This window comes from Pipistrellus hanaki (assembly GCF_964339955.1).
Source record: "Pipistrellus hanaki genome assembly, chromosome: 7".
NCBI lineage: Eukaryota > Metazoa > Chordata > Mammalia > Chiroptera > Vespertilionidae > Pipistrellus > Pipistrellus hanaki.
The window spans coordinates 42,596,987-42,741,165 of NC_140509.1; the positions used below are offsets into that span (position 1 = coordinate 42,596,987).

Below are 144,179 nucleotides of genomic sequence, written 5' to 3' on the forward strand. Positions count from 1 at the left end.
ATTTGAAGATTGGGATAAAATTATACACCCATTAGAGTCATGGCGAAATGGAACGAGATGATCTACAACCCAGTGCTTCCTGTGTGCGCAATAGGCGTTAACTAACATGTATAACAGAAGCAGTTGTGGTGCAGGGTGCTCCTTTCTAAGGTATGTGGGCTAGGACACTCCCTCCCAAACAGGCCCTTCTTTGCAAAGAGAATGCGACACACCGTATTTTGGGAGAACTTTGCTCCCAGGAAATCACCAACAATGAGCCTCTCACTTCCGTTTGACAGCACTTACTTTGCAGCAGAAAGTGAGCGGGACCCGGCCCAGACCTGACCCAGGCTGAGGATCTGCTTCCCCAGCACCGAGCAGGCGGCGCGGACTGTGTCCTAGGTCCCTGGCAGCTCTGCTCACTCAGGGAGTCCAGTTAAGCTTTTCCCTCGTAATTCAGTGTAAGGCCCCTAGGAAAACGATTCAGCTGCTGGTGAGGCCGGAGCTCACAGAGAAAACTCCAGATAACCACACAAAACTGATCCCACGACACTGGAGTTGTGGGATGACTCACCATGGCCAGGTTAGGGAACCCCTCACTTGTCACTTCACGAGAGAGCAGATGAGAAAGCTGTGCCTGCACTGCCACCTAGTGGTTTCAAAAGGCAAGACTCAGTCTGGGAAGGATTCTGGACCGAGTCAGCTGTGTGCACCCCTATCCACAGAATCATTTTGAGCACACACCTCACTATGAATATAAAGTATATATATGCATTGCCATATCAATATGCCATGCACATTATATATCCACCATCTTCTCATGGGAATTTTATAAGATGGACATTTTATTAACAGCTTTGCAAACTAATTTACTATTTTAATTTAATGTCATTATCCCCTCCAAGCACTGAAAAGTTCCCGAGAGCCAAGGCAGGGACTGAAGCCCCAGCTCAGGAGTCCAAAGGCCCATTGGAGCTACTAGCTCACGGGAAATCTCTGGAACTGGCGCAGACCTTCCATTTCCTCTTAGAAAAGGGGAAGTTAACACCCAGAGTTTACCTGGATGTGAGGCTGGACTGTGGAGTCGCTTTGTCAGCTGGCGTCCTGCTCTCTCTAACGTGCTGCCGCCCCTCTTCTCCTGGACCTGCCTCTCTGAGCCCTGATGCCCCCACCTCGCTCCAGTAAAACCCACCAGCACTCCTCCTCTTCTTCCCCAGGAAGTACAGGACCCTCTCTCTTGGCAGGGCTGAAAATAGAAAACACACAAACCCTCAAAATGGGGAATCCCCAGGGCAGGACATGCTCACAGGGAGAGTTAGTGATAAAAAGAGGCAAGGTACACGCCTGCATATTAACATAACCAATGGACACAGACACTGGGGCCGTGGGGCCTTGCCCAGGGTGGGAATGGCTGAAGGGGCGGGGGTCAATTGGGGGAAAAGGAGACTTATGTAAAACTTTAGACAATAAAAATTTTTTAAATAAATAAATAATTATGTTTTATGGCAGAGAAAAAATGATTTTGCTTGAGACTAAAGCCAATGACAAATGTTTTTGCCTGTCCCAGAAAAGAGGAAGTAAGATCTTAATGCCTGGCTTATAGTACTTAAGTATCCATATGTGTTTGCAGTAATAATGTTATATGTGTATTACCCATCCATCCATTCATTCATACAGCTATGTACCAAGTACTATGCCAGGCACTGGAAACATAAAGACATATTAAGCTGGTTCCAAGGATCCATGTTTAGTGAAGCAAATAAATATATAAACACATAATTAAAAAAAAACAACAAAAAACAGGCAAGAGACAGCCCCCCATTTAGGATTAAAAATTCATGCAGAAGACAACAAACAGCCACTCTAAGGTAGGTTGACAGACAGGACATGCTGAGTTTATGGCAGCAATGGGCCCCCAAGCAGAGACCAAAGGTTCTGCTAGTCTCCCCCGCCTCCACCCCGGCCCTCTGCGTTCCTGCATGACCTGGGTGGGTGCATCTTCAGAACGACTTCCTGCCCACACAGCCGGTCTCTGATCAGAAATTCTCTCAGGATCCAATTCAGCAAACCTGTTTGCATTCTCCTAACTCGGCCCCTGTGTGCAACTGTGTCCCCAACTGACATGTAGGACAGAGGTTTCCAAACTTGCCTCATCCATCTTGTTTTGCGACAGCCCTGCTTTCGGTGCTGTCTGTGTTTGTTGAACGGAATGGGTTGTCAGTAGTGCAGAGTTCACAAGTTCATTTAGTCTATCTGTCCCTGGGCAGCTCTAATAGGATGTTACTCCCCAGCAGAGCTAAGACCTATTTCCATGTAATGTGCTCCTCACAGATGGACAGAAAGGTGGAGGAGCATACTAGATCCTCTCTGATAGGTAGCAGGAGGACACAGCAAGAATTCTGGGAGCCTCTGCAAGCAAAAGGTTCTGGAGACTGGTCCCTACTCACTTTTTGGTCTTTTAGCAAATCCCCACACACCAGCAATAGCCTGTAGGAACTGGCCACTGGGCCTCCTTGACCCAACGAGCACTGGCAACAGAGGACTCTTCTTGCACCTTCTTCCACCTTAAAAGCAAAAATTTGTCCTACAGTTAGTCTCCATGGGTTTGTAGTTTTCTGTGTGGCTGAGTGTGAGCATCATCACTAGGTTCCACCCCTCCCCCACCATTTCCACCAATCCATTTTATGAGCTAGAGGTTCCTACCTTCAGATTTTATTTAATATGGAGCTCCAGTGATGAGAGAGGCTCAAGAGATCACATGCTTTATCCAATACAGCAGCCACCGGCCAGACATGACCACCTTCACTTTAAACTAAATAAAACTGCATAAGACATTGGAAAACTTGGTTCCTCAGTTTCACTAGTCATGTTTCAAGGGCTAATGCCCACACGAGGCTGGTAGTATTCCATACTAAAAGTGCAGAAATAGAACATTGCCACAGGAATTTCTATCAGGCATGCTGGCAGACAAAAGCACTGATGTTGAGTGAAGGAAGACATTCAATACTTCACCCAAAGTCCGTAGTAGAACTTCTGTGAATGAAGCCCAGTTTTCCATGTTTGAAAGCTCTTACTCTCTCCACAACACTGGAGGAGGAGCCCCTTAATGCCAGAGAGAGCTTCTCAGTGGTAAGTTACCACATATCGTCACAACAGGACCATCCAGCCCTCCCTAGAAGCCGCGTCAGGCAGCGTGGAGAGCTCCACAGTATGAGTTCCAGGAGCTGAGGGTCCACCATGACTGAGAGTTCAGGGTTGGGCAAGCCCAGAGGCAGGGTGGGTGGTTGGACCAGGGACACATTGGGCCAAAGGAAACAAGAGGAGCTGGGGTAGCACCAGTTGCTCTGTGTCAAGCAAAGGGACAGTGAGGAAAGACTGGGGAGATTCTGAAGTATGGTCTCTGTGCCAGTTTTTCACTTGGTCTTGGCCTGGCCTCTAAGTGTATGCTGCACGTCCTGGGATATGAGACACCATTTTGTAGCTGTTAAACTTTGCCTTAGTTTGTATCATATGAGATTTAGTAATGAATTTTCAACCTATTATGAAAAATAGACCAGGCATAAGTTACGAGTTTTGTTCCATTTTATTTTGAGTAACTACAGAGCAGAGCCCAGGACGAAGAATAGGAACTCGGTAGACCTGGGTCTAATCTCCAGAACTCCTCGGATCTGGGCACCTCACTTAACCTCAGTACCCTTATCTGTGAAACGGGACAACAGTAAGGATTCCTTATTAGGATTGTTGAGGAAATCGATTGAGATAATATTCAAGACAATTATGTTCAGAGCAGAGCTCCATACAGGTGTTAATTAGTTATTATCTCTATTACTGTTCCCTCATTTGGTACCTCTTTTGTAGTAATTATAGTACTGGATTCTGGGTGACTACTGTTACCTTAGGTTTACCAGATGTATGTGTCTTATTGCGTTTAAACAATCGAAGGATCTATCTAACATCCTTATTTGAAGATGATATAGTCACAGCCTATGTGGTTTTGTGAACCAGCAAAGAATCATTTAATGGTTCAATTAGCTCCTTGCGGAGATACATGGTGCTTGAGACGTGCCAAATAAGCAGCATGCAACCTCTGTGGGGAGAAGAGAAGTCAGCCGACTTCCTGTGAAGACACAGCTTCCTGCAGAGCCAGATGTAGTTCGCATTTTCCTCTTGCTTTTTCCCCCAATAGCAGTGCTCAGGGGGGATAAACTTTACTTAACCTAATTAATTTTAATCACAGCTTTCAAATCTCATACTGTGAAAAGAATTACAAATTGGAATACATTAATAGAAGCCATAGTTTATGCTGTAAGCTAATCATGAAATGTGCATTTACATTTTCTGCATGAGTTTGCAATTACCATTAAAATAAAATTCTGTGCATCTTTTTAAATTACCAAAGTGTGAAGAGCAGATTGAGTCAGGTCAATTTTTGTGCTAAATTACTAGAAGAATGTCTACATTTCCAAGAATTAGATGGCCTCTTCCACTGAGTTGTAGCGAGAAATGATTTCCAGTTATCTGCTCCACGCTATTTCTGTTTTTAAACAATAACCTTTTAAACTAATTGCGCAAATGTTTCACCTACTTCAACAAGCACTCCTTTGATTTTAGTACAGAGGAGAAATTGTACTTATATATCTCTATATATACATACACACATACATACATATATCTGTACACATGTAGGTGTATTTAGATCTACACATGTAATTTTGCCTTTAGGTTTCATATAGACTTTTATTTGATGGATGGATAGGTGCAACTAAACCCTGCCTGGTCTCTTAAAGGACCTCAGGCAGTTTAGAAGAAACACAGAGGGTTAAATAACAATTTAATAAAGAATTAGTTCCAAAATTAGAATAGAATGTTAAGACACTTGAAGAGTACTATCATGGCTTCTGTGTGTCAGACGTGGCAGCTTTTACCTCCTTCCGCATACTTCATCTCTCTTGGTGCTGCGGTGGGCAGCACAAGCGTGATCACCTCCATTGTACAGGTAAGGAGACAGTGTCAGTGAGTAGCAGGGAGGGTCTCTGACTGCAGGTCAAGGCTCTTTCAATAGGAAGGCACCTGGTGCCTAGACACACAGTTTGGATGACAGATCGGTGAGGAGGAGCCAGTGGGCATGAACAGTGACCACATGTAACAGCAACTTAAAATCTGAATCTTAGTGATGCAGAATGTTGTGGGGGTGAATGCTCCTCCACAAAACATTATGAAGCTTCAACTGGTTTGTCTTGGTCACCTGGGTGGACTCATTTATACTTTGGTTTCCTGGAAATATTTCGTACCTAATTATGCCTGAGTCCATTGCTAGTATATTGCTGGCTGGTTCTCCCCACAACAACAATAGCAACAGCCACCAACAACTGCTTGTTTACTATGTTTAAGATACTATGTCATAAAAGTCCTTCCTATTTAGCACTCCAACTTTTTTCCTCAGGTAAACATTCCATTTCTGCCAAACTTTCTATCGAAGGTGGCCTTCAGATACCCACCACCGAGGCTGCCCATCTCTGCATGTGCCAGGACTGTGTGGGCCCTATCGGACCCCTGGCCGGCCTAGGGGAGGTGGACCTCCTTCAGGATCAGGAGAGCCAGGCTATTGTGTCCTCGGTGGTCCAGGTCCAGTTCCAGTGACCAGGTCTCCGTGAGATGCTGGCTTCCCTCCACCTGCTTCCTCCTGGCCTAGCGCTTTCTTCATTCATGGCTGACATCGCTTGCTTTTGGATCCAGATGTCAGAATGCCCTATCTAAGGCCCAGGCACAGAGTTGGGACCTCAGCCATTGTTATAAGGGACAGCAGACAGTGTGTGGCCCCTGAAAAGACCCGGGCTTTCGGACCATGCAGGTCTGGGTGTGAACTGTGGCTCCACAGTGTGCCTGCAGGGGGTCAGGCATTTACTGAACTGCTCTGCACTTCAGCTTCCTTCTCTTTCAGCAGGAATTTACAGTCTGATCTGCAAGGGCTTTGGGTGACATCTATGTAAAGCATGAGCACGGTCCCTGGTACAGTCAGTGATCAGTGCTTGGACTCCATGGCTCTGCCCGGGCCCTTGCCTGACCTCCTGCTTCCTTTTCTTGTGCCCCTTAGAATCGTACTTAACTCCTGTCACAGATCTATGGGCCTATTTTCTGAGCAACTGTCAGCCCCATTTACCCTGTCTACCTCCTTCCTCTCTACTCCACCCTTCGATTCTAGGTCTATGGAGCCAGCAGCCAGTCCTCCCGGACCTGAACTCCTGCTGGATGGGGCTCCAAGCTTGGTTCTCCAGTGGTCTCTGCACTATGGCTACTGAGGGCAGTGAACCCCTACGGTCTGTCCAGGTTGGCAGGCAATCAAACAGGCAACAGTGCACAGATCTCACTGCCAAAGCGTGCTCCATGGACCAGCAGCACTGACATCACCGGGGAGCATTTAGAAATGCAGAATCCTCAGCCACTGAATCAGAATCTGCATCATAACAAGATCTCCAGAGAAGCCCCAAAGGACAAGGGTTACCCAAATCATCTCTACAGGAGATCTTGGGTGGTTCTTCCCAAGCGTCCCCGTCGGTGTCTACAGACCTCCAATAGATGTGTTGGAAACATGCATTAAAGTCAAATTTATCTGCATAGGAGTCAGTGTTTTCTTCTTTTCAGGTTGTCTAAGCAAACCTTTGGGTCCCAAAATCTACAGATAATACTGGTGCTGCCAGCTTGCTGTCCCCATGCCATTAAGTAAAGTCTCCCAAACCATACCTGCTCCTGCCCTTTCCTAATGTGAAAACACAATCACACACAGAAGCATACACACAAACATTCATGCAAACATACACATGGACACACACACACACACACACACACACACAAACACACACACATACACACCATGCCATTGCCCAGCCCCAGCCCTGAACTTGTGATGTCACTTCTTTCTGAGACATCCTTCATCCTGTTTTGCTACATTTATTTATTTATTGTTTTTAAGTGTCAGCTCAGAACCACCACTCGGCTCCCACCGTGCCCTATAGGAAATGGCCGTGTGATGTGTGATGCCATGTCTATTGTCACAGCATTGCTGTACAGGGTTCTGTTCACGGCTCACTCAAGCCCTGGAAACACAGCACTCAGTGAGGGTATTTATTCATCTTTGTATTTGTTCATCTTTGTATCTCACCCCCAGCACAAAGCCACGCACTTTGTAGACATGCCACGAAAGGCTCACTGCGTAAGCGAAGGAAACAAAGGCTTCGCTTGTTCCAATGGCTCTGCGTTGTGTCCCGTTTAGTCCTTTGAAGTTTAATCAGAATGGAATGAAATTACTGCAGACTCAAAGTGTTTGGGGAAAATTCTGTAAAACCTTGCAACCTAAGTGGAAAAAAGCAGATCAAAGAGAAATTAGATGGCAATTTGTTTTTTAAAAAAAATCTGCAGCAGTGGTATTTTAATTAGAGAATATTCTTCTCATTGAAATGAGGAACTCCCAGGGAAACACTTGGTGTGTTAGAGTTTCCCTCCGTACGCTTTTCATTAGCTATTACAGGGCCTGCTGAGCAGCCTCTGTGAGGGAGAGCTCTGCGGACGCAGCACAATGAGACGCTCAGCTCCCACACAGAACTCACACTTGCAACAATTAAGCTTTCACCCCTGCGGGGAGGGGGCGGAGTCCGGAAGGCCAGCCTTATTGACTGGGTTCGATAGCTGAGGTAAGAGCGCTAAGCATAAATGACTCGCTGGATTTCACGTAGCTGGAAGGTCACATGCAGAACCCAGTTTCGGGTCCTCCTCTCATGTCAAATAGTGTTCTTTCCTGCCTCAGGATGTAATCCCTTTTGACAAACAGTAAACCTCAAACTCAAGACTCTTCACAAGGAGGCAGTTTGGACTGGATCAGGGTGTCTCACATCAGTTGAAACTAAGTTTAAGGGTGACTGAGGTTAGAATTGTCAGCTTTTTGCTTTGTTAATTAGGAATACTAAGAAAAGCGATGGTCAAAATTAGGTCACAAGAGAAAATAAAGGCTGACATTGAAAAACAGAGGGATGCACTCCGGCTAAAGCACAGTTTTTAAATGGAATACATTTAGCCTGATAAAAAAAAACAACTCACCACACTGTCATTATTCTGCTCGTGTCGCAGTGGCCAATGAGAACCAACAGTGGTTGGTAGCTGTGTTCGGGAGATCTTGCTGGTCTCACAGCTAGTTCCATGCATTTTGTTGGAACTCCAAAGCCAAGCAGAGTCAAGGTACACCGGCTAGCATCCCACACCCAGGCCAGCCACCTGCTTGCTCCGTACACGGCTGTGGCATCAGGCACAACCTGCTCCTGATGCTGCTCGTCCAGAGTCTCTGTTCATCAGAGAAAGAAGAGGGAGAGCATGGACCCTTGATGTGATTTCCCCTAGTGAGTTTCAGGCAGGATTAGGCTACACAAAAGATTTGAGTGAGGACTTTATATCGTGGTATAGCCTACTCTTATTTTTGCTTTGTCCACACAAGAAAAATAAACGGGGTACCAGTGTTGAGATGTGAATCTGGGGGCTTATATGCTAAGGGGAAATAAAAAGCAAACAGAGAACTCTGTATACACTATGTGGAAATTATGGAGTAAAAAAATCTACTGTGATTGTCTGAAGGAGGGAGGTTGTGGATAGATTTTTTTGTTGTTGTTGTTTGCTTTCCAAGTGTTGTTACTATGTTTATATTACTTTTGGGATTTAAAGTAATTTTGTAATTATAAAGAAGTGAGAAAAATTGAAGAATGACATTTTTACTAACTTTAAAGAATGTCAACGAAATATTGTGAGAGCAAATTGCAAAATACTGAGTGTGTTATAGCTGTTTTCTAAAGATGCTCCTCTAACAAAAGACCTTAACCCCTCCTCCCAGTGAGCTCTTCCCCTGAACCCGGACAGACCTGCGTAAGGGCCTCCACCAGATGAGTAGAGTACAGGACACAGTGTGACTTGTGGGCTAGATTGTAAAACTGCCGTAGTTTTCTGCTCTGCTCTCCTAGAGTTCCTTTGTTAATTCGACTTCGTGCTACAGGAAGTTCAAAGGAGCAGCCCACATGGTGAGCCCACGCGAGGAGGTCCTGGTCCACGCCCAAGTGAGGACCCAGCATCAGCTTCCAGGTACGTTCGTTCGGCGAAGGAGCCTCCCGGCATCCCAGCTCCAGCCTCGGAGTCTTCCCGAGGAGCCTCCGACACCACGGAGCAGAGGCAGCTGTCCCTTCTGTGCCTACGTCAAACTCCCGATCCAAAGAACCCCTAATTCCAAGCATAATTAAATGGTTGTTTCAGACCATTAAGGTTTGTTACATGAAGAATGTGTGTGTACCATATTCTCTTTTAAAAAACAATCAAGAGCAAAACAAAATTCCTATACATCTATATGTAAAAAACATCTATATATACAAACAACCCTAAACCTGTTCGTCTATTAATTTTATATATATGTATATATGTAATTAACTAAACATTTACATATACACACACACACACACACATACACACACACACATATGTAATTGATTAAACATTTTCAAGTACACAATTCTATGGCATTCAAGTACATTCACATTATTGTACAATCACCACCACCATCTACCTCCAGAACTTTTCACATCTTCCCAAACTGAAATCTGTACTCATTTAACACTAACTTTCCACTCCCACCTCCCCTCAAGTCCCCCCAAACCATGCTTCCACTTTCTGTCCCTGTGAATTTGACTACTCTAGGTACTTCATATAAGTAGATTCATATAAGATTCGTCCTCTTATGACTGGCTTAGATCACTCAATATAAGGTCTTACAGGTTTAACCAGATTGCAGCATGTTAGAATTTCCTTATTTTTAAAAGCTGAATAATATTTCATCGCATGTACACACATTTTGTTTACCCATTCACCATCGATAGACACTGGGGTTGCTTCCACCTTTTAGCTATTGTGAATAATGTTGCCATAAACCTGGGTGTACAATTATCTGTTCAAGTCTGTTTCCAATTCTTTTGGATATATACCCAGAAATAAAATTGCTGGGTCAAATGGTAATTGTTTTTAATTCTTTGAAGACATACCGTAATGTTTTGTGTAATGGCTGTACCACAACACATTCCTACTAGCAGTGTGTAATGGGTCCAATTTCTGCACATCTTCAACAATGCTTAATTAGTTATTGAATAACAGCCATCCTAATGGGTGTGAAGTGGTATCTCATTGTGGTTTTGATTTCCCTAATGATTAGTGAAGTTGAGCATCTTTTCATGTGCCTGCTGGTCATTTTTACATCTCTTTGGAGAGATAGGTATTAAAGACCTTTGCCCTTTTTAAAAATTGGTTTACTTGGGTTTATTTTGTTAATTTTTCAATTACATATTAAAAGAATATAGACAGAGACAGAGGAAAATAGCCCACAGAATGGCATCTCACAGGTGGTGTGTTGGGAATAGAAGACGATGGTGGCATCTTTGCCTTCAATGTCATGTGCTGGAGGGTTCCACTTGTTACCAGCATGTGCCACTGACTGAACAAAGAAAACAATTTACAGACATGATCATTAAAATGTGATTTTGCTTAAGCAACTCAAAATATCTGACTTGAGGTTTCTTTTAATAGGACAGCCCCCAAAATAAAATAGTCTTGAGCTGACCCTCCAAAAAAATTTCATTGGTAAAATTTTAATTATGAGAAGAAAACTTCCCTTCATTGTTCTAGCTGCAGATCCTTGGCCTTTCTTTTTCCATCTCTCCCCTCCTCCCTCTGGAAAGTGCTCAAGCTAGGAGAGGAGCCTGTCTCTCTTTAAGGAGACTATTTGTTTCCATGGCAACTTGCCTTCTACATCTTCAGAGTTGTAACCTGGGAAATTCTATTAAAAGCTTATCCAGGCAGTTGCTTTGGAAATGGTGTCAGATATTAGCCATTTGCTTCTTTCATCTTTGCTGCCCAGTGATCCTTTGAATTTGGTGATTCTGCTTCTATCAAATGGAGGAAGTAAAGTAAAACAATACGAAGCTGATTAAGATTGGTCGGGCTGGGTCCTCTGGGCACTCTTGCCAGGGACTGTCACGAGCCCCTGGTGACCCAGCCCTAACTCTGCACTGAGCCCCGGCAGCAGAACCGGCACCTAAGCAGAACTTCATGGAGATGTGAGGTCAACTGGAGAAGAAACAGAAAATACCTCTGTTATCAAAAATGACTGGAATTACTAATGGAACTTAAGCCTTACCTATGAAATTCTGACACGGACACGTGGTGTGATTATACATACTCTGCTGTGAAAGCAACTGGAGTTCAAATAAAGCAAGTAACTAAATTGCCTGAGGTTGGTGATCTATGCTTGTAAAGCTTCGTTTATTGATTCTTAGAATAGAAGGTTTTTTTATTTATATACACAAAATCTATATACTTTTTATCTCTCTGGACCCTCAAACAAATGACATTTAAATCAGTTCATAAACATAGAAGATGTTTCAAAAGCAATTTTTCTATTTAGGGAATTCAGCAACTTCATCAAATTATATTGACAAAATATTTTATTGGCTTTCCTTTTTTAAAAAAAGGCTAATTGTTGATCAATATTTTACTTCTAACTTTTGAACAAATTTCTTAGGTAAAATATTAATATTCAAATATATTTAGATTGGGATGATGAAAGGTTCTGAAGATGAATGTGATAAGGTTACATAACAATGTGACTGTAATTAATGTTACTGTATGGAACACTTAAAAACAGTAGGTTATGTGTATTTTACCACAATAAAAATATTTAGAATATTTTAATCGGAAAATTTAACATTTCTGCAATGGCTAAAGAAAGCACATGTAAAAGAAATAAGGAGGGAAAAAGAAAGCAAAACACAAGTGTATGAGTCTCAGGCTCCTAGCTTTCCTTCCCCAACTTTTTTCAGGTATAATCAAATAAAAACTTTATATATTTAAGTTGTATAACTTGTTTTAATATATGTTTAGGTTGTGAAAGGATCACCACAAATAAGCTAATGTACCCTTTTCTTTCTTGCTTGCTTTTTCTTTGTTATAATCTAACTCCTTAGAAATTTCAAGTACACAAAACAATATTATTATTAACATGTTTTACATTACATCTCCAGAACTTATTCATCTTAAAACTGAAAGTTTATGCCCTTTAATACTTCCCCATTTTCCCTCCCTCTCCCCCTCCCCACTAAGGCCCTGGCAACCACCACTCTACTCTCTGCTTCTATGAGACTATTTTAGATTCCACATATAAGTGAATTTTGAGGAGGAGGAGGAGAAAACATAGCAAAGGAACTTATTTTAGATTGGGATCAAGGAAGGATTCCTGGGGGTGAGGAAGTACTATTTAAGCTGGCACCAAAAGGCTGAGTTTGCTGGGAAGTGGTTGAGAATGTGCCATTGGCAAGAGGGTATAGATGAAATGAAGGGGAAGGCAGTAGCACATGTGGTAAGGGTTTGTAGGAGGAGGAGGAGGGCCTAAATGGACAGTTGTACATCCATCTCACAATCCAGGATTGCTGGCTCCCAACTGCTCGCCTGCCTGCCTTCCTGATTGCCCCTAACCACTTCTGCCTGCCAGCCTGATCACCCCCTAACCACTCCCATGCAAGCCTGATTGATGTCTAACTGCTCCCCTGCCAGACTGTTTGCCCCCAACTTCCCTCTTCTGCCGGCATGGTAACCCCTAACTGCCCTCCCCTGCAGGTTTTATTGCCCCCAACTGCCCTTCCTTACAGGCCTGGTCCTCCCCCCCTCTCCCCCCCAACTGTCCTCCCCTGTTGGCCATCTGGTGGTGGCCATCTTGTGTCCACATGGGGGCAGCCATCTTGTGTGTTGGAGTGATGGTCAATCTGCATATTTCTCTTTTATTAGATAGGATAGAGGCCTGGTGCATGGGTGGGGGCCATGAAGGGTTTGCCCTGAAGGGTGTCCTGGATCAGGATGGGAGTTCCCTTGGGGCATAAGCAGCCTGAGGGAGGGGCCTGTGGTGGTTTGTAGGTCAGCCACACCCTCTGGTGACCCAAGTATCTGGAATTTCTTTACCTTCTACAATTGAAACTTTGTAGCCTAGAGCAGAGCCAAGCCTCCTGCTTGCTCCATGGCCATGGCGCAGCCATTTCTGTTGGAATTTGTTTACCTTCCATAACTGAAACTTTGTAGTCTTAAGTGGAGGCTTAGGCTGGCCAGGGCAGGTGGAAAGCTTGGCTTCCTCGGTTGCCGGGGAAATGCCTCCCTCCTGCTCTCTGTAGCTGTAGCCATCTTAGTTGGGTTTATTTGCATACTCGCTCTGATTGGTTGGTGGGCGTGGTTGGTGGGCGTGGCTTGTGAGTGTAGCAGAGTGGTGGTTAATTTGCATATTACTCTTTTATTAGGTAGGATAAGGGGTAAATAGAAAAAAATGGATTGAGAGCTGGGGGTGGGGCAACAGATGTTCATTTGGTAGAAGATAAATTTGATTTAAAAACTATCTGCATGAATTGCCTTAAAAAATTAAAGTCTGTCTTCAAAATGCATTTTAAAAGTCAGGCAAAGACAAGTGTCACATGATCTCACTCATATGTGGAATCTAATGAGTAAAATAAACTGTTGAAACAAAATAGACCCAGAGACATAGAAGCATGAGACAGACTAAGGAATCTCAGGGGGAAGGCGAAGGTGGGTGGAAGAGATCAACCAGGAACTTGTATGCACATATGCATAACCCATGGACACAGACAATAGGGTGGTGAAAGCCTAGGGGGCTAGGAGGGGGGGCTAAAAAAGGGTCAAGGGGACATGCGTAATACTTTAACAATGAAGTTTTTTTTTTTTTTTTTTTTTAAAGTTAGGCAAATTGCTGAAATACTTGCTGAGATGTGTTCTGTTTCTTTGCTCTGAGGCACCCGCCATTCTGGACCTGTGGCCAGGCCACTGTGGATGTGCTATACAAGCATGACCCTTAAAGAGCTGACCCAGCAGGCAGAAGTGAAGGAGGTGTCAGCACTTCAAGGCTTGTTTTGCCCTCGTGTTAAACAGAGCCAAGGTCTGAGGAGTTTTAATTAAGCTCAAATTGGGAATGAAGAGATGAAAACCCATTCCTTATTACAAGTCTTGCCATATATTATTGCTTACATAGCAATGACCAGCCCTACTCACTATACCACTGGGGAAATTATCACATGTAAATAAGAAATTTGGGGTTATAAAAGGTTCTTGAACGCTGAAAGTGATTAGTGCTCAGTTTAATCTGCAGGGATTAATATTTATGCCAAGTTAATAACTGAAAGAATTCTCCGTAAACGACTCATTTATGTGTACATTTATGATATTACACAAATAATCGCTACAATTTATTGTGAGTGGAGTATTAAGTTCAATTTCCACCTATGTGTGGAGGCAGCTTTTCTCTCAGTGTCCCTCAGATTTACTACAAGTCTTGCAATGGGGGATTTGTTGGATCTGGGAATGCTACCCTGCCATATTATCTGAGACAGTTTATTATGCTGGGCTTGCAAATGCATCTCTTGTGCATAGCAGCAGTAATTTGGTCCAAATCCAGGACTCTCTATAGTACTAGACATCTTCCATGGAGTTTGATTTTGACATTTATTTACATAACATTTAATGACTCCAAAATCACGGTAACATTTTTCTAAAAATGCCCTGAGAATCGAACCAGCAACTTTTCAGTGCACGGGATGATGCCCAACCAAGCCACACTGGCCAGGGCAATCAAGGTGATATTTTAAAAAGGACTATGAAGAATTTATGTTAACACTGCTGTTCCTGAAAATGAGAGGACTTACAATCACTTCTGAAAGGAGGACTAAACAAATACACATTCTATTTCCCCACAACATTTTGGTTCATCTTATTTTATCATCAACACCTTTAGTACAGGTGACAGAAGAAGTGATTAGCCTTAGTGGAGGATGGGAGAGGCAACATTAACAATATTAAGACTATAGGCATTTAGAATTGGACCTAGGCCTTCCTTGTGTTTACTTGATGAGGAAACTGAGGCCGGGCCTCTGGACTCTACCAAGGTTCCCTACTGTAAGGTGGCACCCAGCCAGGCCCAGAACAGGTCTGCCCACCATGTCTTTTTCCTCCAGGAAGTGCTATTCCCTCATAGTCAGTGACAAGCCTCTCAGTTTCAGGCTCCAAAGCAGAGCTCCTTTAATGACTGTAGTGCTTTCCCTGCCTCCAGGAGCAATGTGATGAATGCTGATGTAAGAAAAGGCAGAAATGTACTTGTTACCATTACATCTAGAGTTGGCATGCCTATACTCCAATTACAAATAATAAAAACTGGAGATTGTCATGTCAGTGAATAGCCTGCCCTTGACTCCATCATTACAGTTTACTTTTCCCTTTTCTTTGTATGTATTTTTTTAAAAATCGCTAAAAAAATATAGCTATCCACCAAGAAAAAAATTAAAGGAGCATATTCATGTGTTCTTGAAATCGATTTGTAGAAACAGTCCTATGAAACAAAACGTATGCACCCCTATGCTCATTGCAGGGTTACTTATAATAGCCAAGATTTTTAGGCAGCCGAAGTGCCCATTAGCATATGAGTGTTTACAAAAGCTATGATAATTTACACAATGGAATACTACTTGGCCATGATAAAGAAGAAAATCTTACCCTTTGCCACAGCATAAGTAGACCTAGTGAACATTATGCTAAGTGAAATAAGCAAGTCAGAGAAAGACAACTACCATATGATTTCACTTATATGTGGAATCAAATGAACAAAATAAACTAAAGACAAAAAAGCAAAATAGAAACACTCATAGATACAGTAAACAGACTGACAGCTGTCAGAGGGGAGACGGGTTGGGGAGCTAGAGAAAAAAGTGAAGGAACTAAGCAGGAAAAAAAAAACTACCCCGAAACAAAAAAACAACAACTTGTAGATACAGATAGCAGTATAGTGATTACCAGCAAGAAGGGGTGGGAGAAGTAAAAGAGGGTAAAGGGGGCATAAATAGTAATGGAACCTGCGGCAGTGTACACACAATACAGTGTACAGATGATGTATTATAGAATTGTACACCTGAAACCTATATACTTCTATTAACCAATGTCACCCCAATAAATTCAACAAAACAAAAAGAGGTGACATTTTAATGGATAATAAAATACTCCAATTAGAATAGCACAATTGTGCCCCACATACCACTGCATCTTTTAATGCATGACCACACAAGAGAATCTGGAACAAAGGTAAAGGACATCTTTTAAGTAACTAATACTTAATACTTCTAAATCCCATTTGGCTATTTTTGAGTATAAAATAGGATACCTCCCCACCCCCCACCCCCAATAACCAAAGCCCTATGTCTGCGTAGGGGCAAATTTTACGTTTCATTTTAATGAACCTGCCTCTTGCTCATCCACTGAACAGTAAGCTGAAACACAGCCTACTTTTGCATTGCAGACCAACCACCACCGCATTAGTCACAGTGACAGGTTGTTATTTAAGGGAAATGGCAGATTGTTCAGATCCTAAATGAAGTTCTAAGGAATAATTATAGCAACGCTTAAACATTTCAAGCAGCAAAACCGGCCCAGGTACTAGCTTGCTTAGGCAAGGAAGAAAAATAAACATAGATTTCCTGTATTTTTTAATTTACAGTCCTACCCAAAGAGTACATGATTTCTGTTAGTTTTAAGATAGTCACTGAAGCTAGAGGCATGTAGTTTTAAGTATGATTGTTTGTATGGCTAATACTGGGGAAAGTAGACTCATCTGATCCCTCTTCTCAGTGTGAGAATAAGCTACAACACATCTGAAGTTAAGGTATCTCTCTGCAGTATTTTCTCTGGTCTTTTGCCATGTCCTATAAGTGGCTGGCAAGTGTCACCAATTGGCAGGACCAGAACAGAAGCACAGCAGGAAACTTTCACTTTATCTGCTTAAAGAAACTGAGTAAGCAGAGGTAACGGACATTTCATGGCTAGTGAAGGTGTGTGAGTGTGGAGAGAGAACCACTTCCTGAGAGCTCCTTGGGTTTCTGGTTTCAGTGTCTGATCACTTTTAGGCACAAAGGTGCTCTGATAACTCAAGTTTTCTGTCCACGTGTATATTCTGTTGTTAAGTCTGCACGTAATGCTATAAACGGAATGTCTCAGGCAGAGACAGGGATTTGTTCCTCATTGATTTATGAATTTGCCTCCATTTCTTTCTAACTCAGGGGAGACAAGCTTTCCATGTGTGCTTCCGATCAAGCACCTTACTGAGGTGCGGAGAGATTTATGATTCACATATATGTGGCTGTGGAAGAACTCTGATAAACTGTTAGTTGTAATTTGTCCTCTTCCAGGTGGTTATAGACCAAATCATTATGCTGTGCTCTTGTGTTTTCCTTCCCTCTCTTACTTCCCTCCTCATTCATTAGAGTCTTTGTGACACTGTTTGCATGCAGACTAAGAAATCATAGGAGATCCATAAAAAAATGTTCTAAAAACAATTATCTTTGAAGGTATACAATCAGGGTTGTTTATACTGCATCTGCTATAAATGCCTATAATGCATTTCATGAAATCCTATTCCTTTGCTACAACTTGCAAAACTATTGTAATTAAAAATTATTTTCAAAATGGAAATCAATTTGTAAATCAAAGAATTCACTCCATTTTGTTGCAGAATCTTTTAAAATATACAAATTGCCTAACTCCCACCCTCCAACAGCAAATTGTGCCCCACATACCACTGCATCTTTTAATGCATGACCACACATTGTCCCGTCTCCACATTAGTGTCCTCCTGCTGCACATTTGCTTAGATTTTTAAGTTACCAAGTTAGCCATTCGCATTACACATGCCAAAATAATTCAGAAATATATAAAAAGGTAATAATCTCTCTACCACATTGATCTACCATTTCTGGATAACCACTGTTAGGACCACCTTCTCCACTATATTTATATTCATGTCATATTACACATACAGTTTTTGCTTTGCTTTAAAATTTTTTTTTTTTAACCAAAATAGCATCATGCATCTGCTTTACAATGTCCTATTTTCACAGCACTAGGTCATAGACATTGATTTGGATCAACATACATAGACCTAATTCTTCCTTTAATATATTACATAATTTATCATAATTACTTTAATCTTTTCCCTGTTGATAATTTTTGTTGTTTAGGGTATTTTTTGTTGTTGTTGTTAGTTAAAAAAAAAAGTATTTTTTTGCCTTTATGCAGTGTTTCAAGTAACTTTATAACCTTATATACAGATGCTCTTCATCTTGTAGATTCCTCAGAGTGGGGAAGCCCTGTCTAAAAATACTTTACTTTTAATAGAAGCTAACATACTACTTTGGAATAAATAAAACAAAACATATCCATGATCTGTACATTACAAAATACAAACCATTGCCACAAGACATCAGAAATTATCTAAATAAATGGAGAAAATCACCATGTTCATGTATTAGAAAATTCAATATTATTAAGATGTCAATTCTTCCCAACTATAGATTCAAAGAAATTTCAATCAAAATACCAATAAACTAGGTTCTTAAAATAATACTTAATAAGTTGATACTAAAACAGTATGAAGTTTCCTCAAAAAATTAAAAATGGAACTCCCATTTGGACCAGTGATCTGATCCCATTCCTAAGAATATATCCTAAGAAAACAAAACAAACACATAAACAAACAAACAAAAAACAATCAGAAAGAATATATGCACCCCTATGTTTATAGCAGTCCATTTTTTAATAGCTAAGATGTGGAAACAGCTCAAGTATCTATCAGCAGATAAGTGAATAAAAAAGCTGTGGTATTTTACACAATGGAATACTATGTAGCTATTTAAAAAAAAAAAAGGAACTCTTACCATTTGAAACAGCATGGATGGACCTTATTACGCTAAGCAAAATAAGCCAGTCAGAGAAAGACAAGTATCACATGATCTCACTCATATGTGGAATCTAATGAACAAAATAAACTGTTGAACAAAAATAGATGCAGAGACATGGAAACATGGAATAGACTGATGAATTTCAGAGGGAAGGTGGGAGATTGGGGGTGTGGGGGGGAAGGAATGATTAAATGGTGCATATACGTTTAGCCCATGGGTACAGAAAATAGTGTGGTGAAGGCCTGGGAGGGCAGGTGTTGGGTAGAGGGTCAATGAGAAGAAAAAAACACACACACACACACAAAAACACAAACAAATAAAAGGGACATCTTCAATGATAAAGATAAATTAAAAATAAAATTAAAAATAAAATTTATATGGAAACTGCTAAAAGAATTTTAATAAAGAATAATGTTGGAGAACTTAAATTATTGATTTCAAGATTTGTTATAAGGCTACAATTTGATACATATCAATGAAAATGAATAGTAAACTCACCAATAAACTCATATTTATTTTAACAAAGGTGCTTAAGGCAATTCAATAGGAGGAAAGGAAAGTTTTTACAAAGACAATGGGATAGCTGTATGGAAAAAATAAACATTGATCCTTATTTTCAACCAAACACAATAATTACTCCAAATGGGTCATAGTCCTAATGCAAAATCTAAAACTGGAAAACTTCTAGAAGAAACATAGGGAAAAAAATCTTTGCAAAAATATTTTAGACAGAACTCAGAGCATGAAACATAAAATTTTAGAACAGGTAAGTTAGACTTCATCAAAATTTAAAGTCTTATTTCTTTAACAAGCATGAATGAGAAAATGAAAGAAGCAAACTACAGGCTAGGAGAAAATATTCACAGCACAAATATCAGGGAAAGAACTATAACAAAAGTATACATAAGTCTTACAACTCAATATTAAGAGGAGAAACACCTCTATTTAAACAGTGGGCAAAGGATATTACCAGACACTGCACAAAATAAATTACGTGGCAGTCCATAAGCACATTAGTTATTAGAGAAATGCAAATCAAAACCACAACCAGATATCACTCCATACCAATTGGATAAAATTAAAAAGACTGACCATGCCAAAGGCTGACAAGGATGTGGAACAATAGGAACTCTAGTAACTGCTGGTGGGAATACAGAATTGTACAACCACTTTGGAGAAGATTGGCAGTTTCTTAAAAAGTTAAACAAAAACCTATTATAAAACTTAGCTAAGCCACTTCAAAGTATTTACCGCAAAGGAATGAAAACAGATGTCTACATGAAGACTTGTTCAGAAATGTTCACAGGAGCTTTATTTGTAAGAGCCAAAAACTTGGAAACCCAAAATATCCATCAATAACAAAATTAGTTGAATCTATACAACAAAATCCTGCTCAAAAATAATAAAGGAACAAACTACTAATATATGCAACAACTTGGGTGAACATCCTGGGTGAAAAGCCAGCCAAAAAGAGACTATATTCTGGAGGATTAAATACTAGAAAATGTCAAATAATTATAGAAAGCAGATGGGGAGGGAATGGAGAAAAATTGAATTATCAAGGGGCACAAAGAAACTTTTGGAATTGGGGGAAATTCACAATCTTAAATATGGTTTCACAGGTGAATACATTTTACCAAAACTTAACAAACTGTACACCTAAATATGTACAATTTGTAAGTTATACCTCAACTGTTGAGTATTTAAGAGTTTTAAAATCATTGGTCCCATTCAAAACAAACCCATTCCTAATTTCATTGGATTTTTTATTGAAATTACATTAAACAAATAATCTATATGTACATATAGCTACAATATTTCATCAAACTGTTTTCTTATTTAGGAAAATGTTAAATTCATTTTAACATTTTCCTAAACATTTATTTTTAAAAACAAAAATAAATTCTTGTTTTATATTATTCATGAAGACTCTGGTTTCTTTAAATTCTTATTTCCTGTTACAGGTTTTCTTTAGTACTTTATAGTTTTATTGCAATTGTCAGTATAATTTTTAAAAATCTCACTCCTACTTCTAGTTATTATTTTATAGAGAAAAACTACTGATTTCAATACATATCACAGTCACTTTACCAAATTCTATAATTCCGTAGAATTTAAATAGAATCTTGTGAACTTTCTATACAATTTTACAGTCTGCAAACAAAAATAGTCTTGTTTCTTAATTTCCAATGTTTATACTAATTATTCTACTTTGGGGGCTTTTTACATTAATTAAAACTTTTAAAATGTTGAATGAAGATAGCGAATCTCTGTTTTATTTCAGATTTAATTAAAATGTTGCAAATTTAATTAAAATGACAGTCACTGATTTAATATGCAGTTGATTTAGATGAGTGGCTTTTATTAAGTTTGGGAAATTACATTTTAATCCTTCTATTTTATTTGTATGTATTAGCAAATGTCCTTTAGGCATCTATTGATATAATTGTACAGCTCCTTTAAGTTGCTTATATAATGAATGACACTGAGACTTAAGAATGTTGCATTTCTCTTATAAACTCTACTTCTAGGTGTATCAATCTTTTAATATTTTGACACTCTTAATTTGGACAGATTTATACAATGATGATAGAACTATATCATACTTTTTATTGCTATATAATATACAGTATATCTCTACTGCTGGAAACCAAGATCAGCAGTAATTAATATAAATGTGAGAGACCACCAGAAGGCTGAGTTTGGGCTCCCCTTTGATATTCACAGGGTAAATATTTATATTTTATTACTTACTGCTGACTCAATGGCCTAAAGAAAACTCCCCAAAACCTCATAATCTTACTATTTACAATATACATTACCATTGATGTCTGTTTGCATTCCTAAAAGGCAATTGTGTATTCTAATAAATAAAAGCAACTGGGGCGGAAACCGGTTTGGCTCAGTGGATAGAGCGTTGGTCTGCGGGCTGAAAGGTCCCGGGTTCGATTCCGGTCAAGGGCATGTACATTGGTTGTGGGCACATCCCCAGTAGGGTGTGTGCACGAGGCAGCTGGTCGATGTTTCTCTCTCACCGATGTTTCTAGCTCTCTATCCCTCTTCCTTCCTCTCTGTGGAAAATCAATAAAATATATTTTTTTAAAAAGGCAGCTGGGAAAAGAGACTCAGTGGAACTTGACTGCTAGAGTTGAGTTTTCCCTGGCCTCCCCCATAATTTCAAAATTAATCTTGTCTTGTGTATCAATTTGTACGTCAGCTCTTTCTCCAAGCCTTTGAACCCGAAAGCCATGCGGGCGGTGGCTTTTCACACTCCACTAATTCAACCCTGATGACTAATGCCTATTTAGGTTGCCTTTTTATACTCATTGTTATAATAAACACAAATGTAGAATAGTCTACCCTCTAAAATAATTTCTGATTTCACCTTTACTTGCTTTGCTTCCTCCTTTGGTGGAAGAGACAAAGTTCACATACTTAAATTTTTTTGTTTTTCTGATATTCAGGTATACCTTCTTATATAGAAAGTCAGCTTTCTCTCCACCCTGCGTCCCTGCCTCCACTTATTTAAAACATTTTGAGTTGGCTTTCCATTATTTTTGAAAACTCTCTGCATCTTTCCAAATGTTATCCTTACCTCCATGCTCCTATTTTATATGAATCCCAGGGATATGGCAGATTTTATCTTTCTCTGACTCACTAATGATTCTGACTCCAATTCTGAAGTGTGGGTTTCCTGTCTATACCTAGCAATTCTTAAGACGCCAGCTGGGTGCCATACAAGTCAACTCAATTCTGACACTATCTACTGAGAGATAGCATCTGATTCCTTAAATTAGAGATTCAGTCCCAAGTGACTGCACTCCCCCACACCCCAATTCAGACACCAATCACAAATCCAGGTTGTCACCTGTGCTTCTTTCTGACGGATCAGCTACAGATTAGAGGTTCCAACGACCACTCCTTAGATTCAATTAATTTGCTCACTCAGTGAAACATTTTATTTACTAAATCACCCTTTTATTGTAAGAGGATGGAACTCAGGAACAATCAGATGGAAGAGATGCATAGGGTAAGGTGTAAGAAAGTGCGAGAAGTTTCCATGCTCCCGTTGTATGAATCTCCCTGGTCCTCAACGAGGTCACTGACCTGGAAGCTTTCCTGACCTTGTCCTTTTGGGGTTTTTATGGAGGCTCCATTACACAGATAGGATCAATTCAATCACGGGCCAATGGAGACTGAACTCAATCTCCAGCCCCTCTCCCCTCCCCTGAGGTGTGGAGGAGGGGCTAAAAGTTCCAACTTTCTAACCTGTAGTTGGTTCCCTGATAACTAGTCCTGGCCTGCACTACCTGAGGGGAAAAGGGGAAGGCTTTCCAAAAAGTCACCTCATTAACAAAACAAAAGACATCTTTATTTCTCTCACCTTAGGAAATTCTAAGGCTTTTGGGAGCTGTATGTCAGGAAGAGAGGACAAGACCAAATACATATTTATTGTAACTTACAATATCACATGCATCCTTTTAGCTTTCACAATACTACATGTGTTAGGATCTAAAAAATTTATAACTGCTATTCTTTCTATCCACTCCACAGTGTCAGTAATTCTCAAATTTGTCTGTGCAAAAGAATCCCTTGGGAAACTGGGGACAAAAAGTTTATCCCTGGGTCCTATCCTGTCATTGTGAAGCAGAATTTGAGGCTGGACCACCCACAATGAGCATTTAAAAAACAAACAAACAAAACACAAAAAACTTAAAGCCACTATAGTTCTGAATCAGTTTTCCCACCTCTTGTTGGGACTGTGCTTATCTTCATCAAATCTTCTGGAGATCCTTGGGAATCCCTGCCCCTCAGGCCCAGCCCTACCTGCAGGCATCCAGGTTGGGGCCATTAGTGAGGGAAAGTTTCTGTCTTTGTAGTTTTCTTGCAGGGGCTCCAACTGTGGCCATGGCAAAGGGCCCTGGGCTTCTGCCAAAGAAGCATGGGTAGTTATGGGTAAGGTGATCTTTCCGCTGGCTTTTATTTTTACTGTGCAGCATACAATAAAAAGGGAAAGAACTTTTAAAAGAGTAAAATCACATTGTCAACTTCTGAACATCCACTTCATTTTTCTGTTTTCTCTCATAGTCCTTGGAATATTAGGGGGTTTTAGTATCTCATTTCCATTAAAGACCAAACAGACTTTCTTGAATGGGCTTAGGAACCTAGCTCTCCTCCTCTTTGTTAAGTCTACAAGAAAATACATTACAAGTTCTAAACTGAGGTTTTTATAGGTCTTGAGGCTAAGACCTCGGTTTGAACTGGAGTCCTTCATTTGCCGTATTAGCTGGGCAAATTTTCAAACATCATTGGGCTTCAGTTTATCTCTAAAGCAAGGATAACATTTAAGAAATGCCTGATGTTGCCGGGACCGGTTTGGCTCAGTGGATAGAGCGTCGGCCTGCAGACTGAAAGGTCCCGGGTTCGATTCTGGGCAAGGGCATGTACCTTGGTTGCGGGCACATCCCCGGTGGGGGACGTGCAGGAGGCAGCTGATCGATGGTTCTCTCTCATCGATGTTTCTAACTCTCTGTCCCTCTCTCTATCTCTCTGTGAAAAATCAATAAAATATATTTAAAAAAAAAAAGAAAGAAATGCCTGATGTTATATCTGATAAGGGGTTAGTCTCCAAACTTTATAGGGAACTCATACAACTTATCAAAAGGAAGATAAACAATCCAATAAAAAAATGGGCAAGGAACTAAAGGGGGAATACAGAAGGCCAAGAGACATAAAAACATGCTCAAAGACACTAATCATCTGAGAGATGCAAATAAAACGAGAATGAGATACCATCTCTCACCTGTCAGAATGGCTATCATCAACGAATCAACAAACGACAAGTGGAGAAAAAGGAACCCTCATTCATTGCTGGTGGGAATGTAGACTGGTACAGCCACTGTGGAAAACAGTATGGAGTTTCCTAAAAAAACTGTGTATATCCCTACAGCCACTTCTAGGAATATATCCCAAGAAATCAGAAACATCAATCAGAAAGATATAGGCATCCCTATGTTCATAGCAGCACAATTTACAATAGCTAAGATTTGCAAATGGCCTAAATGCCTATCAGTAGATTAGTGGATTAAAAAACTGTGGTACATCTACACAATGGAATACTATGCTGCTATAAAAAAGAAAGTACTCTTACCATTTGCAACAGCATGGCTGGAACTGGAGAGCATTATGCTAAGCGAAATAAACCAGTTGAAGAAAGATAAATATCACATGATCTCACTCATTTGTGGAATATAATGAACAACATAAACTGATGAACAAAAATAGATCCAGAGACATAGAAACATCAAACAGACCATCCAACCTCAGAGGGAAAGCAGGGGAGGGGGAGGTAAGAGAGCAACCAAAGGACTTGTATGCATGCATATAAGCATAACCCATGGACATAGACACTAGGGGAGTGAGGGCATGTGCTGGGGGATGGGAACCGTCGGAGAGAGATCAATGGGGAGAAAAGAAGACATATGTTAATACTTTAAACTATATATATATATATATATATATATATATATATATATATATATATATATATAAAGGCTAAGCAACTGTCTGACTGGTAGCTATGACACACAATGACCACCGGGGGCAGAAGCTGCAACCAATAGCTATGATGCGCACTGATCACCTGAGGGCAGACATTCAACACAGAAGCTGCCCAGCTATGGTGACTTGGCAGCGGCAGTTCTCAGGACCAGAGAGGAGGGAGCCAGATTCTGGGGTCGTTCACCTGAGAACCGCCCTTGTAATCTGGGGGCCCCTGAGGGATGTCGGAGAGCTGGTTTTGGCTAGATTTTCATGGGTCAGGCCAAGGGATCCCACCTGCTAGAGCACACATGTCAAACACAAGGCCCTCGGGCCAAATCCGGCCCGCCAGGCCTTGCAATGTGGCCCACACCGCGCTGTCATCACTGCACTCCGCTGCGTTCCATCACAATGATGCGCGGTGACATAGGAGGCTTGTGATCTCGCCGGCCGCCTCACCGGCCGCCGTACTTGCTATCTATTACGCATGCGCATAGATAACAAGTCACGCGAGATTCAGGAGGCGTGACCTATAGTCCGGCATCCGATGTGGTTGTGCGGGTGGCAGAGCAGAGGAGAGAGTGAGTGTGGGGGCATAAAAAATACACAGCAGAAGCTGCCAGTTCCTGGCATAAAGTGCAGGCATAAAAATCGCAACAGAATCTGCTATCTGTACCCAGCCAGGCATTTATTGACTGACTTTTTTTTTCTCCACTCCATCTGCCAAATCAAGCTATCCCTGTGCAGTTTTCAACTTTTTCCTTCTAACGCAGATTTCCAATAAACTACATCTTTTACTGCCAATATTGATCCCAAAATGTCCAGGAAAAGAAAAGTTGACGGTGAAGGCAGACAATTTAATGACAAATGGGAAAATGAATACATGTTTGTGCTTAGAGAGGGCAAACCAGTGTGTATATTGTGTTATGAGACAGTGTCGGTGATGAAAGAGTACAATATACGTCGTCATTTTGACACCAAACATAATGCTAAGTATGGCAAATATATTTTGGAAGAAAAGCATAAAATTGTTAAAGAACTAAAAGGCAAACTACAATCACAGCAGCAAATGTTTACAAAGACTACAGCGAAAAATGATGCTGCAGTGAAAGCAAGCTTTATAGTGGCTGAAGAAATTGCCCGTACTTCAAGGTGTTTTTCAGAGGGTGCCTTTTTGAAGCAATGCATGCTAAAAGTGTGTGAGCAAGTATGCCCAGACCAGATACAGAGTTTTCAAAATGTCAGTTTGTCAAGAAACACCATTGCAGATAGAGTTCAAGAACTCTCAGGAAATCTATCATCACAGCTGGCCGAACAGGCATGCAGTTATCTCGCTTTTTCACTTGCTATCGATGAAAGCACAGACAACACTGATACAGCGCAGCTGTCCATCTTTATACGTGCTATGAAGACCGACCTCTCTGTCACTGAGGAACTTTTGGATGTAGCTGCCATGCATGGGACGACGACTGGTAGAGATATATTTGAGGCTGTGGAGAAATCTATAAATAATTTTAAATTACCCTGGGAAAAGTTGGTGGGGCTAACTACCGATGGCGCACCTTCAATGTGCAGAGAAAAGAAAGGCTTGGTTGGACTAATGAAGGAAAGAATGCAAAAAAGTCACTGCCACACACCCTTGATTACTTATCATTGCATTATCCACCAAGAGGCTATGTGTAGAAAAGTTCTGGACATGAATGACATAATGACCATAGTCATTAAAACTATTAACTTTATATGGGCACGTGGCCTGAATCATCGCCAGTTCCAGCAATTTTTACAGGAGGTGGGTGCAGAGCATGGAGACGTGCCATACCACACAGAAGTAAGATGGCTGAGCAAGAGCGCAGTCCTAAAAAGATTTTTTGAGCTCAGAGAACAAATTGCTCTTTTCATGGAAAGTAAAGGAAAGCCCTTGCCTGAACTGTCGGATCCCGCCTGGCTATGTGATTTTGCTATGATGTGTGACATATGCGAGCATCTCGCCCAACTGAATCTGAAGCTGCAGGGACGCAAACAAGTCATCACGAAGATGTCTGACATGATCACAGCATTCCAGCGTAAACTTCAACTATGGAAGTCCCAACTGGAACAGGACAATCTTGCCCACTTTCCCGTTTGTTTGAGTATCTCAACCACTATTTCTGGTACTTTTCCTTGCAGTCGGCTGGCTACCAAAGTTAGCCGTTTACTAAGTGAATTTGAGCGGCGCTTCTCTGACTTTAGAACACAGCACTCAGGCTTTGACATCTTTGCCAATCCTTTTACAGTTGATGTCAACAATGTGCCCCATCACCTTCAGATGGAGATAATCGAGCTTCAGTCTGACAGTGGCCTGAAATCAAGGTTTCAGGATGTTGAAATTGAGAACTTCTACCCTCTACTGCCCCCTGACTCAATGCCAGAGCTCCGACTTCATGCTGCCCGTATTCTATCCATGTTCGGGAGCACCTATCTTTGTGAACAGATGTTTTCAATAATGAATCTGAACAAAAACAAGCACAGATCACGCATTACCGATGACAACCTCCATGCTGTTTTGCGGGTTGCTACAGCCCAAGAAATAAAACCGAACATTGACTCATTGATCCGGGGAAAACGGTGTCAGACATCTAGCCAGAAAACAAAACAATGAGCATTTTAGGTACATTCCAATATTACTGCTTTGCTTGATACCAGTATTACTGTTTTGCTTGATAGCATGTGAGTTGGTTAACAGCACTGTTAAGGAAAAGATTGTTCCACTCATTTTAAATTCACATTTCTGGTTAACATTGTCAGTTTATGACTGTTCAGTAAACCATTCGGCCCGCGATTTAGGCTGGATTTTAGATTTTGGCCCCTTCTCTGATTGAGTTCGACACCCCTATGCTAGAGGGACCCCACTCACTCCGCAGATGCCCTTTGAGCCTCAGCACAGCCTCAGGTGCAGCCAACCAGGGCAGGACTGCAGAGGTTGACTCCAGAGCATGTCCAGCTTATCTTGCCCAGTCCCACCCTGCCAGCCACCTTCTAATTAATTTCCTTTCAATGTGCATCAATCCGTGCACCAGGGCACAAAAAAAAAGAAAAAAAAGAAAAAGAAATTCCTGAAAAAGTATACTCTTAGTAAATGTTAATTCCATGGTGTCTAATAGTATCTCTTAAGTTTAAACTTTTTTTCTCTTATGGCTTTTCTCATAATGGCTTGTTCTGCCAAAGTTTCTTTCTTCCTTAATCTCTTGACCTCTTTTACCCAGCATTCCCACAACCCCTTCCCATTTGACAGCTGTCAGTTTGTTCTCTCTGAGTTCATTCATTTAATTGAGATACAATTGAAAGTTGTTTTCTAAGCTCAATTATCTGTTATTAAATACCTAAATCACTTTGTCTACTTCACAACTAGTATTCCAACTAAAGTGCTCCAATTTCACATTTTGAAATTTTATATTTCCAAGATGCATCAGTTATAAACACAGCAAAATCTTAAGTACTGTACATCATATTGGTCAGATTTTGATACTAATGAAAATGGAAATTACCTCACATTTTTTTCCTATTTCTCCTTTTATTATTAAAAGTGTGGACAGATGATTCAGAGGGAAACAGTGGCCTAGCTTTTATCCCACCTCTAAGTTAGACACCTCTAAGTTAGACATTTCCTTGCATCCCTGAAGGTAGGATGGCCATGGGACATGCCATGGTAAATACATGTGAACCTATGTTCTTCTTGACATGATAGATTAATAGTGGCCAGAGTCCACTTCCATAAGATTCTGCTTAAAACAGACGATGGAAGGACAGACTAGGGCACAAGTCTCGACCTTAAGGAACCTATTTTCCCATCTGTGAAATGGGAATATCATTTAACCCTTTGCACTCCGCTGTCCCCTCTCAGGGGACATCGGAATTCTAGCATATCACTAGGATGTCCCCTCTCAGGGGACATTGCAGTTTATTAGTGATTACGGGGAATTGAGTTATTTCAACGCACGTTTCCGCCGTTAGCGTCGAGTAGCTGGTAGCCAATGTCCAGAATGGTTCGGAGTGCAAAGGGTTAACTACCATGAGACTAAAATGGATATGTCACTTGGCAATAGCCATAGCAGCTTGGTTTAGTGGGTGCTCAATAAAAATTTGTTACAGGCATGTTAATGAATGGATGGATTTACTAAAATGAAGGTAGAATTTACAAGTGTGTGTGTGTCACACACATGTTGGTTGGGGGGGAAGGGTCTAATACGTTGGTAAAGGAATAAAATAATGTAACTTAGATAAATTACAAAAAAAATCAGTTTTCTAATTAGAAGAATCACTTAGCAGTGCATTCTATTCTGTACTTCATGCAAAGTAGAATTCACTGAGATTGTGAAGAAATCATAAACTATTCTTAAAAACAAATGAAGAAACTTGGAGGAAAAATAACATTCAATACCCTGAAACAGCGGTCGCCAACCTTTCAGACCTCACGAACCACCAATCGGCAACCACTGCTCCAAAATCAGCAGTCACCAACCTTTAGGACCTCATGGACCACCAGTGGTCTGCAGACCACCGTTTGGTGACTGCTGCCCTAGAATACTTAAGCAAAAATAGTCAAACATTTGTAACAACACTTACACAAGTATCTTCAATATGCTATGCTGCTATAGGTAATTTTTAAAAAATAATTTATTTAAATTAAAACTTTTTCTCAATTACAGTTTATCCTCAATATTATTTTACATTAGTTTTAGGTGTACAGCATAGTGGTTAGATAATCATATGCTTTACAAAGTGCTCCCCCTAACATTTCCAGTACCAAACTGGCACCATGCATAGCTATTACAATATTATTGGCTATATTTTCTATGCTGCACTTTACATCCCCATGACTATTTTGTAGCTAACAATCTGTACTTCTCACACTCTTCACCACTCCTCAAATTCCCCTCTCCTCTGGCAACCATTAATTTGTTCTCTGTATCTGAGTCTGTTTCCGTTTTGTTTACATTGCTCTTTAGATTCCACATGTAAGTGAAATCAGGTGGTATTTGTCTTTCTCTGACTTATTTCACTTAGCATAATACTATCTAGGTGCATCCATGCTGTCCCATATAGTAACATTTTGTCTGTTTAATTATCATTTGAAGATGTTTTTGTTGATAGAGAACCATCAATGTGAGAGAGAAACATTGATCAGTTCTCTCCCTTATATGCTACAACCTAGGATCAAATCTGCACCAGGATGATACTCTAACCAACCAAGCCACTGGCCAGGCCAAGATTTTGTTTTTTATTTTGATTTATTATGGCCATTTATTGTTCATTTCCCTTCCCTTCATCTTAAAGAAGACCCCTTTAAAAAAAAATAAAACTGGTTGGTGGTGATGAACTTTAGCTTTTTTTTTGTCTGGGAAGATCTTGATCTATCCTTTGATTCTAAATGATCACTTTCCTGGGTAGAATAATCTTGGTTATAGGCTCTTGCTTTTCATCACTTTGAATATTTCATTCCAATCTGTTCTGGTCTATAAAGTTTCTGTTGAGAAACCAGCTGACAATCTTATGGGAGCTCCCTGATAGGTAACTGACTGCTTTTCTCTTGTTACTTATAAGATTGTCTTTAAGCCTTGGTATTTTAATTACAGATGTGTCATGAAAATGAGCTTTTTGGGGTTCATCTTGTTTAGGACTCTCCGTGCTTTCTGGACTTCTATAGTTATTCCCTTTAGCAGGTTAGGGAAGTTTTCTGTCATTTTTTCAAAAAAGTTTCAATTTTTGCTCTCTTTTCTCCTTCTGGCACCCCCAATGATACAAATCTTTTACCTTTGAAGGTGTCCCAAAGGTTCCTTACTTTATCCTTACTTTTCTTTTTTACCTTTTTCCTTTTTGCTGTTTTGATGGGGTGTTTTCTGGTTCTTTATATTCTAAATTGCTGACTTGATTCTCTGCTTCATGTACTCTACTGTTGAAACCCTGTAAATTATTCTTCACTTCAGTTACTGTATCTCTCATTTCTGTCTGATTCTTTTTTATGGTTTTCATTTCTTTTTTTATGTTGTTAAAGTTTAAGGTAAATATTCTGAACTAATTTTTATTTGTTGAAGTTTAAGGTAAATATTCTGAACTAAGTGTTTTTATGGTTGAGGAGAACTTCCCTTTAGATTAAGGCTTTGCTTCTTTTCCTGGAGGCAAGAACAAAACATAATTCTAGCTTGTTCATAGACTGTTCATGAATTTCTTATATTGCGAGCTTTTAGCCACCTGTCTTGTTTGTTATTTCCACACAAAAAAACCAAAAACAAACACACACACAAAACTAAAAAACCCCTCCCTCACCCCCCAAGGATTAGAATTAATACTAAAATCAGAATAAAAAATTTGGCTCATTGTTAACATCTCTTTGAAGGTTTGATGGCTAAGGAAACTGATGAAACTGGCTGTGGATTTTAATGATCACTGAAATCATTTTCTCTGATTATTAATCAGGATTAAAAAATTTTAGCTTGGCAACACAACTACTTAAAAACCAAGTAAGGCTGAACTGTACCCAGTGTCCAGGAAGATTACAGGATTGAAAATCCCAGGAGCGAATGTTAACAAACAGGCAAGTGTGCAAAAAGCCTTCTTTGTATTTGGCATCATACTTAAAACTATTATTTACTTTCATTTACCTAGTCAGATATTTTTATGAATTGACTACATGTAATAGTAACAATAACTTTCTCCTTTAAGTATGTAATGTAGAGCCAAAACACATTAATGACTAAGAAATAAAATAAAAATCTAGAATGTTAAATCCTAATGGAAAAGTCAAGCCTTAGTATCCCTGCCGGCATAGCTTATGCTCTTCTCTGATAATAAAAAACATCCCTAAACACTGATTAGGTCCCTTTTGGAGGAGTGACAAATATATATATATAAACAATGCTATGGTTGAGTTACGCTTTTCCTTAGTCTACAGTTATTTTTTTGTGCCAATTTTATTTTACTATTAATATATTGAAGTCCAATATTACTTCCAGCTAGGTAACCAACTTATTTGGAAATAATAACCCTCCTTTTGTTTAAATGAAGTGATGGTAGACATTTATTTACCAGAATCTAAGATTTGAAGAGCTAAAAAATGACACAATTTAGTACAAACTGTCCTTTGCCTTTATTGCTTGTATACACAAAGATTACATTATAAAACTGAGTGGAAGGAGAAAAAAATAATGAAAGAAAAAGTTACCTGCTTTAGCATTTTTAAGAATAGTTTTGATAACTTAGATCAACCTGCTAATCTGAAATAGAGCAAAACTACAGTACAATCATGATATAGTTCTAATAATCACATCAATTATACTTCCATTTTAAATTTTTTCTTAAAAAAACATTAATGCTATAAAAATGAGATTGATGACATCCTTATTTAAAAGACACCTTGTACTGGTATCAAAATATGATTTATTTTAATACCAACTGAAAAAATAGATCTTATATAGCCTATTATTTCAATGAAGTTTTATTATTACTTTTATTTTCAAAATTGGTAGCAAAGTTATTGTTAACAATATAAATTTTCTCTCTTTATAAGTGTTGGAATTTCCTTAAAAGTGTTGAAAGGCAACAGACATCCTAGGATGGGCTTGCCAGGAAAATCAATTATTCTAATACCGATAAATAAGATATTTGATAAATTTATAATTGCTTCTTTCTTACTAATATTTCCTGATTTCCTAGTTTTTTAATGCATATCATGTTGTAAAAGTATCTAAGTCCAAGCCTTTTCACTGGAGCAATTATTTCCATTTTCTGTATTTCTCCAGTTTTTCAAATATATAGTAAAATAATCCAATAATTATTACAGGAAGGAATTATGACTTAAGTTGGATAGTGTTCATTTACTTTTTAATTTCATTGGAGAGATATTCATATTAGTCATAAAAACTTTACAATTTCAACACGCATACATGTCATCACAGAATTAAAAACCTTTAAACTTTATAAAGGGTTCCACCTTGTTTAATGTGTCCTAGTCAAATTTTCATCTAATGCAATATGCTTTTATTAAATATAGTAGCCACCACTTACCTTTAAATATTTTATGGATTAAACTAAGTTCAGTACTGATCCAAGGATGTTGGCATCAAAGCCTTCAATTTGAATATTCCTCAAGGTATTGCATTTCTAAAATGCACCACCAATTATTCTAGATTTACCATACCCTGTCTTTAACTTCGTATATACCATCCTCTGGGGGAAAAATTTTATTCATTTTTTTTGAGATGAGAAACAAGAACAGCATCATTCTTGAGGTTCCACCTCAAAAAAAAAAAAAAAAAAAGGAAAAAAAAGGTGTTTTGCACATAGTAGCTAGTTTGATACCTCCTGGTTTTGTTAGGCTAGCCTTCACACAAAGAGCATGCATATACAGCCATGGCTCACACATCTGTTTGGAAGTTGATTGAGAACTGCTGCTTATTCAAGTCACAGATGCCCCCATGTTACGCAAGGAGACAGTTGAATTGCATGTCCACCGGGAGAAAAGGAAAATAAACAATGAAACAAATGCAGCAAATATAGGCAGTTGGCATTCAGAACATGCCAAAAAGCTAACACTCATGAATGATTGTCATTATAAAGGTTTTTGTTTCTTTAAAAAAAAAAGTCTTTGCATATTTTAAAATTTAAGTCCTAGAGGATCATGAAGTGCCTTGTCGTTTTTGTTGCTGACTTCTGATGACCTCTAGTTGTTTTTTGCATTGCTGGTAATAAGTAGAAAGGCTTTTGTTTTCATCTAAAAGCTTTTTATGTTCTTGTACCAGACGAGATGTATTTTGCTGGTCCTTTTCATCCTGGTCCAGTTCTGCAACTAGTTCTTGCCTGAAAACAAATACCAATAATAAGATATTCTACATGATAGAAAAATTCATATCTTAATAGTTAAAGATGGAAGCTTAATGAAGTATACCTTTAATTCTGGGTTTATCATTATGTAACTTAGGTACACTACTCAAGGAGATTTATGGGCTGGAATGAAAACTATCAATCACTCTTCTGGTATAAACATACAAATATCATAATTCTTTTAATAAGTAACTGTACTTAGGTAATTAATAAAAAGATAATATGGAATAATAAGTCTCAAAACATTTCATTTGATATCCTTTTTGTGAAGGAAGGAAGGGAAAAAAGCTGGGAAGGGCTTCATCTGACTACAGGAAAATAACACTTCAAGATTTTATAGTTTGCATTCCACTTTTATATTCATGTACTTATATTCTGAAGTCAGAATTCTATTTAACTACAGTGCAAAGTGGCAGCCAGCAGAACATTTGCAAGCTATTTAAAATAGACGCTATCAACTTAAATCTCTTACCTATTTTAAAACTGAGAACAATATCAAGTACTACTTTTAAATTGCATGTCTGCATTTTCAGGAAAGATCCTCAGTAGCCTAGTAAACTTTTAAAAGTTTCTTATATTTGGGGGATATTAAGTATTAGCTCCTGAAGCGAAGCTACTGAATATTCCTCAATAATTAATGAAAAATCCTAAAAACTATTTCTGAGTAACATTTCTTAGTTAAAGTATTTAAATTGACTAAACATATCATAGCTTTCACATCCCCCAATCTATTATTTGCTTTTTCTAGTACAGAATTTTTCTTTCAACGATTAAAGTATGGAAAAAGTATAGATTAAATATGTGAAATAAAAAATACAGAGTTTATGCCAGTGAAATTACTACAGTGTTTTTTTTCCCCCCAACATAGGGCCTATTCGCTAAAATCTGTTAAAAATAACAGTGAATTAGTAACACCAATAAACAAACAAACAAACAAACAAACAACCTGTTAATTTAATTATAAGCAAATCTTGGTTAAAAGCATTTAAGCCGAAACCGGTTTAGCTCATTGGATAGAGCGTCGGTCTGAGGAATGAAAGGTCCCAGGTCCAATTCCGGTCAAGGGCATGTACCTTGGTTGTGGGCACATCCCCAGAAGGGGGTGTGCAAGAGGCAGCTGGTGGATGATTCTCTCTCATCGATGTTTCTAACTCTCTATCACTCTCTCTTCCTCTCTGTAAAAAATAAATAAAATATATATATATTTTTAAAAAAGCATTTAAAAATTAATGGGGCGTTAATTTTAGCATATGACATATGGACAGGAAATTTTGTCCAATAAATCTAAAGTCTATTAAATTGAGGTCTGCAAAATTGAGGGTTTACTATATTAGGTTGAAATCATTTAAATCACTATTATCAGTAAATTGTGATGAAATTATTTTTTTTATTTTTCTTGGAAGTACAAACAGAAAACTTTCCATAGATTTCTTCAGAAAATGAGATTATTTTTTGTTTTATTAAATAGAGGAAATCCTGTTACCATTTGTATATATAGCTTCCATGATTTTTTTCCTACATTTCATTTTAGTTATCACCATAAATCAGCTTAAGAGGTATAAAATTTCATGCTTAAACAAAGTAAAGATTTTTTTAAAACAAGAAATGCAAATAAAATATTGTAAAAATTGTACTTTATGTTTCAAATTATTTTACCTATGTCTAAGAAAACAAATCTAAGTTGCTTAACTATAACTCTAAGAGCATAAAACATGTTTATGTGCCACCAGTTTACTTTCCTTAGTACTACTATAATATGATATGTCAAAAGGGTTAATTTTTGCATGAAAAATAGTGAAAGGGTGCCTAAACATATATAAAATCTCCAAGTTAAAAATATGCTTAATCTTTAATTCTAAAAATGATAAAGTTTTCATGTCTTTATTTAATACTAGAGGCCTGGTGCATGAAATTCGTGCACTAGGGTGGGGGTGCCCTCAGCCCATCCTGCCCCTCTCACAGACTGGGAGCCCTCAGGGATATCTTACTGACGGCTTAGGCTTAGGTCCGCTTCCCCATGGGGAGCGGGCCTAAGCCGCAGTCTGGCCTCCCTCTGTGGGAGGTGACCATGCTGATCTGGGGAGGGCGCCAGCCCCATCACCCCGCTGCTGCTGCCACTGCCACAGCTGCCAAGGTGTTTTCATCAACACGGACTACAGTTCCTTCACCACAAAAAAAAAATGACAACGTTTTTAGCCATTTTCAAGATGTGTCTTTCATAGGATATGACTTTTTTTTCCTTTCTTTTTTTTTTTTTTTATCCTCACCTGAGGATATGTTTCCATTGATTTTAAAGAGAGCTTGGAAGAGAAAGGGAAAGACAGAGAAACATCAATGTGAGAGGGACACTTCAATTGGTTGCCTTCTGCATGAGCCATGAACTGGGAGGAGTCTGCAACCTAGGTACATGCCCTTAATCAGAATCGAACCCGGACCCTGCGGTTGGCAGGTCAAGGGTCTATCCACTGAGCCAAACCAGCTAGGGCAGGATATGACATTTCTTAGCCCCTCCAGCAGCAGACCTTAGTTTTTCCTCCAGGAGTGTGGTGGAAAAACCCTAGATCACCTTCTTGGATTCTTATTACCCAAGTTACCAAGAACATTGCTAGTGGTGTATTGGGAGCTTAGCCAATGAGCAGTCAGAAAAGGTGTTTCCTCTGCAGCTCATGTGCAGAGGACCCCCTGCATTGTGTCTGCTGGGCTGGGGGCATGCCACGAGTCAAGTGGCGGTGGCCCGGGGGCACGCCCCTAGCCCAGCCACCCTGCGTTGTATCCGCAGCCCTCCCTCCCTTCATGGCTGGGGCACTGGACGCTATGGGCGTCACTGTGTCGGGGTGACAGTTAATTTGCATATAACCCTTTTATTAAATTGGATTGCACCTTAACATATTTCAAACTCAAAATACTGAATTTTAATTTTTATTCATAAAAGATAACTTACTTTCTCTGTAATAACAATGCAATTTCTGTTTGAACTTTCATATATTCTTGTGCCATTTTGCAATGCTGTTCAAACACTGCCATAGATTCTTTGGAGTTTGGGCATGGTGCTAGAGGCTGAAAATAAATTTTAAAATGTTAAAACATAATTAAATAAAATTTCATTATCTAGCTAAGGTGAGATTTAAAATAATGACTATGATGTATTATTTTTATAGCACTCAAGTAATGATCTTTTAAAAATAAGTGTCCAACCATGCCCTAGAAAATCTGTGTCCTTCTGTCAGAGTTAACTCAGAACTTAAATTTACACTTGCTGTTTTAACAGTTGTTCCTGAGAACCATGAAGAGTACTCTTGGACTCAAGGCTTTATAATTCAGGTTGCCAAAAGGCATTATACCAAAAAATATTTGGTATAATGGAGACACTAAAGTGTATTACTTAGATTTTAGACACTATGAACACGACAATATATCACAAAATTTATTACATAGAAATGAGCAATACATATGAATTTTATATTTTATTGCACTAAAATTAAAGAACAAAAAATGCTATTCTTGGCATTCTTAAAGGTAAAGAGTATTTTAACATGACTATTAGAGTAAGAACACGATTTTGCCCATTTTAAATTTAATTAACTGAAAGAATCATTTATTTTAACAAGATGAAGGAGGTTAAAAACATAAATAAATGAATATACAAAGACTGAAACACAAATGTCAGCTTTAAAGATAAATTCTCTAAACTTTTTGTAAAAAAAAGTAAACACTGACTGACAAAGTACAGGACTCCTTTACCTGTAGTTGGTGATCCAGTGTAAGATAGGCCATTGGGATGGAGTTATCTGATCCATTCGTATCTGTAATTCAAGCATGGATTTTACTTATTTTCTGTCATAAATACTTTAAAACAAGAGCAGGAAAGCATGCATGAAATATTGGACTTTTCCCCCTAAAGTAAATAACATAAAAGTTATTACTGGCCCGGTGGGCATGGATCAGTGGTTTGTTGACCAGGAAGTCACGGTTTGATTCCAGGTCAGGGCACATGCCTGGGTTGCAGTCTTGATCCCAAGTGAGGGATGTGCAGGGACAGTTGATCAATGATTCTCTCTTATCATTGATGTTTCTATCTCTCTCCCCTCTCCCTTCTTCACTGAAATAAAAATATTTTTTTAAAAAGTTACTATTGATAATGAAGAATCTAGTTCTGAATTCTAAAGGTAAACTAAACAGAGAATATCTAATTACCAGATAATTAGAATGCAACCATACTCTCATACTTATAATTTAAGTTGGCTATCTTTTATAATAAAGATATAATATGCAAATTGACACTCACACCCTCACAAGATGGCTACCTACGACCAGGCCGGCAGGGGGTTTAGTGAGAAACAACCAAACGACTGAACAGCAGGCTGCGTGGGGCAACCAGGCCGGCAGGGGGGCTGTGAGGGGCAACCAGGATGGCGGGGGGGGGGGGAGGGCAGTTAGGGGCAACCAGGCCTGCAGATGGGGTGACCAGGCAGCAGGGGAGGGAAGGGGAAGTTAGGGGCAATCTGGTGGAGGGGGAAGTTGGGGGTGATTAGGCTGGCAGGGGGGGCAGTGAGGGGCGACTAGGCCAGCGTGGAGAGGGGGGGCAGTTTGGGGGCAACCAGGCCGGCACAAGGGGCAGTTAGGAGTGACCGGGCTGGCAGAGGTGGGCAGTTGGGGTGACCAGGATGCAGCGATTAGGAGCCAGCAGGCCAGGATTGTGAGAGGGATGCCTGACTGCCAGTTTAGGCCCAACCTAAACCAGCAGTTGGGACACCCCCCCAAGGTGTCCTGGATTGGAGACGGTGTAGCTAGGCTGAGGCGACAACTTCCCCCCGCCCCCCCTTCCGGCCTGTGCACAAATTTCATGCACGGGGCCTCTAGTAAGTTAAATAATATTAAAGCTCATAAGCCCTTGTTTAATTAAATATAAAAAACAAGGATATATTCAAGTGCTGATCTTTTAAAAGAAAATCTGTGTCCTTTTGTCAGTTAATTCAGAACTTAAGTTTACATTGCTGTTTTAACACTTTTTTGTTATACAAGAACCATGAATACAGTACTCTTTATATTTAAATTCAGAATCATGGCCTTTACATTTATAATTCAGTCTTCACAGACTTTACCTACGCAAACCCACATCTGCTTCTTCTCCTGATCATGCTAGGTTTACTATAAGGCTGTGTCAACTCCAGCAACATTAGTGTTCCTTAATTGGGGGAAGGGGAAAGCAACAGACACATTTTCTTCCAGTGGGTCACCTCCAATATATATAGATTCTAGTGAGCCCCCAACCCTCCAAATGAGAATCACTGTGAAAATGAGCGAGATTATTGATGGGAGTATAGTACATATAAGAAAAATGTGGCTCAAAGTCATGCCCAAACTGTTAAATGGGTTAATTCAAACAACCAGTCAAATTTTATCAAACTTTTGAACATATAGCTTATGTTTGTCTTTTAACAGAGGTAAACTGCCCTAACTACTTGCTTAGAAGCATGGAATGGCCTTTTCCTGACATTAATATTTAAATACAATTCCAGAAGCAGGTAGGATAACTGTGAAGTAATATGGAGTTTTCTATTTCAGAAGTAGCTGCTTTCCCATTCTTCGTGGAGAATAAATGAACTAAACAAGTGAGCTGCTCTTCAGCCCTTTTTCTGACAAGCAACTGACTGAAAGAGCAGTGTGGATAAAGGCAAGGCCAGGGTAGCAGCTAGGCTCTGCATCCAATGCATGAAAAAATGTAAGAGTTTGATGGCTCAGTAATATCCTGAACTTATTGTTGACCGGTACTTGAGTAGTTTTTTGTTTTGTTATTTAACTATTGAGAATGTGCTTGCGAATAACTCCAAAAGCTAACAGACCAAATGATATAATGCATATAAAATACCACACAATACTGACATATGATAAGCACTCAACACACAGTGATTATTATTCTTGTTATTGATACTAAATGGAGAATAAGGAAGAGAGGTGTTTTAAAACACTCAAGTTTGTATTTCAGACTGAAAAGTAATGTTTATTAAAGAATAAGAGTATTGCCTAGGAGAGCCTTATTTACCCTAAAATCATACATTAACATAAAAGTTTTTATGAAATGGCTAAATGAGAAATATAGTTAATGTGTTATCTTTCTGACCAACCCTCTCCTCATTCCCAACAGCTATTTCAAACCATGCTCCCATAGAACAGTACTTTCCACTAAGTTAAAACTGGTGAAAAATGATTTTTCCTTGCCCTGGCCAGTGTGGTTGGAATGTTGTCCTGTAAACTGAAAGATCACAGGTTCGATCCCCAGTCGGAACGAGTATGAGAAGCAACCAATCTATGTTGTAACTCTTGCATTGATGTTTCTCTCTAAAATCATTAAACAAGCCCTAGCTGGTTTTGCTCAGTGGATAGAGCATCAGCCTTCAGGCTGAAGGGTCCTGGGTTTGATTCCAGTCAAGGGCACATGCTAGGACTGTGGGCTCAATACCCAGTGGAGACGTGAAGGAGGCAAATGATTAACAATTCTCTCTTTTCATCATTGTTGTTTCCTCTCTATCAATCTACCTTCCTCTCTGAAAGCAATAAAAATATATTAAAATCAGTAAACATATCACTGGGTGAGAATTAAAAAATAAGTTAAAAAATAATAAATGATTTCCCCTTGACTTTATAGGAACAACTGTCTTAAAAGTTTTTCAATTTAACACTTCTACTATTACGCATTCTTAAATCATTGACACTTGATGTATCTTATTAATCAGTACCCTGTATCTGTGTTTCAGAATTCAGTATAATATATCAAAGTTTCACAATAATCTGAGGGTGGAAAAAAAGTCCAAATATTTATTCAAACAATTAAACCCTTCAATGGTGGAAACTTAAGGTCCTTTGTTAGACATTAGTTTTCTCTAAACCAAGAAGTGAGATTTCACTTTCTCACTTATACACAATCTGAACTTTAATTTTTAGTGTCTAATAGTAATAACTGGTTGTTAGGCAAACTCTCCATGAGTATTTGTTCTTTAATGTTTCAATTGCTAATCAAATTTAATCTTGTTTCCTGAATGTCAAGACTCACATTTCTTTGGTTAAATTAGGCCAAGATATATCTTCTGGCTCCTCAAACACAATACTTATAACCATCTCATATTCTCTAAGAAGGTGTTCCCTTCAGGTGCAGTATTGTCTTCTTTCCGCTTTATTATTAAAGAATAAGTCTCACAATTTTACAAAATGTTGCAGATGACGCCAGGTTTTACCTAATTGATCTTAACTATTAAAATTCTCAGCTGGCACTACAAATTTAGTCGTTTATTCTATATCATGACTACTTTACTTTTATATGTCTATATGACACTCTAATCAGATTGCAGCAATGGGCTGTGTCTTATACTTCTACCTTGGCCAAGTACTAAGCCTAGGAGAACTAAGTACTTGGCCAAGTGTTAAGCTCAAGAGAACTTAGTTCTTGGTCAAGTACTAAGCCCAGGAAAACTCCAGTTTTCCCAAGTTCTGTGGCTTCCTCTACTAGGCCCGGGCAACTCTCTCAGTATACATTTATCTTTTTTTTATTTTTAAAATCTCTACTATGTTATAAAAAGAAACCCAGAAACCCACGAGCACTCAATATGTACAGTGCTTATTAAATCCTCCTGCTCTTTATTTTTCTCTGAAAAACACATAGACTGCTTTCTCGTTTAAATAATAATAATAATAAAATAATTAATTAGGTTGTTTTAACTTATGTATGCACTTCTAATTTTTTTCCTGAATCAGTGGGCCTTCAAAGAAAAAGGCTTTATCTACCCCTTCCCTATAATTTATTATATTAGCTTGGTTAGCAACACTTTTCTTATAAATTGTGCAAAGCTGAACTTCATTAATTACAAATTTAAACCAGAGCCTCAACTTCTAAAATTGCATTCAACATTATTTAAAAATGATAACCACACATTTGTAATAATTTCAAAGCAAAAAAAAAATATTAGTTAATATAATAAGTTGGACCTATGTACAATTTCTAGCTATTGATATTTTATGGTACTTTAGGTTCCAGATAAGAAAAAATGAGATGGGGGTTGGAAGGGTGGGAAAGCACATGAAGTGGAAACACAGCAGTTAAGTGAGATGGACCTAAGAGAATTTGATTTTACCCGCATGTTGACTTTAATCCAGGCTGAAGTCAGGAGGCCTGCCATGTGTAGTACCAGGTTTAGACAAATGCTGTAATGTCAAGGAGAGTACTCCCTCACTGAGGATTTAGGAACCAAAAAAGCTGATATTACCTGTCAGTGGTCAAGTATGTCAAGAGCATTTCCCTGTCTGCCTCTAAGCAGAAGCACGTCATGATGAATTCTGCACATGTGCTGAGTAGTGGTAAATATTTTGAGCAATCTTCGGTTGGATTGTGCTAGGGGTGAAACTTAGAAGAGTTTTTGCTACCGCTAAATTTAAACTTACTAAAACTAGAGAGTACACCCCTGGCTAAACATAGTTCTATCTTACATGACACAGAGAAAAGTCACCCAAATATTTTTTAAATTAAATTATAAATTTGATTAAACCAAGCCAAGTATTTATAAATACTTATAAGCAGTATTTTAGTTTGTGAACACAGAGAGCTGACTTTTTAATTTCAATTTAATTGCCACTATTAATAACATAGTTGATTTTATATAAAATCCCAAATGGTTTAACTTTCCAAGGTCTAAGAGATTGCTGTTTGTTCTCTGACATCATAGCATATAAATAATTTTTATAGGAGTATACTGCTGAGTATTTATCAAGGTATTCTTCTAATGCAGAGGAAAAGTTAATTCCACTATAACATATAATTTTCTGCTTGCCCATAATAAAACTATTCTACCACGAGATTTTAATACTAATATTTTGACCAGATAAATTATTCATGTTAGGGAGTTTTAATAACTCTTAACAAACTTTATAATCAAAATGAAGTTTCCCTATTATTTAAAATTGATTCAAAAGGTCACAATCAGAATTTTTTTCTCACTAAAGTACCTGGTATCTTTAAAACAAAAGACTGAGATGAAGATGATTATTTTTACCATTCTGCTGAATTTAGGGATTTAGAAGATAAAGACTTTACTACTACCAACCAGTAGAATGGATCATAATGGGACAACAACAGGCTAAAGTATCAAGAATACAGTATCTCCTATTTGGGAACCCCCAAACCAACCATCTTCAAAATACATGTTTAGTATCTGGGTGAAAAAAAATGAAGAGGGCTAACGGTCCCTGACTTCATACTCAAAAAAATATTTTTAAGTTTATTACCAAATATTTTTTTATTAATATGAAAATCTAAACTACTGTATAATGCCTGCTTCACTTTGTTGTATAATTACAACTACAGTAATGACACAAGTAAATGAAAATAAACATGGTAAATTCCACTTCATAATTAAAATGAGGAAATAAACTGGTCACCTATGGAATCATCAGGGGTCCATGGATGACTTCGAGCTGACTTTTCTGAGGTTGGTCCTGAGGTAGTAGTGATCATTCTGATGCTAGGACTGGATGACCTACTGCTCACCTATAGGAAAAAGTTAAAGGAGATTTATTTTTTTTTAAATGACAAGAAAAATATTTCCATTATAAGGCAAAGGACAGAATTTCATTTTTATCAACAGAGGTCCCAAAACACTTGCAAAAAAACCTAAAATCCTCTACATACAATATATTGTATATACATATAGACACACACATACTGAACCTTGAGCACTAATGGCCTGAAGTGTTTGTTTTGACTGCCTGCTGCACCCAGAAGACCAGATGTAAAGTCTTGGGCTTTTGTAGGGTAGGAGTAAAGCTGGAGAACCCTCATGCTTAAAGCTAAAAGCCAAGAGAGGCTTCACACTCAGGGAAAGAAGGAACTAGGAAAAATAAATCTATCCTATAAAAGAAGATAAGCAAATTTGTGGCTGAGTGGAGGGAAGAAAATGTGTTCACTATGAATCTGCAAAAAATTTCCATAATTGATGAAGACAACAAATGCCAACCATAACAAATTCCAAGCATAAAAGTGAGAGAAAATTTATGATACTGAGTTAAACCTGGGGCAAATTATAATCAAATTCCAGAAAACAAAGACAAATAGATAAGAGTAAAAAGCGGCATAGAGAATAGATAGATAACCTATACAAAAATACCATTTAGATTCTCAATAGCAACCAGAAGAAAGTAGAATTACCTTCAAACTGCTAAAATAAAATAACTGAGAACCAGAATTGTTTAGCCAACAAAATGTGAAGAATAAGGTCAGAATAACATTCTCAGACGAGCAAAAACAGAGTCTAGCATTCATAGACTCTTACCATAAGTTTTCTATAACTTTCCATAAGACTCTTTCCATAAGTTCTTCAGGGAGAAGAAAAATGTTTCCCTAATGGAAGGGCCAAATTGAAATGAGGATTATTGGTAAACACAAGTATGAATCCATACACCGAAAATATTAAACAATGAAAACAGTGATTTATAGAATTACAAAATAAATAAATCATATAGTACTAAAATCTGAATAACAATAGCATCAGCAAGAGAAACATAAATTTAAAGATATTTATAATGTTCAGGATGAGGGTAAAGATATTAACTTTAGGTTAGGCATGCATGTTAAAAAGTAATAATACACCTAACTCTCCAATCAGAAAGTAAGAATAGAGTAAGAAATATACTTATTGAATTCAAAGGAAGGCAAAATAGAGATTTAAAAAAAAGCACAAAATAAGAGAGAATAGTAATCATCAATCTATATAAAAACCTAATACGCAAATCAACCAAATGGCAGAACAACCTGCAGAGTGACCAGTAGACAGGGGGGTGGGCGTGGCAAGCAGTGCCAAGCCACCAGCCAATGTAGGTACCAGTGGGAGCCCCCCACCCCCAATTGCCCCACTGGTCACCCCACAGATCAGCCCTGATTGCTGGCCAGGCTTAGGGACCCTACTGGTGCGTGAATTTCATGCACTGGGCCTCTAGTAATAAATATAAATGGATTGTAATCTCCAGTTAGATATTTAAAAAACCAGATTATCAGGCTAGATTAAATGCTGTGTAAACAGACATATCTTATTCACAGTGATAGAGAAATCAGAAGGTTAACAAATAGAAAAAGATAACTAGGCAAAAACTACCCCAAATAAGGATATATAGCTACTAGAGGTCCAATGCACAAAATTCACACACAGGAGCGGGGTGTGGGAGGAGCCTCAGCCCAGCCTGCACCCTCTCACAATCTGGGACTGCTGGCTCCTAACCGCTCACGTGCCTGCCTGATTACCCCTAACCACCTCTGCCTTGGCTCCCGCTGGGGCTGCCTTGTCCGAATGACATCCTGAAGGTTGTTTGGCTGTCCGGTCTAATTAGCTTATGCTTTTATTATTATAGACATTAGTATCACAGAGAATATACTTTAGAGCATAAAAAATTACTAGGGCCCTAGCTAGCTTTGCTCAGTGGATAGTGCATCGGCCTGCAGACTGATGGGTCCCAGATTTTATTCTAATCAAGGACACACGCTTGGTTGCAGGCTTGATCCCTAGTAGGGGGCATGCAGGAGGCAGCCAATCAATGATTCCCTCTCATCATTGATGTTTCTATCTCTCTCTCCCTTCCTATCTGAAATCAATAAAAAATATATATTAAAAAGTTAGTAGGGAAAGAAATTCAGAACATAACAATTCAAAATTTACATGCTGTGTCTATTACAATATAGGCTATACCTATACATAGCTTTCAAAGAGATAAAACTCTAAGAAATATTCACGAACAATCATAGTGAGACAATATTTTACTAATGCTCTGTAGCCCTATCTGGTTTTGTTCAGTGGATAGTCAGCCTGCAGACTGAAGGGTCCTGGGTTAGATTCTGCTGACGGGCACATACCTCAACTGTAGGTTCGATCTCTAGCCCTGATCAATGTGGGTGAGGGAGGCAACCAATTAATGTGTCTCTCTTATATCATGTTTCTCTTTCTGTCTCTTCCCATCCCTTCCATTCAATTTTATTGATACTTTACAGAGGAAGGGAGAGGGATAGTTAGAAACATGGATGAGAGAGAAACATCGACTAGCTGCCTCCTGCACACCCCCTACTGGGGATGTGCCCGCAACCAAGGTACATACCTTTGACTAGAATTGAACTTGGGACCCTTCAGTCCACAGGCTGACGCTCTATCCACTGAGCCAAACTGGTTAGGGCTATCATATATTTAAAACACACACATACATATAAACTAAAACGGATTTCTTAAGAATTTTTTTCTTGAGGTGTTATTAAATACCCAATAGTATATGGAGTTACATAAAGTCAAACATAAAAAATATATAAATTCATAAAGGATTTTCTGTCCAGTTTCAGTATGTAAACACAGGAACACTCAAAGACTGCATCAAATAAAAAACGAGAGGTGGCACAGTAGTGTAAAGTACCCTTCAGAAGAAATTACTAGATGTGAGTTCTAATCATGATGAAATATCTGATTTAGTTTACCTCAAGAAGTCTTGCTTTCCTTATCGGAAGAAGGGGTGGGGCCCAGTAAAAATGTGCTGACTTTTAGTGTTCCCTCCAGTGCTAAAATTCTGTGAGTTTAAACACTAAAAACCCACAGTGGGTTGAGAATACTAAATAATGAAAGGCACTCATAATAATAATTACAGTTATTAAATCATAAAATAATTTGGAAGAAAAGAAAAAGTGGTGAAATATTACTTTCTTCTTGGGTACCTATTGAAATTGTTTCAGAATTTTCCAAAAGCTTTTCTCTAACATTAACAATTTAAAAACTCAGTATCAGACTGGTAGTTCCAAAACCGTAGTTCATTCTTATCACTTACAAAGGAGTCGTGTATACCACCATGCTCATTCTGTTTTCTCCTTGCTAATTCCTCTCCATGATATAAGGCCCAACTCAGGTTCCCTTCAACAGATTTGCTCATTCTTTCTACATCCCTGGTTCTTTGTACACAAAGCCAGAACCTGTGTATCAAGAGAGGAGTGCCTAGCAGTGTGCAGAATAGAAAATGTTTACTGGTTATTATTGGATCAGTTCTGAAAGTCTCACCCTGATCTTCCTCAATTTCCATAGGCAGTTTATCTTACCTATTCAGATCATCTCTCCTCTGACAATTCCTTATATACTGTTTCCCTTCCTGCTTTTAAGTTTGTCCTTATATTCATTCAAGGATTATACGGTATAGTACAAAGAACATGTATGAAACGGAAATATATAACTGCCATTTTTATAAGTCAAAAACAATCAAATATCAAAAAATTCACATGATTTAGTACAGTGATTTTCAACCTTTTTCATCTCATGGCACACATAAGCTAATTAGTAAAATTCTGTGGCACTCCATAAAACATATATTTTTTTCCAACCTGAAAAAGAAAAGATTTTGATTCATTCACACCTGATAGTCATTGTTGTGTTGGTTATTATTTTTTAATTTGACAATCTAAAAAAAAAAAGAGGTCAGTGCCCCTGACTAAATAATCAGGTACTATATATTTTAAAAATTCTTGCTGATTTAGTCTAATACTTGGGAGGCCTGGGTTTAAATCTCAGTTCTGCTATTTATAGCTGTGTAAACTGAAACAAGTAACTTAGCCTCTCTGAGAAGTAGAGTCATCATTTATCAAGTGTGGATAAATAGCAATAGTTAGAAGTCAGACCTTGGAGACAATACAGAGTTTGAGTCTCTGGTCTGCCATCTAGAGCACTGTGACTTTAGCTAAGTTCTTTAACCTCTAAGACGATAGTAAAATGAAGACAGTATTACCTACCTCATCAGGTTGTGAAAAATCAATGAAATAAGGTACTTGAAGTGGCTTGACATAAAGATAGGTATGTATGAATAGATTTGTAGCACCTAACAATTCCCTCTCTAGATAAAAAAAAAATCACAGTTCTTACATAAAACATATTCAGTGACTAAACCCTATCATAAAGACATTTTGCTCCTCAAATTTTTGCAGTATTCATAGTCTGTCCTACATAAACTTCAACTTTAGTCAGAAATGCTTTATACTTTCAAAGTTTGTGATTTTGAAAAAGCATAAAAATCGCCTAAGGGCAGAGATCATGTGTACTTTTGTATTATAGTCCCCAGGATTCAGAAAATTACTGACTATACAATAACCACATAATCAATACTCACTGGATAAAATGATAAATAAGCTGTTAGCACTCAGAAATAAGACTACTGCTTAGGCTTATTTACCTTTTACACATCAGAAGACTAAGAATACACACCAAAGAGAACCAGTGATGAAATATATCTCTTACTTTTAGATTGCTGTTACCCCTGGTACAAGTACAGATGTTATGACATTATTGCTAAGTCTTTTTAACCTCTTTTACTGAAAGCAAGCCTTGTGATTTAAAAAGAGTACAATGATTTGACCATAGTTATACTATAATTTGTACTGTAAAACATTTTTTCAAAATGCTAGCAAAGGAGGGTTTCACAGTCAATTTAATTTTATATTGTTTTAATATTTTAAGAAAAATATAAATGTTTATGGCATGTGAGACTCAGTATCAGTTATGAGATATTAAGTAAGATACAAGTAATAATTAGGTTTATAAAGTATAAGAATAGATTTTGTATATTAAAATCTATTTTGTATATTTTGAAACTCTGTCATATTAACACAAATAATCCTATTTGGACCTACTATGAATTATAGTATTCCTTAAGTTTATTATCTTTCCCAACAGAATTCATTGTTACTTATTTCTATTCACCTCATGTGCAGCCATCTTTTTCCTACTTGAGATTTCCTACAGCTATAAAACTAAAAAAAAAAAGGCTAATATTTTTAAGTCAATTTTCAAAACTAGTATTTCTTTAAAGCTTCAAGAAAAGCTCTAATGAGCTACATATAAATCCCTCAAAAGTCTTCAGATTTCGAGGAACCGGTTATCTCAATGAATATAGTATTCATATGTTTATGTAAAAAAACTAAAGAAATATTTTAAAACTAGAGGTCTGGTGCATGAAATTCGAGCATGGGGGAAGGGTGTGGTCCCTCACCCAACCTGCACCCACTCCAATCTGGGACCCCTCGAGGGATGTCTGTTTGCCTGTTTAGGCCAGATCCAAGTAAGATCAGGCCTAAACAGGCAGTCAGACATCCCTTTCACAATCCAAGACTGCTGGCTCCCAACTGCTCACCTCCCCGTTTTCCTGATTGCCCCTAACTGCTTCTGCCTGCCAACCTGATCACCCCCTAACCACTCCCCTGCCAGCCTGATAGATGCCTAACTGCTCCCCTGCCGGCCTGTTTGCCCCTAACTGCCTTCCCCTGTAGGCCTGGTCACCCCCAACTGCCTTTCCCTAGAGGCCCAATCACCCCCAATTTCCCTCCTCTGTCAGCCTGGTCACCCCTAACTGCCCTCCCCTGCAGGCTTGATCACTGCCAACTGCCCTCCCTTGAAGGCCTGGTCCTTCCCAACTGCCCTCCCCTGCTGGCCATCTTGTGTCCACATGGGGGAAGGATCTTTGACCACATGGGGGCAGCCATATTGTGTGTTAGAGTGATGGTCAATCTGCATATTACTCTTTTATTAGATAGGATTGAGGCCTGGTGCATAGGTGAGGGATAGCTGGTTTGCCCTGAAGGGTGTCCTAGATCAGGGTGGAGGTTCCCTTGGGGTGTGGGGTGGCCTGAGAGAGGGGCCTGTGTTTGCAGGCCAGCCACGTCCCCCAGCGACCCAAGCGGAAGCTCTGGTATCTGGGATTTATCTTCTACAATTGAAACTTTGTAGCCTTGAGCGGAGCCAAGCTTTCTTCTCACTCTGTGGCGGCTGCCATTTGTTGGGATTTATTTATCTTCTATAATTGAAACTTTATAGCCTGGATTGGAGGCCTAGGCCAATTGCAGAAGCTTGGCTTCCTCCATCACTGGGGGAAACCCTAGCCTCCTGGCTCTCTCCAGCTCTGTGGCTGCCACCATTTGTTTGGATTTATATTCAATCATTGAAACTTTGTAGCACTGAGTGGAGGCCTGGGCTGGCAAGGGCAGGTGGAAAGCTTGGCTTCCTCCATTGCCGGGGAAACCCAAGCCTTCCTCCTGCTCTCCGTGGCCATAGCCATCTTGATTGGGTTTATTTGCATATTTGCTCCTGATTGGCTTGTGGGTATAGCTGAGATATAGTCAATTTGCATATTATTCTTTTATTACATAGGACAAGCCATAACTGTATTTTTTGAATACCTGAAAAAAGGCATAAATAAGAGGTATAGGTAATACCTGACAATCTTTAAAAATATAGTTTGTGGGTTCAATTTGTGTTACTGATTACAACTTGCTATGGAAGATGTCTTATAGTAGCTGTTTTTTTTAAAAAAACCACTGGTAAAATTACAATGGCCATGATGTTCTCAAACTATTAAGTTAATTAGGTTGCTTCTTCAAGACATTGCAATTACTTTATTTTATGCTTATATGAACTGCAAAATTTAAGAGATATAGAGAAACCTGAATTACTGGATATGAACCTGATAAGAACTGGATATGAAAGTAGGTACGAAAAACAGAAATACCCACATAGCAATTTAAGGCAGCAAAAGAAAACTAAGCCAAATTTAAACCACAGGGGCAAATTACCATCAATAGACATGAGTAAGAATTGAAGTTGGACCAGAACTTTATCTCTACATTTATAAAAAGAAATTGGGTGTTATTTTACAGACAAAAATAAAGCTTTGCTTCTTTTTATGTCTCACCTGAAAGACTGGGAAAATATTTTCATGAGGCAAGAATTTATGGCCAGTGCAACTATTTAGACTGACATTTTAAAGTTATTTAAAACCCTCAGAAATCTCAGCTGCTAAAATTATACAAGTACAAAACACAGAGATTATATGTCAATTTATATGATATTCTTGCTAAAGGAACACTTGAATGACATAAATATTAAAAAGAAATAGACCCCAGTTGGTAATTTGGATTTTTAAGGGCACTTCTAGTATGACAGTTACAGATAATTCAATTAAATCCATACATGGCAGTGTGTACTGAAAACATTTTTTTCTAATCTGAAGGTACAGGTTCAATCTAATTCTGGTTTCACAATAGTGCACAATAAGAAAATTTTAGAATTTTATTATTCTTATATGGTCTTTAAATTCTCTAATATAAAGACACAAAATTTCTATGAACCAATAATTATTTAAAACTATTATGTAAGCTTCTGATTTAGAATTTTCATAGAAAATATTTATACCAAAGAAGGGTGCAGTTGAAGATGGAGATAAATTTATCCCTTAAATAAATAAAAACAATGCATGATAATACATCTCTGGATATGTGATTAAAGGCCTTAATATTTTCCACTGTCCTTTATAGAAGCTTCTCTTATGAACAGAATGACAGCAAGTTTTACTTTTTTCCAAGTGCTTTTTTGCTTTACTTCTGGATAGTAATACACTACAGTGAGAATAAGGAAGTAGTAAGAGCCCTGGAAGGCACACTCTGGGGAGCAGGCATACAACATGTATTAAGCATCTACTGTGTGTCTGGTACTTTCATATGTTATAAGAACCATGAGGTATGAGTATTATGGTCCCCACTGGGAGATGATGTTGCTAAAATTTAGGGAAACAAAGTATCTTGCCCAAAGTCACATATCTGACTAGTAAAAGTAGATTCTAAACTCCCTACAAAAATATAGTATGTCTAGCTTTCTTAATAATCATAATTCCATAGTCTTCCAATTGTGATTTTTACTGACATCAGCCTCCACCAAAAGAAATCTTGAAAATAGATCTATATTATATACATTCTCAAAAAGGGTAGGGAGGTATACATGAGAATGTATAATTTTAGTGAAACACAGAAAGGCTCACCCAGATGTATAAAACATAAATTTGTGCAGTCATCTGTAGAAATTTTTTATCAAGGTGTGTTAGCCTTGTTCAATCATATGATACAATGAGCATTCAACATTACTGATAACTATTTAAATAATTAATGACAATGCAGACTATCAGAAGCCCAAACACTTGACATTAAAAAAATTTAGGATTACATTAGCATGTGTACCATTCAGTTTTATATACACGATGGAATGATGCAGTGTAGAGTTTGTGTGCTTTGGATTCAGATCTGGATTTAAAGCATGGCTCAATGGTTAAACGTGGACCTATAAACCAGGAAATCGAGGTTCGATTCCTAGTCAGGGCACATGTCCGGCTTGCAGGCTTGATCCCCAGTGTTGGGGGTGCAGGAGACAGCTGATCAATGCTTCGCTCTCATTGTTGATATCTTTCTCCCTCTCCTATCCTCTCTGAAATCAATAAAAATATATTAAAAGATAAAAAACAAAACTTGGTGATAGCAATTACTAATGGTGTAAGGGAAGTTAAGAGACTTGGGTAAGTTTCTCTAACCCTCAGTTTCTCAAGCCACAAAATGAGGAAAATAAGCAATACAAATTTATAGGGTTAGATTAAATAAATATATTAAAGGCCTGACTGGCACAAAGTTGGCACACAAATAAATGGCACCTGTTATTGTTATAGCTTTTAAGTGATCTGGGGATAAGATATGCTCAAACTATATCCCAAGAAACCAGAAACATTAATCAGAAAGGATATATGCACCCCTATGTCCATGATAGCACATTTTATAATAGCTAAAATTTGGAAACAGCCTAAGTGCCCTCAGCAGATGAGTGGATTAAAAAACTTTGGTATATCTACACAATAGAATACTATGCTGCTATAAAAAAGAAGTAACTTTTACCATTTGCAATAGCATGGATGGAACTGGAGAGCATTATGCTAAGCGAAATAAGCCAGTTGGAGAAAGATAAATATCACATGATCTCACTCATATATGGAATATAACAATCAACATAATTTGATGAATAAGAATAGATCCAGGGACAAATGGTAGGGGAGGGGGGAGTTAGAGAGCAACTAAAGGACTTGTTTGCTTGCATATTAGCTAACCAATGGGCAGACAATGGATGGTGGGGGCTTGCCTGGGGTGGGAATGGCTGGGGTGGGGGGGCAATTGGAGAAAAAGGAGACATATGTAAAACTTCAGACAATAAAAAAAAAGAATCTGCTCAAATATGCTCCTTGGGGACTGGGCCTTCTTGGTAGTCTAGAGCACATGTGTCAAACACAAGGCCCGCGGGCCAAATCCAGCCCGCCAGGCCTTGCAATGTGGCCCGCACCGCGCTGTCATCACTGCACTCCGCTGTCAGTTTATGACATTGTCAGTTTATGACTGTTCAGTAAACCATTCGGCCCGCGATTTAGGCTGGATTTTAGATTTTGGCCCCTTCTCTGATTGAGTTCGACACCCCTAGTCTAGAGACTCCCTCCCCCTCCTCCCCCTGCATGCAGCCAAAGACCAAAAGGAACACACCTGGAGTAGAAGTTGGGTTTAATTTTTGTTGAAGAGAACAAGAAAGCTCACCATGGGGCACTGTGGAGTGTCTCAGTAAGAGGGCTTTATAAAGAGCTCATTATAGGATTTGGAATTTTGTTTTGTGATTTGGGGAAGCTCCAAGGAAGGAAGGGTTCATTCTAGATTGGCTACTGCTACAAAGCAGGGACAATACTATAGAAAGGACAGACCAGAGTGAGGCTAAAGCAACAAATGGACAAGCAGCAGCACCCCCATATCAGCTGGGAGAAGGCAGTTAGGCATTTTTTGGGCGACACAGTAACCTTGTTTTTGTCTATGCTTAGACAACATTTCAAAATGGTCGTTTTGTCTCATCTCATCACGGTCTCAACATAACTTTGTCTACTGGTGTTCTGAGAAACTGTTTATATATTAACAATACTGAAGCCTCAGTGTCAGATCAATTCCTGGTTATCAGTGGCTGCTTTTTCTCAGTATCTTTTCTAAGTATCTAGGAGGCCAGATACTTTGAAATATCACCTATTACATGTGCTTTATAAGCTTCCTGAATTATTAACTTAAAACTGAGTCTACAAAAATACACAACTACTTTTAATAAAGAAGCTTGCTTGGTTCACTATACCTCTCAAAAAAAGTGGCAGTATAAAAACAACCAATTTAATTTTATTATAGATGGAAAGTCGAAGTGATCTTATTAAGATCAGTCTTGAACCAAGAGCTAAAATATAGACTCTGGTCATTTTACCTTCTTCTATAACAGTGTTTCCCAAACTTTTGACATCTGTGTACCCCTTCTATAATTTTCGTAACGCTGAGTACCCCTCGTACTCATGAGAACGTAGAATTAGGCGCAGCTAAGCACGGTGCAGTGCATATCCCCACCAAACTCCGGTGCAACGCGTACCCCCACCAAACTCTTCCCGTACCCCTGGGGGTACGCGTACCACACTTTGGGAAACACTGCTCTATAAGATATAATATTAAACTTCATTAGTAAGTTCTCTCTTCCTCTGATGATTGTACTAGGTGGGCAAATTATTTTCCTCATCAATCACCATGGTCTTAACGAAAACCAAACAAGCAAACCTGGTGTATATGTTTAATCATAGCTTAGCCAGACTTTGAAAAGAATTATATCTTCAATTTTAAAAATCCATATTATGCATACTTTTCTTCTTCAAATGATGAAAGTTATTTTCATAAGTAATATAAATTATTTAATAGTCAATTATCATAACAGCTTTAGGGAACATGTTTTCATAGTAAATTAGGCTTACTGTTTGCCATTCTCATCCCAAACTGGATATTAAGCATTTTAAGTTTTGAATACTTCAGTAATTTTGAAAGAGTGAATCAGTTTTAAAAACTGGCTATACAATGGCTATATATCACCTATTTTAGAACACATTTTACTGCTATGTCACACTCCCTTCATTCCAGCTCTCTTGGAGTAATCCATGACAACTCATGCAAATGACTGTCCCACAATCATGGTCTGCCTCAGTTCCAGTGTTTTCCTACTTGAAGATATTGTAAATAAAAAGCATAGCAATCATAATCTGAAGTAACACAGAACTTGTGAGGAAATAAGTAACGAAAGGAACAATAATCATAATCTGAAGTAACACAGAACTTGTGAGGAAATAAGTAACGAAAGGAACAATAATCATAATCTGAAGTAACACAGAACTTGTGAGGAAATAAGTAATGAAAGGAGAAATAATCGTAATCTCAAGTAACACAGAACTTGTGAGGAAATAAGCAAGGCTTGGTGTGGTGAGGTCAGTGCTGAATTATAGCAAGGCCTTTATTAGAGGACATAGAAAAGCACTTGTTCTAGCAGATGCTCCTGAACTGTCTAGGGCAAGTTTCTCATTCCTAGTCAACAGGAGAACACTTGGCTAGAGTTTCTCATAACTGGAATATCAACAGCAATAGTAAACAGTTAAAAAAGTTGAACTCATCAAGCCTGCAAAGAATCAAAGCAAATACCAGATGTTAAACTATCTGTTACTAAATGCCATCATTAATACTTTAAGTATTTGAGGGGAAGAAAAGTGGAATACTTCATTCATAAGTTCTGGAGTCTCACAAAAACAAATATATTGAAAAAAGCTGCTATTAAATAAATAAAATCAAGATTTAGAGTGACTTAATATAATAAAATACATAATAAATTAATATGTGTATCATATTTTATCTATGTATGTATATATCTGTATATGAGTATATGTATAGGTATTGTGAGAAATAAAAATATTTCCAGATATAAATGAAGATCAAGGATATTTATCATTTAAATATCACAAGTGATTTTTGTTAGCTAAGTTGATGGCAATAAAGGCTTTCAAATTTTTATTAACAACTATAAAGAATCTCCAAAATTAAAAGTATGTTATAAAAATGAAATACCTTTCTAGGACAAAAAGTACTAATACATTTAACCATAAATTAAATCACACTGTTTATAATATATAATCCTATAATTTTATATGAATATGGACCATTATGTGATATTTTCATTAATTCAGATGGATGCTGTACTCACAAAATTTACTTTTTTCAGCACAACTGAAAAAAAGAATCAACAAACACCTCATAATTAGTTCTCATTCATTTTAAGAATATGATATATATGTTATATACATCAAGTTTATCAATCTGAATAAGAAGTAAAAAACAATGATTAAGCTGCAACTTTTATATACTTGGGGGGGGGTTAAAACTCTGTACTAGTCAGTAATGGCTTAATTATAGCACTGTCTGGATCATCTACAAAAAAGCAATGATAAAGGGATAAGAGGAATTTAGCAAAGCATCCAGAAATATAAAGATGAAGAATAAAAATCTTAACCACTGGGATAGAAGCTATTCTACAGTTTAACTATTTGCTTAGTAAATATTATTTTAACTTAGTATTTCATAAAACTATAAATTCAGTCAATATGACAAATTAAAAGGTGTTAAGAGTCCTCTACATATGTCAGTGTTCTATGTGATTTCAGAGGAATGACATCTTATTGGGGAAATATTTCATGATTTTCTTTAGAGGACAATGATAATTATTAAATTACTAAATTATAAGACTAAATACTTCCTTAATGAAGCATACACAAAAACCACATAACATGCAGAGTGCTATTTCCTAAATTATACTTCAAGTTTAATTAATAATGGCACCTAGATTTTTTTTCTAAGAACTTAATTCATGTATAAATAAACTTCTCTATCACAATTTTAGTTCAACTCATAAAATAATTTGGCAGAGTATAAATTACAGTTAATTCTTTATTTCTGCCCATTATTATCCTTCAGAGACTGAGAATTTGAATGTTAAGTCTTACCTGACCAGGTTCTGTTCCAGTAACAGTCAAGTCTTGGATGGATCTACGTCTTGGCTGTCCGTTGCCTTTTAAAAAATAAAAAAAGTAAAATACCAAAATCTATTCAGACATACAATAAGAATTTAATCGCTGCAGTAGGAAGTTCAAATTTGTTGCTCCTTGAATCTATACAAAATGTTTGTGAGAAAAAAACTGAATTTATTATTTAAAAAAATAAAGAGAGAAAGGTGTTTAAAAAAAAAAAAAAGGGAAGAGAAACAGCTGGAATGTTTTAACTCAAAAGTTGCCGGCCTACAACAAAGCATGTCCTAATACAATAACCACTCCTACCACACGAGTAGCTGCTGAACTCTCTCCCACCATCTTCTGTCATGTATTTAAATAGATGAATGCTTGGGGGGTGGGGCTGATGACGGCATCTATTTCAAGGGCCTTACGTTACAGCTTCTACAGCAAGACAGCTATCAGGTTGTAAGACACGACTGACTTTAACCAACAACAGTGCCTTCTTCATTTCAGGGCCTAAAAGGATGCTTAGGCTTAAAATTTATTAAACCCAGTCACACTTACTTAAGCCCATTAGTCTTTGTCAGAATCAGGTAATGTACTGGTTGTGAACAACAACTCTTTAATTTCCTACTGGAGGAATGACTCTCATTCTGTTCTCAAATATACAGCTTGTTTAAATGGGCTATTGAGTTAATCCTGCTTTAGGAACTTCTGTGCTGTAATAACTTAAAAATCAGTTCATGAAAGAATTCTACAAATTTAAGCCTTCAACAAAAGAGAATGAATTAAGCATTAGCTTCACTCAGCACTTTTATTTGGGATGAGAGATCAGCTGTCTAAAAGGAAACCCCAAAATATTATGAGTAACAGCTGACACAATACTCGAAATTCTTTTGACTCTGAAAGCTATATTATGCAATTTCTCAATTGTGGGCAGCCCCAGGAACATGATCAGCAGGCAGAATTCATTCTTAAAATTTACATTTCCATACCCTAAGTATCTTATTTTAACCAATCAGTAATATAATTTAGCACATTAATCCATTAGACCCCATTACTACTTTACACATAAACTAAAAGGATCATATAATAATGTCTGATGCAATATTGTGTAGTGAATACAAAAACTCAAATGTTTAGCCACTCTTAAAAAGTGTTTTAGAATTCTTTATATAATTATAACTCAAACACATACTTCAAATTTCATTTTATCCCAGTTCTACCTTTTGATTACAAACTAACAAAGCAATAAACTGCACACTTATTGAATCAGGTACACTAAGATACTTTTATGAAAACTTTTAACTATTCCTGTTTTTGGAAGACAAAAAAGATCTCCACTACCATGACTAATAAGCAATTTTAGGCACATTTTATTCAACACAATCATTCTAAAATTAGCTTACATGAGATAGGCTTGTAAAAGTGTCTGGAATTCTTTTTTCAGATAAGCAACATTTGTGAATCTAGGGAACCACCCCGCACATGTGTCTAAAAATCATTACATCACCATTGCAATAACAACAAAAACAAACTCAAACCTAGGTGGAGGTAAGAGAAAAGGGAAGTAAAAACTTTTAAGGAAATAGGGTAGAGAAGAGCTGACAGTTCACAAATGCCATAAAATGAAAAATCTTTAAGCTATAGCATGAGTCAAAGCAAGCAATATTAAGCAATGTATTTAATTAGCATAACCATAGCAGAAACCATATGGCAAATAGTTCAGACAAAGCAGAAAAAGATTACAATCAACAAATACTTGTTGCTCCAATATTAAGTTTTAAGTCATAATTTAGAAATATGAATGTAAAAATAAATAAAATACCTATCATTAAAAATGAACATTACTGGGTGTGTTCTTAGTAAATTTAGATTGATTCTAAATTTTTTTGCAACTAAATGCTAATTTAGAAACTCACTTATTTTACATTTTTAATGGTTCCTTGATATGTGCATATCTATATTACACATGGTAGTATAAAAGAACAAAAAGTAGAAAAGAGGAGCAAGATGCCTCTCTAACCAGGGTTTCTTAGCACTGGCATTGTTGACATTTTAGGCTGGACAATTCTTGGCTGTGGTAGGCTGTCCGGTACAGTGTTGATGTTTAGCAGGATTCCCTAGCTTCTGCCTACTATATGTCAGCAGCACCTGCCAACTGCGACAACCAAAAATGTTTCCAGACACTGCCAAATGTGCCCTGTGATGAGGAGAGGGGGGCAAATTCACACTGATTGAGAACCACTGAGACTATTATTTTCTCCTAGTCTCTCTCTCATCTTGTATAGTACTGGCTGTATTGCCCACTGTGTGGGTATTTATGTGTGTATGTGTATGTGTTTACCCCTAAGACCTGGATTAAGATTGTACTACCATTTGCCTAAATTTTCCTGATTCCCTCAAACATTTAATATAATCACAACTCAGCAATATGTGTGTAAAATGTTGCCACTTTAGTTAGAATATGATTCCCTTAAACATATAGTACCTTTTACCATGAAGTAAAATGATCTCAAGTACTTGTTAATTTTGAAAGCAACCCATGACTAAATAAAAGTACAATGTAAGAAATAGTTTAACTCTATTCTCTGAACAGCCATAGTGATGATGTAAAACAAACTACTTTGATAACCAGAATGAAAAGTAATTCCTCTAAAAAAAATGCTTTTGTATACACAAAATGGACCCTAGGGATTGTATAACTTATATTTTATACATATTTATAATTTATATGGATTCTATATGTATGCTAATTCCTGGCCACTGAACCTCAATTATAATTTGTTTAAACAGGCACAATTTATTAAACACTATGTAAAAGACATTGACCAGACAGTTCTGATATAATCAAAACTAAGTAATAAAGACATTGTCTCTGTTCTCAGTTTTGTTTCCTAGAGAAGAAAAAAAAAAACCCACTAGGTATTCAATAGTATGCAAAAAGCATAATCATAGGCAAAGTACCAGAGTGCTAGAGAATTCACCCAAAGCACACCATAAATGTGTGGGAGGGAAATTGCAATTTTCTTATCAAAATTTGGGGGCAGGAGGTAAAGGAAAACCTAAAGTAGAGGGTTAAAGAAATGATAATTTGGATAACATGTATTAACCAATATTAAATTAAAGGTCACACATGCCATTAAAGCGTCTATCAAAAATGGTGATTTAGATTCATCTATAAGATCATCACCATAAGAAATAAAAGCAATTTACCAACTTGAAGTAGCATGTGTGAGTTAGGTATAAAAAGTAATTTGTGGAAAGATTCTCCTGATAATGCACAAAAATCAGAATTGAACATGATTCTTTGGCAAGATACCATGTGAAACAGCAAATTTCTTTTAATTTTACTTTGTTTTCTAAGTTAAGGCAAAATGGTGTTTAGCAGTCCTCTTTTCTCAACTTCATATTTCACTTGTTACCAACAGAAAGAGGCTGGGATAGAAAGCCTAGTGGACACCCCTACAATAGTAACTAAGGAAGAAAAGGAGTCAAGGACAAGAAATATTTTTTAGATAGCTGTTTCCTCTTTCTGCTGGGTGCAAAAAAAGGTCTGGGTTCAGTTTATCTACTCACCTAAAAGCTGAGAGGAAGTTGGTAAAGTCTGGGCAGGCATTCTCCCTTCTGTGAAAAGGTTTACTTTGCCTTCTATTTTATCCTCATTTTTGGATATCTGGGGTATCCTGTCAAGCCCACTTCAGTGTAGATAAATGTATACATTTTCAATCTGTCTCCCTAATTACTGCATGCAAGGTATCTATTTTCATGTCCTACAAAAATTGGAGCAAGAAGCATTTTGTAAGTACCAGGGATCATTATTCCGGTTCCACAGTTATTAGACCAACTCAGGTGGCCTATGATACCTGATATGACGATCTCAGGGACATCCAGAATGTTGCCAAATGAAGCAGTTTTACGATGGCCCCGTTTAGGCTTGGAACAGGCTGCAAAAACACATATACACAGTATACATGCAAACAACCACAAAAGTAACACAGAAAACAATAAATTACAAAAACAAAATAGTTTTCAAATAGTTATGTTAATAACACTCCGTGCAGAAAGGCATGCAGAACTATCTGACTTTTCATCCATGCTCAGAAAAGGCGTGATTAAGGAGCAAACAACTACCAATACAAGATGTTTCACACACTGGCTTTAATTAGCAGAAGAAAAAAACAGAAAGAAAAAAAAAAAAAAAGGACAGAGACAAACAAAGCTGCAAGGTAATAAGGAAGCCAAATATAAATATGTTCATAGAAATAATCTATCTAAGTGAAACCACTGATATACCATGGAGGGGGCTAGGATGAAAGTGGGGAGGAAGGGAGGAGTTAAAAGAAATAAGCTACCATATTTGTTTTAATATAAAAATACAGGAATATATGTTCAAGTTAGGTATTTTTTGAACTGGGCTATAAAGTAGAATTCTTTGGTTAAATGATAATTATTTCATCAAAGTATAAAATGTACATACTTTTATAATTATAAATTTTTATATAAACTGAGTGGCCAGATTATTATGATCTCTGAGCACATAATAATCTGGCAACTCAGTGTATATCCTAAATAATAAAAGCTAATATGCAAATTGTCCCCTCGACCAGGACTTCGACCAGCAGGCAGGCCGGCCAACCGTCCATATCCCCTCCCTCTGGCCAGGCTGGCTGAACCCCACCCATGCACAAATTCACGCACAGGGCATCAAATAACAAATAAACAAACAAACAAACAGAGTGACCAGATAATTATGCGTTCAGAGATAATAACAATCTGACCACTCAGTGTACACTTCTAGTAGACTGAGTTATTTATTGTAGTTTCCAAAGTTTAGGGTACATTCCTGCTAAACATAAATAATGCTGAAAAGCTAGAGAAAATTAACCTTTCAAAGTAAGGCAATTTACTATAAACATATGAACTGTGTAGAATTCAGTGACTATTCAATAGCCCCTGCTCTACATTTAGGCAGAAAAAGGATAGGGTAATTTAAATGCGTATGGTAATTTTTAACTTAGAGAAATGTCATTTCTGTAAAGATTATAAACAGTACTTGACTAGAATATTGACACCGTCAGATATAAAATTATTATAGCACTACTTCCTGTTTTAAGGAAGAAATCACTAATATGGCTGATCTATCTTGAATGATATCCCTGAAATGGAAAAGATTCCCCAAACTGTGAGGGCATATCCCTATTCATCTAATACTATAGTGAGACACCCTCCCTCCCCAGAAATACTTGTGACTCATAGAGACCAGAAGAGCTTACCAGTGGCTATTGACCTCCAATCAACTTGATTGTTTCTGAATACCCATCTGTATGGCAGAGATTGCTGGTGCCCTCTCAATCATTATTTTCTCCTTTTTCTTATCAACAGAGCCCTGATTTTACTCTGGAAAAGCTCCATGAAGAGCTTAGATATGTGCCCTTTGGCCTTCTCCTAATTTTTCCTTCCTGTTGTCTGGATAGTGTGGATGTGATGACTGGAGCTGTAACAACAATCTGGAGCACCCAAGTATCTATGAGGATGGAAGCCACACAATAGGGTCTGTGGCACAGAGGGACAGAAGGAATCTAGTCGTCTAATGATCATGGAGCCTACCTCCAGATTTAAGTGTTAACAATGAAAGTTTATGTGTTAGACACTGTTACTTTGGACATTCTGTTATATCGACCTGATCTTAATGCTGATTAATAAAATCATTGATCATGATTAGTTGAAGTCAAGAATAGTATGATTGTCCTCTGGACAACTTCTATCTGAAAAGAGCTCCACACAATATCAGAATATTTAATTTAGAAAAAAGACCAAATGAATGACAAAAAAGCACACACAAAAAAACCAAAAACCTCATTAGCTAATTTTTAAAATATATATATGCTAATATACATGTACATACATATATAACTATGACACTATGAAAGATTTTTTTTTGTTTATATTTCCACATTTTTCACAAAAGAAATGTATTTACTTGTATAATGAATGAGCTTCCCTCCACCTCTGAAGGAATCAGAAAGAAGGCAAATTAAACCACCATTACTAAAATGAAGCCTAGCTAGAAAAGGTTAGATGTTTAGTCAGGTAACAACACATATAATTTTTGTGTGTGGCCAGTCCTTCCATAATTAATAATTTTAAGAACTAACAAAATGGAAATGTTAGTGTTTCCAAGATCAAATATAATTAACGTAATCTTTTATTTTACAATTAAAAGCATTAACCACAACCAAATTATATATGAATCTGGAGTAAATTTTTTTGCTAATTTCAAAACAAGATATTTGCTATTATTTGAATTTAGCACAAAATTCTAGTAGAATCACTCATAATCTTCCAGCCCTGGCCATTGTGACTAAGTTAGTTGAGTGTTCTCCCATGCACAAGAAGTTCGCTGGATAGATTCCCAATAAGGAAACTTTCCTGGGTTGTGGGTTCGATCTCCTGTCCGGGTGCATATGGGAGACAACCAATGTATATCTCTCACATCAATGTTTCTCTCTTAAAAAACTAAAATATTAAAAAACTTGCAAAACATGGTTTTGGTAAAATTTCAATTTCTCATTTAGATTTATTTTCTGCTCATGTTCCCACTGAAAGAATAACATTTGATAAAATCTGTAATTAGTAATGTATATATTGTATGGTCCAAATAATTTTATAAGTCCTATCATCTTCCTTATTTGCAATTTGAGAGAAATATGTATAATATTGCTAAAAGTTAGAAAGTATACTGTAAGCCTACTTCCTGCTTCAAAAATTTTTAAGACACAAAAATCCCTGATAATCCTAATACTGAAACAACTGAAACTATCATTTTCGCTCCTCTTCATACTTTTATTTCCTTTTTACCTGTAGTTGCAGCAATCCTGGCTTCTATTTCAGACATGTCAGCACTCATCCTCTTGCCCTCGGAGGTTGGGGGCAAGCTCTCTACGCTGTTCCCACGGGAAGCTCCCAAGCTTAAACGGCCAGATTCACTCTGTTAAAATTACAGGTCAATGTGAATTACTGAAACTCTTTGGATTTAAAATCCTAGACAGACTAGAAGGAGGAAAAATACCAACTGGGATTCTTATGAGTTCTGTTTCTGAAAGAAAAGGGAAGTTTTCAGGAAAGGAAGCTAAGTTTTCAGGTGTTAAGGGAGAGCAGGCTGTAATACTGGCCTTCAGAGAAGGGTGGTCACTGGAGTTAAATACCCCAATTATTAGTTAACCTAAATGCCTCAGGCAAGATGAATAAAATCACACCTTAAATAGCAAACATATAATATACCTGAACAACATGAAACGATAGATTTAGGACAACTTTAACTGGATAGTACAGCCAAGAAAATAGTCATTTGACATTTTTAAACATTAACCATTAAAGTTAGGAATCAACATAGAGAAAGAGCTGCACAGTTGGCAAAGGCAGCAATCATCAGAAGGGAAAACAATTTAGTAATAGGAGTTTCTCATATGTCTCTACTCTTAAGCTTATCTGTTTCAGAAACAAGATTCAGAATTTGTATAATGAAAGATGGCAAATCATTTCAGTTGGTATAACATTATGACTACCAAGATTATCTTATGATTTTACTTTAATAACAAAACAAACCTGTTGCTTTGCCTGATTTTTCAATAATTTTGATTCTAAGCGTTTAATAGTATCATTTGTGGAAGGAACTTGCTCCATATTAGTGTCACTTTTATTACTGGTATTTGTAGAAGCAATGTCCATGAATGAGCCTAGGAAAGCAGAAACATTTATGAATAATAAATACAAATGCTTCATTAACATGTAATGTAAATTCTTTTCTAGACTAGCAAGACATAAATAGAAAATAAGACTTTCTAAGCTAATGAAGATAGCTCCCAAAAAAACTTTTAAGTGAAATTTAAGAATAGCACAAAAAGGGAACCCAAATACCTAAATAGTCTTCTCATAGTCAAAGATGCTTTTTTAAAGTTGTTAGCCTGAACTAGTAGAATGAAGTGCCCACTAATCAAGATGGGGAAGATCAAGGTACGAGTGAATTTGAAGGAAGTATCAGGAGCTTAATTTGAAAAATGATAAGTTTGAATTCCCATTAGATATCATGCAAGTAGTTGGATGAGTGTAGAGTTCAGGTCTGGGATGGAGCAAAACATTGGTAAATAGACAGTACATAAAGCTACAATATTAAATGAGATTACCAAGGAAATGAGTGTAGATAGATAAGCAAAGAGTCTAAATTAATGAGCCCTGGGCACTCTAACATATATAGCCTGGGAAGATAAGAAATAATCAGCATAGAAACCATCAGAATAGTGGCCAGAGATATAACACAATCTAGGCTAGAATGGGATCCTGAAGACCAACTGAAGAAAGTCCTGTAAGAAGGAGTGCAATGAATTATATCAAATGCTACTTAAGAGTCAAAAAAGATGAGAACTTAAAATTATTCATTTAGATATAATAATCTGGAGATAACTGGTGACAACGTGAGAAGAGCAATTCTGAAGTACTTGGTATAACAAAAGCCTGAAGAGGAGAGGACACCAAAGAGAATGGGAAGAGAAGCTAGAAAATCAAATATAGAGGTGAGGGGAGGGGACAATGGTAAGATATGTACACATAAAATACCTTAATAAAAAAAGAAAATCAAATATAGGGAATGATACCAGTAGAAAGGCTAAAACTGATGATGCTAGAGACAGGAAAGGACTGCTGGAATGGGATTTAATACACAAGTTCACAGGCTTGCCTTGGCTGAAGCAGGGTCAGTTCAGCCATAGTAACAGAAGAAAATGCAGAGTAGATGGGCAGATATAGTGAAGGAGCTTGTGGAAACCATCTACTAATTACTCTCATTTTTTCAGATAAATAGTAGACAAAGTCAGCTGAGAGTGAGGAGAGTTTGAAGTTTGAGGAGAAAGGCTAAAATATAAAATTAAATCATGTAGGAGAGGCGAGATGGACTAAAATAAAGTACAACTGTCCAGAAGCATTAAATAGAGATTTGAGGATAGTAAATGCGTGTCATCTTCCAGCCACATTCAGCTGCACTGATATGTGGAGTAAGCTGAGAGTCAGATTTAACCAGGCCTGTGGTTTAGCCAAGCAAGCTTGAGTAAAGGGCTAAAAGGCTGGGAATTATTCCCAATGGAATTATAATAGCTGCTTGGAATTCAATGGAGGAAAAAAGGAAGAACCTAGGAGGACTGAGGATCAGTGAAAACATCAAAGGGTTAAAAGTCAAGTATAAAAACAGAGAGAGGGTTTGAAAGCAGAAGCAAAAAACAAAACGAAACAGAATTTTAGAGTTCACTTTAAAATTTAGCACAACTAAAATATTCAGTAAAACTGGAATTTGGAAATAACTACCCAAACAGTAACCAGCTTAAAATAAATATAATTATTTTTGAGGTGGGAGATATAGGTCAGTGAAAATATTTGTCAATGAAAATAAAATTTTGAGTATATACATACACATACCTTTTAATTTTAATTAATAATAAAATTTCATAATGTATTCCCAAATATATATTTAGTACAATTTTGCTAAGTTAGATTATTATTTCTACTATCTTTTTTTTTTTTTAATTTCTTATTTATTTGAGAGAGCAAGGGAGAGATAGGAACATCAATGAGAGAGAAACATTGATCTGCTGCCTCCTGCATGCCACCTACTGGGGGTTGAGTCGGCAACCTGGGATAGAACCAGTGACCTCTTGTACATGGGTAAATGCTCAACCAAATGAGCCACACCAGCCAGAGCTATACTATCGTTTTGAATGACCATAATCTATGAATTAATCCCACTTCTTCATATTTAGAAAACTGAGGAACTTTGAACTAAAATTGTAGAATAGTCTCTGTAAACTCTTCTATAAAGAGCAAAAAAAATATAAGGTAATCATAATCAAGAATAATGTTGTTACATATATATATACACACACAATAATTTCTAATAGTATTTGATCTAGCAGTATCTATATATAAACTATCTTTCAAAGAAAGAATAGCATTCACAGTAATATAATATCCAATTGCTTTATATATAACTATGCAAGAATTCTAAGACATGGAAGCACAACTTTAGTAACTCTTTTAATCTTGGACTTTCATGAAGAATGGTGCACCTGGAAACTCAAAATGTAATCAATCTTGTGAAATGAAGAAATTAAACTGAAAATGAGGATTATAATTTTAAAGACACAAAAAAACTAGATGATTAGTCTTCTGATCTCTCTGCTTACCTGTACTGGTGGCTGAGTTGCTCTGTCCCTCATCTGAGTACTGACAAGGATACTGCAGGGGCTCATCTGCTCCTGGAAAGTACTGCAGATAAAAAGCAAATCCAACTTAAAATTCCTTTCATACAAACGAAATCCTATACAATTAACTTGAAAAGTACATCTGAATTACTTTGCTGTCATGGGACTTGAATATATCTAAGTTTTTGTTATTTATAAAGATGACAAAAACATACTCCTTTTTTGAATTTTAATTGTGATCAATGCCATCCTATAGAACACATATGTCAAACACAAGGCGCGCGGGCCAAATCCAGCCCGCCAGGCCTTGCAATGTGGCCCGCACCGCGCTGTCATCACTGCACTCCGCTGTCAGTTTATGACATTGTCAGTTTATGACTGTTCAGTAAACCATTCAGTCCGCGATTTAGGCTGGATTTTAGATTTTGGCCCCTTCTCTGATTGAGTTCGACACCGCTACTATAGAATAAAAGCCTAATATGCTAAGTGTCCGGTCGGCCATTCAACCAATCAAAGCATAATATGCTAATGATATGCTAAGGTCACTCAACCACTCGCTATGACGTGCACTGACCACCTGGGGGAAGACTGTTCAACTGGTAGGTGAGTTTGCTGCTGGGGTCTGGCCCTTTGGGACTGAGTGAGATGGTCCAGACACACCCTGGAGCTTTCCCATGGTCCCTCCCAGGCTGGCTAACCTCCCACATCCCTCCTTGCCCTAATCATGCACTGGTAGGATCCCTTGGCCTAGCCTGATCCCTCTCGCAACCCAGAACCCCTCGGGGAATGTTGGAGAGCCAGTTTTGGTCTGATCCCACAGGCCAGGACGAGGGACTCCACTGGTGCAGGTATCTGTGCAGCAGGTCTCTAGTGTATTAAATAATGCAGAGACCAGAATCTTAAAGAAAATAGCAAATATTCTCTAAGGGAATATGACATACAATAGTATCATTCCTTACAGTTACATAAAACATATTTATGTTCTCAAATTAGGATGTAAACTTCCAAATTGTTGAAATTATTGTTAGTCTGATAACTGAGATTGGTGTGCCATGGAATGATTGTTAGAACTAATATTTTAAATAAAAGGAAAATATTATGCATATCCCTCTATGACTTGGACATATTAGAAACATTTAGTGCACAAGAAATTACAATTTAAGAGAAAAAACTTTTCTTTTCAAATAAAAAAAAAACATATATTAAGCACAATTACAATTTGACCAATTTATATATCCCAATGTTTTAAGGTATATGACTCTAGAGACTAAGTTGTTTTCTTATGAAAATATCTTTAGGGCCCAGAATTTTATATATGTATGTAGCCAATACCCAAATATGATAGTTAGTTTTAATCAGATTAGTTCAAACTGATTTGTTTAAATTATTTTCAACAGAATGAACAAACTAAATCTTTGGCCATTTAGGAAATCACTTAGCTATAGTTAACGATATTTGAAGATTCTTCTACTGAGCAAATTGTTTTGAAATTCAGGTACTTTTATAGTATGTTAACTTTTTAAAGTCAAAGTACCACTTGATAGATTTTAGAGTCCTAAAATTTAGAGTCCTAAAATTATTCAAATAATTCTGTAAGTATCTGATTTATAGACTACAAAATTTGGTAATCATTTAAGAAGGTTGTTCTAAATTTAAAATTTCTATAAATTCTAGAAGAGAATTTAACTTTTTAATGGCAAATGAAAGGCAGAAAATATGCAATGAACAAACAAAAGGTAAAAAATCACTTGTGTCTATAAGTGCAATTTCTCTATTGCCTTGTATAAGTGACTGCTTGATAAGGAAAATTAAAAGTTTAGTTTAGCAAGTGTTAAGAGTCATAAAATACCTAGGTCCTATAAAGGCCTTAGAGACCACCTAATTGCAGATGAGGCAACAGGCCCAGAAACAAACACATTTACCCACTAAATTAAGCAGGAGGAAAAAGCAAGTCCCCAAAGCTAGTCTAGCCCCTTTTCATTATAAATAACTAAATTTTTCCCCCACCCCCCAATAGTGTTTCCTCCTCTGATTATTGAGTAATAAATGTCCTTTGTAACTTGGAAAATACAGAAAAAAATAAAGCAGAAATTAGCAATAATGTTCTTTTACTTTAAAACTCCATTGTACACATCACATTCCCCTAAACCCAAAGCCCCTCAAAAGAAGGATTATACCCGCATCAAGTGAGTCATTATTTTAACAATCTCCTCCATTGAAGGGCGTAGAGAAGGATCTTTAGACCAACAGCGAGTCATCAGGCTCTCAATGGGCTTAGGTAAATTTTTGATCAGTGGTGGTCGAGTACCTATGAATAAAAATTAAAGGAGTAGGAAATAATTATTTACCCAAAGAATGTTGTGAGTTGTTTATTTATTTTTATTTTTATTTTTTAAGAAATATTTTTTTATTGATTTTTTTACAGAGAGGAAGGGAGAGAAATAGAGTGTTAAAAACATCAATGAGAGAGAAACATCAATCAGCTGCCTCCTGCACATCCCCCTGTGGGGATGTGCCCGCAACCAAGGTACATGCCCTTGACTGGAATCGAACTTGGGACCTTTTAGTTGGCAGGCCGATGCTCTATCCACTGAGCCAAACTGGCTTCAGCTGCTGTCAGCTTTTTATATGTAATTCTAAAACAGTATTTATTTTATAGACCTATAAGATTTTTTTGGAGTAATAAAAGTAGGTTGTGTGTGTGTGTGTGTGTGTGTGTGTGTGTGTGTGTATTTTTTTTTTTTTTTTATCTTTCAGGTTAACACTGTATTATCATAAAGGGGAGAAGCTACACCTTTCAAAAAGTTCAATGAAAACGTTTATATTCAATATGGTAATAGTAAGCCTGAGAATAATATTTCACTTGTTACAAATATTCTTTTAACAAATAATAATGGCTTAATTTGTGTTTTATTAAGAAAAATGAAATGGTAGCTTGGGGTAATCTTATTTGAACTATATTTTAATTCAGCAAAAATTCCAAATGTGTTTGAAAAATCATCTTCCATTCCTAAAAACTTATTTCCAAATGACTCCTTTGTGGGAGGGAGTCCTTTTGGCTGCTGTGAATCAATCATTTCAGAAGCTGAAAACAGACAGTTTCTGTATAATTACCAAACTGTAATATTATAAGGAAGGTCTCCAACTTAAAGAAGGCCTCAAATACAATGAAACCTTTGTGATTTTACCAATTAATAAATTAGTTCTTTTATCCCTTATTTCACTGACATTCAATTATTTACTGACAACTGACAGAGAGAGGGGAAAAAAAGTCTTGGTCAATGCTCTGGTATTCTCTACAATGACATTACAGGAAGCAAAATGATAGGTAGTACAGGAAACTGGTAAAGTGTTTAGGTTACTCAGTTGATAGTACTATTTGATAGGTCTACAAATGATCTAAATAGGCAGATATCTGTGCATCACTTTTAAAATAGTGTATTAAAATGCCAATAATCAGAATGATTATAATCAAGTGACAGAAATTAAATGACAGACAGTGATGTTAAAAGTTAGGAAGGCTAAGTAATTTTCCTTCATGAAGAGTTTATTTTCCCAAAGCAAATGTGAAGTAACTTGATTAATGAAGAAGATGAATTCTAAAATCATGGGTCGTTAAAAACATTCTAATTAGAAATATAAAATGAATACAAGGGGTGTAGAGACATTGAATCCATAAATCAACATAACTTAAAAATGTGAAGATTGGAGTCAGAAAGATATAGACTGAATCCCAGAAATACCAGTTATAATCTTTCTTTAAATCCTCACTCAAGGATATGTTTATTGATTTGGAGGGGAAGAGAGGGAGAGAAACATTGATCAGTTTCCTCCTGTATTCGCCCCTACCAGAGATCAAACCCAAAACCCAAGCATGTGCTCTGACTAGGAGTCAAACCCACAATCTTTTTGGTATGGGATGATGCTCCAACCAACTGGGCCACCCGGCTGGGGCACCAGCTATTAATCTTGTGTGTGACCTTGGGCAAGGTACTGAATCTCTCTAGGTCTCAGTTTCCTAGTCTGTAAAACTGTAAAGTGAGGCAATCATAGTACTCACGTCATAAGGATGAGTAAGATATAAAGAAAAAATATATAAAACACTTTGTGTTTTGCCTTTCTGCATAGCTTAAGTAACAACTCTTATTATTATTCTTTGCTTTAATCTCTCCAGTGAGATCCTTATGCTTCCTCAGGAGAAAAATTTAACTCCCCAATGATCTTAACAATGTGAGAGATTTTTATATACTTGTTAATTTTTAAATTTATTTCCTCCACAGAGTGCAGGCCGTTGCTTCTCTATCCCCTTAGTTGATTCCCGTTGAGTACTGATAACCTTACTCAAATCAGCACAACCAGCAGAACCCCTCAGCTAACTTATGCAAAGGTCAGGACCACTCTAAGCCCTGCCCTGCCTGATTTTGGGTTGTGGGGATAGTGAGATAATGATAGTAGAAATGTATTCTGGTACCAAAGATGTTAAAGATAAATGGTCTTCTTTGGGGGGGAAACAATTTCTCATATAGGGAATATTCAAATATATTTTTTAAAATGTTGGTTCACAAACCGTTATGAACAGCCCACATGATACGGAAAGCTGGGCCACCAATCTCATCAAAGGGTTTCCGACGCGTTATCACTTCCCAAAGGATAATACCCCAGCTGAAGACGTCACATTTTTCACTGTAATTGCTACCTACAAAAAAATGTAGTACAATTTCAAGACTTTTTCCCTCATGACTTAAAGAAACAACTGTTTTCATAAATTTTAAGAATGAACATCGTGTACAAACAAGAGAAGCCCTCATGCAGAACTGAGAAATTACTCTTTCTGAAGTTCTTTAAATCTTTGCAAAAAATACCTTTTTAATGAATTAAGTGTTAATAATAAACTAGAAAATCTACTTTAGAAAGTTAGTCATGTTCTACCTTTTCATCTGGGGCAGAGAATGAAACACTTGTACATCCCTTTGTATATTTTTTTATCTTAAATTTTCTTCTCCCATTCTCTTGCTAAAAAGCACTATCCTACTACTGAAGCAGAAGAAATATCTAATTTAGTGTTAAGATTTTCTTTTCAATATATGGTAAGATAGAATTCTTGATTTGAAAACTTAAAAATAAGTTGTAAATAATGAATATTATGAATAAAAATTTACAGCTGGCAGATTATGCAGCAAAATGTAAAGGATTTATAAGTTGGTGGGTGAATCATTACAATAAACAGCCAACCCCAACCAAAATCCAAACCGCAATCAACCTACTATACGAATGAACAATTATTATAACAGCAGCTCTTCAGGTACTTAGCGTACCATATGTACTACACATGCATTTAGCGGTACACTATAAGCATTACAATGATGTTAGAATCTAATTTGGGCTAAATATGTTGACACTTTTCAGAAATAAAAAAATCTGCATGGCCTAATAGTCTGAGGGTTGTTGCTCTGTCTAAATAATTAACAATAACTTTTATTTCTCTTTTTTGTGTGTATGTATAAACAAATATTTTTGGTCTCCATACTACAGGAATGCTGTTATTTTAACTCACAGAAAGGTATATTAAATACATAAAACAATGCTAAATCATATGCACTCTGTACTTGAACTTGAAAACATTATTATTCTCAGGCATTGTTTAATTCTGTATAATTTAGTACTCGCTTGTCCATTAACTTTTAAATTGAATTTTATGTCAAAATGGTTCCACTCAAATGACCAGTTGCATAGCAAATTTTTCCTCTCTCAGGCTATGGCTAAAAATGAAAAAAACAAAACAAACAAAAAAAGCCTTCAAATCCATAAAAAAATAAAAAAGAATAAACCTTAATCAGAATCTGATTACTGAATATATTTGAATTTTATGGGCATTCTTGTGTCCTAACACACAAATCATACATATTCAGTTAAACTTTTCATATTTAAACAACTTGCTGTTTTTATAGAGAAACTTAGCATGAAATTTATGGATCATTCTTTTAGAACTTGAATGAAATATAGAGATGTAAAAGAAAGTAAACATAAGCTTATTCTTTAATTGTTACTCTTATTACTGTATTTTTGCCTAATTACTTGCATTTTTCCTAAGGCATGCTCATTTAGATGATATATTTTTAATTCTTAGGAAACCAATATAAAAGCACAGTATTCCCATTATTCCTGGCATTTATGTTCTATAAAGTTGTTGTGAACACTGAATTAGTGAACACTGAATCATTTGCTCCCAGTGGAAATACAGGGGTAGCTTCCTGTGAGCCTCTTCATAACAGAATTGTCAACTGACCAATATATGGCATGTGTGTTTCTGTTTAAGTCACTTTATTGAATATGTTTGTTGATTCACTAATATTGAACTCATGACCATCAGCACTATAACTCCTACCTGAATGAAGATTAGCTAGTATTATAAATGCATTTTCTCTCCAAGACACATGATAACCTTCTTATACTTAAGAACACTAGAAATCGATTCAATACTATTCGTGGAGGCCATTTAAAACAGTGAAACAGCGCGCGCGCGCACACACACACACACACACACCCCAGAACAAAAACGTGGCACTAAAGAGATAAAAAAAATGTCACAGTATGAGAGCTAAAGGCAAAATGCTGCTTTGTTTGACCTTAGCTTGGATCATGTGTTTTGGGGAACTCAAAAAATTTCCCTGCTTCACCATGAATACTGATTTAAAGGTCCCACACAGGTAATTTTACAGGTAGGGAATCTGAGAATGAGGATCAACTGCACATATGCTTGAACTTGCATAGAAGGTGCTAGACAACTTAAATCTTGCTATGAGATTTAAAATCTAAGTTTATGTTTACTTAATACCTCCTTAGACTTTAGTATATACCTTATAATTACATACCATATGGAAATAAAACAATAGACAAGATCATGAACATACTGGTAATAAGTTTACTAATCACATCACGCTTGTCATTTTACCTTCAAAGACTTCAGGTGCCATCCAGGCAGCACTCCCCTTGTTGTTGGTCATGTGTGTCTGAATATCACAGGCTGTACCAAAATCACAGATTTTTAAAACTGTCCCCCCTGCGACCAGCAGCAAACTGTTAAAAATAAATAAATCACAGGTTGCAAGATTAATGTTTGATTCTACAAGAAGAGACAGACATCTGTGGAAATAGAAAGGGTTAAGCAAAATGTCACCATTCAACTTCTGTGAAATGTTACCTGGTCACCAGGACAACTTAAGAGTTCAGAGGAATATCAGTAAAAATTAACTGACCTCTTAGGAAAATTGCTAGAACCATATTTTGATACCTCCATCTTTTTCTTCATAATCTTTCCTGACTATAATTTTCTCTGGGCCAAAATAAAATTTAAATCCTAAAATTTACAGATTTATGGTATATGGGTAGATAGAGAATGAAGGTAGTCATTTAAGCTGTGTAATTATGAAATATAAAACGTTAGAAAACTGAAATGAATTCCTTCCTTTTGTGAGATATTTTCATGTATTTTGTTTAATAACTAGGCAGTTATCCCAAAGCCAAAACATGCTCTAATAAAGAAGGAAAGGAATACTTTAGGGAGTTGCATCTGATGTTTCTGGCTCTTCCAGGAAAAGGACACTTTGATGCTTGTCTATATCCTTTGAATCATCAATTTGTTGTTGGAAAAGAGCTATCATTTCCCTGATTTTGCTTTGCTATTCAACTCCATGGGGATGGGGGGTAGGGGGGTGGTGGGGGGGGGGGTGGACTCAATTTTCATAACCAGCAAAAAAAGAAAAAAGTTAATGGCTAAGTGATTTCTTCTTCACTTAGCCAAAATAGGTAGCTGAGACAACAGCCAACAGCCTCAGAAGTCAAGTTAAAAAGTAAGTGTCATTATCTGGGGTTTAAACATTATTTGACCAGGGACTTGCGGATAGAGAAATCACTTTAAGCCTCAGAGTAGAAATACAGTATAATAATGAGATTTGGGGCGGGGAGGGGGAGGAGGGGGAGAGAGACATGTGAGCACTCTCTCACTCTGTCACAAAAAGTTTTAGCCTTTTAAAGTACATATTTAGGAACTTTTTTTTGTTTTGTTATTATTAATCCTCATCCAAGGATTTTTTTTCATTGATTTTTAATTGGGGAAGTGGGGCAAAAACACATTGATTGGTTGCCACCCGCACGCTCCCTGACAGGGACTGGGGATGGAATCTGCAACTCAGGTAAGTGCCCTTGACCAGAAATCGAACCCACAACCCTTCTGTTTTAGTTGACGCTCCAACCACTAAGCAACACTGGCCAGGGCTACTTAGGAAATTTTGAAGTTTCCTCAATATGGAGAATCCCCAATATGGAGAAATCCAGAATATTTTCAAATTCTACCCAGATATCAGAATTGCCCTTTTTCCTTCCTACGAAAGCGTAAATAATAATCACTCTGTAAATTTTCCTAGAATATCTACTATATGTGGATTATATATATTGTGCTAGCTGTTAGGGATACACAAGGGACTGAGATAGACTTGTCTCTGCTCCCATGAAACTGTCTAGAGGCAACAATATATACTGTAGGCACAAATAAGATAGGCTAAAATATTCTAAGTATGCTATTATAAGGTAGGAGTTATTAAAAATAAAATTTTAAATAAAAATGCCACTAAAGACAAGATCCTAAAATGCAAGCTTTCAATGGTAAGTATCAACCTATGAATCAGAAGGTCATGGTTTAATTTAATTCCTGGTCAGAGTACATGCCAGAGTTTCGCACTCAATCCCCAGTAGGGGGCGTAGAGGAGGCAGCCACTCAATGATTCTCTCTCATCACTGATGTTTCTCTCTCTTTCCCTCTCTCTTCCTCTCTGAAATCAATAAAAATAAATTTTAAAATGCAAGCTTAGATAAATTACTAACTGATGCTAAGTAAAAATAAACACTATTAAACCAGCCAAAAGGGAAGAAAGAAGAGAAGCTCATGTGCGACCTATAGCTTGAATTAGGGAGAGGGAGAGGGAGAAGAAGAGAGATAGAGGCAGAGAGAGACACTTACTTTGGTGGTTTCAGGTCCCTGTGAATTAGAGCTTTGGGCTGCATGCTGTGAAGGTAAGCCACTCCTTGGGAACACTGTAAACACCAACTCATGGCATGGGCAGCAGTGTAATATGGCAATGGTTCGGCACCATGCAGCACTGCAAAAGAAAGGCACAAACTAAAAAGAACTTTATTGCATATAACAAAAGATACAAAATGACTGCAAGCACTATCAGAACACATGACTGGGTTCTTTTTCATACAGGCTCCTACCAGTCCTGTTTTTAATTATTTTCTAAATAAAAAGATGGAAACATCTAATAATTTCATATGGATAACTACCACATAAGCACCTAACATTTTATAGCACTTCCATTAAATTATACATACATTGAAATCAAATTAATATATATTACCATACTTTTTCATATTGATATAAGTATCTCACACAATTATGTAAATTATAAGCAAAATGATGCACACTATTATAATAGTATAGGAGACAAAATGTGTATCAAAATGTTTACAATTACACTTTCTATAATAGTTAATGACTAGAAATAGTTTAACTAAATAAAACAATGGAGTATGCCTATTAAGAATGATGAATGCATTGGCAGTAAATATAAGTAAAAATTTATATAAAATAATGTTAATTTGAAAAATAAAATGCAACAATTTACTTTATATAAATGGTTCAACAAGAGATGACACATTTACATATATGGTTGGTGTTTCTTAGAGTGAAAGAGTTCTGTTCTATAAAGGTAACTAGTTAATAATACAGTTTTCTTTCATTGTTACAATTAAAATGTTTTGTGAAGTGAGTTTTCAGTTTTAATTTTTGTAAAGAAACCAAAATAAAGCAGATTGAAATGGAAGTATAGTTATAGAGTTCTAAAATAGGAAGGCTCAAAGTTAAGAGAGGCAAAAAATAAATAAATAATAGTGAGAAGATATTTTAAAATCTATTTAAAAGTAAATTTTACTTTACTCAAATGCTTCTAATATGAAAAAAAATCAATTTAAAAGGTAGATATATCTCAATTTCTAAATTTGACATACTAATGTTTTAGTGTCTTATCTTTTTATTTTTAATCTTTAGCAGATTTCTTTTTTAAATTATTTCCTTTGGGAACTATAAAGTTAAATGTGAAAAACATTAACCTTACATTTTATGTTAAAAGCTTTTCAATTCTACTAGATACAGACAGGTCTAATGACACTCACCATTATATAAAGAGCCCCCTTCAGCATATTCCATCACAAGGCACACCTAAAGGAAACAAGCCAGAATAATTAACCACAGGGCTACAGCTATCTCAGAAGACTTGAAAGAAAACTTAGTTCAATCTTTGATTTTTATAAATGCATTAAAAGAGATTCTTTTGGCCCCTATGTAAATGACACTAGTGAGGGGTTTGGCTGTACTCAGGGGGAAAAAGGTATCTATGATCTAAAGCCTTGTCAGTCTAGGCACCCACTGTCTAAGAGCAGAGAAGTATGAAAAACATAATCACAAGATCTCTGGGGGCTTTCTCCACTGCTAATGAGTAGGTGTCATCACAGAATAGCGTAAGCCTCATAAGATGAGGTTACTGGATAAGAACACCCAAGACAACTCTTTCAATAATACTGGCTAAAAACAAATACATAAAGTACAATCCTCCCCTTCCCCCAAATAATATAACAGCAAAATAGCTAAACTACACACCTGAACTCATCTGTCATGTCATTTCTTATACTGTTAACAATGAAAAGGTGTCAAACTTACTGGATTCAAACAGGCTCCATATAGCTTTACAATATTTGGATGGTTCACACGGGATAACTGCCGAAGCTGTAATAAATTAAGCTTTCTTTTAAAAAGTGATAACTTTTGAGAAACTGATTTCACAGCATCATTAAAATCTTAAGGTTGCACAAAATATTAATCATTCAACAATCACTGTTTACTACATAGCAGCACTGTGGTCTAAGTGCTTGCCCAGAATGGCACAGAATCCCTGCCCTAAAGATCTCCCAGTTTAGTTGGGCAATAGACATGTAAACACATAATTGAAGCAATGTGCAAAGTGTCATAACAGGATAACAAGTACAAACAAGAAAAAATTAACTTGTCCAGAAATGTTAGGACAGCATCCCAGAGATGGCACTGGGCTGAGTTACTGAAGCCATAAAAAGCTATCTTGTGGTTGTCATCATCATCTTTATAGCTATGGTTGAATAATCTATCTACTCTATGCTGGGCCCTGGTGGGAACTTTATAGATATTGTACAATTCTCATAACTCTACAAGATGAGGGATCTTTAAGATAAGGCTCAGAGATGGTTAAGTGAGCTGCTAAATACCCTGCAACCAGGGTCTGAACTTTGGGTCTGACTTAAAACCGGTACTCTTCCTACATAGTTGTACTCTCTTGACTACACTCCAGATCACATCTCATGAATAAATTCCCTCCTCTTCATTTCCACTACCATTGCCTTAATAATTATAAACTGAACCACTGCAGTAATTGCTTTGTCCTAGTTGATCTCCCTACTTCCAGTTTTAATCCTACCTGATCCAATGATCCATACTGAGGTCAGTGAGGGGTTTGGCTGTATTCATTTCTCTTGTATACATCTCAAACTTCTATTAATATGTCCCCTTAAACTGCTCCTTGCTGCCTTTCTTCTCTACCTTCTCCTCTCTTTTCTGTCTTTTCCCCTCTTCTTCCTTCCCTTTTCTATTACCTACAATATACTGTTGGCCCATATGAAGTCCATTAAGGTAAACCTTTTTACGAATGCAACTAGAAAGCTGTACTTTTCTACAGCCAATATTTGTGACTTTGGTCCTAATAGAATTAAAAACACTATTTATTATACATATTCATTTGATTACATATTTATTGTAGTCTAAATTGTTAATATTTAGCATTGAGGTTCAGTTGGCAGGTTATTCAAGAATTTATTCCTGCTCTCTCTCCAAATCCCACAAAGACAGTAAAGGTATTTTTTTTTTTTTTTTTAAGCCATAAACTCAGAAGGATGAACAGAATGTAAACGTTTTGGAAGTTGGAAAGCAAATGACTAGCAATAACTGACAAAGCAGACCTAAAAAGAAATAAGAAAAAGTCAGAATTAAGCATATTTAGCTCACAAAACCTCCAAAAGGTTGAGCAGTGGTGATAGCATGAGATACATAAGCAAATAAGCTAATAAAAGAGAGAGATGGGTTGAAAGTTAGACCCAAAAATCCCCCTCCCAGACTTCAAGCAGCTTAGTGGCTCTTTATCATCCCAAAGATTAAAGGAGTGGATACTTCAGAGAAGATATAATAAAGAGTCACTGATTGGGAACACCAAACAAAATTAACAAATGAGTTCAAAGTAGCTGCCTCTAAGAAACAGAAAACTTGATAGTAGGAGGTATAAGGAACTGAAATTTTTTAAGAGTATATGGAGAACTGACAATTTAAATTAAACATATGTATAACCTCGATTAAATTTTTTTTCTCCAAGCTATTATAATCTTTGACTCACTTCCTAGCATTTAACACTTACGCTTTTACCTAGTTTTGTGAAATTGTCAGCAGAAGAGTATATAATCAATGACCTAATCTAAACTATAAAAAAAATTATGAGTAAGCAAGGCTGAGGCCAGACTCCTAGAGCATACTACTAGAGATTATCTTTCTTTATGATATTATCAAACCATTCATTAGTATTTCTCAACTCATTCAACTAATTACAAAATCCAATTCATCATATCACAAGCAAGTTCTCATTTCTCAATGTTACACATTTAAAAATATCACTCAGTATATTTAAAAATTATAAATAAAATCACAGATATGAATTCAGAAGGTTTATAAAGACGACTTATCCACTGGCTGATAAGGTTAAAAAATGATAGAACCACTGATTTTGTGAAACACTGCGATTTAATGTATAAAATTAAGAGAATAAGTCTGATAATATAACAATCTCATGATTATCAAATTCTCCATCAATCCTATATAATAAAAGGATAATATGCAAATTGACCCTAACAGCAGAACAACTGGGAACAACCAGTTGCTATGATGCACACTGACCACCAGAAAGAAGATTCTCAACGCAGGAGCTGACCCCTGGTGGTCAATGTGCCCCACAGAGGGAGCTTTGCTCAGCCACAAGCTGGGCTGACGGCTACGAGTGCAGCGGCAGTGGCAGGAGCCTCTCCGGCCTCCTCTGCAGCACTGCAGCTTAGGCCCACTCCCTGTGGAACTGGGCCTAAGCGGACAAGTGGACATCCCCCCAGGGATCCCGGACTGCGAGAGGACACAAGCCGGGCTGAGGGACTCCCCCAAGTGCATAAATTTTTGTATACTGGGCCTCTAGTCTATACTAATAATAGCCTAGGTGGTCATCACAAGGAGGCTGCATGCGCAGGGTGGGGTCTTGACGCTGCATGCATGGCATGGAGGCGGGGCCTGGTGGCCGCTCCATGCAACAAGGCCTGGGGGTCCCACGGCCTTGCCCACCTCAGAGGTGGGACCCCTGGCTCTGCCTATCTCTTTGGGGCAATCCATGGAGGAGCTCCAAGGACTCAGATTTCACAAGCCAGGTCACTAGTATATCTATAAAGAACAGAGTTGTATTTTCATACTATATGAGAAAAACCAAATTTAGAATTATTTTTCCTTAAAATAATCTCATTCAAATTTCTAAAAATATCCAGTCAAAATGAATGCATTTCCCTTCTTAATTTTGGATAATGGGAGAGAATAGTATTTTTTTTCTATTTTAAAATTTAAAATGTAAATTTTATGCCTTGAAATAGATCTGAATTATATTTTAATTCAGGGATGAATTCATTTAGTTAAGTCTCCTTTCCCCCTTATTTTTAATCAGAATGAAGACTGTGAATGAAAAAATGTTCCTATGACATTACCTTTAGTTACACAAACTAAGGGCCCAGTGTACAAATTCGTGCACCTTTAAAGGAACTGTGGGCCAGGAGGCTACGGTAGGCACAGGGGAAGGTGTTGGCCCATCCTCTGTACCGCTGTCCAAGCCCTCCCACTATGGCCCCTGGTCCCCTGTCTGCCAGCAGCCCTGTTCCAGCCACTGCCGCTTCCATGCACTGACAGCACCGGCCCATTCACACCCACTGTCAACACGAAGCAATTGGAGCTGGTGCCAGCAGTGGGTACAAGCAGGGAAGGCGCCGTAAGTAGGTGCAAGTGGCCGGCTACTGCCCCAATCGCCCCTTAGGAGCAGGGGGAGGTGGAAAAGCACTCAGAGATAATTAAGGCCGGCAGCCGCCACTCACACCTGCTGATGGCTCTAAGTTATTGGGACCAGCATCAGGCACTGGCAGCAGGTGCAAGCAGAACTGGCACTGACAGTGGGTGCGAGCAGTGGCTCCAGCTCTGGCAGTGGGTGTGAGTTGAACTGGCGCCAGCAGCAGGTGCAAGTGCCAGGTGGGACCACGGCACATGGGAGCAAAGAATTTTCAGTAATCACCAGAGGCTAGCCCCGATGACAGCGACTGGTGCCCTGCCTTGGTTTGGCGCCCCCGCTCACCTGCTCCACCATCCTGCCATGCCCAACGCCCTCCATGTTCCATACATGCCCCCTGGTGGTCAGCGTACGTCATAGCAACCAGCTGTTCTGCCATTCGGTCTATTTGCATATTTTATTCTATAGGATAACTGATATTCAAGTTCATGAATAAGTGACAATTGAGAAACGTTTTTTCAGAATTAAATTCAGAATATCTCAGGTGAAAAAAACTATACAACAGAAATGACATTTCATCTTACCTCTACAATGAAAGCTTTCCTCTCAGATTCACTTTCTATCTGTTTGATAGCAACATCTTTTGCTCTCCATTTAGCTTTGCAAACTACTCCAAAGGCTCCTCTTCCAACAACCTAAATTAAAAAAGAAAAACACACACCATGGGAATTAGAAACAAGCAAATCCAACCCAACATATAACACTAAAGCCAATCTGAAAGACTTATTAAAGTGAGAATAAATGAAAAGCATTTGTCTCTATATTTGAAAGTTTATGATCTACACATCTCTTTATTCTCAAATAAAGCCAAAACGGCAAACAAAAAAAGATTCTTGAAGACAGGAAATAAAAGAGACAAGATGAGGAAAGAGAAAATGGTCTGAAAAAAATAAAAAGAAACATAATCAATGTTTTAGCTATCATATTTATGAAATTAAAAATAGTTTTGAATAATTCAGTAGCACTAGACAGGGAAGGGAAAAGGTTAAAATGTAGATAAAAGATTGACCACTGTGAAGGACAGTCATTATGTCTAAAATAAAATGTTTTGTCAAGAAAAAGAAACCCTACTGATACATGCTAGCACATCAATGAACTTAAAAAATATTACACTAAGTGAAAGAAGCCAGCTATGAGATTCCACATATTATACAATTCCATTTATATGAAACTACAGGGCTGGTGCACGAAATTCTTGTACTTGGGGGCGAGGGGCTTCAGCCTGGCCTGCACCCTCTCAAAGTCCAGGAGCCCTTGGGGGATGTCAAACTGATGGCTTCAGCCTGCTCCCGGACATCCTTCGTGCTCCCGTGGAGGCAAGAGAGGCTCCCAGCACTGCCGCTGCACCTGCCAGCCGTGAACCCAGCTTCTGGCTGAGCAGCGCTCCTCTTGGGAGTGCGCTGACCACTGGGGGAAGCTCCTGCATTGAGCATTTATCCCCTGGTGGTCAGTGCGCATCATGATGAAAATTCAATTGATTTGTATATTAGCCTTTTATCATATAGGATGTCCAATAAAGGTAAATCCATAGAGATACAAAGTAAATTAGTGGTTTGCCTGGGGCTGAGAGCGGAAATAGGGATTAATTGTAAATGAGGAAGAAGAATACTACCAAGGGGGGAAAATAAGTTTGAAAACTGAATTACAGTAATGGCTGTACAACTCAGTAATTTGTACATATCACTGTAACACTTTAAATGCATGTATTTTGCCAAGACCGGTTTAGCTCAATGGATAGAGCATCAGCTTGGGGACTGAGGGGTCCCGGGTTTGATTCCGGTCAAGGGCATGTAGCGGATGTGCAAGAGGCAGCTGATCGATGACTCTCTCTCATCGATGTTTCTAACTCTCTATCTCTCTCCGTTCCTCTCTGTACAAAATCAATAAAATAAAATAAAAAAATAAAAAAATGCATGTATTTTGACATGTAAAATACATCATTAAAATTATTCTTTAAAAAATATAATAAAGATTGGTCATGTATTATATCATTATTGAAGTTAACTGATAGGTCCCTCATGGGTTCTTTGCTCTCTCAATCTAGTCTACTTTTATAAATGTTTGAGATTTGCCATAATATAAAAATAACAACTAAACAAAATAAAACCATCATTAGAGTCTATCATTGTAAAGAACCTTATTCAAGTGCCATTTACTGCGATCTTTCAACTTCCATTGGATCTATTTACTTTTCCTTGAGTGAAAGATCTACCTCCCTATATGGTTCTCATTTATGATATATTTTCTATGTAGTAGGTAACTAAGTGCCTACTCATTTGCCCAAAGCTATATGGTTAGTAAAGAGCAATCTGGTTGATACCAGGCAATCTAACGCCAGAATGTTAGGAATGCTAATTTGTACACATATATCTGTATTATATCTCAGAAAGTAGCAGCTATATCTTCCCTTGGAGGAGGAATCTTCACTTGAACCAAGATCACATGGTCAGTAAGTATTCAGAGAAGCCAGGATTTAAAGCCTATAGTAGGTAATGACCAATTCACCATTCAGCTTCTGTGTGTCATCGGCTTATTTCAAGGAAACTAGACTGACGCTAGGCAAAAGTAAGCCAATCTTTCATTTGGTGACTTTCCTTTTTCCCTTTCCTAGCCCAGGGTGCTCAGGTTCTTCCTGCTCTTTAGATTCTTCCTCTACTCCACACCTCTCATAAGAGAAAGGAACCAACATTAGTAATTTGCACTTGTCATCCAGTTTCTTTAACATAAATGGACAATTGGCTAAAACTGGCACCATGAGAATAATAGAAAGAGCTTGTCTGGGCTCTAGAACCCAACACACGTGAGTTTGAACATTGGTTCTGTTTACATATTACTTATGATGCTGGGCAAGTTAATGTTTTTTGAGCTCCTGTTTTCTCAACAGTAAAAGAGAGATGCTTATATTTTCCTCAGTGAACATCTATAGGGTTCGCAAGTCAAAACCAGGTATTTCTTAAATACTAGAAAAGAACAATAAGTTGTGTATGAACCAGTGTTGCACTACTCATTTCTCTATAATTGATCGTGATAAATAGCAAACAGGCCCTAAATCAAATGTAAACTTTATGGCAACATACGCTAAAAAGGTATGGATGGAGACACTCCTATTTATTTGATATTACAATGATATTATGATTATGCAGTAATATACTATATTCTTCAACCATGTACTTATAAATATATCAAAGCAACTAGTATTTAGTAGGTCTCCTCTTGATTCATTTTCCTATTCTTAGGAATGTCCACATAAGGATTCCAAACATTTTATTTGTGGATCATGCACTTGTTGCAAAAACTGTATTAAGTTAGTATGACTAACTGTGATGCACAAGTGCCACCTAGTGCTGAGATGATGGCTGACTCTGAGTTTTCAACTTAAAACCATGGGAACAAAATGTTTAAGAAAACAATTTTTTGGAACACTCAAATACAAAATAGGAATAGTCGTGTAAAGTGAGAGCCCAAGGTCTCAAAAAGTCTTAACTCAAGTTAAAGCCATAAGCTATTTTATAAGTATGGTGAAACAACAGATCTAAAAATGATTATTATGAAGTCCAAGATGCCCACCCAGGTTGTATACATAAACTGAATTGCATGATAGGAAAAATAATTGCTGTAACTTCAAAGGAGTGAGGTTAAACGCATAGAGTCAATGTTTAAAGAATTTAAATTTTGGCCTATCTAATAATTCTGATCACCAATTCCAATGTGTGTATGGGGGAAGTTTATCCACACCACCAAGCAATTCTCAGATACCAGTTGGGTGTCTTAAAATTCAACTCAATTTGGACACTACCTAGAGATAGCAACAGATCTCACATGTTACGGGCTCAATTCTATAACACTCTCAATCCCCCATGCTTCTAACCAATTACACTCTTCTTTGGTTCAATTAATTTGCTAACGCAGCTATTCAGACAAATATTTTACTTACCAGATTGCCAGTTTATTATCTATACAAATAGACAAATATGTAAATTGACCATACCTCCAGGACACCCACAGCCAATTAGGAGTGAGTATGCAAATTCACCTGACAAAGATCGTGGGCCTGTGGGTAGCATACCTGCACCACGCAGCCACAGGTGAGGCAGGATGCCCGCAGGCTGCTCCAGGCCTATACACACAGGTGCTGAGCGGCCAGGGGCAGGGCAGGGCAGGGCGCCCACAGCGTGTTCCTGCCCCCCAGCCTCTCCAGGCCTACTAGCGCAGATGCCAAGCAGCCGGGGGGCGGGGTGGGACACCTGCCCACCATCTAGCCGGGGCAATGTGGTGGGCGTCCCCAGACCTCACCCACTCCAAGGCTGTGGCCAGCGAGAGCAGCCAGGGTCCTGGAGACACCACTGTAGTGTACAGTCCTGTCAGCCCGGCCTGAGCAGCTGGAGTTCCAAGTCCTTGTGGACTGGAAGCGGAAGCCCAGAGTGCGGGGAGCACCAGGAATGCTGCGAATCGTAGTTCTGGTGGCAGATGCAATGAGGGAATCTCCTAGACACTAGAGCAAAGTGAGCCTGGAACAAGTTAATGTTGCAGGTGGGGGATGGAGGGAAAGCAAAGGTAAGAGACATAAATAAAGTCAGAGTGTAAAGGAAAAATTAAAAGGAAAATGTCCTGCAACTTCTAGGAAATCTCCACCAATGGGGCAAAGAAAAAAAAAAAAAAGACCTCTATTATTCTGTGAGCACCAAACCAAACTGGGTTGGGGTCTCAGACATTTCACTCATGATTGATAAGACAGACAAAAACTCCCGGATTGGAGAAGGCTCCCTTGAGGGCTTCTAGATTGGAGTGGGTGCAGGTCTGGCTGAGGAACCCACCCCCTGTGCACAAATTTCATGCACTGGGCCCTGGAACAGCAAAGAGCATGTATAGAGCAAGGTATGGGAACTTCCCATACCCAATCTGTGTGACAATCTCCTCTAATTGCATGTGTTCATCCACCTGGAAACTCTCTAGACTTTGTCCTTTTGGGCGTTTATAGAGGCTTCATTACAAGGGCAGGGTTTATTTAATCATTCCTTATTGGCTGCTGATTCAGCCTCCAAGTCATCACCACTAAATGGAGGTCGGGGAGGTGGGACTTAAAGTCTAATCAGAAGGTTGGTTGTCCTGGCAACCAGCCCCCATCCTCAGGTGTGGTCCAACTACCAAAGACATCCTTATGGTTCTCCTCACTTATGAAATTCTGAGGTTTTGGGGAAACTGTGAGCCTGGAACCCTGGACAAAGACCAAATACATATAAAATTTTTATTTTGGTTATCTGAAATATATATTTCTTATAAATCACCATGTTGCAGTATCAAAAAATGACTTCATTTTTTAAAATGGCATATATGTACAGATATTAAGGGTGAAAATTAAACAGTATATAAAGAATTGAGCCGAAATCGGTTTGGCTCAGTGGATAGAGCATCAGACTGGGACTGAAGGGTCCCGGGTTCGATTCCAGTCAAGGGCATGTACCTTGGTTGCGGGCACATCCCCAGTAGGAGCTATGCAGAAGGCAGCTGATCGATGGCTCTCTCTCATCGATGTTTCTAACTCTCTATTTCTCTCCCTTCCTCTCTGTAAAAAATCAATAAAATATATTTTAAAAAAAAAGAATTGACCCCTGCCTTTATGATATAAAAGTGAGATAGAGAAGAAATTAAAGACAAACCAACACAATACTTTTTTAATCCCTAGCTGAAGAAAGCCAAACATGAGAGTACATGACAGCAGCTAAGAACCATCCCTTCCCCTTCTGAAACAAGTTGAGGGATTAGAAGGCACAAAGGATTTATCCCCCTACTTTTCACTAAGAACCTCTGGAGGAAGGCAGCCTCATAGAATATGCTTTGCCAACATGGGAAGCGACAAATGAATAAGAATGGCAAGGGAGATAGTAGACAGATGAAAGCCCTACTCAGGTTTGCTCAGCCCCAACAGAACATGGAAATGACACAAAAAATCTTGCCCAGAGAAAAGCAAGGTAAAATTAAATAATCTTTAGACTGTAGGAAGGAGGCTGTTGTTGTGCATAGTGTTGGAACCTATATCAGAAGCTGTGGGATGGTTGACGTATCGAAAGTTTGACGATCAGTAAAAGCCAAACAGGAAGATCTAGTCAGCCAGCAGGGAGAAATGGGGTAAGGTCCCTGCTTTCAAGAGGTGAAGATGAGGCTTATGCCAAGAGAACATGAACCTCATTTATTTACTCCTGAAATCAATATTTCTTCAATGTCCCCGGAATATCAGAAATATAGCAGTAAATATGACAATGTCCCTGATTTACATGGAATATACTTTCAATTAAAGGAGAAAGGAAAGAAGAGTCAATAAACGAAGATGAATAAAAAGAATATCAGATTCTAAAAAATGCCATGTAGGAAAAAATAGGATGATGTGATAAAGACATTAGTGGAAACTTCAGGCAAGATTGTATGGGAGAGGCATCTGAGGATGTTAGTAACTTTACAATGAATGGCACAAGGAACCAACCAAAGAAGAATTAACTAATGTAAAGGCCCTAAGGGGGAAAACACTCTCATTCCTATTGGACCACATTTGAACCCCATCTATATAGGGTAGGCACTCAAGACATAGACATAAACAAATCAAAATCTTTGCTCATACTGTTTTTATTCTTATTAATAATGAAAACAAAGAAGATATAAGAAAAATACATAATTTTTAGAAAATGGTAAGTATGCTAAGAAGAAAAGGAGTGTAATTTAAGTGTGCATACATAGCAGTCCTCAGTGAGAAACAGGACATTTAATAATGTCCCAGAGAAACAGTGTTCAGTGTGGGCAGTGCAGAGTTGGGGAAGGGAAGAGTGAAGCAAAATAAGGCTGGAGAGCTGAGCAGTCTAGATCCTGAACAGTTCTCTGCACCATAATAAGGACTCTGAATTTTAGTCTATGAGCAATGGGAAGCAATTGGAGGGACTTGAGAAAAGATGTAATATGATTTCACATTAAAAAAATTCATTCTAACTCTTATGTGAAGGATAGATCGGAGGGAAGCTAGAATATACAGAGAGATCAGACATGAGGGCTATTACAGCAATCCAAGGAAGAGAGGGTAGCTGTGAGGACAAGACTGATGGTAGTGCAGAAAAATGGGCAGATCTGGGTTATATTTTACAGCTAAAGCCAAAAGAGCTTGCTGATTGTTTGGATGTAGGCAAAATGGGTGGAGAGGAAGACGTACACTAAGCAACAGTTCATAAAGGATAAAAAACAATTGGGCAAGCAGATTTTTTAAAAATAACACAGAGTTCTGTTTCAGTCATACAAAGTTTCAGATGCCTACTAGATATCTGGGTGGAAATACCAAGAAATATAGTGGAAGCATGAGTCAAGAAGTCAGGAAGGAGATAAGAACTTGGGACAGTCATCAGCATTTAGTTGGTATTTCTAGTCAATTAATTGGATGAGATCACAAAAAAATAATATATAAATACTGGGGTCCCAAAAGTGAGCTTTGAAGCACTTCAAACACAAACTGAGAAAGAACCTGCAAAAACTGAGATGGAATAGTCAATAAGGAGACAGGCAAACCAGGGGAGGGTCACAAGAAGCCTAGAAAAGAGTTTCAAGAAGCAGATATAAAAACAGCAAAAGCAATAAACCAATGGCTCTCAAAGGATGGATGGTCTCTGGTTCAGAAGCAACAACATCACCTGGAAATTTGTGAGAAATATAAATTATCAGGTTCCAACTCCAAATTACTTAGTCCAAGGATTGGGCCCAGCAATGTGTTTAAACAAGTCCTTTGGGTGATTCTAATATTTGAGAACCACTGCATTAGGTTTTATTAAAAACATAATTAACACTGAGACAGGATACTTCAGTGCAAGCCATCACATAGACCAGAGAGTCCTCCCCTGCTGCTATTATTTATGGAAACTTTCCAGAGCACTGAGATTCCCTCTTGGGCCTAAGAAAGAAGGAGGAAAATTCTTGTGAGCAAACCAATGTTTTTCTTGCCACATAGAAAAAAGTGGAATTGACAGCAAACTGACATACACTGGCAACTGAGATAAATAATGAAAAACCTAAATTTAAATTACAAACTCTGAATTTAAACTACAAAACTTTACCAAATTTCTAATTCAAGTTCACAAATCAAATATGCTTTTGAATTGCATCCATATATGAGTAACACAAGTTTCTTTGATACATTATCATAACAATTATTTTGAATGCCAACTTTCTCCAAGGATCAATTTTCACCAAGAATGTAAAAAAGGGTGTACATCCAAATTATAAGTATCTCCCCCATCATAGACATCTATCTAAAATGTGAACTTAGAAATAATATTTCAGATATTTTTCACAATCACTCAACTGTAAAAATAGAAGAGAGGAATGCAAAGAGAGCTTTGGATTTAAAGAAGTCAATTTAGAAATATTCTCTTCTAAATTTATGAACGTTTTCTAAATTAAAATGTTCTTAGATCAATATATATATATTTTATGATATGCATCCCCACCACCCACGGTTTAGTCTCTTCTTGATTAGGGGCCCACAACTTTAGTCTCATGTAGTAAGACAGATTTAAATTTAATTTCTTAATAAAAAATGTATCAGAAAAATAAGAGAGATAATACGTAGGATATTTCCAGGCAAATAGCATTAAAAAGCACAAAATCAGAATTTGGTGTGTATGTGTGTGTATAAAGAAAGCAACTCCTTAAAAACCAATTTCCTTAGGATGGAAGACTACTCCATTCCTTCATCCAAGTCAATTTATTAAAAAGAAAAATATCTAAACAAAACTAAATAGAAAAGGATGTATGCCCTTGTGCTTTGAATTTACTATGAAATAATTCTTCTTAATTGTCCCCAATTCATGTTATTTTTAGTTCAGTGACTATGGCTGTCAGTTTGGTTTGGCCTGTTCTATGGACTATGTGAATGGACCCTGGCTATGCTGCCACTACACTAGCTAGAAATCTGGAACATGATAGAACCACCATAGATTTTCCATTTACTAATTAGAACTTGGAGTTTCCAGCTATTTCAGAATTTCAAAGTCTATTAACTGTGGCAGAGTACAACTACCATGGGCTGACAAGACAGACTTGATATCACAAAAGATGATTCAAACATTTTTCGAGAAATTTTCATGCAGTCTTTAAAGCTTGCCATAAGACATCTGACCCACTTAATAGGCCTTTCTTTCAAATAATATACTTATATCATCTTTTAAACTGTACATGCACAACATAAAAGTTATCGTTGGCCTAACTCATCAATATGATCACATTCCAGATCTATCGATACTAAAACCAAGAATCACTAAGTTTCACACAGAAGAGTTTTTTTAATAATTTTGGATATCCATAATAAATACTGACTAACAACTTACGGACTTAGATATTTTTCAGGCTACTATTAAATTAGGTTTTTATCTATTATCAATTGCCCATATATTCATAACCTAAAACTACAAAGTATATTAGGTTTTTCTCTATTATCAATTGCCCATATATTCATAACCTAAAACTACAAGGTTCATAACCTAAACTTCCAAAGTTCTTCATATGTTTCTCTTTAAAACAGAGCCTTTGCATGTCTCTATAATGAAGCTTAAGAACATATATATGGTGTAATGATTATATGTGCCTTGCTCATCTATATATATATAAAAGGCTAATATGCTAAGTGTCCCTCCGACAATCTGACAGATTGCTGATGTACACTGACCACCAGGGGACAGATGCTCAACTCAGGAGCTGTCATGACATGCACTCTCCATTTACAAAGAAACAGCACCATGGACCTGGCGCCAACAAAGCAACACTGGGCTTCCCCCAAGTGGGACACAGGCCCCACCACCACCATGGAACCCACCAAACTGCAGCCAGTGCCGCTAATACCCCTTGGCAAAAACTGCAACCCACAGCCCCGCCCAGCCCAGGCCAGCCTGGAAATGATCGCTGTGGGTGCTGGGTAATGACGTCATATAGCAATGCCTGGCTTCCTCTCCCTAGCAACTAGCCTCCTTGTAGTTTCTTCAATCCAAGAACACAACTTGTTTTATAGCCAGGAGCAAACATTTTACACTTTAACCAAATGTCTGTGAAGCATTTTCCCCGTGCCTCATCTCATTTGATCCCCATAGAAGTCTTGGAATAGGTAGACAGGAGACTCAGTAGAATCCTATTTTCTTTTCATTAAGCAGAAAACAGAGCTTTAGAAAATTTAGAAACTTGACCCAACTGAAAAGAAGTAAGAAATGGTGGACCTTAAAAATGACTTCAGGTTTTCTCACTGTGCAGAATATAGTCAAACACTGTTGCAGTTAAATATTTTTACCCTTTGTTCTCCCCGAGTGATCTACAATAATAATCTGCTTTGTGTTAATATTTACTGCTGTGTTGCTAACAATTACCTGAAAGAGAAGTTGGGGTGTTTCACTGGGCTGGAAAAAGTTTAGCTACCTCAGAAAGCAGGTCTAGCCGAAAACAGTTTGGCTCAGTGAATAAGCATCGGCCTGAGGCCTGAAAGGTCCATCCGGTCAAGGACATGTACCTTGGTTATGGGCACACTCCCAGTAGGGAGTGTGCAAGAGGCAGCTGATCAACGATTCTCTCTCATTGATGTTTCTAACTCTCTATACCTCTCTCTTCCTCTCTGTAAAAAAGCAATAAAATATATTAAAAAGAAAAAAAGAAAAAGAAAAGAAAGCAGGCCTAATTAAGCAAGTTTATTCTATATATAAAAGGCTAAGTTGACTTGCACATGCACGATATATAAAAAGTGCTCACGGGCGCAATCACACATGTGTTTTGATCTGTCATTGTTGACAGTGAATTTGGTTGACACTTCTATTATAGAGAAAGGGCGAATAGTGCTATTAAAATATTTCTTCTAATTAATTTCCTTTCAATGTGCATGAATCTGTGCATCCGGCCACTAGTATGCTATAATTGAGGAAAACACTGTGAGTCTTCCTTTTAAAAAGGAAGACTATACCACATATGGTCTATTTAGCATTTTATCAAAGGCACCAATACCTGGCTTATTCACAGCACCTGACCCCTGATAAACAAAAAGTATTTGCTAGGCATAATGGAGTGTTATGGAATCTACATTTGCAAAAAGAATCAAATTTCATTTCTAGTAAAAATGCTGCCTTAGACAAATCACTAACTAATCTTAACCACTGGTTTTATCACAGATAACAGAACCAGTGGTCACTGGGTATGCTGTAATAACTTTATTCATTTAACTAACATTTATAGAAAATCTAGGTACTAGGCACTAGAATTACAGGTATGAATAAGGCACCTTACATTTTGGTGAGGGATACACAATTTTGGTTACTGGTAAGCACCCTAAGGATAAATAGAAGTAAAAAGATCTAGGTTGCTCAGAAAAGCTTTTTAAGAAAGTAACATTTGAGGTGGGACTTAAATGGTGAGAAGGAGCCAACCCTGAATTTCTGGGGAGAAGAGGATTCATTCCAGGCAGAGAAACAACTGCAAAAATTCATCTTACTGCTTTTCTCAATCTTCGATGCTTACTTTATTTAGAATCTAGTTTCAAACTCTTTTCCACTCAATGAAGCCTTGTGTGGTTAAACTTACTTTAGAATTATAGCTTAAGTGCTCAATTTATGTTATAGCCATAGTTTTAAATTTGTGGTCCTAAAAATGTAATTATTAACTGTTCTGTGTTTATTATTGTCTCACAAGTCACAATTTCAAAGGAGAGAATCCTAAGATTCTTCTATTCATTTTTCTCAGTATCTTAGCAGTACTGTGCAGGGAGAAGAATGTTCATTAAGTGCTCAGGACCAATTACTATAAAGGAAATCAGTATTTTTTTCCTCATTCAAAAATTAAGGTTTGGTTATAGAGTACTTTAGAAAGAACTAAAGAAACATCCAATGGTAAGAGCAACTGACTCAGGAAATCTCAAATTCAATTCCTAATTCTACCATTTTAGGTGTAAGGCTTCTGACAAATCAAACTCAATGAACTCAATGATCACTTGTCATATCTTAAAATGGGGATATCACTTGCCCTGTCTCATTTGAATTAGTCGGCCCAACTACATTCCATGGGAGATAATTGTCACTGTCCTTAAAGCATAAATACTGGAAACAATAAATGTGCGTTCATTTTAGAATGGAAAGAGAACTTAAATGATTTTATCCAATCTCTCATTTCATATGAGAGATGAGAGGCCCAGAAGATGTTAAAATTTACTGAATTACATTATGGCAGAATCAGTATAACATCTAAAATTTTTAAATACCCAGCTCAGTACACTTGTCACCATATCACTCTCTTTAACCACTTTCTGAACCTAGTTTTTAAAATAGATACCTCACAATTTATTCTCTACACTTAGATCCAGATGATAAAACCTAAATTACTTTTTTTAAGAAGTACCTATGTAAATTTCTAAGGCTAAAACCTTACATAATTTGATATCAGAATTGAATTTAGGATATGCCACACTGATATTACTGAGTCACAATATCAGGAACATGTACACCTATTAAATGATTGCATATTTATTTGACTTGTAGTTGGAATGTTTTTCTAACAGTTTCTAATTGAATTGGTATAATTCTGATTCAATTACATTGTTATGTGAGAAATACAGATTATAATTTTCTTTTATTTATAGGTAATTTACATGTACATATAAAATACTTTTTGTTTTTGGTCATTTTTCTGTGTTCTCTTATTCATGATTTTAACTTGGAGCAGAATCGAAATTAAGAAATAATTATTGAGAGCCCATTGTACCTCTTGAATCACATAACACTGTTTCAATGTGTGCATATGAAGAATATATGATGGAAATTATGTAATGGCTTCAACATCAGAAAGGCTGAAAGTCAACCTTAAAATGCAAATAAACTGGATATTTAAAAGAACTATAAAACTAAAAAACTGCCTAATATTAGAAATTTTCATTTAAAAACAAAAATTTAGATCTCAGAAATATCTAAATATACCAAATAAAGGTTGAAACATTATCTAAACTCAAAGAAGGGTCTTTGGAAACATAAAAACTTAATCGGAAGTTAAATGGCATTGGGGGAAGAGCAGCAAAATGTCTCCTTAGTAACTTTCATTCCTCTAAGTAGCAAGAATGTAAAATGCTTTAGAAAGTAGTGTGCAAAAACTAAAGTTGTAAGGATCAAATGATGTAAGTCTGTGAAAGCATTTGGTTGACCATGAAGTAAAGTTATTATTATATAACAATTTGTAGTCTACAAGTGTGACAGTTCACCAGAGTAGACGTAAATGTTTATTTAAAAACTGCAATTCTTTTATACTGACTCACTGAATTTTTATTCTTAAAAAAGAAAGAATGCTAGCCATGAATGCTGGATCAACTTTCTGAAAAAGGAATTTATCATAGTGTCATAGAAAAAAAATAAAAAAAAAACCCCACATACACACAAAAAAATTCCCCCCTCTTTTCAAAATACAGGTCCTTTTTTAGCCATGTGACCTTAAAGCAGGTCAATTCCTCTCTGGAATTCAGTTTCCTAGTAATATGTGTCACACACTGTGTTTGGTGTTTTGCATATTGCCTAGTAGGATCTGTTATACAAATAAATGAAATAGAAATTACCCCTATTTTATAGTTAGAAAACCAAAGCTCAAAGGGAATAGGAAACTTGCTCTGAACCACACAGCTAAGTGGTATGGCTGATATATTGGACCTTCCTCTAACTCCAAAGGCCTTTCTCATTCCACTTATACTCCCTTGTAAAATAAGGTTGTTCTCAGAGATCTCTAAGGTTATTTTATGAAATAAAAAATATAATTAATACATTATTTTTCCAAAACATGCATAAAAAAACACTTGTTAAATGATAATTATCTTACTATTTCTAGTGTTCCACTACATAAAAATAATTTTGGACTTTGAAAGTAGTGATAACTGAGAATTTATAATATAGGACATACAGGGTTCTTCATGGCATACGTAATGCAAAGTACTTAATTTTAAAAATGATGCACAAATAATATTTAATAGTATTTTCAACCAAAGTTTAACAGTTTACAAAGTGAGTCTTTAAAATCTATAGTTTTTACTTTTCCAAATGTTATGGTCCTTAGAACCAATCTACTCCTCTGCGAATGTGAAAAGAAGCCATGTACTAAAGGCAGGCTATTAACCTTGCTCTAAACTTAAATTACGACAGCATGGAGAATGGGTTCAGATTTTCTAACAGGGATTTCTGAGCTGGTGCTTCTATTCTAGTTGTCACGGAAGTCATTACTTATCTCTTCAGAATATGCTACTTGGAATAGCTTTTCATCGCAACCAGCCTACATCACTAATGTTGACATTCATGAAGGCAGAACATTGAATATTCTGGCTACTGCCCTAAGGAATCGGCGAAAGAAACCATCCCACACTCGGGGAAACACTTTGTTCTACAGGAAGATGCATTAATTTATCGAGAATTTACCGAGCACCCATGACGTGCCGGGCAGGGCGAGGTGAGCAATCCTGGGCCCCGAAGAGCGCCGCGTCTCAGTGACATGACACCCAGGGCCGGCGGCCCGGGTCTGGGATGGGTTTACTGCTTTCGGGCGCACTGTCTCTGCAGTTCACCACCTTCCCCTCTGAGATGGCTCAAATCCGGCACCTGAGTACAAATCCAACTCAAGAATGCCTAAGGAAGGCAAAGAGAGAACTAACTACCTCGGGGTACGCTCCGAGTTCCCTCCACACCCGGGCTCTGTAGGGGGATGAGGTCTCCGGGGCGAACCCCGCGGGGCCCCGCACAGCAGAGGGACCGAGGGGCGCCCTGAGAGTCGGGACTAGAGGCAGAGGCGGGAGCGGCCGGGGCCCGCACCTCCTCGCCGGGCCTCGCTCACCTCTTCCACCTCGATCTCTTTATAGTCGATTTCTTCAAAGTTGAGGACTTGCGAGGGGGCTTCGATCATGTCACTGGCCGAAGACGAGGAGGAGGAGGAAGCCGCGGAGGCTGTAGACATGTTCTCTCGCGGAGCCCGGGGGGGTCCGGGGAGCCTGCCGCCCGGATACTCCGGGGGAGACCCGCGCCCACCCGCCTCCGGTCCGGCCTTCAGCCTGGAGCCACGGCGACCCGTGGAAGGGACAGGGGCCGCGGCCACCGCCGAGTCCCCGCTCCGGCTCCTCGGCTGCGCTTTCCGCCGCCGAGCCCCGCCCACCAGACTTCCGGTTCCGGCTTGAAATCGGAAGCGGGAGGAGGGACGCGAGCGGAGGGAGGGAGGAATGTTGTAACTGAGACAGAAAGAAAGGAAGAGCAGTTTAGAGGGTGCGGTGGGGGAGGGTGAGAGGCTAACTTGGATCTGCAGAACAAACTTCGCGAGATCTTTGTTAAAGCGCCGCAGCAACAGTTGGTACCGCGAGAGCTAACGCTCTGACGTCCTTAACGTGCGCGAACGGAAGTGGCGCAGAGCGAGACGGAGCGACGGTGCGGTTGGCCGTGTGGGAGCCGGCGGGAAAGTTGAAAGCTCTGGTTTCAACTCTTGTTTCTTGATGTAGGTTATGGACTCGCTCCCCTGTTTTTCAGAGACCGGCAGGCAGCCGGGGTAGTGTTGGACTTTTTTTGTGTGTGTGTGTGACGAAACTTACTTTCTAGTGGTACTCCTAAACCAAGCCGAACTATTTTTAAAAAATATATTTTATTGATTTTGTACAGAGAGGAAGGGAGAGAGATACAGAGTTAGAAACATCAAAGAGAGAGTCATCCATCAGCTGCCTCTTGCACACCCCCTACTGGGGATATGCCCGCAACCAAGGTACATGTCCTTGACCGGAATGGAACCCGGGACCTTTCAGTCCCCAAGCGGACGCTCTTATCAATTGAGCCAAACCGGTTACGGCCGAACTACTTTTTTTTCTTTTCTTTTTTTTTTCTTTTCTTTTCTTTTTTTTTTTTTTTAAGAATTCTTGGAAAATGTGTTTCTCTCAATATATAGGGAAGGAAGCAGTTACTACGGTTACTTTGAGCCAGTCCGTGACTCTATGAGAGGTTCTAAAGCAAATAATAGCTGAGCAAGCCAGCGCGTGTAACCTGGATAACAACACGTAGACTGAGTGCTCAGGAACAGAAGTTAATATTAGAAATAGTTTGTGTGTATCTGAAGTTGTGGGTTGCATTAATAGTACACATAGAGTGTGGAGCACCATGTATTTATAATTAACCATTAACAATAGCCTTGAAAATTTTTTTTGCCATTTTCGGGACATGAGAAAATAGACTCAAAAGATTAAAATGTTAAACAAAAATATTGACTTCCACAGTGAAGTGTATTTTTAAGTAAGGTTTCATTGGGCCTGAATGCAAGCCAAAAAGAAGATCAGTCTTGGGACCTGGAGTCTAAAACCACCAGAAGTATGGTTAGGTAGAAAAAACAGCATGTATAGCATGTAGAGTTTCGCAGGCCTTTTTGTACATCAAAAATTTACATTAGCTATAAGCAGAGGGGTGGGAGGAGGTGAAGTGAGGCCAGCTCTAGGTCCACATAAAGAAATGTCTGTTCCTGTACATTGGCTGTGGGCAGCATTCTGGAAAGCCCAGGTGTAAACAGCATGCAGAGGCTCCTAGAGTTAAATGATGCCTAACTAAAATAATATATGGAAATAGCCACCTGGATATTAATCCAAAACTCCCAACAGGCAATTAAGGAACGTGAGCAGCAGCCATAACAAACCAACAGTTCTGTCTCGCTCTTCAGGGGCTGTGATTTAGAACATCTCCATTTCTCCTAGTCAAAACAATTATGGTCCTCACAAGCTAGTAGAACCTACAATGTATCTCTAAGGCGGATAGTAGGGCCTGTGTTGTGCTGTCAATAGAATTTTTAGTTTTAAACTAGCTGTTATTCTTTATTTAGTTAGTTTGACTTGAAGCCTAAAGAGAAAATTGGAATTAGAGATGAGGGTTTAAGGACCAAGGATGTCAAATTCTCTCAGTAAGAAACTGATGTTTCTCTCCCTTCGTCTCTCTCTAAAAATCAATAAAAACAAGGTGAAGATTAAAAAAGAAAAAGAAGTTATGAATTCCTGGAAAATACTGTTATTTTTTTATTCTTAGTTCTAGAAACAATGAGAGCTTGGTGAATGGATAAAAGAATGAAAGAATATCTTCTCATGATACTCTTTGGATGATTTTACTCAGGGTTTTGACTATCTATAACACTGTTATGATGACTCTCAATCTCTCCCAAGGTTCACGCTTTTTTCTAGAATTCTGAACCCATTGGACATCTCTATTGAGATGTAACACAAATGTCAAGATTCTAAATGCAAATTTAAAAGTTATCACATACCACATACTTGTTCTGTGTGCATTTTCTGTGTGCATTTCCCATCATCTACTCAGTTGTCCAAGTGAGAAATCAACTTTATTTCTACATGTAAAATGATGCTTAGTGCATTAATAAAATCAATTTGAAGCAGGTTAAGTCAATGGGGTAACCATTTTTACCTTTAGTTATTATATATTAATTCCCAAGCTAGAATGATCACCTTTTAACCTTATGCTATCACTCTGCAGGTCATACCTGATTTAACACCTTGCTTTTAATACAGTGGGTGCTACCAAATGAGAACTCAAGAAATATTTGTTACATGTTCTGGATGAATGAATAGCTTTTGCCAGTCCTCCTTTTCCTTGGAGTGCAAGAGGTGTTTTCTATATCTTTGGTTTAGGGTTAGAATTTTGCTGACAAGGGACTAATCACTATAGCCATGAAGCTGTTCTTCGGCTGTTCTGCCTGTAACCCCCTTCCCACCCCCAACATTTTGTTATGAAGAATATCAAACATACAGAAAAATTTACAATGAAGACATACATTTACTACCAAGATTCTACCATTAATATCTTATTGTGGTAGAACGTTGGCCTGCGGACTGAAAGGTCCCGGGTTCAATTCCGGTCAAGGACATGTACCTTGGTTGCGGGTGCATCCCTGGTGGGGGGTGTGCAAGAGGCAGCTGGTTGATGTTTCTCTCTCATCGACGTTTCTAGCTCTCTATCCCTCTCTCTTCCTCTCTGTAAAAAATCAATAAAATATATTAAAAAAATCTTATTGTGCTTGATTTATCACATCTGCCCATCAGTACATACATACATACATGAATCTATCTTTTAAAAAATTATTTATTTATTTATTTCAGAAAGGAAGGGAGATAGAAACATCTATGATGAGAATCATTGATTGCCTGCCTACTGCACGAACCCTACTGGGGATTGAGCCCGAAAACCAGGCATGTGCTCTGACCAGAAATGAACCGTGACCTTCGTGACCTTCTGGTTCATAGGTCAATGCTCAACCACGGAGCCACACTGGCCAGGCTTTTTGTTGTTGGATGCATTTTGAAGTGAATTTCCTACATGATTTTGAACACTACCCCAATATTTTTGCTTCTGTGTCTTATCCACTGATTTTGACTTCAGATATTCATATTAGTCTAAAATTAATTCATGTCTATTTGCTTGCAGACCATCTTGTCTTTTTTGCGGGGGATGGGGGCAATGTCTGCCTGAGACCTTTTCACTAGCGTCTGATAAAGTTTCAGCAGTGTTTATATCTCTGGATACAGTCATCCCCAAGGTCCAATCTACCTTTTCCATTCTGTGACTTGATTATGAAAACTGGTAAATTTCCATATTTCATTTAAAGTAATTCAAGTTGTGTTTTTGTCACTTGTGATCAGAATCCTAAGTACAGTTGATCCTTGAACAACAGGGGTTTGAAGTGGTGGGTTCTTTTATATGCAGATTTGTGGGTGTTGTTTTATTTTGTTATTGTTAATCCTCACCTGAAGATATTTTAGAGAGAAACAAAGAAACATGGATGTGAGAGAGACACATTGATTGGTTGTCTCCCACATGAGCCCTGACCACAGTTGGGATCTAGCCTGCAAACCAAGGTACATGCCCTGGACTGGAATTGAACCTAGAAACTGTCAGTCCATGGGCCGATGTTCTATCCACTGAGCCAAACCAGCTAGGGCTGTGGGTGTCTCCCGCCACCTCCCCCACTCCCCCAGTAAATATCTTTGTTGTTTCTGATCTGTGGATGGGAGTCTGCAAATGTGGAGGACCAACTGTATGCATAGATCTTCACTATTTTATATAAGGTATTTGAACATCCAGAGATTTTGGTATTTGACCAAGGGAAGTTAAGTTTTGGGGGAGTCAGAAGTTATACCAGGATTTTCAGCTGCATGACGGGGATCAATGTCCTTAACCCCTGTTCAAGGGTCAATAAAGAGAAATGAGGGAGAGGAGCTGAATTTATCTTACTTAACCTCAATTTTTTTCCTGCCACCCACCCCGGTTCCCCATTCACCATTGGACAATTGGAGCCTGATGGCTGGGGGAAGGGACGGAGAGGTTGGCTGTTCCTGACCACTCACCAGCTCCACCCCCGCTGCGGGTTGCCTCATAGTGACTGGTCAAGCGGGCGTTCTGGTCATTCTGCCATTAGGGTCAATTTGCATATTACCTTTTATTATATAGGATATCATATAGGACGGAAGCTCAGTGCATGGGTGGGGACTGGCCAGACTGCTCTGATGGGGGCCTTGGATTGGGGTGGGGTCCCTGCTGAGGGACAGGGATAGCTGGGCAGGGGCCATGGTTCTGGTCTCTGGTCATTCTGGTCGTTCTGCCGTTTTGGTTGCTGTGCTTTTATTATATAGGATTGCCTCCCCAAGGAATGTTTTAAGACTTTTTCTAATGCCCCCAAAAGTGTTAATACCACAGATATTCTGTATATTTGTTTTTATACTATGTGCATATTTCTGTTTATATATAAAAAGAGTAAGATTTTTCCTTTCCGCTGTTTTCATCCCTGTGGGTCATTTTTCATCTGACATGCTGCACTTTCCAGTGTAATGATGGAGAGAATCTCTTTTGTAGCAATTCCAGAAGAGCAGGAACTTTCTTACGCCTTTGGTGTCCTGGCTGGTTTGGCTCAGTGGTTGGAGTGTGGCCCAGGGGCAGAAGAGTCTCGGGCTTGATACCTGGTCCAGGGCATATGTGTACTCCAGTCCCAATTAGTCTTCTGGGTATGAGCAGGAGGCAACCAGTCTATGTGTGTCTCACATTGATATTTATCTCTCTCCCCCTCCCTGTCTTCCACTCTCTGAAAAGCAATGGAAATTAAAAAGAAAAAGAAAAATAAATTTAAAAAAGAAAAAGTCCTTGGCAAATTTACTCTTGAGTGAGGAGTGGAGGCCAGGAGGTTGGAGGTTGCAAATATCTTAGCTTAAATCCAGAACGTAAGGAAGCAGGGGCTTTGAGAAGAAGCAGCTGCTAACCAAAGGAAAATCTGAAGACTCTCAGGAGGTGCAAAGCAGGGAAAGGTATGCAACCAACAAATGTTTATCCTATCTAATAAAAGGGCAATATGCAAATTACCTGTCACTCCATCACAAAGAAGGTGGCACCCATAGCCACAAGATGGCGGTGCCCAGACCTCTCAGCCCTGCCAGAATTACCCAGTCCTGGAGGGGTGGCACTGAAAGTGGGCAGCATGAGCGGCCTGGCGGAATGCTTGCTTCGTTCTGTGTCCGGCTGTGGATGGGCCTCTGGGCTGCGGAGAGCCTCTGGGCAGCAGGTGCGGGGTGGCCAGGCCCTGCAGAGAGCTACTGGTGCATGGATTCATACGACCCACAAGTTGAGAACTATTAGCAGGGTTGCCTAAGACCATCAGAAAAACCAGATATTTACAATTCATAACAGTAGCAAAATAACAGTTTGAAGTAGCAACAAAAATAATTTTATGGTTGGGGGTCACCACAACATGAGTAACTATATTAAAGGGTCGAGGCATTAGAAAGGTTAAGAACCACTGGCCTACGCAATTTAAATCTCTCCATTCTTAAAATTCTTAATTTTTAAGATAATTCTCTTTTAAGATTTTGCAAGGGTAAATTTTAGCCTCATATTTCTAAAAAGTCATTATAGATTAATCCATTTGCTCATTGAAGTTTAAAAATAAGATGTTATTTTGGTGTTAATGATTGCTTTCAGAAATAACTGATATTTTAACTAAAATAAACGTAGAATCAGACAGAATAGAGATTTTTATTTTCTGAGTTTCTAAGGCAGGCTTAAACATCACAATGTCCTCAGCATCAGCTTTTTTTTTTTTTTTAATATATTTTTATTGATTTCAGAGAGGAGGAGAGAGAGAGAGAAAAACATCAACGGTGAGAGGGAATCATTGATTGGCTGCCTCCTGCACGTAGGACCTAACCTGCAACCCAGGCACGTGCCCTTGACTAGAATCGAACCTGCGACCCTTTGGTCAGCAGGCTGATGCTCTATCCACTGAGCCAAACTGGCTAGAGCAGTATGTATGTATGTATTGATTTAAAAAATATATTTTATTGATTTTTTACAGAGAGGAAGAGAGAGGGATAGAGAGTTAGAAATTTCTATGAGAGAGAAACATCAATCAGCTGCCTCCTGCACACCCCCTACTGGGGATATGCTTGCAACCAATGTACAATACATGCCCTTGACCAAAATCAAACCCAGGGCCCTTCAGTCTTCAGGCCGATGCTCTATCCACTGAGCCAAACCAGTCAGGGCTAGGGCAGTTTTTAAAAGTAAAAACTTAATCAGTTTGCCCCGACCTGCAGGGCAACAACGAGGGCACGTGGAAACCACCTAAGAGAATGAAGCAAACAAGGAACACAAAGAACGGAGGCAAGACAGGGTTCTGATCAAGCCTCAAAATTTTATTCAAGAACAACGGTTTATAAGCTCTCAGGCTGGGAGGGGAGGGGTAGGAAAAGGGGGGGTTGTCACAAGGTGATTGGCTGGGCGATGGGTACTTGTTCTTAGCTGGTTGGCTATTTTGGCGCCCGCGCGGGCTTTTTGGGGCTGTTGCTCAACCAGGAAGTGGAACTGACCAGGAAGTGAGACCGGACTTTTTCCTTATGGCTCCCAGCATCAGTTAATAACACACTTCAGGAATAAAAATAATCTTGATAGAAATAATGTTCTTCACCACAAAAGCACATTCATTAAATGTTTTATTTCAGAGACTAATGTGTCAAATCAATGTTCTTGATGGTCTTTCTCTGAAGAAATTCCAGAAGCAATTTGGTTTCATTTATAGGAATAAATAAGGGTGCTTCATTTCACATAGCCTCAGGGAATCACAAATTAAAACTTTCCACTAAAATGGATGCCATCTACTATTCATTATTTCAATAAACAAACCACTCCACTCTGCTGAAGTTGCAATCAGGGTAAGGGATATATAGTGCTTGAAATCTGCAAGGCTGAGAGGGCCTAGTTTGCATTCTTTTTCCTAAGCGGCCCATTTCACATCTTCCTCTGAGCTCCCCAGCACCCCACAGAGCTGCTCTCAGTGGTATAAAGCTCCATTAAGTAAATAGAGGCTCCATATTTAGAAGCCATCTCTGGGTATTCAGAGTGTTCAGAGAGGAAAATTGGTACTATCAAGATTAAGGTGTTAATGAAAAGTTCAGTTAAATTTCTGTTGGGATGCTAATTAATCTTTTAAAAACTGTTAATTGATTCAGTGATGTAACTCAAACTTTAACACATGGTACAGGAAAAGTAACAGGGCCTTTCAGTTATGCTCAGGGGCATTCGGAACATTAACAGAAATGGTCTAAATAGGAAATCATCAGAGGGGGTTTTAGTTTAATCTTCAATATTCACATGTTCTATCTAAGTTTGGGAAATCAGTATTTACTGCTCAGATATTTGAAGAAATATTAAAAGTGTTATAAGACATTCACGCAATGAATTATGACAACTGTTCCTTAAGGGAATATCCTACCTGAAGTGCAGATGACAATATTAGCATAGATTATTAAACCCACACTAGTAGTTTTAGCTTGCATTGTTAAATAAATTATTGCAAGGAAATAATCTGATAATTAAACATTTTTATTGATTTAGAGGAAGAGAGGAAAGGAGAGAGAGAAAGAGAGAGAGAGATCTGTGTGAAAGCTCAACATCCTTTGGTCACTTCCTGCACAATTCCCACTGGGAATCAAGCCTGAAACCCTGGGCACGTGCCCTGACCTGGAACCCAACCAGCAACCTTTTGGTGCATAGGATGCAGTCCAACCAACAGCCATGCTGGCCAGGGCTAATATGATGTATTTTTAATATCTGAAGCCTAACTGTGAGGTCAGTATTGAGCTAAGTGAACTGTGCTATGTGAATTATAATATATTCCTATCAACATTAAAATATTTTGTGGCTCTGGCCAGTGTTGCTCGGTGGTCAGACCATTGGCCTGTGCACCAAAGGGCATGAGTTGAATTCTGAATCAAGGGCAGGTTCCAGGGTTGCAGGTTCATTCCTCACCTCTGGTTGGGGCTTTTGTGGGAAGCAACCAATGGGTATCTCTTTCTTTCTCCCCCTTTCTTCCTTCTACTCTCTTTCTCTGAAAAGCAATGGGGGGAAAAATATCCTCAGGTGTGAATTAACAAAAATAAATTATTTTGTTTGTGATGTTTATAGGGATATGAATCATATCAATATTAACTATTTTTAAAAATATATATATCTTATTGATTTTTTACAGAGAGGAAGAGAGAGGGATAGAGAGAAATTTCTATGAGAGAGAAACATCGATCAGCTGCCTCCTGCACATTCCCTACTGGGGATGTGCCCGCAACCAAGATACATGCCTTTGACTGGAATTGAACTTGGGACCCTTCAGTCTGTAGGCTGATGCTCTATCCACTGGGCCAAACCGATTAGGGCAATAGTGTTAACTATTAACACGTCAGTCTATCTCTAAAGCTTAATGTATCTGAAATGGTATGTGAAAATATATAGTACAATGCCTGGAAAATATGTGGTGCCCCAAAATGTTAATATGAATGCTATATAGAAGAACAGAAATAGATAACATGATGCAACAAATTAGCTGCCTACAGATAAGTTAGTGAATATTACTCCCTGAGATTCTGATACAATAGGTCTAAGATGTGACTGGAGCAGCTTTACTTTCTATTTTATAGCCCAATCAGAGTACAGAACCATTAATGACATACAGATATTTACATTATGATTCATAACAGTAGCAAAATTATAGTTATGAAGTAGCAACAAAAATAATTTTATGGTTGGGGATCACCACAACATGAGGAACTGTATAGAGAACCACTGGGAAATTTCATTCTGAGATCAAATTAAGCAATTCTTGATTAACCTAAATATTTTTTATTCCTCCTTATACATCCAGATAATTCAAAACTTAATTAATTGGCATAAGCCATCTTCATTAAAAGAAAAACAACATTCGAATTGACACATGGTACTTATTAAATTAACAAAAATGAAGTCATCTTTGGTTTCAGTTTCTTATAATATTGCTTACCTTAACTTTCCTGCTCAGAATTGATTTCTGCTTTTTTCTAAATGACTCATTATCAACTTTAATAACTCTCAAATCGATCCCCTTTGAAAAACAAAGAATACATTATTTCCTGTGCCTTTAGCTTAATTTGTAAAGAAAAATAGGTATCAGAAATGATAATTCACCTCCAATGAAGCATACTGAACAGACATACAGACACTTTCTGAAAGTAACAAAATTTATCTGGAGGTTTATAATAAGAAATAAAATCTATATTAAAAATTTAGCTTTGAAATGCCATTAGATCTTGAGAAAGATTGTGAGACATTGAACATACAGAGAAAAAGAAGTTAAATAACTGTCTTTCAAGATTCTTCTTTAAATTTTTAATTTACTGTATAATTGGGTTTATATTAGGGGGAAATTATTGGGGATTAATATATTATTTTTATTCTTGATACTATATGGCTAAAACAGTATATGGCTGGTCTCACAGAAGAAAAAGTCCTGCATCAAAATAATCCCTGTTGTCAAAGTGAATTAAAAAAAATTAAATTCATAGCAAGTGGGCTATTATGACTGCATATTGTGTAGTGGTATATGTGTTCCTAGATAGCTCAGTCATAAGCATTTATGCACTCCTTCATTAAGCAACAGTGATTTACTGAGTGTAGATAGTAGTGGCCACTAACTATAGTGCCCTTAAAAGCTATTTAGCCTGGTGCTAAGAAGTTATACATGATCAACTGAGAGTAAGTTTTACCCTACTCATATATCCAGATAATTCAAAACTTAATTAATATAAACCATCTTTGTCATTAAACTAACAAAGTGGAATCATTTTATTATCATATTCTATTTTTTACTCTAGGGGCCTCTTCTGCTATATAACAAGTAGGGGCCCAATGCACAAATTCTTGCACCTTGAAAGGAACTGTGGGCCACGAGGCTGCAGTGGGCACTGGAGCAGGTCTTGGCCCATCCTCCGCAACCCTGCCCGGCCCCTCCTGCTGTGGCCCCTGGTCCCCGTAGGTCTGCCAACAGCCCCGCTCCCACTGCTGCCACTCCAATGTGCTGACGGCGCAGAGCTATTGGGGCCGGCACCAGCAGCGGGTGTGAGCTGCGGCTGCTGCCCTGATCGCCCCTCGGGGCTGGCAGCTGCTGCTTGCTCCTGCTGATGGCACTGAGCGCTGGCAGTGGGTGCAAAGCAGGGCTATTGCCAGCATTACATGTGAGAGGCAGATGCCGGCCCTGATTACCCCTCAGGAGCAGGGGGAGGTGCAAAAGCCTTAAGGGTGTGAGCACCAGATGGGACCACAGCATGCAGGAGCAAAGAATTTTCAGGAACCATCAGAGGCTTGCCCTGATGACAGCCACCAGCCCCCAGCCTTGGTCTGGGTCCCCACTCACCTGCTTCACCATCCTGCTGCAGCTGATGCCATTATGTACCATGCATACACCCCCTGGTAGTCAGCACACATTATAGCAACTGGTTGTTCAGTTGTTTGGTTATCCTGCTGATCAGTCTATTTGCATATTAGGGTTTTATATAGAGAGAGATTATTGTTGCTTGCCTAGTATAGCAGACACTACGAGTGTCTCACCCATATCTTCTCAGATTCTTTTACTATTTTCCATTCATCCCAGCTTGACTTTCAAAGGCCCATCAACGACATCTTTGCTGAGGGGTTAACCTTAATCCACTTTGCCCACATGCTTGGGTAGGCTAAAGAAATGTGGAAATTAATGTCCCTCAGGTGATAGCCCTCAACCGAGTGATTTATGGGGTAAAGGTATAAATGCTCAGGTTCTTCACCCCTTTGCTGGAAAATTTTAGAGCTTTCTTGTGGTGTGGACTGGTGTAGTTGCCTTAACAATGTTCCTGTGTTGAAGGTCTTTCCTTTTTTCTATTACTTTCCCTTCCCTCTGTCAGGGTAACTGCTTCCAATAAACAAGTGCACTCAATCCTTGTCTTAGAATTTGCTTCTTGGGAAAACCCAACTAAGAACTTAGTAGTCTGCAAACAATCCAAGAAGGATCTTGGCTGTGGCAGGGCAACTCTACTAAATACAGATGGTAGGGGTTTTGTTTCTTTTTCAGGCCTGAAAAACATACCTCAACATATGAGTGGCATATTTGATTGTAGATTTAAATTTATGTAGATGCTTTATTATATTAACTGGTTTCACTTCCATATCTAATAACCCACTAAATGATGGAAATAACTGGATTAAGTGATTATATATGCCACTAGTGTCTTGGAGCACAAAATTCATGCACAGGTAGGGTCCCTAGGCCTGGCCAGCAATCAGGGCCAATCTATGGGGCGACCGGTAGGGAACCCCGGCTGGCACCTGCCTTGATTGGCCTGGTGCCACCCACTTGCTGGCCCCACCCCTGCCACCACCACTGGTCGCTTCCCTCCGTGGAGCTACTAGCAGGGCAATTGGGGGAGCCCCTGCTGGCACCTGCCTTGGCTGGCCTGGGGCCTGTGGGCTGGGGGCAGCTCCTGCATTGAGCGTCAGTGCGCGACATAGTGACCAGTCATTCTGCCTCCTGGTCAATTTGCATATTTGGCTTTTATTAGAAAGGATTTTTAAATTGGACACAACTTATTGTACATCTACTATGTGCCAGGCACTATGCTAAGCTTTAGAGATATAGCGGAATAAGAATAATGATTATTTAGTTTTAACTCTCTACCCTCATGGAAGCTTAAAGTTTCCAGCTATGTTTGCATGATATTCTTGCAAATGTATGTGAGTCTCATAAATGTTAATAGTTGTTAATAGGTCATTGGTTCTACTCAATGTGTTTAAATTCCTTCCCATCCCCCCAGTACTTATATTGCAAGATTCAGCCCTGACTAGTAATAAGGAAAATAGTAATTAAAACTATGGTAGGATTCCATTTCATAACCACCAGAATGACAAAAAATAAGATAATACCCAGATTTGTATATACATGCATACAAGTACAACCAATGGACACAAAACTCTGGGGAGGGAGGGTATGTATGGGGGGGGGGGTGCAATGTTAAAATATGTACACAGATAATTTAATAAAAATATTTAAAAAAAGATTCAGATTTCCTCTGTTATGCTTTTCCTATTGCTTATAGTTAACTGATTTTGCATTTTTGGTAGGACTACTTAATTTTTTTTTTTCTTTTCAGTTTCAGTCATTATTCTATTTCAAGAATTCTATTCGAAAATTACTTTTTATTATTGTAGAATTTGTTCATTTCAAGGTCTACTTTATTATTCTACTAATGTCTCATTGAGATCAACATTTTTCAATGTTCTTATATTTGGCTCAATGATATTTACACTTGAGATTTTTAGTTTCTTATTAAATGTAAAAAATGCTCAAAACAGAATACATTTTAAATTATTGAAATAACTGGTCCAAAAGACAAATTATTCTTTTTTTTTCATTGAATTTATTGGGGTGACATTGGTTAATAAAATTATATAGATTTTAGGAATACAATTCTATAATACTTCATCTGTATATGGTATTATGTTTTCATCACTTGCAAATTATTCTTTTTTTAAAAAAATATATTTTATTGATTTTTTTTTTTTTTTTTTTTTTTTTTTTACAGAGAGGAAGAGAGAGGAATAGAGAGTTAGAAACATCGATGTGAGAGAATCATTGATCAGCTGCCTCTTGCGCACCCCCTACTGGGGATGTGCCTGCAACCATGGTACATGCCCTTGGCTGGAATTGAACCTGGGACCTTTCAGTCCGCAAGCTGATGCTCTATCCACTGAGTCAAACCGGTTTCGGCACAAATTATTCTTAATGTTATGCAGAATAGCATCTAGCAGTTTGAAATAAGTACCACATTTAGCTTTCACATTGTAGCAATTTTCAGCTTAATTTATAAAATATTAAGTTAAAACTTCCTTAGAAATGCACAAAATTCTTATAAATAGTTATTGCCTCCTGACATATCTCAGAGTAAACATTTATAATTTAAGAGCTAGGTTTTTTTTTGTTTTGTTTTGTTTTGTTTTCATGTTCATTCATTGGATTGGATTGTTCACTTGAAATTTGTACTCATCCAAACCTGGAGGAAACAGCAAAAAGTTTATATACATAGATTTTGTTATTTTAAGATTTGCACTCATATAATATGTATGTTCCTTTTGGGGGAAAAAAAAGACCAATTGTTTATTAGTCATTCTCTGTCTTTAATATTCTTTGCACGTAGAAATGATTCTTATGAGTAGTTGGATTTTTATTTGTCCACCCAACATACACTTTCCCTTCTTCTGGCATAAGCATCTTGGTTTTCCTTTGGAGAATGACCCCTCTCTATACTTGGGTTTTAGGCGAAATCAACTGTTTCCCTCTTCAGTGGTGGGAACACCAAGTAGGTGTGGCCATGAAAAATAGTACATTCTTTTGGCCACAGTGATTGGTTCAGGATGGATATGTAAACTAAGTCAGGAAATCAGAGCCAATAGACTTCAGCCAGCACTGTGGGAAAGTGGTATTCTCTTTTTGCTAGGATATCTGGACTGATAGTCTGAATATTTGGACTGGTAATCTGAATATCTTTTTGGCCAGTTAGGAAGAGCTTGTTTGAGAACAAAGTCTGTAAAGGGAATTGTAGCATGGATGGAGGGAACAAGCATCTGGGTCCAGTGGGGCCTGGGTATACTTCCCTAGAATCTTACTTACATGAACCATTGAGTTCCAATTGCTTACTATTTAGATTATCTGAAACTAGAAGGGAAACTGTCCTTTTCTCAATAAGATTTGTATCAAAACACAAAATAAATAGTCTTCTCTTTTAAAAGCCTTTCTGTTCTTGGAGTATGTGCTAGAGAGTTGCATTTTCTTTACTGTAAAGCAATAAGAGGTGTCTACGGTGTGAAAACCATATTGAGATGCATAAAGGAGAGCAGAACCATTGAAAATTTGACCTAAATCTACAATCATATAGTAGATCTGTTATCTTTAGAGATATATTGTTTATTCAACAAATGTTTACCTACTACTTTGGGCATGGAAATAGAGCAGCGAGCAGCACAGATAAAAATTTCTGATTGCTTAGAACTTACATTCTTGTATTATTCCAGAAGACTTGGTAACCAGCACTGGAGCCATTTCTGGAGCAGATAGTACACAGGAAGACTTCATTTCTCTGTCTAAAACGCAGTGGTTTCCCATTATCTATATATATAGATATTTATATCTATATATATCTATATATATCTATATCTATATATATACATATATATATATATATGTCTAAAACGCAGTGGTTTCCCATTATCTATCTATCTATCTATCTATCTATCTAGATATCTATCTATCTATATCTATCTATCTATCTATCTATATCTATATATCTATCTATCTCTATCTATATATATAGATAATGGGAAACCACTGCCTGATTGCAGTGGGCCAGCTGGACCCCACCCATGTACCAATTCATGCACTGGGCTGCGGGGGCCTGATTTGGCAGAGGGCCACATGGTGGGGATCTCCCTTTTCTGTGTCCAGCAAAGAAAGAGAGATGAATGAACCAGTACTAAGTGGAGGCAGCCAGGGATTGAGAAATAATAGAAAGAAAGAAAGAAGACGCAGAGATAGATTTAAAAGCTGGGAGCTGGGTGGGATGCCACCCTCTCTGATGGAGAGGCAGGACAATGATGACCCCACACAGCTCCTTTATTTTCATACCCCCAAATACCAGGAAGTAACACCAAAACTTAGGTCAAAGGAGCTTATTTGCATTCTTAAGTAGGTCCTAGCATGCCTGGATTTACATATCTAGTCCCTCCCCTGCCGACACCTGGGCTGATATGAAAGCCAAGCTGACAAATTGGCCAGCCTCATTGGGGAAGCATGTTCTCAGGGCGTGGCTCTGCCTATCGCCCTGAGTTCAGCTGATGATAATTAAAAGAAATGCCCTTGTGCCTTCCCAGGTACACTAGGCCTCTAGTACTTAACTAAAATCCAAAGGCCTTCACCAGGATCTGACCCATGCTCACTTGTCTGAAACCTTATTTAAGAACTCATACCCCCTTTCTCATGCTGCTCCAGTCAAATAAATTTTCTTCCCTTTCCTCTAACATTAATCTGTCTCATAAACTTTTTGTACCTTCTCCTTTTCCATTTTGATAATTTCTTCCCCCTGACACTTACATGGTCACAGCTGAAATGACCCTTCTTCAGAGAGACATTACTCCCCACCCAGTCTAAAGTGGATCTCCTTAATATTCTGACAAAGAACCCTATTTTTGTAGTTTTATAATATTATGTATATGTATTTGTTACTTAGTGTTTATTCACTTCCTCTCCACCACTGTAAGCTCTGTGAGGTCAGATACTATATTTATTTTGTTCACCACCGAATTACTCAGTGATTGGCATAGTGCCTGGCACATTGTAGGAACTTAAATATATTTGTTGCATAACTATGAGGCTTGATCTCCGGTTCTTTAGATGTAGCTTTTACCATCTCAACCCTTTTGTGAGCCTCAGGCCTTCTAAGTCAAGGACCCTTTTTAGTCTTCTTCAGCCGCCTGTCCTGGGGTCATTCTGGTACAGCAGTCATCATCTATTTATGTGATAGTCTGGGCCTCAGACACCAAACTGGGAGAGTGACCACAGAGACCTGATGAGATAACAAGAACCAAAACAGAAACTCCACCCTTACAACTGGTTCCCCAGAGCTGGAATTAAAAGGGCCAGAGTAACCCCAGAAGTCATTGGTCATCATAGGGGCATTGAATCTGAAGCCTGACTGTGGGCAGAAGAGGCTCAGGAAGCCATATGATGAGACTGGGAATATGGACAAGTGTGTCAGCTTCTGAGCTTCTTTGTTTGGAGGGTGATGCGTGTGTCAGTCGGGATGGTTATATAGTGGACAGCTGTTTATGTCTCCATATTAACTGCATGTGGAATGGCTGGATAATCAGGCAAAGATTGACACTACAGATGGGAAAATCAGTATAACCTGGGGTGCTGGGGAAGTCAGAGGCTGGAGCAGTGAGATAGCTGACATAACTGATCTTGCCTAGTCCCATCTCATTCTGGTTCTTTGTTGGTTTTAGATTAGATGGAGTGTAAACACTAAATCTTAGCCTACTGTGGCCTCTTTTAAACTTAAAATATTATATCCAAGAAATTAATTTTTCTCCTCAATACTAGTATTTTATTTTTTAAAAATATATTTTTATTGATTCCAGAGAGGAAGGAAAAGGAAGAGACAGAAACATCATTGAAGAGAGAGAATAATTGATCGGCTGCCTCCAGCATGCCCCCTACCGGGGACTGAGCCCACAACCTTCAATCTGCAGGCCCACACTCTGTCCACTGAGCCAGAACGGCTAGGGCAGTGGTTGGCAAACTACTAATTAGTCACAACAGAGCCAAATATCAACAGTACAACGATTGAAATTTTTTTTGAGAGCCAAATTTTTTAAACTTAAACTTCTTCTAATACCACTTCTTCAAAATAGACTCGCCCAGGCAGTAGTATTTTGTGGAAGAGCCACACTCAAGGGGCCAAAAGCTACATGTGGCTTGTGAGCCACAGTTTGCGGACCATGGGGCTAGGGCAATGCATTTAGTTTTTGATGTATTCACTGATGAAAGTAAATTGCAGACATTGGTACATTTTTCCTTACATACTTCAGCATTCATATCATTAACAAGAGTTCAATATTTTTTACATTTTTTCTTTTGAGGTAAAATTTGCATATAATAAATGCACAACATTTTAGTATACTTTTGCTGAATTTTGACAAATAAATGCACCTATATAATCAAGATATAAGACATTACTACCATGCCCCTTTCCCTGTCAATTCCTGTCCCAAGCTCCAGAGGCCAGGGTTTCCCCTCCTCACCATCATAGTTTCAAGACATTGATTTATACCAGTTAGTGTCATTAATGAGGCCTAAATAATCTTCCTCCAGTGACCTGTTCTTCTCATGATCCAAATAGAAAAGAACTCTGCTTCCAAAATTTAAAATCAACCCAAACTTGAAAGAAAGAACTTGGCACAGTGTCAACTTCCTAATGACTTTTCCCAGTTAGGGTATTGTGCTGTTATTTAACTCACATTCTTTAGGGTGCACCAGGGCCAAGGGTCACAGAGTCACACTAAGAGACACAAAATAATATCTCTCTAGTTATCCTCTCGCCTCCATTTCCACCCTCTTACTCCCTCAACCCCCTAGGCCCACTCTGAGATCATTCTGGCCTCTTAAATTCTTACCAGTGCTTTCCGGAAGCCTCCACACATCTCACATAAGCTTGCTACCGTGGCCAAAAGTATCCCTTAGTGTTGACATTAGCTTGTTACCCTTACTTGGTACCTTACTGGTTCTCCTAAAGTCTCTGCTAACCTGAAGATGAGTTACTTCCCAGGAGCATCCTTGGTCTCATAGAAATAGACCTGTAGTGGCCAAATCTCACTTGTCCTCTAGATATATTCAAACATTTTCTGTGGGTTCAGTTTGGTACCTGTTGCTACTATTCCAAATGACATCCTTGAAAACTAAATCATTGATAAAGTCCACATCTTTTTTCTAGGTTTTATTCCTCCAATACAAATATTTTATATTTTATTTTGGATATTAGCTTTCCTGCATTCTTTTTCATGTATTAAACAGCAGACTTTAATCCATTATACAATGGCACATCCAAACTATCTGCTATACACTGAATTTGGATTCTTCTAAACTATCTTATCATCAATGATTTTGAAATAGTGCAGGTTTGGCACTGACTAGCAGCCAAAAATTAACTTTACCTTTTTTTGGTTTTATTTAGGTAAAGTATTTATTAAATATTTGAAAATCCTATTTTATCCTTATTTTTAAAATGAATTCACAATAGAAAAATGAAGGGGAGCCGAAACCGGTTTGGCTCAGCCGTAGAGCGTTGGTCTGCGGACTGAAAGGTCCCTGGTTCGATTCCGGCCAAAGGCATGTACATTGGTTGCGGGCACATCCCCGATAGGGTCATCGACCAGAGGCAGCTGGTCGATGTTTCTCTCTCATCGATGTTTCTAGCTCTCTATCTCTCTCCCTTCCTCTCTGTAAGAAAATCAATAAAATATATTTTAAAAAAAGAAAAAAAAATGAAAAATGAAGAGGATAGTAAGATATAAAGGCCTAAGTATCTTAACAATGAATTTGGAACAAAGATTAAATTTATTAAGTGAGCTGAAAGCCGTGATTTACTAATCTCAATCAAATGTTCATTAGACTTAAGTGGCTTGTCTGCATATTAAGGTGTATTTTAAAAAAATGAAAGGACATATGTGGAATGCTTTAGAAATATACTATCAAAGATTAGGTTTAAAAGGTAAAGTATAATGAGAGATTGTATGTTAGTAATAGTTTGTAGCTCTTTGAGAAAAAAAATCCAATGTTAAAATAGTTTATATAATTTTTCTATTACTATTTATTGCAATTAATGACACATATACTATGTAATTTTTATTCAGTGTAGATTTATTCCACTGATAAGTATATCCCTGAGTTTTTCTTTTCTTCTTTTAACCACTCTTCCATGAGAATCTAACAAAATTACTAGCATCTAGATTGGCTCAATGAATATGTTGAAAGAATTAATGAATTTGTATGAATAGTTCTATAGAAAAGCTACTGTGGTGTTAGGTTGAAAGATATGCACATTTTAAGTATTGATAGACACAGCCAAATTGCTACAAAAAGCATAAACCCCATTCTTGAGGGACTGCAGCAATCTAAAAAGGATGTATGTTTGTTTGTTTTTTAGAAGAAATTAACACCAACCCTGTTTTATTGTGTTTAAAATGTTTGGGTAGAGAAGTATATTGTGTTGAGAAATTGTTTTACATTTTTTTTGAAATTGTTGCTTCTCATAGGTTGCTAATGTGGTTACTTTGAAGTAACATAAAAAACAAATTTGTGTGTGTGTGTGTGTGTGTGTGTGTGTGTGTGTGGATGTTAGCTTGTAGAGTGTAGGAAATGTATTTTTGGTAGGGGGAAGAATATGATATAAAAGCAGAAATCCAACTATTCAACAATAGATGTGAGATGAAATAAATTATACTTTGGATAATATAGAGTCATTCCAAAGAATCAGGTGGTTCTTTATGTAATGTCACAGAAATATATTTCTTTCATATTATTGAGGGAGAAAACAAAGTTGATATAATCCTGTTTTCTTAAAACAAATAATCTGTGTGTGTGTGTGTGTGTGTGTGTATGTGTGTTCACACACTTGTATCTTAGTCCACAGAGATAACGTTTCTGGGAGGTACAAACCAAAATGTTAGCTATTTTGGGGAAATGAATGGTTGAAGTTGTGATACAGAGATTTTTAATTTAATATACTTCTGTTTTAATTGAGAGAGTGTGTGTGGGTGTGTGTGTTTAAAACAACCAACTTGTATATATTTTGTAATGAACTATTTTTTAAAGAAAAAAGAATAATATGGTATGTAGAAGCCTGGTAGGCTGCTCTTAAAGTGCATTTGTTAATAAATGTTCTTTACTGGATTTATATAAAATGATAAAAGCAGAGACAGTTGGTAGAAGCTGGAAGTGAGGGGCCTCTCTCCATGTTCTTCTCCCCTTGTAATCTTTTGACAGCCCTCAGGGCTCTGCTGAACACAATTTGAAATACACTGGTGTCTTCCCGGGATGCTTTTGATTTAGTCCTTCCTGAAGGTCAGAGGGATATACAAGCTCTCTGATTCTAAAGCACAGAGAATAAAGAATGCCTACAGGTAACCCTGGAATTCTCTCACACCTTACAGAAAACATATTTAGGACAGGAAGCATTTGTGTCATGTAAGATATTTCCAGATGTACCAGAGTAGAGAAACACTTTTTATTTTGCATTTCTTGGCTTATAATCTTACTTCTTAAAATCCAAGTTTTATAATTTATGCCCATTTTATATCCTCAAAGTAACTACAACAGTTTTATTAAACTAACAAATATAGGTTCCATAAATGTCTTGTTGCTCTGCCAATCTTAAATGTAATGAGACAAACAACTTTAAAAATAGAACATTGTTTTGTATTTTATCTAAGAATATGCATTTTCCAGGTCCTAACAAAAATATGTTTTTCAAAAGCACAAATAGCATTTAATAGTGAAACTTAAACTCATTTTTAAAATATTTCTTCTTCTTTTAAAAGGTACACATAATTTTATTTTTACTGTTTCATACCTAACATTTAATTTCTGGTGTTATTAGTAATTTAGGAGCACAGTTTTTGTTTTTTTTAAACCTCATCCAAGGATATGTTTTTATTGATTTTAGAGAGAAAGGGAGTGTGAAACATCAGTATAGGGGATGATGCTGAGCCACCCAGCCCAGGTGGGAGTACAATTTCTTAATACCATATATTATGATTTACTTGTTGATAAAACTTATAATTTATTTTGCTATAAACATGTTAGTGTGTTAAAATAGTAGAGAAGACATTGTAATTTATTTATATAGACCCAAATTTTTGTCATATGTCTTCAATGGCTTTATTAATTTTTATTTAAAAATGTGTGTAGGTCTATATGACTGAGTAATAGAGGAAAATAAAACAACCAGAATATAGAAGATGAAAAAAAAAAATCTCTCTTCTCCACAAGGTGGTACTGTGGTTCTTTTACTCTTTCAAAAACTAAGCGTTGAATTTATATTTTCCTACTTGTCTTCCTTCCTCCAACATTTTACAGGTGATCTTCAATTAGATTCTAATAAAACTGAGAAATCATTTCAAAGGAAACTTGATACTTTTAGGTTTGAGGTAACTGTCAAGCAACTAAAAATTCTATATCTAGCCGTCTTTAAGAGTTTTTCTTTCCTTAGCTTTTTTTTTTTTTTAAAAAAAATTCTTATACAAACTTTGCCTATGGTTTACAGTATTTTATACTATATGTACTATGATAGTGTATATAGTTTTTTTGTTGTTCTAAATAAATATAATAACATTATCAGACATCTTTTAAAATGTTTCCATAAGTGAGTATAAATGCAGCTCTTCGTTTTTAGGCAATTCAAGTTTTAGGCAATTGAATTTTCTGTCTCTTCTAACCAACCTCAATAATTAAGAACTTGATTTGAAAATAAACCTTAGTTATGTAGGTAAAATTTATAGACATGCTTTAAAAAAACACCTCGAGTAGATCTTGTGCTGTTTCTTCTTATACTGCATATTTCAGCTTATTTGAAGATTAAAAATATGTTCATATATGGAACATCTTATACAAGTTTGTTTTTCTCTGTAGGAAACAAGACGAATAATTGCAAGACTGGGTTCTGGTTTCAGCTTCCCGGTTCCGCTTACATGTCACAGTAGGACTTTCGTTGAGCCCTTGCATAGATTTCTGGGTCACAGCGGCCTCTGACCTCAGGGCAGCGATGGTGTTAGGGGTCCGGCATTAGAGAAATATAATGGTTGGAAGTGAGCGAGGCAATGGGACATGTGTCATGCAGAGTTCTTTCTTAACTGCCGTATTATTTGGGGTGGCCCAGGGAGGGGGGCGAACGGAGATTAAGATTTGCTTTGGTGAGAGCTCCGAGTCCAGGAAGTGGAAACAAATCTTTGATAAATTTGCTGGCTACAATAATTAACATGGGGGTAGAGGGGCGCGGGGGGGAGAAGAGAAGAAAAAAGATTCTGAGAAACTGGAGAGACAAAATCAAGGGAAAACACAGGATCGAAAAGCGACAGCAAAAGCCAGAGAAGAGAGAAGGTAGAACAGAGAAAAGGAAAAAAACGGAATCTAAGGAAGATGGAGTCGGCGTCTTTGGTCTCGTTTCCCAGGTGGATAAACGTGGGTTTTTCGGAGGTTAGGTAACTGCCCACGGTCACCGAGTTCAGAGCCGGAGCCAGGGCTCCCGGCTCCGCAGCCGCTCTGCGCGGGGAAGGGACGCGCGGGGCGGGCGGAGCGGGGAGGACCGCGCGGGGCTGGAGCTTCTGCATCGGGAGGTCGCAGCGGAGACGGCGGGGCGGGGAGCCGTCATCGCCTCCCCAAGCAAGTGCATGGCCCGGGGGCGTGCTCAGGGGTCCCTCCCTGGTCTGGGCCGATGAGTGAGGCGGGAGCTGAAAGGCGAGAGGCCCCGCGTGTCTCCGCTCCCCGTCCTTTTCAGGTGCTTCCTGGGTTGCAGCGGGTTTTCACAGCCGCGGGCATAGCGGGCATCGCGGATGCCCCCTTCTCGGACCGCGCCTCCAGCTCCGACCGGACCCAGCCAGGCTCCCTGAGGGCTGCGGGCGGGGACTGCACTGGATGGGTGCCCATACAACCACAGGCTTTTCGGGCACGGACAACCATCCCTCTCCATGAGACCAGCCTCAGAGCAGAGGAAACAAACGCGGGTGTTTACTAACCTCAGGGTAACGTCCACGAATGCACACAAATACTTAAGGTCAGGGAGCTGTGCACCTCCTAGGATAAAAGCAAAAGCAATCACCAGGAACAATGCCCCACACAGTCTGCATCGCAAATCGATGCAGTTTCACGTTATGAGCATTTCTATTCGAATGAATAGCTCCTGCCAATCCTTAGTGATTGCTTAATGATTATTAATTGACGAGACACCTTTCACCTGGAAAAATGGCTTGTCTGCATTGTCTTTCTTCGCAGAGAACTGCAAATTAAAGTTTCTTTGTTAGGGAGAACAAAGAAGAATCCAAATTATTTTAAGGAGGCTTTAGCGGTTTGACTTGGCAAACTGTTGCTAAAGATCAAACCTTAGCTCTCTGACTCGCCCCCTCTCTGTCACAGCCTCACTGCGGAGTTTTTTTTTGCAACTCCCAACAGGTTCAGGGGCCTCCATTTTGAGTGATTGGCAATTTAAGAGTTAGGAAATTTGGAAGCCTCCTCTTTTACTTTCACCCCGCAGGTAAAGGAGGCCTGGAGAAGTCAAGGCCATCGTGGAAGCTTGTACCCACGCCGGGACCGGACACCAGGTCCCTGCTCCCGTGCTCTGCGAGCTCCCTCCTGGCAGTGGTGGCCAGACTGTTCCGAAGACCTACTCCCGCCACGTGGCCCCGCATCCTATGCTTATCCTCCCTCTTGTGAGCCCAGTGAAAACTCTCGAAAGTTTGTCAATAAGGCAATGCCTTCTTCCTTTTCATTAAAAAAAAAAAAAAAAAAAAATAATTATTTTCTTGTGCTGTCAGATTCTTTCTGACATAGACCAGGGGTGGAAAAATGTGTGGTATAGAATAGAGTCATTAGTAAATCCATCTCGTTTTTTGTTTCATTTGACAGCAACACATTAAATTAATCCCTGTCCCAAAGAATCACATTAAGGGAGCTGTCAATGCTAATCCCCAGCTCATTGTTGCTACCCAGCTCCGGGTTGATTTTAATAGGTCGCTCTGACATTTGTTTCTTCAGAGGCACATGGGTGACTTCATCCAGATCCAAATCTATTCGTATTGAAAAGTGGAGGCCGGACAAGGTTCTATAGACCCTAGATTCTCCGGGCTTCTCCCTTGGGGTTTGGGTTCTTGTTGGAAACGTTGACTCACACGTATACCTTTAACTGAGTAAACATGCTATAACAATAAAAAGAAAGGAAGCATCCCCCTGAGAAAAACAAAAAGCTGATATTTTAACATTTAAAAATAGGTTGATATATCTATTCTTCTTATACTTGTTTTTAGCATCCTGCATTTGCTACCACTGTTATCTATAAATATGACTGTATACAAACCAGATTTAAGATATAATTTATTAAAAAATATAAAGTGGCTGAGAGAGGAATAGATTACATAAACAAATTAAAAAGGGAGATGAGGCAAGAATAAAAAAACCTGGAGAAATATAAGAATAAAATATCTATAGAAAAGATGGGGGAAAATAGGATATTTACTGACAAGGAAGAATAACAAGCAGTAATTTGGACTGAAAGTATTAAGGGAGTACAGAAACTAGGAAAATATATTTCAATAAGATTAAATTATTCATTTAACCAACATTTAAAAACTATGTAATATGAAATGTTTTCTTTAAATGTAATCTCTCTGCCTCTCTCTCCCTTGCCTTCTGTGCCCTACATCCCACCCTGATATAGATTATCCAGCTTTTGTGTTTATGACATTTAGGGATTCCAGATCTGACTACCATATATTAGTTTTTGTCTGGATGGATAAGAGAAAGCAGAGGATTGATCTAAACATAAATCATTTAACCTGTTCTTAAAATATGCTTCCCTCCTGGTTATTCTTATTTTTTATAGGTATTTGGCAAGGTTTTAAAGATGAAATGGGGGCTAAAATTTGAGAAATGGGCATCTGTTATTTAACAAACTTATTTTGCATGATTAGTGTACAAATACTACAGATCTGCTATATCCATATAATCAGAAAAGGAGTATGTATATTCTATTTTTATAGACTGAACCATACTTTATCCAGATTGCAAAGTGATGCTGTAAATGCCTCATTTTCCCCTGAGAAATCTTTTTTTCTTCTTTACCAAATATGATACAGTTGAGGATTTTAGTTATTTTACTTTTATTATAATTTTCATCTCCTTTTTCTTTATTTATCTCCTCAATTATCTCTGGACATAACCATTTTAAAGTTATTTTTATACAATCTCTGTAAAAAAAAACAGTTTCACCGAGCATCTATTGAAGGCAATTTTATTTATTTGATTGAACAACTGGGGTTCATTCTGAGAAAATGGGCTAGGATTTTTGGTGGTTCAAACAATAATATTGCAAAGGATCAGTAAGAAAAGAACTATGCATGCATTCAAGAATCTAGACAAATGTCAGGAGTATGAGAAATAAGAACTTAGGTTCATATTGCTTCAGTGGACTAAGACCTAGTTGACAGTTTAGAAATTGGTAGGTTAGAGTAGACATGAATGGAATGCTAAAACTCCAGGGACTCCAAACTAAACTGTGCCTATACTCAGCACAATGTCTTGTATATAGTAGTTACTCAGCAAATAATCCTTATATCAGCAATGAATGTGTGTGTAACACATGCATAGAGGAAGGAATGTAGGATAGAATGAATACAGAGAGGAAACTGAAAAGAGAAGACCAGAGGAAGTGGCAAAGTTGGATATTGCTAGTTGTGGAATTGGGCATGGTTGGCAGTGCCTTGCTGGATTACAGAGTGAAGAGCTGGCTTAGTGGGAATTAAAGCAGAGGGTAAAGCCAGTAGGCAATAATGCAGTAGATATCTTAAGTACTTACCTCTGGAAATGTATCCATATGTACTGTTCATTTTATTCATGCTCAGATAAGAGCTTTGCCTTCAAGGAATATGTATTTCAAAGGAAAGCATGTGCTCATATTTAATTAATTCACTATCTGTAATGATGTTGTATAAGGGAGTGACTTTGAATTTCTGGGTCTACCTCATGGTTCTCTTTTGTGCCATCAGGAAAAAATCTTCCTTTTCATCTCTGCTGGACAGATGAAGCAGGGAATACCCTAGTTACTAGGTGTACTGATTACTAATGCGGATTTTTTTTCAATAGGTGGAGTTACACATATGTTGATATATGTGCGATTTGATATGTATGCTATTTGTTGTATTGGCAGCTAGCTTCAAAACTTCTTATGTCAAATTTTCTGAAGGTGTTAAGATCATAGATATTTTTTATGCTTAAAATGTTGAATTCTGTGCCAAAAAAAAAAAAAAAAAAAAAAAGAGCATTTGCGGGAAGTTTTAATTCATTACTTTATTTTGAAGAAAAGTGCTGCTGAAAGTTATTGTATACTTTGGGAAGCTTATAGTGAACATGCTCCATCTCAAGATACTTGTGAATGCTGGTTTAAATGGTTTAAAAGTGATGATTTCGATGTGAAAGACAAAGAACGTCCAGGTCAGTTTGAACCATGCTTTGATCGTAAGACTACCAGAATGGGCCAGAAGACACGGCAAAGTGATTTTGCTTCATGATAAAGCACCAGCACACACTTCAAAACTAGTTAAAGACACGTTAAAAGATTTGCCTGGGAAGTATTAACCCACCCATGTATTCACCAGACCTTGCTCCTTCAGATTACCACTTGTTCTGATTGATGGCACATGAACTTCTTGAGCAGCTATTCAAAATGTACGAAGAAGTAGAAAATTGGGTCTCTGAATGGTTTACATCAAAACAAGAAAAGTTCTATTGGAATGGTATCCACAAATTACCTGAAAGATGGGGGAAGTGTGTAGCTAGCGATGGGCATTACTTTGAATAAAGCACTTTTGAGGTTTCTCTTGAAATTATTGTGTTTCCTTTAATTACAAATTCCGCCCTTTTTAACCAGTACACCTGTTAATAATGCGGGTTTTAGTCTGGGGTTTTCTTTGTCCTATGGTAGAATAGAGCCCTGAACACTGCTTTTGCACCATCACTTATCTGACCTTGAGTTAAACAAACACAGCATTTTTAGTTTTTAAAAAGAATTTTTTTTTATTAGTAATAACAGGGTGGAGGAACAAATAGAGGTGAAAGGCTACTACCATTCACTTAGATTTTATGGAAACACAAATGTATACAGAACGACCTAAATCAGATGCTATGTTTCAGATTCCACTTCTCTCTTGAGACATTTGTCACAGGAGTTGAAGTATACCAGTATATGTCTGGGAAGAACAAGGTTTCTGAGAGAATGGTGAAGATCTGAACAGGGTGGATATTGCTGGCAATGTCATGGCTTGGACTGGTTGGGGTAGGGACAAGGAAGACGATTTTACCCTTTAATCAACTCTTGTCACTTGCCATTGCTTGTGAACACAGCACATACAGCAGGGAGCAGGGTGAGAAGTCAGATGCAGGATTGTTCCTAAGTGTTCATCATTTACTCAGAGCTCTTGATTGCCTCACATTACTGACCAGTGGCATATTTCTGTGGTATTGCTTTCTGGGTAGTAGACCAGGCTGTGGAATATAAAGAAGACCCAAGGGGAAAAACGAAGGTGGATGAACTTATATACTTTTAGTTTTGTTCTATTGCTTCTATGCCTGTAGAAAAGACTGTAACTGACAACTGCGGGCCATTTTCAAACTTAAATTATATCTGTGCAATTTCAAAAGAAAACCCCTGGGCAGGTATGATACCTTTTTCTATGCCTGCCAGGATACCAAGTACATTGAAGGCATTTAGCAAATAACGTTAATAATTTAAAGCAATGGGAGCATTGGGTGTATAGGGAGATAAGAAACTGAAAAACCGAGGCCCACTAATAATTAATAATGTCTCAGGAGGTGGTCCCACTGTTTTTGGATCTTAAATCCCCTTGTTCAATTTCTTGCTGGAGTGAATTCCACACAAAAATGAATAATCTTTAATTTGATACTTAGTCACTTCAGTGCCCTGTGCTGAGCTGGCCAAGATTGCATATTCTTATGAAAATTTACGCATTCTTAATCAGTTTGATAATGTTACTCCCCAGGGCTTCTAAATGCAAAAGCAAGAGATTATATATTCAGATATGTGGCTTTAAAGTCATAGGATCATCAGAGAAGTTCACATTTTTCACTTTTAAATTTTTATTCTTGGAATTCAAGGGAAAACAATACCACAAAAACTTCTAATTAAATACATAATGAAACAAGGCCTGGCACCTGCAAGTTCAGTTTGCACCAGGAATGAATTCTTGTCCTTTTATGTGGTAGGTCTAATTGACACTCATTTTAATAAGATGGCAGGATAACTATAGTAAACCTTTGATAAAGGTTTGATTACCAATTATTTTGCCACCCCTGGTGCTCACATCCTGAAGATTGGGAGTCTGCCTTTATTTGGGTTAAAATATTCAGAGATCATAGGAAAGGCTACCCCAAGGAAAGATTGGAAAGAATGCAAAGTGTATCTTCTGTGCTCGTCTCTGCCACTGTATTCTTCTTCCCATGTCTGGTTCACCCCTTAGCATCTGCCTGGGCTTTGGTTTAGACTTTCCTTCTCTTCCCATATTAAAGCATATGTTTTTTTTTCTTCGGATTTTTGAACTAAATTACATTTTAGATTGTTTTCATCATTTGCTTTAATCCTTCCTTTCCTCTATATCCCCTTTGTCACAGTCCTATTTTGAGACAGCTCCATCTCTTATATGAATTACTGCAATAGCTTATTGAGAGCTGCATTCAGTCTAGTTTCCTTGTAGTTCATCTTTCTACCTGCTGTCAGAGTTCTTTTTTCTAAAACATAAGTCTGTACTTGTCCCTCCTCTGGTTAAAAAATTTGACACCTCACTTCTGAAATTCATTGGATAAAATTCATACTTTGTAGCAGAGTATAAAAAGTACTTTGTCATCTTGTCCTTGGCTGCCTTCCTAGCATAATCAATTGCTTCATGGCCAGAGATCTTTATATAGGTCACTTTGCTCCATCCATACCTTTGAACATGACATTCTGTCTGCTTGGAAGATGCTTTCCTTTGTCCAACTCCCCAACCAGACAGTATACTTCCTGAGGGTAGGACACTATTTTATTTATTTTGAGATTTTCAGCATTTAGTCTAGCGGTGGTAGACTGACAATATATATTTGAATGAATGAAAACTAACTTCATTATCTAATGCCTTTTCTAACAAAGAGCTTAGGAAGTTACAAAGTTGATGTTGCTATCAAAATGGGTGATAAAGTGTTATATTTTCCAGTAACATATTTGTATTTTAATTCGGGCTTTCTGGAGTCAATTGTTTGAGGTGCAGGACAAGCCATAAAAGGGGGAATTTATCAGTACTGAATTTCATAAAGAGATTTTTTTTGAGCCTTTAAATGTCTCTGAAATTATAATATACCTTTTTTCAGGGTCAGCAGGGTGTAGTGCCAGCAGCAGGAGGAACTGGCTGAGGGACAAGACTCCTTCCCTACAGAGGCTGATGAAGTGGGATCTAAGGCTGGGACCTTACTGCCTGCAACTGCATTTATTTCCTTCCAAATAGTTTTATATAAGCATAGATGATCCAGGAAAAAACGTAGATTCTAAGTGAAACCAATCAAAACAACAAGTCACTTGAAGTGATATCACAGTGGGAAAGTTCACTTTGTGATCAATGTAGTGCTCTTTAAATATTGTTGTATCTAATAATATACTCTCTTACACTTTCTATGTTGGTATTACTGATCAAATAACACTTAACAGCCATCAAATAAACACTTATTTTCTATGGCATTAATTAAAGAGGATGCTGTCATATTATAGTAGAGACCTCACTGCAGAAAAATCAAGTGAAACGGATCAGTAAGATTAACCTGAGATGAATATTTCCTTCCCCCAAATTTAACCTTCCAAGATTTTTAGGTCTTGTAATTCTTGATCCTCCCTTTAATAATGAGGTGTACATTTTTTACCTTCTTTCCTTCCCTCTTTACAGTACTAATATTAGTAAGTCTCCCCCTTTTTTTTGGTTACACCAAATCTTCCTTTCTTTTTGGTTGGTTAAACCTGGACAGTGAAATTCATTACTCAAGCAGCCATCTTCATTAACTGGTGTTTTTGTTGGGGGTAGATATCTTTGAGAACATCGGCTTTCACCAAGGCTTCTTCCAGATAAATGCATCCTTCTTAGTACTATTTCTGGCAAATGGGCTAGGCATTGGAGGCTAGCCTTGGTTAAGAACTTATGAAATTCTGCTTATGGTTTAAGATAAAGTTATTTTTAATGTTAAGTCCTATTTATTAAAGAGGGAATATGCTAATTGACCATTACACCTCACAAAAGATGGTGATGCCCACAGCCAATAAGAAGGGGATATGCTAATTGACTGCGGCGCACACAGCCACAAGATGGCAGTGCCCAATCCCCTCAGCCCTGCCAGGGCAGCAGGTGCAAGGCATGGCTGGGTCTGCCCCCAGGCAGGTCTGGCCACTTTTCATGCGCCTGCCTTCAAAGTCCCCCAGTCCCTGCCCCAGGGCTTGCCCTCGGACATCAGCTGCCCAGCCTCCCAAGGCCAGCCCAAGGTGCAAGCAAGCCTCGGATGGCAGCTGCCCAGTTGCCCAGGGATGCTCAAGGCCCAGGTAACCAGGGTTGACCAAGGCTTGTGGTGCCAGCAATGGCAGCAGCAGAGGTGTGATGGGGGAGTTGCCTTCCCCTGATCACCAGGTTGCCTCCCGCCCCTCAGGGCTCCCAGACTGTGAGAGGAGGAAGGCTGGGCTGAGGGACCCCCTTCACCTGCTCCAGTGCATGAATAGGATAGGGGTGCAGTGTAGACATGTTGGATAAACACATAAACTAACAGATGTTTAATAGAATTTGCGCTTATTCCTCCCTTGTGAAAATGTTGCTCAGCTCTAATAAAACATATATGCACTATCCTCCAGAGACTCTTAAGTACAAAAATGGAGGTTAAACAGCTGGACAGAATGGCAATGTTTTTAAATACAGCTGTGAATCAAAGTTAGAAAGCAAAAAGACCCTTTTAACTTCAAAGGTAGCCAATTAAGTTGCAAACACTATTGATAATAGTTTTTTTATTCAGAGCCTTATTATATAAAACACCATGCTGTCTTGAAACTGAGGAGGTTGCTAAGAAGTCATCTCCATAATCCATAATCGAAAGAATAATAAATGTAACAATTATTTCCCTCTATGATTACTTTCACAATGTCTTGTTCTCTGTAGGACCCTTATTGTTTTTTCCCCCTTTCATCTCATTGCAACAATCAAGCAATTATAGAGTGATTCTTACTTAAGATTAAATTTTGCATATCTACTGAGGTATATAAAAGTCTTTTTTTTTCATAATTGTGAAGTATATTTATATAATTAATCAACTTTTTGAGTAAGTAGCATTGATTGAGATATATGCTTTATAAGTAATACCTATTTGGTATAAATTTTACAAATTTTACCAATCCATGACTTATAATGAAGCAATGTAATTAATTTGAAGGTGGACATAAATAGTATAATATTCAAATTGGAGAAACTATTCTGTGTGATGGGAAAAGAGATAAAGAATAAAAACAGTTCTCATGTGGTATATTTAAATCTAATCTTTAAAAATTTCTGTCATCCTCCAGAAGCTATTTCTGCTTTAAGTACTTTAAAATGTTAGTAATAATCTAAATGAAGATGTTAGCACTTCTCAGGTTTGATATTGTCATTCTGTAGATATCATGCAGTGACAAAAGACTCTTGCAAAAATCTATTTTTTCTTCCCTACATTTAAGAAGTTCAGATAATATTTTTATCAGAGTGATTGCTCTCCAGTCTGGAATGGGAAACTGGCCAGTTTTTTTTTTTTTTTTTTTTTTTGTTTTTTGGTGGAAACCCTGATTTGTAGGTTGAGTTTAAGGAAAGGAAGAAGCTCTCTTTCTTCTTGACTACCCCTCACTCACCCTCACATCTAAGGGAGAGAAGAGGGAGTGAAAGCAAGTAGGAGAGGAAAAACTGAAGGAGAGTAACTGATGCATTTTGAACAAGTAAATTTAAAGATCTCCACCTGTTAGTTCAAACTCTTCTCATTTAAAATTTAAAAAGCCATCAAGTTATGTCATCTTAATAAAACCTAACAACACTTTATACTATTTTATACTATATTTATAAAACATTCAAATATTTCTTCTTTCCATTTGTATTTTAACAAAAATCAAAATACATTTGTATCTTAAGGAAATACTATCTATTTTAACACAAACCCTTATGTTTACCATGATTTCAGAATCCATCTAATTCATTCTCCTAATTGTACGGGAGAACAACTGAGAACAAAATAGGTTGCTATATCATAATTAGGGTGATTAAGTACTTTATTGTCCAAATATGGACACTAAGAACAAATAGATTGCTCTAATAATTATCCCAGGACAACAAGGTTAAACTGGGAAGCTTGGATTTATGAGCACCTTAATTTAAAAAAAAAAATAGAAACTAAGATTACCAGATGGTTGAATCATTAAAATTAACTTAATTGCCTTTTTAGGTCTTCTGCTATTATGACAGAGGGAAAAGTTAAGTTCTCCATTCTAAGAATAGCTAACATTTTTGAATATTTATTATGTATCAGGCATTATTTTGAGTATTTTATTTGTAAAATCGTGATTAATTTTCACAATAACTATGTAAGATTGTTACTCATCCCAACTTTATAGATAACTGATTTCTAGAGAGGTTGAATTTCTTATCCAAAGTCACAAAGCTATTAATACACTGTAAAAAAGATGGGCTTCAAAGCCAAGTATTTTGGTTCCATTATCTTATTCTTCTCATGCTGCTAGCACTGATGGTTGTGGAGGCAGGCCTAGGATAGCAGTGATATTTGAAGAGCTGAGCAGATCTCAAAGGTTTGCCAACCTTAGGAGTCATAAAAAATTGCAAGTCCAGGGTAGGATGTTTTGAAGTAGATACTTAGAGATCAATGTACAATATCTGGTATTATAAATCAGAAATTACAGAATGAAACTGCACTTATGGGTGCCCTTCATTGTGCTTGCTAAGGTGTGGGGCTTACCTATGGCTTCCAGGAGTGATATCCAGGCGGAGAGCCCAGGACGAACAGTCTGAGGCAAAAGGAGCATCTGACTGAAGTCAGGAGTAAAGATAGGGAATGGAGGTTCCTCACCATTTATTTATTTGATCCCCCATGATCTCTGCCTTGGCTGCAGTTTGCTATAGTAGAAGAGAAAGCCTTGCTCTTGCTTCCAGGGAATACTAGGATGAAAAAGAGCTGGTAGAAACAGGGACAGAGGGAGGCTTTTCTAGTCAATGCACTGTGACTTCTTGGCACAGGCTGCAGTCCTGGCTACCACCAACCTGTTGGAGACCTTAACAGAGGTTCTGCCTTGCTGAGGCTATGCTGAGAAATCACTGAGGAACCACTCGACTAATCATTTCTTGATTTTTAGCTCTCTGTGTAGTGGGGAATTATGACATTCAAGAACTGGGAGCAATATAATGCCATTTTTACCATATGTTCTATTGGTCTTTTAGGCAGTTATTTTCATCCTTATCAATCAATATATCTTTAATTATAATAATTTGTCATTAGATTGACTTTGGGGTAAACATACATCTATTACATATACTTTTAAACCCTTTGATATATTGTGTCTTAAGTTTATCTTTATTATGAGAACATCCTTATTCACCTGGGTCTTAATTGCTTGTATTTCTTAAACTGGCAATCTCAATCTTGATTGTGGTGGTCAATCTTACTGAGGACCTTTTATTGAATATTGGTACTATGGGGAGAAAATAACTTCCATCTTCAAAGTATAGAAGTAGAAACATATAACAAAAAGGAAAACAAAATAAAAGATAAATAATTTAATCAAAAATAACATAAATAGTAGGAAAATGATAATGGAAACTACAGTAATTCTCAGTGATTATAGTTTAAAAGTGCATTCACCAGGTATTTTATCCTATCCTAATTTGTTTGAACCTTATTGAGTATTTTTGCAAAATAGTAAAATACAGTGTTAAAATCTAAAAGTATTATCTTAAAAAGCTAACAATTTGTAATTTTGGGTTACATTAATAAAATACTTATATTTTTCATATGTACTATTTTTAAAAACATATTTTTATTGATTTCAGAGAAGAAGGGAGAGGGAGAGGGAGATAAAAACATCAATAATGAGAGAAAATCATTGAGTGACTGCCTCCTGCAAGGCCCCCTACTGGGGACTGAGCCCGCAACTCAGGCATGTGCCCTTGACTGGAATAGAACCTTTGACCCTTCCATCCACAGGCTGATGCTCAGTCCACTGAGCCAAACTGGCTAGGGCCATATATATTATTAAAAAGCCCTTTAGTTTTTATTTATTTTTATTATTTCTTTATTGATTAAGGTATTACATATGTGTCCTAATCCCCCCATTGTCGTGCCCACCAACTCGAGCCCTCACCCCCCTGGTGTCTGTGTCCATTGGTTACGCTTATATACATGCATACAAGTCCTTTGGTTGATCTTTCCCCCTTCCCCCCACCTTCCCTTACCTATCAGACCAGGTTTAATCTACCTTCTGTAAGTACCTTCTGATGTTTGACAGTCTGGCTGATGCTTCTCTTGTCTCTGGATATATTTTTGTGCATCAGTTTATGTTCATTATATTCCACAAATGAGTGAGATCATATGAGGTACACTCACACCTGCCGTCGGCACTGGCCCCACTTGCACCCGCTGCCAGTGCCTGGTGCCAGCTCTGATGGTTCAGTGCCATCAGGGGGTGCAATGGGCAGCTGCTGGCCCCAATGGCCCCTCAGGGTTTCTCCACCCCCCCTGCTCCTTAGGGGTGATCCCGGCAGCAGCCGCTGCTTGCACCTGCTTCTGGCATTGGCCCCAATCACTCTGTGCCATCAGTGGGTGCGAGCAGGGCCTGCTAGGTCAGCATGTGGGAGCAGTGGTGGAGGGAACGGCACTGATGGCAGAAGGGGACCAGGGGCCATGGTGGGAGGGGCCAGGCAGGGGCACGGAGGATGATCTGAGACCTGTCCTTGTGCCACCGCAGCCTCGAGGCCCACAGTTCCATTCAAGGTGCACTGGGCCCCTAGTATTCTATAAATCTAGTGCTGAAAGATAACGTCAGAAATCTAATTCAGGAAAATGAATTTTTTTTTTCTCTCCAACAAAAGAACACACACTCCTGGGATGCACACAAGGCACAAGACCAAATCAGCAAACTGCATAAGGAATTATAAATTCTTTTTTAAAAAAATATATATTTTATTGATTTTTTACAGAGAGGAAGGGAGAGAGATAGAGAGCTAGAAACGTCGATGAGAGAGAAACATCGACCAGCTGCCTCTTGCACACCCCACACCGGGGATGTGCCCGCAACCAATGTACGTGCCCTTGACCGGAATCGAACCTGGGACCTTTCAGTCCACAGACCTACGCTCTACTGCTGAGCCAAACCGGTTTCGGCAGGAATTCTAAGTTCTAATCTTGCTTCCGTCACAGTTTCTGTGCAGTATTTGGTAGATCAGTTCACCTCTATGATGGATGCCCCATGTACATAATAGGAAAAAGAACGTCTTTATTTTCTGAAGCATGGAAAGGCTGTGTCCCTTTTTAAAGAACATCTCAACAGGTGAAAGGACTTGAAAGTTCCATATTATGGACATGCTATCATTCTTTGCTAAGAAGCAAATTATATAAAATACTAACAATAATGGTTGAATAAGGCAGAAAATCTTTAAGCATATTTTCTGTTTATGGCTTTGATTTCCATTCTAGTCTTCTAGATAGACAGAATTAACTATATTTTCTGTATATATGTTTTTATTTCTTGATCAAATTCTTGTTAGAAATATTATATTGTAGAACTACACTGACTTTCCTGGACTTAGTAATCTAAGCTTAATCATCCACACAATTTCTCCCTAAATCCTTACCTTAGCGCAGTGGACTATTGGTATAGGTCACATTAACTGGGTAATTTCTGAATCTTTATTACTTTCTGATGTTCCCATTGAACCAAAAATAAGAGATCACTGGGAGTAAACTGTGAACAAATAAATAGCATAGCTATTTAATTTTTTTGTATACATATGTTCATATTTTTTAGAAGTTGAGGTAGACTTTCATTTCAGGTTAAAGAAATAAAAATGAAGAATAAAAGTAATATATTTTTCAATAATAGCTTTCTTAAATTAAATGCTTGAATTATAATATCCAAATAGGAATAACCACAGTCTATATTTCAACTTCAATATATGCAAGACTTAATTATAGACATAATTAATAACAAAATAACAAAAACATTTAAACACTTTTAAAATAGGAAATAGCACAAATATATTCGACAAAGGCCTGCTTGCTGCACCTTATTTGCATTGTCTACCATACAGAACAGATAAAATACATATTCTCATTATTTATTAAAGACATTTCCATTTTAATCTTGAAGGCATAGGTTTGAGTTAAATAAATACCTTTTAAATAAAAATATTTCTTGCAGTAAATACATTTACACTTCTTTTATGGTTCTGATTATATTTTTATTTTAACCATAAGAGGGCACATTATTCAAGAGAAATTAAAGAAGCACAGCAACAAAAAGGAAATAGGCTTAAAAGTGGTAGACAGATTAAAATTTGTATACTTATGCTTATTTTCCCTCATTTCACTTTAATTTGCAATGTTTTTTATCAGGGTTTTTTATTTTAATTTGAAAAGAATTCAAGTATATATAGTTTTGAAAAGAGGCAGCAATAGAATTTGGGGTGCCAGCTAATATGGTAAGAAAAACTAACCCACTGTTTGTCCAGTTACAGTTTCATTAAGGAGTAACTTTTCGTTGCTACTGCTCCTAGGAAAATGAGGTTGGCCTAGTTGAATCTGATGAGGTTGACTACTATGTGACTAAGGAAGACATAAATCATGGCATTTGAAGAACATCCTGAGTTCAAAGGTACGTAAGATTAAGTTATTATGAAGTAACTAAATGCCAGTCTCTGGTTTTGTAGTTATTAAAAAAAAAGGGGGGGGGCGGGGGAGGTGTGCACTCATGTGTGAATGGATGCAGCTCAGCAACTATGCTTCACTACAAACATTTATAACCTTTAAAATTTGTTACAAGTTACAAAGAGAACAATAGATGGCCCCAGAGTGAACACAAGGCTCTATTTCACTAGAAAGGCTTCACTGAGGTCATAAACTGCAAGAAGGCAGGCAGCTCAAGTGGCTTATGAATGACTGCTGAGTCTCAGAATGAGTTCATTTGTTTTCCATCTAAGGCAAACTGTTCTTGTTTCTAATGTTCAGGCTTTTGCTCTAAAGGCTTCAGATTTTTAATCTGTAAAGACTGAAATAGATACTTGCTAGTATTTAACAATAATGCTCTTATGATGTTAAGTTAAAGGACTACTTTAAAGGATTAATTAATTAGTTTATTTGATCAAATTAATTGAGTACCTACTAAGTTTCAAGTTCTGGACTGGATGCTGGGCAGTAAAAATGAATGAATACACTTTCTTTGGCTTAAAAATACAATTTTAAAAGTTTCTGAGAAACAAATCAGCAAATAACTATAGTACTATATGAAAACTTTATATATTAATGAAAGAACAGAAACAAGATTTATCAAATCTACTACAAAAAATTGCATTATATTTTTAAGGAAACTGAGGAGTTAGGCAAAATTGCAAGTATATATTATCTCCAGTTTAAGACTGCAGAATTGCTCTGGTAATATTTTTCTGAGAGTCAATTATAGAATAAATTGTAGTAATTAGTAGCATAAAACTAGATAATAATGTAATTAAGACCAAAGTATTTACTTGCTATAGAAGATACTTTATGCATCTTAATTCTGCTCTTTGCCAGCTAATAATACTCCATAGGAATTTCTGTGTGGCTTTTACATCTGGTGGCTATGGAATTAGCAGGTACAGAGTTCAGAGTTATGCTTTAATTATGATTTGAATGGCGATTTGAGTCTGAGCATGAGTTGTCAACAGAATTGTGAGCTGGGGGAAAAGAAATAAGGACTGTTAGTGGAATAAAAAGTATATTTGCAGTCACTTACTTTAAAGTGCCTTTGTTTTAAAAGAAGTAATTAATGTTAGGAATTAACTGTTTCAGATTTTTGGTTTTTAAGTTATCACTTGGTTGCTAAGATGAAGCCTTTTCAAAATTACTTCACAATATGCAATGACAGGAACATTTCAGTTGAAAGGTAGAAAATATAATTGAAAAGCTAGCTTTTGAGTGCCTGCTTATCACTCTAATTGATAGAAGACAAGCCTGAGGAACTAAATTCTGTAGTTCAATAAGAAAATGTATTTAATGGGATTTCACATTATTATGCATGGTTTCCTCTAAGAGCTAAACATTATTGCTGATGTTTTTATTCAATAGTAGGCTTTAAGTGGAACCTGAATGGTATGTATTAACTATTATAAAGCAATCATTAAGTCAAACTTATGTGCAAACAATGGATTCAGATATAGTATCTAAAAATCTTCTAAGGTTTGGAAGATCCAAATAGGATATCCATAAAATTCCTAAAATGCAGCCATAAAGAATGATGTTTTATATGTATATTTATTGACATAGAAAGTACATTATAAAACAGGTTACACAGTATGAAGCCAACTACTGTAATAAAAAACAATATAGCTCTAACCAGTTTGGCTCAGTGGATAGAGCATCCGCCTGCAGACTGAAGGGTCCCAAGTTTGATTCTGGTCAAGGGCATGTACCTTGGCAGCTGATCGATGTTTCTCTCTCATCAATGTTTCTTTCTATTCGCTCCCTTCCTCTCTGTAAAAAAATCAATAAAATATATTAATATATATATATATATATATATATATATATATATATATAAATGGGAAAAATTGAAAAGGACATAGTTAAAATAGGAAAGGACTAAGTATTAACAGTCATTGCAGGCACTGGAATTATGGGAGATTTTAATTTTCTATATCTATATCTGTGTTTTCCTAATTTTCCTACAGTAAATATACTTAACTATGTAATAAACAGGACAGAATATTCCAGTTTGCCTAATGTTTAGCAGGAAAACCTTCATATGGCTTTAGAATACATCTGTATACTGTTGATGATATTTAGTTGGTCCTAATATATATATATATATATATATATATATATATATATATATATATCCTATTTATTCAAATTTTCGGTGTTTTTTAAAACATATTTTATTATAATAAGTATTAAAATTTAGCAAAATATAACATAGATAATACCTAATTTGTCTTACACAAATGAGAAACTACAGAAGCTATTTCTACTCAGAAACAGAAAAAAGGGACAATTGAACAGTGGATCTGAATTTTAATTTTGCAAATGTAGAGGTAAATATTTAAGATAATATGAACGGATTCTGTAGAGTATGTGACCTGGGCATTTAGGAAAAAATGAAATAAAAAGGAAATTGATCTTAATTTTACCACATTTTGAGTCTGTACTGGGGAAGGATGATGATAGAATAATGATTGGTCAAACCAATCACTCAGGACAAAAGGTGTGACTTTCCTTTAAAGAAAGATGAAGGGTCGGCTAGTACCTTAGCTGCCTATTTCTGTAAAGGTGTATCCCTCCGAGTGAGGAAAATCATGGTCCAATTGATCTGCTCAAGGAGAGTTTATTTTCTTATTTCTATTTAAAAGAATAGCTTTTAGCTCAGGGCACTGTAATTCAGACATCACATCAGTGAACAGTTGTACCACACATACAAAAATGAAATGAGATGGGTGCATTTGTGATGAAGGTTAAGCAGGAATTTCCATAGATAGGAAATAGCCTCTAAACTCTTTACTTGAAAACACACACACACACACACACACACACACACACACACACACACACACTAGAGTTTTGTGGCATCTCTACTACAGGTCAAACAGGATTGAGCTATAAAAGAAAAAAATTGTTTTGCTAGTCAGATTAATGGCTAATCATGAGGTAAGTATTTATTGAGTTGTTGCAAGTAAATGTTATAAAATCAAAGTTTAAGGGAAGAAGTTATGTTTCTGGGGACACAGTATTAAATGTCTTTCCTCTTTATAGGATTAAACGAGGTGCTCTAGTGGGTGTTTTATGTTTTTCTGCTTCCTAGGCTGTCTTCATTTTGACATGTGGAAAATAGCTTTTAATTACTAGTGAATAATCAATTTTCCATTATAATTTTATTAACTGTCAGTCAGTAATTAATCAGTATCACAGTTTTACTTAGAATGTTGGTTTGCATATATCCATCTGTAATTTTTTTCACCCCATATGAAAATTTGTAAACCAATCATGTTTCAAATTGATCCTTTAATCAAGTGGTCTGCAAACTCATTAGTCAACAGAGCCAAATATCAACAGTACAATTGAAATTTCTTTTGAGAGCCAAATTTTTTAAACTTAACACTTCTTATAACACCGCTTCTTCAAAATAGACTTGCCCAGGCTGTGGCATTTTGTGGAAGAGCCACACTCAAGGGGCCAAAGAGCAGCATGTGGCTCCTGAGCCGCAGTTTGCCGACCACAACTTTAACCGATGAACTGATTTTCTTGAGAGAGAAAGCTTAGAAAATGTTCTAATTAGAGATGAGACCTGATTTTCTGTGCATCACTGTTTCATATATTCTACTTCTTCAAATTATGCTGTAGGAAGTTACTTTAGAGTTTGGTGTTTTCTATTTATTTTAATTAATTAATTAATTAATTTATTATTGATTATGGTATAACATAATTGTCCTCATCCCCCCATTCCCATCCCAAACCCCTCCCTACATATACCCCAATCCCCCTGTTGTCCATGGCCACTGGCTAGGTCCATATGCATGCACACAAGTCCTTTGGTTGATCTCTTCCCCTTACCCCCACCCTCCCCTACTTTCCCTCTGAGGTTTGAGAGTGATCACTGCTTCTCTTTCTCTGGGTCTGTTTTTGTTCATCAGTTTATGTTGTTCATTATTTCCTCTAGATCAGTGTTTCCCAACCTTCTCTCATGATGAGAATCACCTGGTGGAGTTGTTAAAACACAGATTCCTGAATCCCAACTAAGAAGTGCTAAACTAGAATTTTTGGGAACATATAGGTAAAATTGCATACCTAACTTAGTGCTCTGTATATAAAATCTGTCTTAGAGCACTAGTTAAGTATACAATTTTACCTATATGTTCCCCAAAATTCTAGTTTAGCACTTCTTAGTTGGGATTCAGGAATCTGTGTTTTAACAACTCCACCAGGTGATTCTCATCATGAGAGAAGGTTGGGAAACACTGCTCTAGATGTATAAGATCATGTGATCCAAGAAATACCCTTGTAAGAACCTAAACTGCGACAAGCCATAATGGTTATGCTGAGAGGCAAATGAATCAGTCTGTAGTGAGTTCCTTTCTGGGCCAACAGTTCTTTTGAGTTATTAATGCTGTGACCCTTTAATACAGTTCCTCATATTGTGGTGACCCCCAGCCATAAAATAATATTGCATATTGCCCTTTTATTATATAGGATTACCAAACTTGATTATTACTAAGTCCTGCAATTTCTTCAAAAATTTTCAAGAAACCTAGGTTTTAGACCTGATTCTGCTACTAACTGGAAAGGTGATTGACTTGTATAAGCCACACAATCTTCCAAAGGCTCAGTTTTCACATCTGAACAAAGAAAGGCTTTGAATTAGATAGCCAGGGAATTCTCCTCCAGATATTCAGTCTGGTATCTTTTCTTTCTGATTCTGATACTACCATTTAGATTATAAGTGATTGGTGACTGGTGTGATAGCTTTTGTGTCATTCCCATTCAATCTCATGCATATAATTGTTACTTGAAGCTTCCTTAAACACTAATCTTCCATGTTGTATCCTTGTTCAGAACTAGCCTAATGGCTCCCTGTTGCCTATTGCATTAAGTCTGACTGCTTTGTCAAGTTATCAAGATTCTACAAAATGATTTCTACTGAGTCAAGCTTATCTTTCATTACCTTATAACATCACCCCTTATCTCCCATCAGTTTAGACTTCTGACTGATTTCGTTAAAGAATTTAATCATGATCCTTCCCCCTCTTGAAAATCCAATAAATTTCCCTCTGAATCCTACACTCTTTTTTTTACTTTATTTCATTTTCCCCATTAACATTTATCCTCTCCATGCACTTTTTCACCCTGCCCCTCCCTCTGCAATCACCACACTGTTGTCCATGGCCATGAGTTCTCTTTCCCTTTTGGCTAATTTTTTTACACTACCTTTTAAAAATAATCTCAAATCCTTTGCTCCCTGGAGATTATACTTAACTATTTCATTCCTTAAGTGTTCTCCTTTCCTTAGATTTCTAAGAGCATTTGTATTCTGTATCACAAGTTAGCTATCTATAGACTTGATTTTCAACAGATCTTGTGTGGGGTCCATCTTCTGTGTCTACCACAGCCTAACAGAGTACAAAGCCTAACACACCATAAATACATGTTGGAATTTTAGCTTTCAGTAGCACACACATTTCTCAAAGTAAGGAATAGACTACAACCTCGATGTTTGACATAGCCAAACAAAATAACCAAGGTAGAGCTCTGTTGGAAGGAAAAACTGTAACATGATTTTAAAAAATCATACACCAGCATGGACATGGGTAATTGAAGAATCTAAATAGTCTATCACATAGAAAATTAACTCTTGAATTATTTTTGGTATTTATATGCAATATTAATTTGGGCATTATGGGTATTATCATTTAAAATTGTGCAATTAGGAATTGAATTATCTATGTTATCATAAAAACATTTTTGGTTTTAAGGATACCACTTTTAATTACTGGAGAAATTTAGTGCAATTTCAAGTTATATATTGTTTTAACAGTTCAGAATTAAAATAGATTCCATGAAATTTGTAAAGAAAGCAGCCACATAATAAGCCATCAAGTACTTGGTTATGTCTCTTGGTAATATTTAGCTCGGTAATATTTTTTTTTTTTTAAATATATTTTATTGATTTTGTACAGAGAGGAAGGGAGAGAGATAGAGAGCCAGAAACATCGATGGGAGAGAGTCATCGATCAGCTGCCTCCTGCACACCCCCCACTGGGGATATGCCTGCAACCAAGGTACATGCCCTTGACCGGAATCGAACCCGGGACCCTTCAGTCTCCAAGCCGACGCCCTATCCATTGAGCCAAACCGGTCCTGGCAGCTCGGTAATATTTGGAATTTGTATGCCTCTTTGGGATCCATAATTTATTTCTATTACATTAGGTTTTAAGATAAAAGAGAACTTATATGTGACACTTCATCTTTTCTTCATATCTGTCATCAAGCACCCAGTTGTGCAATTTATTGTTTAGTACTTTCCTATTTTGCAAGGCACCTTGAAATAATTTTAATTATTATGACAAGTGTGTTCTAGAAATACTGTGTGATTCTATGGTAATTTCCATATGACTTTTCCTGATCTCTCTGGGTTTTTTACTATCTCCTGTGTATAAGAAAGTTTTGCCACACCACTGCCTTCAAAAAAGTTTCAAGTCTCCCAGATTAACAATGTACCACAGGGCAAACCCAGGCGAGCCTGCAGTTAGAATTTAAATGTAAACCCTCATGGGCCTAACACAGGATACTAAAGAGAATCATGATTCATATTCTATGTTTTCTAAGATTGCACAAGTGTCTAGACTCCTGAGAGCTGGATGTCAGCAGATTTTAACACAGTGATTCTCAGTGTAGCGAAAGTGGTTGTTAACCATATCAGGGATTGAAAAGTGGAAGGCCAAAGCTATCTCCCCAAACACAGGAGACCCAGAGAATATGAACTATGGCAGAGACCTTGTGGTTTCCACCTGTTCAAGAACAACTTGGGCAAACATCTCAGTTGGTTTTTATTCCCTTCCCTCATCCTGCTGGTGTTTGGTTACTTTTCACTGCATGTGCATTATGTATATATTTTTAACTGAGTGCAGTCTGCTTTACTGTGATTTGAACCTGATTGTACAGCTACTTGTCATATAAAGTAACCACTCCCACTCCCCCTGCCCCCATATCCACAGAGTTTATGTGGATGCCTGAAACTGCGGATAATTCTAGACTCTAGTATATATATATACTATACATATAGATATGTTTACATATCTATATGTAGTGTGTTTTTTTTAATGTTTTTTTTTTTTTTTTTTTTTTACCAGGCATTCTTACCTATGCTGAAGTTTAGTTTATAAGTTAGTCACAGTAAGAGAATAATAATAAGAACTGAGATGGAACTTTTGGATTAGGACCCGGATTCTTTGTCTGCTGGAATTGAAGAATGAATCCAAGGATAGAAAGTTGTATGGCAAAGGTGGAGATTTATTGAAGAACTAGAGGCCTGTGCACGAAATTTGTGCAGGGGGGATGTCCCTCAGCCCAGCCTGCACCCTCTCCAACCTGGGACTCCTCAAGGGATGTCCGACTGCCCGGTTAGGTTCGATCCCTGTGGTGGGATCGATTTTAAACGGGCAGTCGAACATCTCTCTCACAATCTAGGACTGCTGGCTCCCAACTGCTCGCCTGTTTGCCTTCCTGATTGCCCCTAACTGCTTCTGCCTACCAGCTGGATCACCCCTAACCACTCCCCTGCCAGCCTGATTGATGCCTAACTGCTCCCCTGCCAGTCTATTTGCCCCTAACTGCCCTCCCTTACAGGCCTGGGTCCCCCCCCACAACTGCTCTTCCCTGCAGGCCTGGTCCCTCCCAACTACCCTTCCCTGCTGGTCATTTTGTGTGTTAGAGTGATAGTCAATCTGCATATTACTCTTTTATTAGATAGGATAGAGGCCTGGTGCATGGGTGGGGGCCAGCTGGTTTGCCCTGAAAGGTGTTTCAGATCAGAGTGGGGGTTCCCTTGGGGTGTGGGGTGGCCTGGTTGAGGGGCCTGTGGTGGTTTGCAGGCTGGCCACACTCCCCAGCGACCCAAGTGGAGGCCCTGAATTTATTTATCTTCTACAATTGAAACTTTGTAGCTTGGAGTGGAGCCAAGCCTCCTCAGTGGAGGCATCCATTTCTGTTGGAATTTACTTACCTTCTATAATTGAAACTTTGTGGCCTTGAGTGGAGGCCTGGGCTGGCAAGGGCAGGTGGAAAGCTTGGCTTCCTTCATTCTGGGGAAACCCAAGCCTCCCTCCAGCTCTCTGTGGCCTCAGCCATCTTGATTGGGTTTATTTGCATATTTGCTCCTGGTTGGCTGGTGGGTGTGGCTTGTGGTGTAGTAGGGGTATGGCCAATTTGCATATTACTCTTTATTAGATAGGGTAAGTACAGATTCCCACATGGGGAGTGGGAAAGAATCTCAAAGAATAGACTCGGAAGTAGGAAAGAGGGAAAAGAGTCCCACTGAGTTCTTTCCCCCTATGGCTTATAGAGGCTGCAGATCCTGGTGCCTTTATATCCCTTCTGATTGGTCACTATTCTCTTAGCCTGGTCACTATAGTAACTCCTAGGCTCAAAAGTTGAACCTCACTTGGGAAATGTGAGGTTCTTCCCCCCTCCTTCTTATTATTTTTCTATTCCCTTTGGGCTTTCTTCCTCTCCTTCTGAATGAAGGGCTTCCTACTCTTTATTTTGTAAATATGAATCTTTTGCTATTCCTAGCTCCCTCATTCTATGGAAATATATTTGTTGCAGCTTTTCACCTTCCCCTATTCTATGGAAATACACCTTCTGCTGCTCCGCAGACCTGTGCTTCCTCTATGGTCCCCTTAATTTCTAAAATTTTCTAAACCTGTCCTATTTTACCCCTAAAATTCCTGTTTCAGTCCTATAGCCACCTTACTTCTTGTGATGATGTGAGATGATACAATGCCTACGTGATGAGGTAAAGTGAATACTATGATGGACAATTTAAAATGTATGAATTGTTAATTTATAGAATATTCCTTTTAATATTTTTAAGTTGTGATTGACTATGGGTAACTAAAACTGTGGAAAGTGAAATCAAGGATAATGGGGGAACTACTGTAATGGTAATGACACCATCATATTATTTATGTTTTAGAGTTTGCAAAACACTTTCATAGATATTGTTACATGCAATCCTTATGACAAGCCTGTGATGTAGGTAGAGCAGGAGTTATTTTACTCATGAATAATTTGAAACTCAGAGCAGTTAATTGATTTTTTAAATGGTTTAAATGGTAAGTTTTATGTTATATATATTTTATAATTAAAAATAAAAATAAAGAATTGGTACTGAGACATGCTATCACATAGATAAACCTTGAAGACATTATCTGCATGAAAGTAGTCAGATACAAATACCATATATTATGATTCTGCTCATATGAAAATGTTCTGAAATTGTGATGATAGTTATACATCTCTGTAAATATACTAACAGCTATTAAAATATACACTTTAAATGGGTGAATTGTGTGGCATGTGAATTATATCTCAATAAAGATTTAATTTATTAAATTTAATTTGTTAAATTTTTTAGTTAGTTTTAAATCGAGGATCACATTTATTTGAACTTATGAAGTCTTCAAATGGTATCCAGTAAATTCTGGCACCAGATTATGGTGACGCATTGGAAAAGTAAGAACTAATAAATGAAAAGACTTCAAGCACACTAGCTTGAAGTCCATCAGACCTTTATTCTGGTCCCTATCATTCATTAAGCAACCTATACAACTCATTTTCTTTGTCTCTACCTCCAGGCTGGAAATGGAATTGTAGGATTTGATAATCAAAATAGCAATGAATAGATGCAATCTTTTTGCTTGTTTTTGTTATTATGGGATCTCGGAGAAAAACACATCTTGTTTTTAAATTGTTTTAGAAAGGGGGGCTCTGGTCTTTATCAATATGATCCTTTCTGATATCTTAACTTCCCTCATCACAGAATATTTATTTCTAATCTAAATCCTGACTGCTGTCATTTTGCCTAAATCCTTTTGTGCTTGCGTAAAAATTTTATTTATAGTTTTGAAAAGGTGCAGAAAATATATTTGAATGATTTTTGGCTGCTGACAAGCCCTAATAACCGATAGTCCCAGGCATCAAACTGAATGTCCTTTAGCAAGGAATGGCTATTTTGAAGGGACAATACAGAAACTGGAGAAAAAAATTTTTTTTCATGCAGGTGTGATTTTATTATGGAATTCTATGATTGAAACCAATCAAGTGTCCTGTATATGGTTTATGATGTTATCGGCTTCTAGGCTGAAATTTCTTATTATTCATGTTTATTTGGCTTAAAGCAAATTAAAAATCAGACAAGAATATTGTGATATAATTTTAAGTTTGCAGATGTAATCTAACACCTGAGCAACTTCAGAGAAGTTGCTTTTTATTTGTGCTATTTATAGTATTGTTCTGAAAAACGCTTTTGCTTTTTCAGAGGTATTGTGCTTATCTGTATGGGTTGTGCAATTTAAAGCACTCTAGTAGCACTTGATATTAATGGCAAAGAAGAAAAGCTCTGCATATTAGAGTTATTTTCTAGCTTCTTAGATTTTAAAGATGGGATTTTAAAACTTAGTCCACTATGAAGAAGAAATTGTAGTGGGAGTTCTTTGAACATGGTATTGTATTTTTTTTTTTTCAGAGAGAGATAGCTCATCTGAAAGTGTCTTCATGGAGAAGGTAGCAGCTTAACTAGGCCTTGACCTGTTAGTATTGGGTATGTTGCTGTAAGGCTCTGGGGTGTGGGCTGAGGTGAGTGTGCTGGTGCAAGACAGCACCAGGTGTTAGACCAGTGGAGTCAGACCTGACCTTGGTTCAGCAACCTCTGAACTTGAGTTACAGCTAAGAAAGAATTTAGAGCCAAGACTCAAACTATAAGAGAAAGTTTATTTAAAATTCACAGAGGTAGAAGTGAGCCATAGAAGAAATGGGCTTAATAAACAAGTTACAGAGGCAAAAGAAGGGCCCTTGAAGCTGAGGAGAAAGAGAAAGACAAGGAAAACACACCCTGATAAAGGAGTTGGGGAAAGGTGAGAGAGTGTTTCCTAGAGAGAGATGAACTCAATGTATATTTTTTAAAAATATTTTTTCTT

At 37.8% G+C, this 144,179-nt stretch overlaps 1 protein-coding gene across 3 annotated transcripts; it reads right to left on the reverse strand.

Moving 5' to 3' along the window:
- Positions 1–32,460: 32,460 nt before the first annotated feature.
- MAP3K7 (mitogen-activated protein kinase kinase kinase 7) lies at positions 32,461–96,726 on the reverse strand. 3 transcript variants are annotated; one of them, XM_084889556.1, is made up of 17 exons: positions 96,325–96,726; positions 81,999–82,109; positions 77,979–78,044; positions 77,435–77,480; positions 76,224–76,362; positions 74,160–74,284; positions 71,775–71,903; positions 69,385–69,515; positions 67,190–67,271; positions 64,566–64,696; positions 63,819–63,948; positions 60,824–60,904; positions 56,952–57,016; positions 43,644–43,752; positions 37,959–38,020; positions 37,159–37,274; positions 32,461–34,193 (listed from the first exon to the last, which is right to left on the reverse strand). In XM_084889556.1, exons 1-17 carry the CDS (start codon positions 96,442–96,444, stop codon positions 34,013–34,015), a joined length of 1,824 nt encoding a protein of 607 aa, XP_084745682.1. In that variant the 5' UTR covers positions 96,445–96,726; the 3' UTR covers positions 32,461–34,012. The 3 variants fall into 3 exon arrangements, with proteins under 3 accessions (XP_084745682.1, XP_084745681.1, XP_084745683.1); XM_084889555.1 differs by lacking the exon at positions 60,824–60,904 and having other exon boundaries at positions 96,325–96,631; XM_084889557.1 differs by lacking the exons at positions 60,824–60,904; positions 63,819–63,948; positions 64,566–64,696 and having other exon boundaries at positions 96,325–96,627.
- Between the last annotated feature and the right edge of the window lie 47,453 nt (positions 96,727–144,179).

Coding starts and splice junctions, on each gene's coding strand:
- MAP3K7 (XM_084889556.1), bottom strand. CDS start 96,444: ATGTCTACAGCCTCCGCGGCTTCCTCCTCCTCCTCGTCTTCGGCCAGT. Junction 78,045..81,998: donor GGAAAGCTTTCATTGTAGAG/GTAAGATGAAAT, acceptor AATTTATTACAG/CTTCGGCAGTTATCCCGTGT. Junction 71,904..74,159: donor GGCACCTGAAGTCTTTGAAG/GTAAAATGACAA, acceptor ATTTTTTTGTAG/GTAGCAATTACAGTGAAAAA.